Here is a 125,877-nt window from a genome sequence, read left to right as displayed (position 1 = left end):
ACCTCAATGTCTTTCTTGTAGTGAGGGGCCCAAAACTGAACACAGTACTCGAGGTGCTGCCTCACCAGGGCCAAGTACAGGGGGACGATCACTGCCCTAGTCCTGCTGGCCACACTATGGCTGATACAAGCCAGGATGCTGTTGGCCTTCTGGGCCACCTGGGCACACTGCTGGCTCATATTCAGCCGGCTGTCGACCAACACCTCCAGGTCCGTTTCTGCCGGGCAGCTTTCCAGCCATTCTTGCCCAAGCCTGTAGCGTTGCCTGGGGTTGTTGTGACCCAAGTGCAGGACGCGGCACTTGGCCTTGTTGAACCTCATACAGTTGACCTCGGCCCATGGATCCAGCCTGTCCAGATCCCCCTGTAGACCCTTCCTACCCTCCAGCAGATCAACATTCCCACGCAACTTGGTGTCATCTGCAAACTTACTGAGGGGGCACTCAATCCCCTCGTCCAGGTCATTGATAACGACATTAAAGAGAACTGGCCCCAGTCCTGGTCCCTGGGGAGCACCACTTGTGACCGGCCGCCAACTGGCTTTAACTCCATTCACCACAACTCTTTGGGCCCAGCCAGCCAGCCAGTTTTTTACCCAGGGAAGTGTATGCCCATCCAAGCCATGAGCAGCCAGTTTCTCCAGGAGAATGGCATGGGAAACAGTGTCAAAGGCTTTACTGAAGTCCAGGTAGACAACATCCACAGCCTTTCCCTCATCCACCAAGCAGGTCACCTTGTCATAGAAGGAGATCAGGTTGGTCAAGCAGGACCTGCCTTTCATAAACCCATGCTGACTGGGCCTGATCACCTGGTTGTCCTGTATGTGCCAAGTGATCTCACTCAGGATGATCTGCTCCATAACCTTCCCCAGCACTGAGGTCAGACTGTCAGACCTGTAGTTCCCCAAATCCTCCTTCAGGCCCTTCTTGTGGATGGACATCACACTAGCAAACCTCCAGTCAACTGGGACCTCCCCGGTTAGCCAGGACTGCTGATAAATGACGGAAAGTGGCTTGGTGAGCACTCCTGCTAGCTCCCTGAGCACCCTTGGGTGGATCCCATCCAGCCCCATAGACCTGTGTGTGTCTAAGTGATGTAGCAGGTCGCTAAGCATTTCTCCCTGCGTTATGGGGGCTTCATTCTGCTCCCCATCCCTGTCTTAATGCCATTTAACTTTTGTGTCAGTGTGGTGCAGCCATGCAGAACTTCTGGTTCATTTTAGAAGTGGAGGTTTTATTGAATTACATAATAAAGTCAGTACGAAGTTAGCTGTATTGTTTAGCTTTCATTATATTCATATTACATTATATTAATATATTTTTTTTATTCCCTTTCCATTCACTTTTATATATTTTTCCTCATTCTGTGTTTTATTTTATCCCTGACACAAACCTGTGTTACCAAGGATCTGGAGATGCAAGGGATTTGAAAGGAGGAACCTTTCAAGACCCCATCAGGTAACTTAGGTCCAATGCTTTATGCCCATCACTTAAGGTGATCCCACCACAAAGAGTGTGTCCTTGAAAAGGACTTATAAAACAGTATTAACAGAGTATCATAAGAAGGTGAGTTCACAGCTATACAGTACTTGAAGAGGGAGAAGATGGTCTAACCATGAATTTTAGCCACGTTCCTGTTTAACTTTTTTGGTTACAGAAATGTAACATGGGCAGCTGAGGGCGTGCGCAGATTCAGCTGTCAACTTCATTGTCTATGAGAAGGAGATCTGCCAGTGTTCAGGTGCTGTCGTTCAAGAATAACAACTCTGCCGTCACCACTGGGACTGCAGCCGATTCGCATAGTCTTGAAACACTCCCAAGACTCGAAATAGGTACTTGGGACATCAGTTAATGTTGAGTTGTGCTTAACTGTAGTTGCACAGCTTCAAATATCCAAACTAGCTATTTCAAAGTCTGTCTAGCTGTACTAACTAAGGTCTGCCCTACTGGGAGCGCAGTATAAACTTGCAGTAATATTTCAGTTACCACTTGCGTGGGAATTTTTGTTACTTCAGAGCAAGAAGAAATATTAAAAAGCCTACCGCAGTATTTGTTTTGCTTCATGCAAAATTGTATGCAAGAATTTGTAGCTAGGAAGAAGTTTGTTGCCAGCATGGGCAAATAATGTACTGAGCTGAAGAGAGGTTTGTGGGCTCTGGGATTTTTTATTTTCTTTTTTCATTGCTTTTAATTTTCTTGGGCATTTTTCAAATTTGAGTCACTCCATACAGTCAGTAAATGGTATTAAGGATCCCCGGGAAGTTTCTGTATGTACTAAAATGTAGAAGTGTAGCCATGTTCTTGGCTGATCAAAATTAGGAGTGTTGTAGCTTGCGCTAGCAATATTTTGAATAAAGTAGATGCTGAGATGCTTATTTAGTGTGGTAGCTGGTGAGCTATATATGCATGTGTTTCAGCAGACATTTAGTTCTATCAAATTGTTTTTCATCTCTTCTATTCTAGAGAGCTTCTGCTAATATACCTGTGCTGATACAGTTAAACAGGTAGACTTTTCAGTGGAGGTGCAGTGTATTTTGGAAAAAGAAGCTTTTCTGATGATGCACAGGGAAGTATGGATTGATGGTAAACAAAATTAACTAAGCTGACAAAAGCACTCCCCTGGTAACTTAGCTACACTCACACCAGGAGGATTTGCTGATAAAGTTGTGTAAGTTAGGGAGTGTGCTTTTTCATGCTTATCCTTACATCGCTGTGTCAGCAACACACTACAATGTAGATGCAACAGCGAGGTGTGGTTTAAACTGACTTATTCTACAGGCTAGCAAGACTGTTTCTCTACATGCTTTTTTTTTTGTTTGCTTTAATCAATAAGGAAAAAAAATAAACTGAATTCAAATGAGCCACTTCTGTGTTGAAGCATTAGTTTCTGCACATGTTTTTACTGCTTTAACAAATTGTTAGAAGTGCTTCTGAATGTAGTGCACAGAGATTTCTATGGTGGCTGATCACTGTTTCTGTTTGATCCATGCACATGCTTTTTTACCAAGCCATTGTATCCATCTACTTTATTGTAGATATCCTGGAAGAAGCAGATCTTTAAAATAAAATGAGCAAGCTAACCCAAAACCAGCATTCTGCACAAAACGAAAAGGGTAGTAAAAACAGAGAGTGCCACTTATACTAGGGAAGGCAGCATTCTCAGAGGGTCGAGTACTTAGTGACAAAAAGATATGGGGCAAGGTAATATAAATGGGAGAAGTAGTAATGTAGAACCACGGAAGAAAGAACACAGGGATGTTAAAGAAGAGGCACAGCTAGATTTCAGTAGCTAGATTGAAAGAGGTTAGACATGGTCCAGCAAATCACATAGTCACAATAGCTCTTTCAGTGCAGTGCAATTCTCCAGAAAACTGGAGAGGAAAAAAGGGGGAAGGAATCAACGTAACAGCATATTGGCCAGGAGGAGTCATCATTGCAGATGGACGGTCATCATAGCATTTTGTAACTTTTTCTCTGTAAGTGGCTTTCCCTATCACACATGAATTGAACAAGATTTTGAAAATAAGAGCAGACTTACCAAAATACACTTATGCTGGTAGCGCACATGTATGGAATTGTGCACACTCACACTTTGTGTTCAGTAACAGTGAAGGAAGACTGTGAAACACAAAAGAGCATAAATATGTGCTGTCTCTAGGTAAATGTGTTTGTCTCTTGTTTCTCCTTCTAGAAGAGTGATCAATGTGGGTAGCTTTCGAAAGCTGTCATTCACTAAAGTATTAGTAACAGTGCTCATGTTAACATTTCATGCATTTTAAGGTGAAGGTTTTTAGTTTTATTTTTATCTGTGTCACATCATCAGATGATAATCTGACACCGTCTGTTGGGCATAGCCTGGAACAGCACTCTGAGCGCCTGCTCACCAGAAGTCCAGTGGATGAAACTGCTTTTTCCTGAAGTCTGATGCAATATGCGCTTGAGGCTTAAATGAGTCAGAGGTGGAAGTCTTGGGTAGAAGACTGAGAAGTTGGCAAAAGCAACAAGTCCTCTTTGCAATAGACTTCTAGTTCCTTGAAATTCCATGTTATTATGCCTCCTCTACCTACAGTACATACAAACATAGCATTGCAGCATGACAGAACTTCAAACACAGAGAAATAAATCAATGCATATTTGGCTCTAAGCCATGATAGTTCTCTTCTGTTCATTGCTGATAGAAATTTCTTTTTTTTAAATTATACAATTCAAATCAGTTTCTAAACTTCACATTTAACTTGCTATCAGAACAAGGTGAAAAGCAAAATCATTGTAGCATTAGTTGATTCTTCCTGAGGCTAAAAAGATCTTCCTGAGTTATTGGCAGAGCTTTAGAGGTACCAGAAGACCTGCTTAGTACTGTGGCGTGGTGAGGAAGTAGGCAATACCATTTTTTTAAAGTCAGTAAGAGTAGGCAGTTCCTCAGAACAGACACAGAACCACTTCTTTTTTCCAAAGTCATAACAAATAGCAAAAATGTCTACTATTGCTTTAATCTAAAAACTGGACATGAAATAGGGCAGAATGTAAAAGGTGGATGTCTGGAGCTTTTCATCTGAATCGACAAATGAGCTTGTTTGGTCTTTTTTTTTAACCTATCATCTTAATGAACGGGAGGGCAAAACCAGATTTGGGCATGTAATATGAGAGTGAGTAGGGCTCTCAGGTCCCGTAGGTTTCTTTTTAGAACAGATACACTCATCTTGCTAAGCGGCCTCACTTTTTTTCATCTTTTCAGGTTTGTATTACTGAATTTTTCAGAGAAAGTACCTGAAACAAAGTGTGTTGTAACTCTAGGAAGGAATTGAACAGCAGATTTAGGTGTTTCGGTTCAACCTCTCAGTTTTGGTCATTTTGGTTCCAATGGACAATTTCATCTCAAATTTCAGGAAATGCATCAGGCATGGAGAGAAGTATTTCTCATCATTATTTACTTCTTGGTTATCCTCCACCTTCTGTGACTGCTGATACTGACCAGCTCTGACCTGTGGTTTATAATAACCTCTGACAAATTTGTACGTAGATCTTTGAGACTTCTTCAGTGTTGGAAACCTCCAGACCTATAAAAGTCTATAAAAGACATGTTCCCTTTAGTTCATTCCCTGGCCAGTCTCTGTTTCTCCTCCTATTTGATCCATTGTTCTAAACAAAGTTTCTCAGAAGATGTATTCAGCACAGAGACATTGCATTTGGCATGCCACTGGCATCAATCACGTCCTTGACCCCTTCCATTTTTTCATCAAAAAATTGTATTTACAAGTGAATCTTTTATTTAGAAGTCCTCCCATGTATGTAAGAACGGAGACATGATACTACACAGAAATTTTGATGGATTATCTTCAGCAAATATTTTCAAGTGTTAGAACTCACCAAGCTGTGTGTTAAATGATACCTACAGTTTATCTTAAGAGCATAAATCTGTTCTCTGGCAGTCTTCATGACTGACTGCTGCAGGGTTTGGTGTTTTGTTGGGTTTTTTTCTCTAGTCTTTGACCACCTAGATCCATCACCAGTGTTTTGGTTTTTTAAAATTCCTTTGTGGTTTCTCCTTGGATCTCTATATCTAAGTCTAGCACTGACTTCACTTTTCATGCCTCAAAGCCACCATTAGTGCCTTTTTCATGTCATTTGTGTCTGTGTGAGGGATTAGTTTTTGTTGGTGTTTCTTGAGGACAGCAAAGCCTTTACCGTGCTAGTCAACCCCATTTCTCTCTCAATTAATTTCTCTTTGATCCAAATGTATATTAGAAGGTAATTAAGTTTCACTGTTTGCTTTTTAATCCATTTTTTAGTTCCTCTGCATAGCAGTTGAAATGTACACTTAAACTGAAAACAGCCTTCTCCCCTTCTTTTTTAGTGTTCCACATATTTTCAGCATTGAAATCCTATTAATACAATTTCTATAGAAAAGGATTAGTGGTAGAGTGAGTTCAGGTAGTTTAAGGTGAATGACAAATACAGGATAGAATATAAATTCACACTGCCTTGCACTGTGTTGCGTAGATGTAATTTCCAGAAATATCTTCAGTATAATACGTTATAGTTAGTGAGTTGTATCAAAATCATATTTTCTTTTACTTAAAGAGTAATGGAATTTGCTACTTTAGAGGTATGTCTGTATCGGGTCTCATTAACTGTTCTTTATTACTTGATTTTTTTTATTGCTGTTTTTGTGGTTGTGTATGCTTTTCTTTGAATGAAGCAATTGTAAACAAGAGTGATGAGTATAATGAAGATACTGCAGTTGGAGTTCTAGTAGCAGGATCCTTCCAACACAACTTTCAGTAGAAAAGAGTTACTGAGTGCTCCTGCGGTAATGCTGTTGGCTGAGCCACCCACTTCACTAGTGAGAGTGTTGGGAAGGTGCACGATTTAGCAATGGAGGGGCTGAGAGTTTGGGTGAGAAATAAGCAAAATTATATTGCAAAGAAAATGAGAGTAACTTCAGATGTTTGGGTGAAAAGATGTGATAAAGGTAAAAAGGATTTTATACATTTGCTTTAAAGTGTTGCTACTCCTTATCCAAGGATACATTCACTACTCTGTTAGTGAATTGGATTTACAAAGTACTCATTAGCTGCAGATGATAAATGTTTTCCCAAATTTAAGAATTTTGGTGGAATTGGAAAAAAATCAGAACCTGCATAGTTTTGTTCTTTTTAGACCTTGCTACTTTTGAGAAAGGGGTAGGAATAGTACAAGTTTTTCAACTAACAGGAAAAAAGAGAACTCAGACTAAAAAAGTGAGAATTAAGTATTTTGCTATTCATATCACTTTCTTGTATAACACGGCATGTAGCATCATCTTGTAAAGTAATAAAAGAAAGAACAGCTTAGCGTCTAAACCTTGAAATGAAAATTTGCAATTTCTCTTGAATGGTCTTGACAGTTGTTTCAGGACTGGCAATCTTAGTGCAAGAAATGAACTAAGAATACTGACGTAAAACCACCAGAGAGTCCCTGAGTTTTGAAGAGAAAATGATAAGGCAATCACAGGCAGCTCCTCGGAAGTTAAAGCCATTTTAAATAGAAAGAGCTCAAAGGATTAATCTCTTCTACTGAAATCCTGAAGTATAGTGGTAATAATTCTAGTATGCATGGTCATTAAAATAAGATTTCACAAGTAGCCAGAGGAAATAAATACGTTATGCATCATTTTTCAAAATTCTCTCTAACTCTGAAAATCAGCCATGGGCTGCGGAACAGGAACAATATTGAAATACTAATGAAGCTTGAAAACCTTTGTGTTTTCTCCTTTTTGTCTTTGTTTTGTGAGAGGAAGATTTGTACAAAGAGATAGTATTTTATATCAGCCTAGCTAATGTAGCCAAGGGAAGAATGGATAGGTTTCTACCAGACAAACCTTTATTTATTTACCAAAAAAAACCCCACAATAATTTATTTGATACTGAAAAAAAAAATTTTATAAGTACTGCATGATAAAACCTTAAATTCATAGTTCATGTCATACTTTATTCTTGCTCCCACATTAATAATAATACTAAAATTATTAATATTATTAATATCAAGCTGATCCCATACCATCTTTATTGTCTGATTTAAATTGATTTGCATGTGGTACCCTTCTGTTTATACCAGTTCTCAGATAACACTAGCCAACATTCTTACTGATGCTCTAAAAATTCAAAATCACAGGTGCCATGCATTTGTAGGTGGCAAAAATGAAGAGTGGCAAATAATTACAATGGCAATCACTACGCAGCAGAGAGAAGAACGCAGCAAAATCATAACATGATTTAATAGCTGGAAATTAATACTAGAAGAAGTTAAGGGGAAATACTGTCTAAAGAGTGATGATAAGCAATTGCATCACTGGGTAGAGGATGTCGGAGCTTCTCCATAAATTTATTTCTTTAAATCAAGACAGAATATCTTGCTGAAAAATATGCTGTACTTCAGCTACAATTCATTGGGCTTGATTGAGGTTTTTACTGTGTGAAAAATCTATGTTCTTTGTGCAGAAAATCAGAGGAGATGATCATAAGAGTCCCTTGGGCTGTATGACCTATGAATTGTTCTCAAAGCTATTCCCTTCTGAATGTCTTATTATTATTAATTTATCTTTTGGCTTGTGTTATTTAAACTCTGTACAATAGAGAAACAGTTACATTACATTGTTTTAGACATAGCATATGTATATATGTGTATATATGAATGCACATTAGATACAGATGCTTAGTCTTATATAGAAATCAATTAAAACGTGGTTTTGTTGGACTATCACCAAGAATAGGGATTTTTTTTTCTTTGTGACAAGAGGAAATTTAATGGAACAAATTTATTTAAATCTCTGTGTCTAAAAATGAGCTTTCCTGTATTTGTGTAGGTGAAGAAAGAGGGCCACCTCTGCACCATTTTCAGTCCAGCTAAGATCTAAACTGCTGTCTGGAAATGTGTTCTGTCTCTCTTCACAGAGAAGTCAGGAGGGCTGGCTCCTTCTGTAACATACCTCATGAGAGGGGGTCTGAATTGCGGCCGTTTCCTTAGGAAAAAGTAACTCAGGCAATTTCTTCATAGCTCTTAAACAATTAGCCAGTTGAAGTGTGAACATATGGGAGCGGTGAAGGAATAAATCACCACAGCAGCAGCTATATGAGTTCTTTATAGTATTCCAATTTTCTGTCTGTTACACGCTGCACAATAGAAGAAAATGTCCACTTTATCTGAGTGCTAATAGTTGGCAGTATGCTCAAAAGCAGTAAAATTAATGAGAAAATTATTATGGTATAGAAATAGCTGTCAGTTTTCATCTAGTGCTTAGAAATGATGGATCTAGGACAAAACTGCCTTCAGTAGGCTTTGGATTTGGCCATGGTGTTTTTCATAGCTCTCTTGTTGTTCAGTAACCTTTCAGTATCTAACTTAACTTAGGAAATCTTCTGTTGTGTTTTATAAGACGGGTTGAAACCTGAAGCTTATTGCTTTTGTTTTCATTTGTCTGAAAATGTGAAAAAAGCATTTATGTTAATGAATCCTTGTTTGCATTCAGGTACTCCTTTCTTGAAAGCAAAGGGCTATTCATCAGCACTCTGCATCTCGTTGCTCTTTTCAGTGTGCTCAAGTGTGTCTGGAGAGGGGCTGAGTTGTCCTTGGCTCCACTGGAAACATTATGTCATCATCTCAACAAGATGTTGTAATGCCAGGAAAAGATCAATACTTTGATGAGGAGCTGCTGGCTCAAAACCACAGTGCTATTTGATAAAGGACTACTTGGAACACTTTGCAAAGCATTTCCCATAGCATGAAGCTCTAGGGACTTGATTTGTCTCTCTGCCTAGGAAACTGAGTTGATTCATCTGTAAATATGTGTCTGCCAACCTCAGATAATAAGCAAAATTGCACTTCTGCCCATGTTAGGCTTCAGCCTTTCAGCCATTTCAATAGTATACTCTCTTTGTGAAGGAAGTACTTCACATACCAACAATTAATTCAGCAGGGCAAGGAGGAAAAGGTTTTAGCCTTTTTCCTGCTGCCGACACCAGACAAGTCTAGCATTTAGTCTGTATGACCTCACAGCCCTGGGAGCTCTGCATTGTGCAGGGTGCAAGGGCTGGCAACCCCACAGGAGCTTGACGGCGAAAGGGTACTGTGCTGCAGTCCTTCCATCCCCCCCAGCCAGCTTCCCCGCCGGGCTGCAGTGCCAGAGCTGTCAGCCCTGTCCCCCGCAGGATCTCCAGCTGAGACGCGCCAGGACAGCCGCATGCCGCTGGGTCAACGCGTTGTGAAAGGCAGGACAGCTAGAGCCAAAGGGCTCTCTGTTGAAACAAGCTCAGCTCTCCGCTGAGAAACAAGTCTCAGGAGAGATTAGGGTTGTTCAGGGTGCTAAACCAACATTGCTTTGGGTGATATCACTAGTATACAATGGTCAAGGATTATGCAACTGGTGAGTGAAACGGATTAAAAAAAAAGGGCTGGCCAAACCATTTAGGCTTTCTGTATCCCCTTCATGCAGTCAGAGGTGGCTTTAGCAGAAAGGCTGTATGGAAGTCCTGTAGCTCCATATGAACAGCCTGTCATCTGAGGGGAAAACACTACCTTGCTAGATATTGCAGCTTCATTTAACCCTCCTGTTGGCTCAAGTCCCAAGTAACCCAATTTTAGGATTTATATACCCAAAGACGAAGAATTATTTTGTGAAGGTTTTTTTTCTTTTTTCGTTGAAGAGGAAAATAGTGAGTCCAATAATCTTAAGAAATAAGGAAGAGGGAAAAGGGAGGAGTCAGCATCTTTTCATGATATGTAGATGTAAATATCACTTTTTACATTAATTGTCTGTTTATACTTTGGTGGATAAAAACTCAGTACCTAGTGCAGTTTTGAATGAATTTGAATTGGTTTAATAGAGAGAAGTTACTCATTCGTGTTATCATAGTAAACAGATATTTACCATGACAGAAGGCAAGCTTAGCAATGTCAAATCATTTCTATCATACTTGTTCAGGTCTAATTGGTTTTTCCTTGTGTCCTGGGCATTGATATTCTTCCAGAATTCATGTCCATAATTTAATTGTTATATACCACTATTGAAATGTTGATTATAACATTTGGATTGTAAGAGCTCCAGAATTATTGACAAAACATTGCTTCATCTTATTTTCTTCATACCTAAACAACGCAGAACCTGCTTTTCATGTGGAAACAATGGAGTTCTTGACATCTGGAAGGCAAGAGCAGCCTGAATACTTATTTCACCTTAGAGGAATTGCTCAGTATTTGTTTGTTATTTTGCTTCTTTCAACGGTGAAGCCATATGATCTTTTCCTCTGGCGGAAGAAACAGGCAAGCGACTTTGTCAGTGCTGTTTGAAAAGCCTTTCATAGCATCAGTCAGCTCCCGTGAACTGCAGTGGGGTTGTTCATCTCTTTCATACCAAGGAAAAAGGATCAATATCTGAGAGATCTTTTGTAGGCCTAGGAGTCCTGGAGAAATCAGCCAGCAATAGGCATCCATGGTTCTCTGAATCTTTATTCTTCCGTGCAGCCTTTTTTTCTGATGTCACCTGCTCATCGAACCTGCATTGCTATAGATTTTTCCCTGGCAGGTAGGCCTCGATATACACATATACAATGCCTTGGAGAAACTGAACGTAGGTGGTAAGGTTTCATGCTGCTCTGAGAAACACTGATTTTTATAAACAGTCCAGATACAGATATTACGGATTCTAAGGACTGTAACCTTGAACAAAGACACTTTTTTATTTGAAGTATTCTGAGAACTTTTATAGCTGTCACAAGAAAGAATAGTCTTGTGTGCTTTTGAGAGAGTACTGGGCTTCGTGATTTGGTCCTTTTATGTTACAATTAATCTACTTCATTTGTTCTTTATTATGCAATAAAATGAACTCGTAGCATCGCTATGTGAGTGGCTCTCGATATCATTTCCTACAGGATCAATGCTTTTTCTCATCTAAGCAGGCAAAACTAAAAAAATTCCTCTTACTATCCCTCACATAAAAGCATCATCAAAGCTCACTGTCTTGGTTTTAGTTTTCTGTTGACCAAGTATTGAACTTTTCAATGTATGATTTTTCCTTTCAGAGCAAAACCCATAGCTCAGGAGTGTCTTCCCACCTGCAGAGGAGGATCCGGGGAATTCCTTCCTTGTCACCAGCGTGTCCATCCAGTACATTGCAATAAAGGGAGTTTTGCAGTTACTGATAATTCCTCTTCAAGAAAGAGCAAGCAGTTTCCTCTGAGGTTGCTATTAATACCTCATTATGAGATTATGATAAGAGGTCTCCCTGGAGTCTGCCAGCAAAACAGCTGTTGGGAGTAGATGAGTTGGTACTCCTCAGTGGTCTCATGTTTTGGTAATCTCATTCTTGAAGATCAAGTCAATTATCATTTGCAGCATGTCCAGGTGTCATTCAGATGAAGACCAAGGAGTTCTGGCATGACGTTTCAACCTGGCCTTTTTCATGTCAGCATGATCACTGAACTGCTAATGTGAATCTGCATTTTTGGAACCTCCTTACTTTGATAGTATCATTAGTGTACTAGGAGGCAAAGTCTGCTTATTACAGTAGCTGCAACATTGACAGCATTAAGTTTATCATTGAAAATGTTAATATGGGAAAGAAGAAAAGCAATCCTTCATGAAGTTTGAAGAGCACATCCTATTCTATCCCACACTCAGAAGTGTTGCCCTTACATATAGATGGATGATTGGAGAGGGGATTTCTGCTTGAGACGAGTGAAAAATTCTACGTTTGTTTATCTATTTTTAAGGGGGTTTTTGTCAATTCACATCTTCCCTATACATGTGTTCCAGAGATTTAGCAAAATAATATTGACTTTAAAAAGGATTCTTCTTAATTCCAGTGGTATGATAGCTATGCCCATACAAACCCATACGAAAGCTGCTTGAGCAGCAGTAGTAAAATCTGTGCCAAATATATTCAGCTGTTTACTTTCAAGCTAAGCAGTGCTGCAGGGATCTTGGCATATGGCCCCCACTATTTGAAATCTGAGGAAATTCCCACTGGGCCTTAGACCAAACACTTTCTTGCAGCCATTTGGTGAGCTTTTACTACTGCAGTGTTTTAAAAGGCTGGTGGTTAGCAGTCTCTCACTGCTCAGGAATCCAGCTGAGCTGCTTCACAGAGTGCTGTTCAGCTTGCCTTGGTTGCAAACACAATTCAGCCACTCCCAGCTGTGTTCTGCCCACTTACAGCAATGATTAATTTCTCCCCAAGACATCAATATAAAAGTCATCTGCGTTGAGTGATGTGCGATGCTACTATTCTTCTTTGCTATGTTTTTTAATATCAATGCAGTGAATGATTGTTTTTTCACATTAGAATTTTCAGAAGAATCATCTCTTACGTTCCTGTTTTGATTCTAGTGGCCCTACAGAAGCAAGCTGAAAACAAATCTGTAACTGAAAATTGTATTTTTATGTTAAGAGGTGGGTTTTAATCTCTTTAAACAGTACATACTACATAATGATTAATACAGAACTAATACATATTACTAAAAAAGTGTTCTTAAAGTCTGAGTAAAAACTGCTTTCCTTCCTGATTATTCATTTTTCAACAGTTTAGTGTTTCAAATATGTATTTATTCTAAGCAGGGCTCAAGGCATTATAGGGGTTAATAAGTGATAATGCCAGTAAAGGGTAGAAAAGTTGATTGTAGACTGCAAAGTTAGTAGGTTCAATATTTTCTACATTTGTTCAAAATAATTATGGGTGCCAAAGGTAGCATCCCCGTAACTTGTCATGGCAACCACACTGCTGCAGCTCAAACTAGTGCCCAACCATATAGAGAGGTCAGCTGCACTGCAGCCTGCAAAATGAAGTATAATGATTAAAAAACATTCATGTGGAATGTCATAGAATATTGTAATAAAGCAAGCTTCCGTGATTGAAACATGTTCCAACAAGCCATGAAACTATTCTTAAAGTTGCATCATTTTGCATCCAAGAGAAAAATCTTATAATCTGTTGAACATCCACTGATTTGATGAAAGCTTTTGGCCACTCAGAAATGAGCTGGATTTTGAAGCATGATGGAGGGACCTGGCTGTCTGAGAGAGCTTTCCTCGAGCACTGTAAAGGTCAATGGAAGCCAACCATTCCAAGCCAACCATTTCCCCACAACAAATAGTAGCAAATGAGATTGCATCTTAGGGACTGCATTGTTTGTGCTATTTTGTGTCTTTGTGCTCAGTGGTGCCCTAAAACAATCAACAACATTTACTCCTGAACTATTCCAGGGTACAAGAACTCATGTAGGATTTGATCATAACAAGATATGCTCTAAACAAGGTACTTAGTTTGCAGGCTGGTTTTCTGCTTCTACTATCAGCTTCCGAATATCGATGACTCCAAGGAAAACAAAAGATTATGTGCTAAAGAGGAAGATACGTTATGCCTTCCAAATTAATTGGTAGAAATAAACTTGAAATTTGATGTGCTTATGCAGTGTGGCTATTGCATCAGCATGAAAGTAGCTTCTTCACCAAAGTGACACAGCAGTTCTGTGCTTGCCACGCTTCTCTATGAGTCAGAGATTTTGCATAGAAAACGCATCCACCCATGGATTTCCACTTACAGAAAACTGCCATGAGACGATTCTGTGTACCTGCTCTTAATGAAATAATGTGATACCTTTTTTGTTTTAGTTGGATTGGTTGAATGCTTATTGAGTCATTAATAACAATGTCCCAGCAGCACTGGGTAGCAGTTATAGTTTGGATAGACCATATGTAAGTGACCAAGCAATTCCGATACAGTGAGCTGGAGCACGTGAAAAGGAGGATGGATGGCAAGATAATACTTCAAAGATACCCTAGAAGCACATTTGACTGAACACACCCTGCCAGCTAATACTTCTGGAAGCCTAAACCAATAAAGGAGGTTAAAAGTATGTACAGGTGTTAACATCTACCTCCTTCTGTCAGCAACATCTTTGACTCTGAGACCACAATAATCACAGAATCATACAATGGTTTGGGTTGGAAGGGGCCTTAAAGATCATCTAGTTCCAACCACTCTGCCATGGGCAGGGACACCCTCCACTAGACCACGTTGCCCAAAGACCCATCCAACCTGGCCTTCAACACTTCCAGGGATGGGGCATCCACAGCTTCTCTGGGCAACCTGTTCCAGTGCCTCACCACCCTCACAGGGAAGAATTTCTTCCTAATATCTAATATAAATCTACCCTTCTTCAGCTTAAGGCCATTCCCCCTTGTCCTGTCACTCCATGCCCTTGTAGACAATCACTCTCCAGCTTTCCTGTAGGCCCCCTTCAGGCACTGGAAGGCTGCTGTAAGGTCTCCCCGGAGCCTTCTCTTCTGCAGGCTGAACAACCCCAACTGTCTCAGCCTGTCTTCATAGGAGAGGTGCTCCAGCCCTTTCATCATCTTCATGGCCCTCCTCTGGACTCACTCCAACAGCTCCATGTCTTTCTTGTACTAGGGACCCCAGAGCTGGACGCAGTACTCCAAGTGGGGTCTCACAAGAGCAGAGTAGAGGGGCAGAATCACCTCCCTCAACCTGCTGATCATGCTTCTTTTGATGCAGCCCAGGACACGGTTGGCTTTTTGGGCTGCAAGCACACATTGCTGGGTTATGTTGAGCTTCTTCTCCACTAACACACCCAAGTCCTTCTCCTCAGGGCTGCTCTCAATCCATTCTCCATCCAGCCTGTAGTTGTGCTTGGGATTGCCCCAGCCCTTGTGCAGGACCTTGCACTTGGCCTTGTTGAACTTCAAGCAGTTCACAAAGGCCCACCCCTCAAGCCTGTCAAGGTCCCTCTGGATGGCATCCCCCCGTCTAGTGCGTCGACTGCACCACACAGCTTGGTGTCGTCGGCAAACATGCTGAGGGTGCACTGTCCATGTCACCGACAAAGATGTTAAACAGCACCAGTGCCAATACCAACCCCTGAGGAACACCACTCATCACTGGTCTCCACTTGGACATTGAGCCATTGACTGCAACTCTTTAAGTGTGACCATGCATCGAGTCTCCTTCTCTGGAGATATTCAGAACTCACCTGGACGCAATCCTGCTCTAGGTGATACTGCTTTAGCCGGGAGGTTTGACTAGATGATCTCCACAGGTCCCATCCAACCCCTACCATTTTGTGATTCTGTGATTCTGTCATCCAACCAATTCCTTATCCACCGAGTGGTCTATTCATCAAATCCATGTCTCTCCAATTTACAAACAAGGATGTCGTGTGGGACAGTATCAAATGCTTTGCACAAGTCCAGGTAGATGACATCAGTTGCACTTCCATTATCCACCAACGTTGTAACCCCATTGTAGAAGGCCACCAAATGTGTCAGGCACGATTTGCCCTTAGTAAAGCCATGTTGGCTGTCACCAGTCACCTCCCTATTTTCCATGTGCCTGAGCATAGTTTCCAGGAGGATCTGCTGCATGGTCTTGCTGGGCACAGAGGTGAGACTGACCGGCCTGCAGTTCCCCAGGTCTTTCTTTTCTCCCTTTTTAAAAAATGGGGGTTATGTTTCCTCTCTTCCAGTCAGTGGGAATTTCACCAGACTGCCATGACTTCTCAAATGCGATGGATAGTGGCTTAGCAACTTCATCTGTCAGTTCCCTCAGGACCCGCGGATGCATCTCAGCCGGTCCTTCAGTGCACCTTCAGGTTCCTTAGATATTCTCAAACCTTATCTTCTCCTACAGTGGGCAGTTCTTCATTCTCCCAGTCGCTGCCTTTGCCTTCTGCAACTTGAGCAGTGTGGCTAGAGCACTTGCCGGTGAAGACTGAGGCAAAAAGATCGTTGAGTACCTCAGCCTTCTCTATATCCTGGGTATCCAGGTCTCCCATTTCCTTCTGGAGAGGGCCCATATTTTCCCTGGTCTTCCTTTCATCACTGATGTACTTATAGAAGCTTTTCTTGTTATCTTTAACATTCCTGGCCAGATTTAATTCTCTCAGGGCTTTAGCTTTCCTAACCTGATCCCTGGCTGCTTGGACAGGTCCTCTGTATTCCTCCCAAGCTACCTGTCCTTGCTTCCACATTCTGTAGGCTTCCTTTTTGTGTTTGAGTTTGTCCAGGAGCTCCTTGTTCATCCATGCAGGCCTCCTGGCGTTTTTGCCTGACTTCCCCTTTGTTGAGATGCATCACTCCTGAGCTTGGAGGAGGTGATCCTGGAATACTAACCAGCTGTCTTGGGCCCCTCTTCCTTCCAGGGCTTTATCCCATGGTACTCTACCAAGCAAGTCCTTGAAGAGGGCAAAATCTGCTCTCCTGAAGTCCAGGGTAGTGAGCTTGCTGTGCGCTCTCCTTGCTGCCCTGAAGATCTTGAAGTCCACCATTTCATAGTCACTGGAGCCAAGGCTGCCCTTGAACTTCACATTCCCCACCAGCCCCTCCTTGTTGGTGAGAACAAGGTCCATCAGAATGATGAACATGATTCTGATTTCACAGAACTGCCATTTTAGTAGCCGTCCATTATGTCTTTCAATAAAGAATAGATATTAAAGGAGTCCGAGATTCTATCTATTTATATAAGGTGCTGTAGAAGATAATTTGAAGAAGTGGACAAATAAGCAGTATGTGTTGTATTATTGGTGAATTGAGGAAGAACACAGCCAAATACTGATGCTGTAGAGAGTGTCTCTGTAGATTCAGTCACAGAAGGATGAATACAAGATTTACTTAGGCCTGATAATAGCTTCACCATTGCAAAACTGTAAAAAACCCCAGGATATTTTAATTTGGTGGTTAACAACATTTTTCTACATTAGCTGATGTCTCTTGAAGGTACTGAGATATCAGTGTAAGGCCTTTATAACTCAGCCATCACTTTGCTTAAAACCTGTTTGGTTTTTTGAATACTTGTACTGTAGCAGGCACTTGAAACACAGTCATGAAACTATGAAAGATTAGGTAGTGGCCATCAACTCTGACTTGCTGCAACTCCTTTGATACAAAGGGGTTTGCCAGTTGCCCATCAAGATTTGGAGCCTGGAAATTCCTCGGGTGATGTACAAAGACAAGTAAAGGCAGGAGATATATTTTTTTTAAAAAAGATAATGTTTTCTAAACCATGGAAGCTATTTCACCAAGCAGTGAAGCTGATAAAACTATGAAAGTGGTCTGGCCTAGTGGCCTGGGCCAAATCTAAGTTTTGAATGGACAGTGTAACACAGTCTAAATTAGCGACTTGGTTCAGAGTAATAATGCAGTTTTGAAGGAAATACCTTGATCATCTCCATTTACTGTGTTCTGAGGACAGTTGTAATACCCATGAAAGAGATTCTGTCTGGAAAGAAACTAAGTCAGAAACATTGTTCCAGAAGTGCTGCAGTGCTCTTCAGCAACAATAGGTTCCTAACTTACTTGTGGACCGTACCACCAAAAGGTCTTCCAGTTTGTGCCTATCACTTTTCCCTGAGCGTTGAACCACCTACATAGTAGAGATATTTGACCTGGGAAACTAACCAACATCTAAATCAGGGTGAGCCTCCTGAGCCTGGAGATGTATAGTGGCGATGTAAGGAGCCTTAGCACCACTCACTTTGATCTACTGATTGATTGCACTTCTAGTAGGGGACAAAATGGGTCTAAATGATTAGAAGTTCCCTTGACTAAGACATTAATCCCAGGATTTAGGTGACAAAACTCTTGAGGTCTGCCTGCTAGAGAGTGTTATCAGACATGAGGAGTGAAGTTCCATTGCCCAAACCTAGCCATTTAGTGCTGTTCTAGATGTAGAGTAGCTGTATCAACCCTAGCTACCAGCTGCACCTTCAGAGCATGTGGGTCTTTTCTGAAGCCCTGTGTCATATGTGCCTGACCCAGACAGACATCTTGGCTACCCAAAGGCCTCTCAGTTGGCATTAGGCACTTTGGTCTAGGCAGCTGGATGGCAATTGAGTTCAGCACCCACGTGTGCGCTAAACAAAAAAATCTGAAAAAACCCTAGAGCTTTGAACAATGAACTCCACAAATCAGACCAGGCTGGAAATCCAATGGCTTCCATGGCTTGGGTCCAAACACGGCATTTTGGTGTCTGCCCAGGAAGTGGGACAGGGATAAGGAGTGATGGTGAGGACTTTCATTTTAAGTCTGCTTCACCCACAGGTGTTTTTGTCTTTCCAAACAGCAAGCTACTTATTCATACATTTGAAAATAAATTTAGGAAACAATATTCTAACAGTCTCATTAGGCCGTATCTCACTTTCTGTCAAGCAAGCTTTATTTATTCTCATATATCATACTCTCTGTACAGCTAAATAGATTACCAGAGAGAAGAACACAGGAAGGAGAAACTTTTAAGATTTTTAGGTTTAGCAAATTAAGTTTCAAAGGTAAAGAAGTTTAGCTGCATTATCTTTTCATTACTCTGAAGTGTAAAGCAGTGAGCAAGGTGTTAACATCATGATTACTGAATTTGGAGATTCAGGTAAATATTTTTTTCACCTGCCTGTATGTGCATGCCTGCACACATACCCGTACACTTTGTAGCCATACTGTCTTCAGAAAGTGAAAGGAATTAATGTCTGTCTGCAGATTTATTTTGTTGTTACTCCTGTTGCTTTTTATCTGATTGTTTTGTCATTGGTTCAGTTACGTGGGAATGGTTTGTGTGTTTTAACCCAACCACAAGCTATGTTGCTGTCAACCCTGCTGTGTGTGTTTCTCTAATCAACTGCACACAACATTGCTTGTCTTCTGAAATGGTGTGTTGTGAGAGTGGGGTTCTGTGCTGGTAAAAAAGGGAAGATGTAGGGGTTTTATCTCTTCCTGCTCTTGTCCTATTTGTAGTTGGGCACTGTCAGCTTCTGGTAAGCCTATAGTTGCGTTTCTGTTTTTTACTGAGACAGTCCATAGCAGACTTCTCTATTTCTCTCTCCCCACTTCATGTTCTATCCCACAGAGTTTCAGAGCGCATCCTTCCAAAACCAGAACGATTTGTGATGTTGAGATTATCAACCATATGATATAGTGAGTAATTCACACATGCTTTCTCAGTAGCCAGTGGTTGCTGGCTGTGAAAGCCACACATAGCATTACATTAGCTTCTGTCCTAAGAATTCTAGTCACAGTCTCAAAATTTGCTAGAAGAAGCAAGAGGAATGAGATGTGGTAGAAGTCCATTTTAGACTGAACATTTATTTCAACTCAATGCTACTTCTCTGGTTTCTATTAAAGTTGCTGCTCTGGCCCTTCATAAGTTTATTGTACGCCCATCCTACTGTGACAGAGGAGGAAGATTCTCACAGCTAAATCTGATATGAATGTGTTAGTAGGTCAAGTTTCATTATTGCATTTCCTTTTCTAACCAAGGCAAAGAATCTGCTGTTAACAATGTCATCTCTGTTCCTGTTAACTTGCTCTTACAGATACAACCATAAAAGCAATTGGTTTGAATGGTTCCTTTGTACTCAGGTTCTTTTTCAAAACATTGATTACTTCTAATTGTCATTTCTTAGCCACAGTGATTTAGAATTATGTCTTTCAGAGTCATGATTTTCACAAAACTATTCACATTAAACTGTCTGGAGATAGTTTTGAGGTGATTGATTTTTCAAAGCATTGCAGTGAAGTTTGATTCATAGTTCTGACTAAACGAGCTGGTTGACCAAAACCCTGCGCCATCTTTTGAAAATGTATCGCTGTCATCAAAATCTACGATTTCTATAAATTGTATTTAGAATGACATGTAGACTAGTCAGGTCTAAATATGTATCCGATAAAATGATGTGCTCCAAATTAGTCAGCCATTTCCACCTGGCAAGAAAAACAGATTACAAATGTTTGTCAGGTTACTCCTCGGTCTTTGATTTTTCTTTTCAGTATATTCAGAACTATGCCCAGGATGACTGGCATCCCTTTCAACCACTATGAAATCAGGTACAGCAAAGTTCCTTGAATATATTTGTTTGCTAGAATTAAATATTTAACTTCTGTTATGAACAGATCCTCTTTGTTCACCATTGCCCTCTTTTTTGGGTAGCTCTGTCTGATTTCATATTCTGTTCTTAGCTTTCCATTTAATTTTGATACCAGAAAATCAAAAAGAGAGGATGCCAATTCAAGTCAACATGCGTGCTGAGATGTCAAAAGGCACAGTGCAGAAATAGCTCTGCTTTGTGGATTTTATGCAAAGTATTGGTGTCTATTTGCATTCTAGTATCACTGATTCAGACAACTTCATACCAGCTGTCATCATCTCTACTATAGTAGTCAGCTGAAAAACAATCAAAGTGAAAATGAGTCTTTTCAAACAAACTGCTTCAATCCATCTTTGATCTGATCATTCAGAATCTCGGTCTTTGAAAGAAAATCTCACCTGCATTTCTAAGCATTTACTTTAGGTTTATATTGTACTTTTAAAATATTGTACTAACCACAGAAAATAACATTGTTCATTAAATCACATTAATTAATTAAAGCAATTTCAAGGAGACATTTAAAGATAAAACTCCTTTCCTCCTTCTACCTTAAATCCACAAATGTAACTTTAAGAGAATCTACAACCAGAATCTTTGTCTTTGCAAACATAGATGTTATTAAGATACGAATTTATGCACCTGTGAAATTTTCAATTATATAATGAATCAATACCAAGACTGATGAGACCACGTCCAAAGAGTGATAAGATTGAGAAAACCTTTTTTTAAGTATTATTTCATTTACTCTTATATTTTCTGAATTAAATTTGTTCTGATAAAGGTATTGTGTAGGTTTGCATTTTTCTGCTGAAACTGAAATGGTGGGATAGTTTGAATGAAAATATGAAACTATAAATCTTTTGTATAAATCATGAATTTTTCAACATGGACTTTCAGGAAAGACGAGTCTGTGATCTAATGCTACTTGTCTTCAAAATGACAGTATTCACAAGAAAGAGAGAGTTTAAAGCGTCAAATTTTTTTAGTTTAGCCAAATATCTTTTCCTTTCTGAGCATCCTTCTTCCTCATATAGTAACTCTGATCTTGTGAATAGTGGCTATGTCTTAGAACATCTCTTGGTCTTCTAAGAAGATGGACTTCAAGATCCATCTTTAAGTGCAAGTATTCATAGTCTCGTAGAGGTACTGAAGAAAGTATGAGCTTGTGAATATCAGGTCAAAAGTAGATGTATTCCAAGAAGACTGGTGTGAATGTTTGTGGTTTAGGGTACATTTGATAGGTGATAAGTTCCCAAGGACAAAAATTGATTAAGGTGTTGAAGAACAACAGAGGGGAGCAGAAGGACTTCTCGGTAACTGGTGATTAGGCATTTCACTCGCTTCTGAGTGAGCTCAATCTACCTGTGATCACATGCATGATTACCTTTTTAGTAATAAGAAAAAATAATTGAAAATTATTTAAAATAATAATATAAATTAGGTTTATGTTTCATCTGATTCAGGATGTATCAGCTAGAGTTTTAATTGTGGCAGCTATACAGAGTCAAAAACTTTTTTAAAGGCTGTATATTCTTCACATATACATTCTGATTTCTGTGTTGTTTATGGTTTTTCAAATTATTAACATTGGGAGGCTACTGATATGTCCAATGATGCTTGGAAATGAAGAAGTGGTTTGAGTTTCTTGGATGACATTGCTGTTCAGATAATATTTTATTTTATTTTATTTTATTTTATTTTATTTTATTTTATTTTATTTTATTTTATTTTATATGATAAAGACCATAGGTGGTGCTTACAGAGATGCTTCCATGGTTGTCTAAGTACTAGGTACTTTACCTGTTTTTATGTGCTAGGTTAATTAGTCCAACTAAGCATATCTTAGGTAATAGTTGGTCTGGAGTGTCATGATAAATAATGAGGTTGTGCTTCTCATATGTGCTTATTTCCTTGTGTTGATACTCTGATTATCTCTATTTTATTACTTCCTGTGTTGTTAGTAAGGATATCCGGAACTGAAGGAAGTAAATTGTATTTTTCCAGTGTAAAGGTTTCTATACTGAGATGATTGTTTTATTTTCAAATTATTTCATTAGTTGATTAAGTCTTATAAATATACTCTCCAGATTTTCCTCTTCTCTTTCAGAGAAATGTGCTGCTGGTTTGGTTTACATTCTCTTTGGAAAGGGAGTGTTTCTACTGAAGCCATAGTCTGTGTGATTTTTTCCCCCTGTGCTTTCCTGTTCTTTTACCTGCAGTGTTGGTTAGCAGTTTTACAGTCTGTTCTTCTAAAAGTAGCATAAAAATATGTCTCTCCATCTTAAATGGAAGAATAATCTTACTTCATTCTTTAGTTTATGAAGGCCACACTGTCTGGTATAAGCTAGAACAGCCCTGATATAGATTAGAGCCCTGCCTGCTGAAGCAGAACATTTAGAGAAGCACTCTGGGAATAAAAGGTCCAGTTAAAATGGCTCAACTTAGAGGTCTAAAAATGAGTTAGGAGAAAAAAGCGTTGCTTTGGTGATAGTAGGAATTTTTATACTAACAATGCTTTCATCCTGAATCTCTTCTATGGCATTGATTGGAATTTGTCAATAGGGTCATGCTGGTGGCACGCACATGCCCTGTAATTGTGTAAAAAACCCTCCAGGCAGTTAGAAACCACCAAAAAATCTTACTGTTCTTATACTCAGTAAGTATAAGAGTTAGTATATGTGATGGAGGCTACTATTGAACATGATACATAGTTTGGTAATAGTGTCATAGCTGAACGATAAAAAATTGTCTGCCTACCCAGAGTTACCATCTCTTCGAGCTCTTCTTGAGAACTGGTCCATACGCATGGTTTTGCATAAAGCACCGGCGCGCTCCAGGCAAGGTCTGCACAGGCCTGGTAAAGAGCTGTTTTTCTGCAGCTTTGAGGGACTGGAAATATCAGCAAAACATAGCCTGCAGAGAAAAATGTGCTCTTTTATTAGAACAACTGATGTAGTTGAGGGGTGGACAGAAGAGAGAAACTTTTGGGTGATACCAGCATTTTTTCAGTTTTGCCTCTTCGGTTACCCTCACCTACAAGCGCTGCAGGGAAGGACGTACTTTACCTTTTCAAGCATTCTCACCAGGGCAGAGCAAACATTTCTTATACACCCCCTTACACACCCTGTGCCACACAAGGCCATCAGGAAGATAACTGATCTCAGATTCCTGTATTGCTGTCTTAAAACAAGAAGGAAGATCAGTAATTCCTGGCCTTTTCAACTAATTGCAACAATTTCTCAACATAAGACCAACGTTGCACACTGCCAGAGAGCATTACCATTCTGTCAGACAGGACACTTTTAATTTTGTTGTTTCTTAAAAGGATACAGTTGGATGAGAGGGGGGTCCCACAGCTCCTCAGGGACTCCAGTTGAGGCTAATAATTATAATAGGAACAAGGATCTAAACAAAGAAATATAAATCTGTGTTTATCTGTAGGTAGGAGCCACAGCTATAACAGCTTGAAACAAATCACATTTAGTATTTTTCACAGCAATAGGTAGTTCATGCAGTGAATATGGAGGTAGGTTGGAGCTTTGGAAGAAAAGAAGGATTCTGTAAACTTCTATTGTTCAGGAACAGTACGCAGCATTTCGCTGAACAAGAAAACAAAGTATCTTCTGGATCCATTCCCACACCCTCCAGTATGTCAACAACTTTCTCTCAATTACTTTTTGGCTCAAGTGAATAAAGGGCTGCAATCATCCTTTTTGACAAGCCTTTAAAACTGCTTTTTTCCAGATCATTTCCAATAATAACTGTAATTTAAACTTTTATGATAAAAGCATAGAAGTGCTTTAAAATAGTTCAGGTATTTTTCTGGAGAAGGTGATGTCATTCTTTCCATCAGCAGCAAGAATTTTCCACTCACGCTTTAGTCTTTGTTTGCTGATAAGTAGAAAAGGAATTACAATATTAGCCAGTATTGTGATATTTAAAATGAATTATTTTCCTCTGTTCTATTACCTTTGTTGGTTACTTTCCATTTTCCAAAAGTATTTCAATTGCCAGATTTGGCCTTTGGGTGTATTTATACTGTTCTAATGGGACCTGCGTGTGTGTACTTGAGAACAGAATTTGATTCATGTGTAAGTACTGTGATTTGCCTGTGATGCACTGAGATAAAAATTTTTTATAATTCCCAAGCAGCTGTCTAAAAACTTTCTTGGGGCATTTTCTCTGTGGAAGAAAAGAAACATTTAGTACTCATCAATGGGGAGTAAAAAATATGCAAAGCAAAAACTTGTTATTGGTTTTGGTTCCAGTTTTAAATTCCTGAGCAATGAGATTAAACTTTCCATTCTGTACTGGCTGTCATTTGGACAAGACCATGGCTGGCTCTCTCATACATGTTCAAGGGACATATTAGCAACATCTTCACTGATCTTCAACTTTCTTCTCTTCCCTCAGTGGAACTGAGCACCATTGCAGATGTTGCTTGGGACATGGAGGAGTCCTTGATCCTGGAGCCATTTCCCTGGGAGCACAGGGCAGAGCAGCTGAACTCCATCACAGGTCTGTGACAAGCTGTGTTTTCCAGAGTTCTTGGTAAAAATCTGTGATTCCCTCTTACATGCAACACAGAACTGAGTGGGGAAAATATGGTGGAATATGAGTCGTCTTTGGTCTCTGGCACACTTCTGTGGGTATTATGCAGCTTTCACTTTGGTGAAGATATTTTACATTTTTTCACTTCAGCCTCACTCTCTCAGATAAGGTTGGATACACGGTATTTTCTACTTCTGCCAAGGTACTACAAGGGCATGCTTGATTTTCACTGCAGAACAAATTAGTTGCAGGGTCCTTATGAAGAAGTACACCTCCAAAAGATTTGGGAGAGAGATAACTCAAGTTTGTAATGATTTAAATAAATATTTTTGTAATGCAGGTCATGCAGAATAATAACTGTCTTGTTCCTGTTGACTAAAAAGATGTACTTGCTTAGAAGCGCTTCTTAATTGATTGCCTATATTATCATGTAATGATTCTGTTCATAGGATCAACATAAAGTTGATAGGAGTAAGTACTTTTTATAGACATTATAGACTCATAGAATGGTTTGGGTTGGAAGGGACCTTTAAAGATCGTCTAGTCCAACACCCCTGCCATGGTGTGCTGGTTTTGGCTGGCATAGAGTTAATTTTCTTTTGCTTTACTTATTAAACTGTCATTATCTCAACCCATGGGTTTTCTCACTTTTACCCTTCTGATTCTCTTCCCCATCCTGCCATGGGGGGAATGAGCGAGCGGCTGCATGGGTCTTAGTTGCTGGCTGGGGTTAAACGACAACACGTGGGCAGGGACATCTTCCACTAAACCAGGTTGCCCAAAGCCCCATCCAGCCTGGCCTTGAACACTTCCAGGGAGGGGGGCATCCACAGCTTCTCTGGGCAGCCTGTTCCAGTGCCTCACCACCCTCATTGTAAAATATGTCTTCCTTATGTCCAATCTAAATTACCCTCTTTTAGTTTAAACCCGTTACTCCTTGTCCTGTCGCTATAGGCCCTACTAAAAAGTCTGTCCCCATTTTTATAAGTCCCCTTTAGGTACTGGAAGGCTGCTCTAAGGTCTCCCTGGAGCCTTCTCTTCTCCAGGCTGAACAACCCCAACTGTCTCAGCCTGTCTTCACAGGAGACGTGCTCCAGCCCTCTGATCATCTTCGTGGCCTCCTCTGGACTCCCTCCAACAGCTCCATGTCCTTCTTGTACTGGGCACCCCAGAGCTGGATGCAGTACTCCAGGTGGGGTATCACAAGAGCAGAGCAGAGAGGAAGAATCTCCTCCCTGGACCTGCTGATCATGCTGGTTTTGATGCAGCCCAGGATACATTTGGCTTTCTGTGCTGTGAGCGCACATTGCCAGCTCATGTCCAATTGTTTATCAATCAACATGCTCAAGTCCTTCTCCTCAGGTCTGCTGTCAATCCATTCATCCCCCAGCCTGTACTGATACTGGTGATTGCCCCGACCCATGTACAGGACCTTCCACTTGGCCTTGTTGAACCTCATGAGGTTTGCATGGTCCCACTCCTCCAGCATGTGAAGGTCCCTCCAGATGGCATCCCTTCCCTCAAGAGTATCAACTGCAGCATTTGGCTTGGTGTCACTTGAGACGAATGACCTAGTATAAAATCAGACACAGGGGAGAGAAAGGTGGCTTTAAAAGTTTTGTTGTTTGCTAGATAGGTAATAAATGGGTCATAGAGATAAACCTTTTAAGTTGTGTTACCTTCCTGCATTTGCCATTGTGAATTGTACTTGTTATGCAATGTATTATTGTTCCCAAGTTAACTACAATTGCAACCCTTCCTGTGGCCTCTGTGGACCTGTGAACAAAGTCAGGTGCTTTTACAACCGTGCCATTTCTCAGGGTGGAGTCCTGTGATTAGCTGCCTTTACTACCAAGATTTTAGGCTATAAATCTGCAGTTTACTGGCATTGCTCATCTGCAGTTCTGTCCCCTCAGTAGTAATTAAAGGTGTATGTAATAAGCAGTAAAACAATAATTGGCATGTGTTTGCTTTAGCCTACCAAGTCAGTCCTCCTTTAGAAATTCTTTCTCTGTTAGAGTCAGGGAAGGAAATCATGAAGTACTAAAACTGATTGAAAAAAATGTTGTGTTGGCTCAAATTTGACCTTTGCTTTCTAGGGACAGAAGCACGTGTTGGTGTTCAAGGGACAGAGCAGACCAAACACAGCGCTTGTATGAATTCCTGCAAGACATTCCTGTAGTGGCATGGAGGATCCCAAATCATAGTCCAAAACACTGGTACGCTAAAATGGTATGCAAGGAAGAAATAAGTGGCTTCTCCTTATCTAAACAAGTAAGAAATGTGGATGAGGAATGCCATTCTTGCTAGTGGTGCTAGTACACCTCTGTAGGCTTCTAATGGACCAGAGAATATTTTATCAATTCTGTGTTTTACAACTGAAGGCTTTAGCCTTAGCTAAGCCAACAAGAGTTGTCAAATTAATAAGAATAAAAGGAAATAATCATAGGCAAGAGTGGTAAAAAGAATGAACTTTTTCCTTCTTCTGCTAGCATGGATCACAGCCTAAGAATATTGATTCAGGTGACTGTAGACTATAAAAGATTAGATCTAATTTGCCCAGCGGAGAAATGATAAATAAGTACTCCTGTGTAATATTTTTAAGAATACAGCTTTATATTAGTGATCCATTAGCTCCTGGAGCATCTCTGAGGGGGCCAACAGCAAAAGCCTCTGTTGCATTGTGAGTGTCGGCATTAGGCTGTGGTTTCCACGCAGCTGCTCCGGCTTGCATAAGTGGTTACAAATAATGGAAATTAAATGTGCTAGATATGGTACGACCCGAAACAAAAAGGACGTTCCTGGCCCAGGGATCTTACTATCCAAGTGTAAGAGGGATGATAACAGATGATGCAGCTGGCAAAATACAAAGAACCAGTGAGACGATAATGACTGCTCAGCAGTGGATTTGGCAGACTAATTTTCACAACAGACTTTCACAACAAGCTAACTTTATTTTAAACCTCAATATATAGAACTTTATGGGTGTTTATGAGGGGAAGGATTCTGAAATGTAGAGGGAAATACAACTGACAGAAACAAAGTGTTCCTTGAAATTGTGAAAGTGTGGCATGTCTAGGTATTTTCCACAATGAAGGTGGCAACATCATGTTTTTCAAGGCCAGAGGGAAAGACGTTGCAATAATCGAGACAGATGACAAGTATTCATGGCACAGGAAGACTATGTTGAACACATAACTTGGATGGCAGTGCCTAGCCCATTTGTTTTCAGAAAATGAAAAGTGAGCACATTGCAAGGTTCAGAGCAGAGCTCCAGTGCAGCAATTTCTCAGCCCTGTGCTCGCCATGAGCAAAGCCAGCTGGAGTGTCTGCATCACCCCCATGAAGCAGAGAGCTGGCCCCAGGGCTGGGCCCACTAAGAACAGACCAGTGACATTTTTCTCTAACGTCTACAGGAAATATTCAGAACCAGTAGGTTTGGAGTAAGGTCAGAGGCAGAGCAACTGTGTCTCAGCCTGGCCTGTGTTTTGGGTAGGATGCTGATGGTTATAGCCATAAGGTTCAGGAACACCATGGAGGATCTGAAAGGCAGCAAAGCATTAGGAGTTTAATCATAGTGAATTATTGTCAACATCTCTAAGGCAAACCCTATATATACATATTATGGAAAAGAAGGCAAGGTTAGATCGAGAGGTTTGTGGTACCAAGTGTTTGTGGTTGACGCACTCATTACATTTCACGGTCCTGGTAAGGGAAGAGTTCATCGTCACTTCATCCTCCCGCAAGAAGCACGAGAAGGATGCGCACACGTAACGGTGCAAGCCCCAGTTTCTCCGCGCGGAGCCATGCCCGCGTGTGGCGTCTCCCCCGCGCTGGCGGTTCCCGGGGCCCCGGCTGGCCCAGCCGCCGCCGCGGGTCGCAGAGCACGTGGCTCTCGCCAGCGGGGTGAGGAGACAAAGCGGGCCGGGGCGGGCGGGCTCTCTGCCGCCTCTGCGCCCCGGAGCCCCGCGCACCCTGCCCGCGGAGGGCCAGCGAGCCGCGGCCCGGCCTCGCTACCCCGGGCTGCCCCGGGCTGCCCCGGCCCCAGCCGCGCCCCACCCCGCGGAGCCGCAGGCCCCGCCCCGGCGGCGATGGCGTAGGCGCTGACGCCCCGCCCGGGGGGCAGGCCGGCTAGCGGCGGGCCAGGGGCGCCGTTACTTGCCGGGCTCTCCCCTCGGCGGCTGCTCGGTCTGCTGGGCCATGCGGTAGCGGGCTGCGGCGGGCCTGGGCTCTCGGCGGCCATGGAGCAGCTCCTGGGCGGCTGGCGGCCCCGGCTGGTTTCCTTGCTGGTGCTGGGGCACCGCTCCTGGGAGGTCACCTTAGACGAGGAGCGGGGGCGGCTGGCCTGGCGCGACTCCCGCCCGCTGCGCCGCGGCGGCAGCGGTGAGTGGAGCGGCGGGCCGGGCCGCGGCGGGAGGGCGGGCGTTAGCGCACCTGCCGCGGCCTCGCGGCGGGCCGGGGCCGCCTGAGGGGCCGCCTCTCCTCCGCGGCGGGGGATGGGCGTTCGCCACGGCCCTGGCGGCGTGGGGCAGCGCGCAGGGCGGCTTCGGGCACGGGTGTCGGCGGGGACGGCCTGCGGTTGTTGTCGACTCAGAGCACGTTGAGCATTCGGTATTCTGTCGGCGCTGAGTATTTCCTGTAGTTGGGCGCCGTTTCGCCCCGCAGAGGAAGGGCGGCAGTCGGCGTCACCCGGTGTCCGCAGCAGCGGTCGCCTCTGGGGTTCGGAGTCCGATGGTGAAAGACGGATGGTGGTTTCATCACACGCGGGCCCGGGCCGGGCAGTGCCGGGGTACCGGGCAGCGGGGGAGGTGAAGCCGAGGGCGAAGCGGTGGCCGGAGTGTCACCGGCAGACAGCCGGCGGTGCTGAACGTGTGAGCCGGTTAATCGCCTTGTGCGTTTGCAAACAAAGCTGAAAGCTCCTCAGGATGAGCCGCAGGCGCTGCGTGCGGCTGCAGCAAGTTCCGCGCTTCGCGGAGAAGGCAATTTAAGCATCTGCTCTGAGAGTGTGCTCTGGTGACAAAGGGAGGAAACCCGTCCCTGCAGCTGGACGAGGGAAGCACAGATTTGTTTAGCTGAACCCCATTGTTTCTTGCACTGTTAGTAGGTAGCAGCATGTAGTCTGCAATGTTGTAGTTAAATTCATCACAGCAGGACATAATTGACTTACAGAACTTTAAGCCGAACTTTTTTTTTTTTTTTTTTTAGTTATATGGCTTATTTGTGGTTAAAAACACTTTCATACTAAGGCAGTGTTTCAGGCAATTATGGGTTTTTTTGGTTTTTAAGCTCTTTACTTTCTAAAAGACTCCACAGAAATTTTCAAAGAAAGTTTAACTTTTGTGAGTTAGGGTTTTGGAAATATTTAATGTAGGCTAATAGTTTGTAATGGGGTAACAAAGCTATTTATAGTTTCCCTTTTGTGCAATTAGAATAGTGCCAACTTAGAAAATCACAAGTGTGAGAGGTTACTGCTGAAAATACCGGACAACATTTCAGGAAAACTTCTGAAAATGTCTGTACACACAGCATATCAAGCTTTCTACTACAGTTTAGGTGGTATTTTATCAGATTCTTTGACCTTGGGGTTTTTATATAGTAATTATTTCCAATATAGCCCTATTAGCATGGTACGTAAACGTCTGAAAATATGTAATGTCCGTCTTTTCACAGCAGCTGCTGTAGACTGGAGAACTGATGTCATCCTCATTTTAGAGGTTGGAGGAACTGAGACAGAGCAAAACTAATAACAGAAAGGTTTACTAGAAGTTTATCTGAGAAAGGTTTGAATGTAGATCTCTCCAGTCCCAGGCAAGTTTGCAAACTTGAATAGTTAAATTGTTCTTCCCTTCTTATCATGAACCTTTCTTAAATATTTTCCCGATTTTATCATAATATCTTATTGACCTGAGGCTTTTTGAAAAAAGGTGAGGGGAGAAGGGAGAAGGAGGCCTTAAAAAGTATTCTAATAATTTGATGTTGAAGTTTACGTAACTAAGAATTGGTCATGTTTGAAATACATCTCCTCTTATTCCTGATAACATAAAACCAGAGTTTGTTATCTTTCCCTTGCTGTTGGGTGAATGCAGTTTGACATAATCTAGTTTTTATCAGCAGTACTGCTGAAAAAAGTATTTGAAAATTCCTGAACTTACTTCAGATGTGCAGCTAAATGAACTTAAGACTTTGAAGACAAGTTAGTTCTTTAATACTGCCTAGCTTAATATATTGGTGTGAAAAAGAAGCTGTATACTTTTCAAAATGAAATGTGTCTAGAGAAAGGTATCTGGAATATATTTAAAATGTAAAGTTTCAAAGCTTTTTGAGACAGTCATTCCCACTAGGTAAATTAGCCCCTGCTTTGGGGAGAATTTTGTTGCGTTGTGTAAAATCCTTCTAAAAATGCCTTTTCAAAGTTACCAGTTCAATAATCTGTAGGCTAGAGCAAGTTCTATGGGAACTCCCTTCTACTGTGTGATGACTTCCTTTAGACCATGCAAGAGTGCCACAAAATCACACTTGCACTGTGAAGTTTACATCTGCTTACAGTGGTAAGTTTTTACGACTTTTTAAGTTGTAAGTTTTCTTGACTTACTCCTGGTGGGCCAAATCGAGTATGAACCTGTCTTGAAGTCTGTTCCAAGGTGGATCTCAAAATGCCAGGAATGGTGCAAGAAGAGCAGGACATAGTAAACTAGACGCTTTTTGAGGCAGTTTCTGAAGCAGTACCCAGTTGGATATTCCTTAGGAGGCAAGTCTGGTTACTGAGAGTGGCTGCTGTCCTGTAACAAGATTTTAGAAAATGTGACGTGGAATCAGAAGAGAAAAGGGCGGGTGGGAGAACAAAAAGAAATGCCTAAGTGTTCTGGAGCAAGGATATCATTTATGTAGAGAGCAATACAATAGATGATGTACCTCCTCCTCTTAACAGCCTGATTAATTCACATTGTTTCCTGCACTTGTGCTTTAATACCATCACAGTTTTACATTATTGCTGCCCTATTGTCTTTCAGCTTTTAAGACCTGGGATGGCTCATCATGTTCTCTACAATTGTTTTGGAAAATGAGCAGCATACATGACAGTATATAAGTAAACTTTATAATATGGGAGATGGTTAGTTAGAAGCCTGTAATTTCAGAGGAATTGCTTGACCAAGATTGGTATCTTTCTACCATTTAGCCTTTGACTATGTGACTACTGTGCATTATGCCTAAATACAGACTTAATTATGCAGTATAAAAGTGCTATATTTTTTGTTTAATAGGTAGCTATTACAGTGAAACAGCTGTCTTTAAACTGAAAAAAACTCAGGGCTGCTTATTTTCTGAGTATTTATTACTATCTTGCATTCAGCTACATAAGTACGAATGGTTTGGTATATATTTTGTCAGAGTTTTCAGACTTTGGCAGGTAAGGAACTAGAGCTATATTAGGTCTATTGTAGAAGTGTTGTAATATTTGCCTCTCCCTGTTGCATCCAAATTCAGGAACAAGTAGGAAACAACAGAGACTTTGTCCTGTTGTCCAGGAAAATACATTTTTTACGGAATATGGGGAGGTTCTTGTGTTTTCTCATCTTTGTACAACAATATTAAGATATATTTATTTAAAACCCATTCTGTCAAAATGCATTTTGTGAATAAAGTACTATTAATTCAGGAGAATTATTTTTAATACTATCATTGAAAAGATACCAACAATAACAAAAACATAAGATGTTTATTAAAGTCATGGTATATTTTTAAAACCTTAAATCCTAAACACTGTTTACTCGCCTTCCTACTGTTAGACCTTGTTTAACAGCATCACACGTTCAAGTTCTGTCCTCAGTGTAGCAATGGTCTTATTTCCCATTCTTTACTTTGTTAGACTTGTCTGAACTTAGAGGAAAAAGTTTTATCTGAAATTTTTCATGTGTTTCTGTGTTATTTTTAGCTATGCACCTTTTTTTTCCTAGGCATACCTTCATCTTCAAATATTCTGAAGAACATTATTTTTCAACCTTGTAACGCTTCACCATGAGATCTAGATCTGCGAACCTGGGTAGATCAATTGTTTTATTATTTTCTCATGTTGATGGCACAGTCAGGTTTTTCTCATGTAACACATGATAAAACTTTATGTACCAAATTTCATAGCAGATTCTATATTGTACATGTGTACTTACGAGTATTTTAGAAGTATTGGCTAAGATTGTATCATGCCTAGTACTACGGGATTACAAAGACAGAATGAGATTCTCTTGACATTTTTCTGTTTTTTTAATTGTAAAGTACAAGTATGAAGGGGGTGATCAGACTATGCACCGGACTGTATGTCTTTGCTCATTGTGTGCACTTTCTTTTAACTCTTCTATTTCTCCCTTCAGAATTCTCCTTTGACATGTCTTTTCCAGCTTCCCCCCCTAAACAACCACTTCAGGAAGCCTCAGTACTATTCTGATGTTGTGGGTTCTAAAGAATGCTCAGTTTGATAAACACAGTACCGAGACATCACAGGTGGGCCTGCATGGAAACAGGGTCTGTCCAGCACCTGTAGTGTGTTGGCACATCCTTAGCCAACGTCCTTTTTCATCAGTCGTTCCCAGTTGGCAATGGGCACGTGCAGAAATCTGAACCGTGTTTTTCTCTGGGCAGTTCCACTGGCTACATTGAACTGGTAGGATGTGGGGAGTAATAGCTCTAGAAGGCATTGTTATCTTACAGAAGACACATTCCAGAGTATATTATTCAAATATAGATACACACTATGTTAAACAGTACGTGTTTCTCAGCATACACCTATTTGGTGGTTTGGGTTTTGGTTGTTTTTTTTTTTTTTTCCCTTGAGGTGAAGTGCATCTTATTTCTTGCTTTACCGTTGAAATATTCATAGTTGAGTTGAAAAGATGTAATTTGGAAGTAAAAAAATAAATGGGAAAACATTCAATAGTATGATTTACATATGCAAATCAATCCAAGTTCAAATTGCTGTGATTTGATTCAAATTTAGATATATGATGTGAAGTAGCAACTGTGTGTCTGATCATAGTAGAAACTGATCTGTTGTCTATTGGTTTATGAAGTACATGAAGACTTACTTAAAGAAAAAGAAAAATAAAATTAAAAAAAAAAAAGCCAATTTCCTTACACGTGGCTGTATATTGTGAGATCATGGCCTTCGAATGTTTTTGTGACTCTTCCACAGTTTTGAATTAAGTCATTTAGTCATGATGCTTCCCTCCCCCCTCCCAGGATGTGAATTCTCTAATTCTGCTCTATATCCCTATCCACCATCTCTTATTCTAGTCTTTTAGACGCAGCTTTCTGTAGTGCATGATCAATATAATGCAAGGTACCTTCTGATAGAAAACATTCTTGTTTTCTTGCTTTTAGGTGAAGGCAAAGCTTAAACTTAGGGCAAGATAACTTACTGTTCATGTGGTCCATAACAGTAAATCAGTTTTCAAAGTGACTGAAAAAATACTTTTTCTTTAAATCTGCACCCCAGCTTTTTAGTTTTTAATATTTTTAAGTCAGAAGAGTATGCTAATAGTTTAAATTAATTCTGAGTGCCACTGCATCCGTGGGCCTGAGCTGAATTTTAAGAATAAACCAAATGCTGTGATGAGCGATGTTTTTATGCTTGTGCACATGTCTGTGTTGCTTTGAGCTAACACATTTCTAAGGGAGGAATTTGGCCTGTAGGATATCTAGCTGGCAGCGATGAAGAACAAATCTTGACTTGGGTTCTGAGTGAGTTTGCCTGTAAACTCGGGAAGTGTTCTGTGGGAGTGGCAGACAACGATATGCACCACAAAGCCTTTTTTAACACAGGAAAACACACTTCACAACTGCCAGCTATATTTTTCACAAAGGAAGCCTGCTGTTCGTTGTGCTTACCTTGGGTGTTTTTTGTCCCTCCCACTCGCTTAACGTGGGGAAAAGTAGTATGCATCTAACACAGTATTTTGCTGATTTGTCAGTTTGCACTTCAAGAAGAGTGTCTGTTAAGACTGTAATAGCACTGTGACCCAGAATGAGTGATGGCTGGCACAGCCGATGTGCTGGGAAGACTGTCACCTGTCACCTTGGTGTGTGGTGTTTGTTTCTTTAATATTTTTTTGCCATGCCCCTTTATCCAGCAGCTCTGGATGGACAACTCATTGTCTTTGGTGTGTCATATATGCTAGACATTGAACAAGATGAGACATGACAACATAAATGTGTGAAGATCTTTAAGCTTAAGAAAACGGATATGTAGTTCAGTATTTCTGAACTCAAAATTCAGTCTCTTGAATCTAGATGTGTACATTGAAAAAGTCATGGTACTTTTACTGAAGTTTTGTCTAGGAGCTGTTGTGTACTACTTGGCTGAATATATTGTACTGAGCCTAGTAAAACTGTTTGGTGTGGTCTGAGCCCATAGTTCAACTTTTTTCATTAATGTTGATGTAGTAGTAGACGTAACTACTAATTTTTTTTTTTGTTAATGTGGCAATAAGATTCTCCATGTTTTAGGAGAAACTTACAAAGGTGAAGGCCTTTGAGTGAACACCGTTATGCGAAATCAGTGAAAGAAATGGCTCATGATACTTGATGATAGGGTAAATGCTGCAAAAGTAGGGAAAGTACTATAATAAGTAAGTAGGGAAAGGACTATAATAAGTTTATATGTGAACCTTGTTGACCTTTCAAAAGAGGGCAGGATAGTCTGTCTATTTATTGTTATGGGGTGGGTTTTGGTGATTAAATGGCAGATGAGGGCATTGTGTTTACAGAAGCAGGATTGTGCTGCTTGTATTGAAGATCTCTGATTTCTTCACATTGGAAACTAATCTGTTCTGGGGAGAAGGGGGGAGAGTGGGAGTAAGTAGTTGATTTGCTTTCTGATTAAATGATAGAGTGTTTAACACTAAGTCGAATAGTGATAAAGTCATGTTTGGACTCACAGAAATTCTACAGCTTGGTTCAAACACAAATGCCTCTGCATCCAGGTTTGCTTTTATAAGCTGTACAGAATGTTCTGCATAACATGTTTGTATTTGAGACATGTTTGTATCTTTCTGACCCTCTGCGATTACTGTATTAGGTAGTGTGTTTTTTTGACTGCCTTATGATTGGAGTATATTATCAAGGCGTGGAGTTACTTGATGCTTGTACAGTGCCAAGTAGTACTGAGGGCCACAATCAGCATAGCTAATATTTGTAGATCAGAAACTTCTCAGACTTCTAGCAAACCCAAAGACTTACAGAGGGAAGATGAGATCACTCTGTTCTTTGCTTTTCATAGAATCATAGAATGGTTTGGGTTGGAAGGGACTTTAAAGATCATCTAGTTCCAACCCCCCTGCCATGAGCAGGGACACCCTCCACTAGACCAGGTTGCCCGAAGCCCCATCCAACCTGGCCTTGAACACTTCCAGGGAGGGGGCATCCACAGCTTCTCTGGGCAACCTGTTCCAGTGCCTCACCACCCTCACAGTAAAGAATTTTTTCCTAATACCTAATCTAAATCTCCCCTCCTTCAGCATAAGGCCATTACCCCTTGTCCTGTCACCACACGCCCTTGTAAACAGTCCCTCTCCAGATTTCCTGCAGGTCTCTTCAGGTACTGAAAGGCTGCTCTAAGGTCTCCCTGGAGCCTTCTCTTCTCCAGGCTGAACAACCCAAACTCTTGGCAGCCCATCCCCACAGGAGAGGTGCTCCAGCCCTCTGATCATCTTTGTGGCCTCCTCTGGACTTGCTCCAACAGCTCCATGTCCTTTTTATGTTGGGGACCCCAGAGCTGGACGCAGTATTCCAGGTGGGATCTCACAAGAGCAGAGTAGAGAGTTAGAATCCCCTCCCTTGACCTGCTGATTATGCCTCTCTTGATGCAGCCCAGGACACGGTTGGCTTTCTGGGCTGCAAGTGCACACTGCCGGCTCATGTTGAGCTTCTCATCCACCAATACCCCCAACTTCTCCTCAGGGCTGCTCTCAATCCATTCTCCACCCAGCCTGTAGTTGTGCTCGGGAGTGCCCCAGCCCATGTGCAGGACCTTGCACTTGGCCTTGTTGAACTTCATGGAGTTTGTACTGGCCAGCTTATCAAGTCTGTCAAGCATTTTTTTGTTTTTGTTGGGTTTTTTTTTGTTTTTGAGAAATCTTTTTTCAGATATTTAGCTCTTGTGGCTTAAAATAAAAAAAAGCATGTATTTAAAATACTCAGTCATTGCTTTTTTTTTTCCACATCTGTGAAGAGATTTCCTGGAACAGTAGAACTTCTAGTCGTGTGACTGTCAAAGGGAGAACATATCTGAAGAATTAAGAGAGCTTAGTAGAATTGATTTCAAGGTCTAGGGTTGTTAATATAAGTTCTGTAATATGTGCTAAAATACATACTCCAAAGATACTTTACAGTATACTTTTACATACTCCAAAGATACTTTACAGATTTGGAAGTACTTCTTCATGTCTTTGCTATCTGTACAGTTGGAGATCTTTCTCTTTATTATATAGAAAATGTCTAATAAAACAATTAGTTCTGTTACTGTTCCTAGCGTACATACTAATAATAAGTATCCAGCATGTAGAGCTGGTTCCCAAAATGTTCATTAGAGCATTGTCATTTAAATTTTGATTTAAATGTAGTTTGTCAGTTTTGTAGCGTATCCGTGAGTGACCTCAAAATGAGTTACCACTGAAGTGCAGTCTTTATAAATGCAACAAGCTTTCTTTCATATTCTGACATATGGATAGGTGGCATAGCCAGTAGAAAAATAAGAACTAAAAGCAGTTCTGGGAAAGAAAGGTTAAAGAACATTTTCCCTTCTCTTAATTTATTGTTCCATCTCTGTTCTGTATTTTTTTCCTTGGATAAATGGATAGGTGGATAATCATATCAAGATCCCATAACAGATCTTTTCTCTGAATGTCTGGAAGCCCAATTAACTGTTACTATCCAATGTTAAATACTTGATATAGGCTTACATGTGTATATATATGATATTTATATCTGTATACAAGTAAAGTGTTTTTAGTGAGTTCGTCTCTGCAGTTGGATCTTTATAAAGACATTCTGGGACTGCTGCGCTTCCCCATCATGCCTTAAGTAGTAGGCATGGTGGTGTTGGGTTGACAGTTGGACTTGATCTTAGAGGTCTTTTCTAACCTTAATGATTTTATGCTTCTGTGTAGTAAATGCAATTATTATAAGCTGAAATTTGTTTTGTAAGTAGTTAAAACATTTGAATACAGCCAGTTTCCTAAAAGACCTCAGTGTAAAGTTTGGAGGCTACGTTTCTTTGGAATCAAGCTAAAAATCTCTGGAAAGATAAAATCCCTGAAGGAATATAAATCAAGTCAAATGCTAAAACACCTGTAAAGGAAAATAAACTTGTGTGTGTAGTCCTTGACATGTCAATAGACATGACAATAGGTAACAACCTTGTTGACTAAAACAAATAAGATGGGGACAAAAATAAAATTGAACTAGTGGCAAATGAATTGTAGTCACCACTGTGAAGAGCTCAGGAAAATTTTTTGCTTATTTTGCATTCCTTATCACCACCATAGTACTGCTGCAAAATAGTGAGGAAGATGAAATGTAGGATAAAACCCAGTAGCAACATTATTAGTGTTTGTATTTTATGTGTTTAATATCTCTTTTTATCTCTATATATGAGAGAAACAAGTATATTATAATAATATAACAAGTATAATAAGATATTATGTAATTAAATGTTTTATGTGTGTATATATGCACACAGTGCTTGCTTGTACATAAATACAAAGCATGCATTTTCAGTTCCACTTTTTTTTTTTGAGATAAGGCAAAAGCAGAGAAATTTTGAAATCAGTAATGAAAATAAGACAAAATCCTCAATTTAACATGAGTTAATAAGACCGAGAAGGTGTTGAGGGACTATAAGAGAAAAAAGACTGAGGGTGGGAGAAATTCTTTCATAGTGTAAGCGCAAGAGGCCTTTAATTCTAAAAAACAATAGTTTTGAAGTTGATAGAAGGAAATATATTTAACAGTACATAAACATAAGATCTAGAATTTGCTTCTTAGGAGATCCTGAAGTTTAAAAGCTCAGTGGGATTTAAAGTCTTAAGAATTCATATGAATGCCCTTCTTTCATAAGCCACCTACTTACTTGACAATAACAAATAGCCTCTGTAGTCTCTCTGCACTAGATTTACTTGTGCATTCTTTGAACTAGCTTGTGCTCTTCACTGTCAAATATCTGGACTAGGCGTCATTGAAGGGGCAATTTCGTTACTCTGAAATCAATGTTGCTCAATTTTGGCTTCATGCAAAGATGTTTTTATATTCAGAATAGCTAATTTTCTGAGAAATCATGGACATCAAAAATACTTGGAGTAGTTCAGGGGTGGTTATGGATTATGTGCTTTGACTAAAGGCAAAAGGAAATTGAAAATGTTCAGCAAATTTCTCTTGGCTGTGCTTATTGAGCAGCTACTCTAATTGTATGTCTATATCATGTTATGTGTACAAATAATCATTCTGGTGTTCTTGTGAGATGTTAATGTGTAAGGTCTTGTGTTCATACAGAAAACTGTTTTGTACCAATCTCTGAGATCATTGCCGTAGAAGAAACGGAACTCAGCAAGAAACAACGTCATATTGGCAAATGGCAAAAAATGGCAAGGCCACATGCTTTCACAGGTAAGGCAAATAGAGTCTGAGGCTGCTTGTGTTAACTCCTTTTTTGGAAGTACTTTAGAGCAGACTCGAAAGGAATCATCAGAATTCTTTTTAACAGAAATGATGTGTTTAAAAAAAATCCCCAACCAACACCTGCACACAAACAAACAAATCCCCACCAAAAATCTGCCAGTTTACATTTACATGTAAAGATCCTTATTTTGGAGAAAAAAAAACCCTTCCTTTAAGAACACATTCTGTGTTTATTTAGGACTTTATTAAATAACTAATGTTTTACGTTTCTGCTGCTGACTGACTGCAGCACGACACTTGCTATGTACTACTTGACTAGAAAATCAAGAGAGAGGCTGGAAAAATGAGTCCTAAATGTCTGGGATTTTTAAAATCATCCCTAACCATCAGAATGTGTGCACGTAAAGGTTCTTTGTATTATTGACTGCGTTCTTAAAACAAAGTGCCAGAAGTAAATTTCTGTTTGTTTTGGGGAAAGAGTGGTGACTTCTGTGCTGCAAAGCTGGGCCAAATGTGATTGTTCCCATGCCAGAATTTTATGTGGTGGAGTACTTTGGTCACATTTAGTCCTTCGGTAACAATGATTGGTGATACTGTAGGTGGAAAGGCTGCTTCTTGTCTCACCAGCCTGGTTCTTAATCCACAAGAAAACTCTAAATCTTTTTTCTCAAATTTCACCTTTATGAAATTAAATTCACCCTGTTGATTACATGGGAGCTGATGCGAGGGTTTGACTTATCCTCTTAAGCTCATGGCATTTTATATTATGTAGACATTGCAGAATTTAATATGGTAAATAATATATAAGCTCAGTGAACTTCTGTATAAGTATGTCAATAATCAGTTTATGGAAAATGGATTGTATTTGTTTTAAAAGAAGTTTATGTTTGGGTATCTGCTATTAGGTAATGACCTAGAGCAAGTGTTTTCATTTTGACTTTTTACAGTTGTCTTGTTCATAGTCTGAATGTTTCTGTCATTTGCAGAAATGTGTAGTGGGGGTTAATTACCACTTTTTTCCAGAGATAGATGTTTTGGAGATATCTCTGAAATGCATCTGTCATTTCACAGAATGGTCTCATTGTGCCACTTCTTTTTTTTTGTTGTTTTGTTTTTTAATTTAAATAGTGTATTACGTGAAGAAAGCCCGAAAACACCGCTGGCGGTGCAGTGATGTGACATTTTGGTGTGTTGATGAGCACTTGTGTAATCAGTGGATAGGGGCGCTGAAAGAATTACTTGAAAAGCAGAGTAAGTTTGACTACTAACATTTGCAGCATCATTTTACAGGCATGTGTGTCAATATTATTTTAATATATCTGGTTTTTTTAAGCTCTTAAGAGCAGCTTATGCTCAAAAGTTGAGGGAGCTGAATGTGGAAGTGTCTCCTTCTTATCACTACTTTTGTATCTTGCATATTTGCTAAGTTGTACTGACTGTTTTACTCTGATCGGTCAGGACTATAGGTGTCTTATAATTTTGCACAGATAAAAATTATTTTCACAAAATAGGGACGCATTAGAAGCTTAGCAGAGGCTTTAAATGACTCTAGCTTTGGAGAAAGTAAAGTGCGGATGTAAGCTCAGAAATTTGAGGTACTCTAGAGATCTGAGGACAAGGATTGTAGCAACGTAAGATTTATGGGTGGCTTTTTGTGTGTCTGTCTCACCTTTCCAGTCTCATCAGTGGTGGGCCTTATGTAGTAAGAGTTCCCATTAATAATTTCTGGGACTCTTAGACGTGTGCTTCTTGGAAGGCAAAAAGTAGTTTTGCAGGAGTTATTCCTGAAAGAGATACCTTGATAGATGTCAGGGAGTAGCAGGAGCAGAGCAGCTCCATGACAGAAGGGAGGATGGGCATAGCACAGGCAGTGCCCTCACCGACCAGGGTGCAGTCCCACTGTATCTGAGTAGGGGTGGGGATAACAGGAGGTCCCATTTACAGCCCAGAAGAGATAAAGTAATTGGGTCCATCCAGGGAGACTAGACAGGAGCAGGAGGAGAGGAGGGTGGAGACAGGACTGGAGATAAGCGACCTACTGCATAGGTCTGAGGTCCATCTGCGACACTGAGCCGGAGAAAGGACTGGGTACAAGTACATCTATGATGAGACTCAAGCAAGTACTTAAGGCTCACAGAACAGAAATGGGTATTTAACAAAAAAAGTTCTGAACAGACATTGGAAGCATGCATCTTACTAATGTTTTTGTTTTGTATATGTTACATGAGGTATCTGGCTTCAAATAAAGTATTTAAAGAAATGGGCTTTGTACATGCATTCACTACACCTATGAGAGATGTGGCCCAGGCAGTTGTCTCTGTGTGCAGGTGTTCGTTCTTTTGGTAACAAATCATTTCAGAAAAGACTCTCAAGAGAGTGAATGGTGCTTTGCGTATGTGGCAGCTTTAAACCATTCAAACAGTCTAGGTTGGGTGGATGTATTATGCAAGTGTGCTGATCTAATAAATATGTTTATTCTTTCCTTTTAAGATAATAATTTAGAATGCCATCTGAGGAAGTGGGAATGTTATAACAGGTCTTTGTGTTCTATACCAAAAAAGCAAGGCTCTCTAGGCGCAGCAAACATTACCATTTTGTTTATCTGTTAGTACAGAGATGTAATAATTGTTTTAATTGCCACCACCAATGTAAATCCGTAACTACTTGAACGAACTTGAGATAGTAATGTCAAAGGTGTTTTCTGGGGGAAGGGGTTACAAGCACTTATTGTGCAGCATGTAGTTCTGTGAGGTGTTCGGATTGTGTCTTTATCACAGAAAGGAAATGCGTTTTAACTATATTACCAAAGCAAGAATGTTGTTTAAATAAATTAAAGTAAAAGTATTTCTATATATGCTTCACTCACAAGTGCCTTTCCTGTTGCTGCCCTTGGTTTGTCTTTTTGTCTTGTATGCCTGTGATACTAATGTCATTTAGTGGGAAAGTACTGCAAGAATAATATGCATAATGTGAGACATGGAGTCAGATGAAATTTCACCTGCTGTCTCGTTACCAATTTGTTCAATACTGTCAGTATCCTCAGTATAATAAAGAAGATAGATGAAGCAGGTTTTTATAGCTCTTTGGTAAAGAGTTACTGAGTTTGAAGAGTTAATAAGAAGTAATAAAAGGCTTGTATGCTGTGCTCACTCTGTTCACAGTTTTGTTTTTGTATAGCTTGTTGAATTTTTGTGTACAAAAGCAGTGTACTATAATATTTTTCCTTACTGCAGAGTCTAGACCAAAGCAGTTGCTTGTGTATATTAATCCGTATGGAGGAAAACGTCAAGGAAAGAGGATTTATGAACAGAAAGTTGCTCCGCTCTTCAGTCTGGCTTCTATTTCCACTGATGTTATTGGTGAGCAATGAATATTTTAATTTCTTAATAAACACAATATGAACTCCTTGAAACATACCTGAGGAGCTTAAATTCTTTCTGTTACTTACCTTTTCTTACTAAGGAAATGAAACTAAGTGGTAGAGAGGGAATGCTTTCTAATTAAAGGATTGGTAGCCAGATAAATGATGACCTTACATCAATTTTCTGCTTACTAAATTAAAACTTCTGCTACTTCTATTTGAGCTCTTCATTTGTAAGATACTGTCTTTCTCCTCTTTTTCAGTTTTACTGTTAAAACCAATTGTTCATATGCACAATTTTATAGTGAAATATTTTTCTGTGTATACTGCAGTGCACATCTCTCAATTTTTTCCGTGGCATGTGATCTTCTGAAACCCATTTTATGGGCAGGCTGTTTTATGGTCACATTGGTAATAAGGTCATGGTTATTAATTAATAATAACACTTTTATAATTGTATATTATATACCATTTTATAACAGTAATTTTCATTGTGTTTGTTTCTTCATAGTAACTGAACGCGCTAATCATGCTAAGGACAATTTATTTGAAGTTAATATAAATAAATATGATGGGTAAGTAACATCACTGTCTTTTTCTAGCAGATGTATTTTGTAATCTGTCTGTTCTTGTCTCTAATTTAAAATAGTAGCCTTCATTGCTGGTATGTTTGTTGCACCAGCTGAAAGTTCTGGGGCATGTTCCTTTCCATAAGAGATCCACATTTGGGAGTATCAAAGGAAAACTAAACTTTTTCAGTAAACTTGTTCAACACGTAATAAATTCAAGTGTAGGTAACAACGTTTGCATGATATTTGTGTTCAAAAGATGAATGTAAGATTACTGCTGCTCATCCAGAAGTTGTTCTATGATAGCTTGAAAGCTGCCCTGAAATGTTTTGTGGTATAGATGATCTTGACATATACATGAGTCCAGAACACTGCATCAGTAGCATTCAGCCTGTGTGTAGAAACAATGAGCCGTTTAGAAACGTTTCAGATAGTTCCTCTTGCTATGTGGGACTGTTACAATAATGGCTACATCATTTAGCTTTATTTGTGTTAGTTCTGTTGTGAAATTACTGTTTTAAAAGAAGACCTAACTGAATGGAGAAATTGCATTCCATTATTAAATCTAGTGTAGAAGCAGAATATATTAATAAATAAGCAAGTCATTCCAGTTTCCTGTTCGTGACATGAAACAAGTTACACGACTGGAAAATAATGAAAATGTATGCAGAATCCGTGCAGGTGAACCCTCAACTACAGTATTTAAAATAGTATCTTGTTGTGCTTGTAGACAGGTACATTTAAACTGGTAAGTTGCAAAAATAAAACGTTTCCTATCTTTTCACAGTAATTTTGCTAGGGGAGCAGATCTATATGCATTGTATATGTTGAGTGAGGGCATGATGTTGACAAATTATGGTAGTGAGAAACTACATTCACAAGCGGAATTCCTAGACTTCACCTGCTTTAAAATGAGTTGAGTTTAAATAAGCAGTTTTGACTCTACTGGGATTTTTCTTAATTTTGCTGAAGTGGAAAGAAGAACAATGGGGATCCTGGAAAAAACTAGTTAGTTAAGATTTCTCCTTTTTGTTTGACTTAAGTGATTTGAAATAGATAATACTGACAGTTGGTGAGATTCTGATACAGAGCAGAAAAGGGAAGCAAGTGAGCCCATGTTCACTCATAGCAAATGTTTTTTTACAACAAGTGGCAGTGACTAATTGTAGTGGTACATGAAGTGGTTTTTGGCAGATTCAAACAATCTGTTATGGTAGAAAGTTGGGTTTCTTGGGGGATTTCTGGGGGGTTTTTTTGGGAGTTTTTTGTTTGGTTGGTTTTTTCTCTTCTCTCTTACATGACTGAAATAAACAGATGGCCAGAGGACTGCATCTTTTTAGAATCTCGTGATTCTTCTATTCCCAGGCTGGGCCATAATTGCAGTTAGCTTGGGAACTGCAACTTGTCTTTCTAAGCCTCATCATATACAAGTCTGTTTCTGTGGTGAACAGTGATGTTAGGAAGGGAGTTCTTGTATTAATACAACTTTTAAATAACAGATCGTGTGGTTATATAGAAGATTTTTAAAAATGATTGAACTCCATAAATGCATGTGTTTCTTCAGTTTGGTTGACTCTTCTCACATACAGGAAAAACTTCTTTGGATTCCTACATCTAATTGTTGTTCACCTGTCCTCTTAGATTGGTTCTGATAAGTGGCTTTCCCTTCATTCAGTGACAGGATTATTCATTTAATCTGCAGACTGCCTATTTGGCAAAGCCATGCCTGTAATTTTGGAATTAGATATAGGTTTCTTTGTGATAACTGCTTCACTGCCTTATAAGTGTGTTTACTTGAGGCAGCTTATTTAAACCTCTTCTGCATGTTTCCTGTTTGTTCTTCCCATTTCCCCTTATAAGAATTTCTTATGAGCATACTAATCTAACAGCTCAGTAAAAGAACAGCTTCTCTTTGGAGACAATTACTTAAAATATTAATTCAGTTACGATATACCAGGTTTTTGGCCATCATTGTGCAGAACAACTGGAGCATGCTGTAATATCGTGCAGGTAATAACCATGTTTAGAATAAGTCTGACGTATGAATCACTGCTTCCTTATCAGTATGCCTATTGCACAAGCCTTTGTAAAACTGTTTCAGCTTGTTTTTTTCCTAGTTCTTGAATTAGTTCACAGAATGGTTGAGATAAGAAGGGAACATAGGTCTTTTAAAACTAATTTGTCTTGTGGACTTCATAGAATCATAGAATGGTTTGGGTTGGAAGGGGCCTTAAAGATCATCTAGTTCCAGCCCCCCTGCTACGGGCAGGGACACCCTCCACTAGACCAGGTTGCCCGAAGCCCCATCCAACCTGGCCTTGAACACTTCCAGGGAGGGGGCATCCACAGCTTCTCTGGGCAACCTGTTCCAGTGCCTCACCACACTCACAGTAACGAATTTCTTCCTAATACCTAATGTAAATCTCCCCTCCTTCAGTTTAAGGCCATTACCCCTTGTCCTATCACTCCATGCCCTTGTAAACAGTCCCTCTCCAGATTTTCTGTAGGCCCCTTCAGGTACTGGAATACTGCCCCTTCAGGTACTGGAAGGTCTCCCCGGAGCCTTCTCTTCTCCAGGCTGAACAACCCCAACTCTTGTCAGCCTGTCCTCATAGGACAGGTGCTCCAGCCCTCTGATCATCTTTGTGGCCTCCTCTGGACTCGCTCCAACAGCTCCATGTCCTTCTTGTATTGGAGACCCCAGAGCTGGACGCAGTATTCTAGGTGGGGTCTCATGAGAGTGGAGTAGAGAGTTAGAATCCCTTCCCTTGACCTGCTGGTCCCACTTCTTTTGATGCAGCTCAGGATACGGTTGGCTTTCTGGGCTACAAGCGCACGTTGCTGGGTCGTGTTGAGCTTCCCACCACCAATGCCCCCAAGTCCTTTGCACAGGCCCACCTCTCAACCCTGTCAAGGTCCCTCTGGATGGCATCCCTTCCATCCAGTGTGTCAACCACACCACATAGCTTGGTGTCATCCAACTTACTGAGGGTGCGCTCGATCCCACTGCCTGTGTTGCCAGCAAAGATGTTAAACACTGCTGTTCCTAACACTGATCCCCAAGGAACGCCAATCATCACTGGTCTACGCTTGGACATCGACTGAGTTGACTGCAACTCTTTGAGTGTGACCATCCAGCCAATTTCTTATCCACCGAGTGGTCCATACATGAAATCCATGTCTCCAATTTAGAGACAAGGATGTTGTGCAGGACAGTCTCAGATGCTTTGCACAAGTCCAGATAGGCGACATCAGCTCTTCCCTTAACCACCAATGCTGTAACCCTGTTGTAGAAGGCTACCAAATGTGTCAGGCATGATTTGTGTTTAGCGAAGCCATGTTGGCTGTCACCAATCACCTCCTTGTTTTCCATGTGCCTGAGCATAGTTTCCAGGAGGATCTGCTCCATGATCTTGCTGGGCACAGAGGTGAGACTGACCAGCCTGTAGTTCCCTGGGTCTTCCTTTTTTCCCTTTTTTAAAAATGGGGGTTATGTTTCCTCTCTTCCAGTCAGTTGGAATTTCACTGGACTGCTATGGCTTCTCAACTGTGATGGATAGTGGTGTAGCTAATTCATCTGCCAGTTCCCTCAGGACCTGCGGATCCATGTCATCAGGTGCCATGGACTTGTGCACCTTCAGGTTCCTTAGATGGTCTCAAACCTGATCTTCTCCTATAGTGGGCAGTTCTTCATTCTCCCAGTCCCTGCCTTTGCCTTCTGTGACTTGAGTGATGTGGCTAGAGCACTTACCAGTGAAGACTGAGGCAAAACAGTCGTTGGGTACTTCAGCCTTCTCCATATCCTGGGTTTCCAGGTGTGCTCTCCAGAAATCCAAGGTAGTGAGCTTGTGGTGCGCTCTCCTTGCTGCCCTGAGGATCTTGAAGTCCACCATCTCGTGGTCACTGCAGCCAAGGCTGCCCTTGAGCTTCACATTCCCCACCAGCCCCTCCCTGTTGGTGAGAACAAATTTCAGCATGGCACCTCTCCTCATTAGCTCATCTATCACTTGAAGGAAGTTATCATCAACGTATTTCAGGAACCGCCTGGATTGCTTATGCCCTGCTGTGTTGTCCCTCCAGTCAGGGTGGTTGAGGTCCCCCATGAGGACCGGGGCTTGTGAATGTGAGGCTGCTCTTTTCTGTCTATAGAGCGTCTCATCTGCTCTGTCTTCCTGGTCGGGTGGCCTGTAGCAGACCCCCACTATAATGTCCCCTGTCCCTGCCCTCCCTTTAACGTGGACCCATAAGCTCTTGGTGGGGTCCTCATCAATCCCCAGGCGGAGCTCCATGTACTCCAGCTGGTCATTGACATAGAGGGCAACACCCCCTCTTCATCTCCCCTGTCTGTCCTTCCTAAAGAGCCTGCACCCTTCCATCCCAACACTCCAGCCATAGGAGCCATCCCACCACTCTCCACAGTGCCAATACGATCATAGCCCTGCAGGCATGCGCACATCTCTAACTCCTCTTGTTTATTCCCCGTGCTACATGCCTTTGCAGAGGCATTTCAATTGGGCCTTCAATGAAGCTGACTTACTGGCTGGAGTGGCTGGAATTCCTTTGTGCTGCACTTCAAGTGTTCTCCTGCTGACCTGTGATCCTTCTTCTGGCTCTGGGCATCTATTGCTGGCACTGGCATCAAACTGATAGGAGTGTGGCACCAGTCCTGTAACCATTTGTTGATTCGCCAGATTCGACTGGCCCTTTCAAACCCCTGCCCTTTGACCGAGAGGACTGATGAAAAAAACTGCCTGCACTCCAGAGTCCCTTACTGCTGCTCCCAGGGTTATGTAATCTTCTTGATACTCCTCAGACCGCTCCTGCCTGTATCACTGGTGCCCATGTGAAACAGCAGCAGCGGATAATAGTTAGTGGACTGTATGAGGCTTGGCAGTCTCTCGGTGACATCCCTGATCCGAGCCCCCAGTAAGCAGCACACCTCTCTAGAGAGTGCGTCAGGTCGGCAAATGGTGCCTCTGTACCTCTCAGGAGAGAGTCGCCCACTACTGTCACCTGTTGCCTTTTCTTAGTTGTGCTGGTTGTTATATGGGGAGCAGACCAGGCTGCCCTACCCAGCTCCAGCATCTCTCCTGATGCAGCGGGTCTTTCCTCTTCAGTCTGCAGAGCAGGGAAGTGGTTCTGCAAGGACACCTCAGGCTTCGGGGGAAGTCTCTTCCTCCTGCTGGCCCTTGCCGTCACAAGCTTCCATTCTTCCGTATTATTGGCCTCCCCTCCCTTTGGTGTGACACCGGTGGGGGAGGTTTTGGCTGTTTGGCTGTGGGTCCACTGCAGGCTGCGCTTGGAACCAGCTATCTCACTCCTTCTCAGCCTCCCTGAGGTTCCACAGCCTTCTCACCATCTCCTGCAGCTCAGCCACGTGCTGCCGGAGGTCCTCGCCCTGGGCACACCTTCTGCAGGCAGGTCTGCCTCCTGTCCCTGCCCCAGGAGAAAGGTCTGGGCACTTCCTGCAGCCCGAGGTCTGCACTGCAGCCTCTCCCTTCAGCAGCTCCGTCTGGGTGGAGGCATCGGCCACCGCTGGGGTAGATGGTGCAGACCCCCCAGCCGGAGCTGCAGCCTTTGCTCTCAGACGAGCACCCACCGTTCTGCCTCAAGGGTCAGGTAGGATGGGTGACCTTGACTTGTCACAGCACGGTGCCGGTTGCTGGGCTGTGGGTGCTTCAGGTCTCCCACTGGGCCAGTGGATGCCCCTCCTTCGAAGAGGCGCCCTCCCTGAGCGCCCTCCCTCGCCAACCACCGCACCACTCCCTGGCTGATGTGCCAGCCCTATTTGCCCGCTCTGCTCACGACGGTCCTGGTGGCTCGCGCACCCTGGGCTGCCTCGTGTAGGTGCGGGGTGACCGCCGTGGCTCTGGCAATGCCCAGGCCGCGTCAGCGCCTCCCACGAGAGCTGCAGCTCCTGGCAGGTCTCTCCGCTCCCCTGGCGCTTCCCTGCCCCAGGAAACCCCTGGGCACCAAGGTCTGCCGCTCTGCTGCGGGCCGGCCTGGCTCCGGAGCTGCTCCCCTCAGTGACTGATTTGCTTCTCCTGAAGTCCTGTAGTATACATAGTTTAGTGTTATCTGTCTAAAAAGTTAAATGCTAGTCCATTAGAAAAATAAACCCAAAATGTAAGAATTGCTCTAAGATCTCTCTTACAGTAGTTCTTCACTATGGGCCTTCGTGTGTGTGACTCACACACTGGTTATCTGATGTTGGCAGTGAATTTGGTCATGCTGGTATTGTGTGTATAACTTCTTTATTTACCCTTGATAGCTATAGACATTGATATCATTGTCATCTCTGAGCCTCAATACAGGAGTTGTTATAAATAGAACACTACTAAGACAACATTGACCTTGAACTGACATGGAAATTTTTGTCCGCTTAACCTCTTTCTTAGAGTCTGCAAAGAAAGATGAGACAGGCTAAAGTTGAGAAATAATGTAGTTAAGTTATGAGAAGATAAATTTATTACAAATTAAAAAACAAACTTCCTTTTCTCCCTTCTGTCCTAGTCTTAGGTCTTGACTTAGTCCAGTGGACAGTGTATGAATTTTTTAAGACTATCCTCTCCATTCATGAAAAAATGACTGGTTTTTTTTCAAGCTTTCCTTCTGGTGAAAATACAATAATAAGTAAATTTAAATCATCAGTATTTTAAAATTAAATAAACTAACTTGTCCTATGAAATAAGTGTTCATTCTGCAATATCTGTTACGATGTGGAAGAGTAAGTATTAGTTTATGCATTGGAAATGATTGCTGTAGATAACCGTAAACATTCCTAAGCATGTGTGCTGGGGACCACATGCATAACTTCAGATTTGGCATGTATTCCTTTAAAGTGTGTTTGAATGAGTTTTTCAGTTAAAGAATGTTTATGCTTTTAGAGTTCAGGGTGTGCATTTGATTATTGTGCATGAAATGTATCCTGCTGTAAAATAGTCTTTTACTTCCTAGTATTTGCTTGGTTGTGGACTCTCTGCTGAGCTTTAACATATTGAGGATCTGTGTAGCTGCTGCACCAGCTCTGACCTGAATTAAGTTTGCAAAACAAAGTTTTGCTTCTGGTAACACTTAGAACTCTGTTTCATTATGAATGGCTATGTAGATATACATGACTTCTGTCTGTCTGATGAGCTCTCAGCATGTTCAAAAGAGCATGCAAGCATGTACTTTTTCTGGTTTTGACTTTCGTATAATGTATATCCCTATTAAATTCATAGTGTAAAATATACATCTGCCTGAAACCACAAATATTAACTTACCTTTTTAGTAAAGGTACCATATGTCCCTTTTGTTCACTTAGCTTTATGTACAGTCCTGTTCAGTGTTTTCCTGTATAGTGAATTTCCACTGATATTTGTCTGTCTGCATAAACCAATAGAGGATAAAGATTTTTTTTTTAGGTTGCATTCAAACATTTTTTCTAACTTTACAGACATGTCTAGATGCATTTGCAGTTGTGTAGCTTGAAAATTTTTTTCGGCTTTTTGTTAATTGCCAAGTTGATTGTGGGCTACTATATTCTGTAAAAATGGAGGAGAATAGAAAAACTATTTTTAATGTGCCCAGTGCATGCCCTAAGTAGAACATTTGCTGTGTTGTTTATTGACTGTTAGTGTGCATTCTAATTTGTGTTTCCTGGCAGTGTTGTTTGTGTTGGTGGGGACGGCATGTTCAGTGAAGTGATGCATGGTCTCATTGGAAGAATGCAGAAGGACTCTGGCATAGACCAAAATAATCCCAAAGCACCGTTAGTCCAGTGCAATATAAGGATTGGCATAATTCCTGCTGGTAAGAAAGGGTTAACTTTCAGTTTATTTTATTAATTTATTCTTGAAATTTCTTCTTATTCATAACTTCTTGAAATGAGGCCTAAGTGTAAAATATGAGTGGTGATATTCCATAAAGACACCTAGCTAAAGCTGTTTGTATCCTGGTATAATTATTGATCACATGCAATTTTATTTGGGAAGGATATTTTGTAAAGGAAATCAAATCTTAATGTGGAACTTTAGAATTTAATTGCTTTTAGACTTATTTTGTGTTAATACAAGATAAAACGTTGACAGTAATACCTTTGCCCATCTGAACACATTGAGTGAATTTTACTGAACAGAGACTTACCTGATAAATATTGTCCCAATTCCAAATGCTCCGCAAACTTAAATTGCAATGAGAACCTCCCACTGGTCTAGCAAACTCCAAACAAATGCTAAATGCCTTCCCCCCCCCCAGTTGCCACCACAGAAATTATAAGGCAACTACAGTTGAGGACCAGTGCTCAGGTTCCAGGCCAAGTTGCTGTTTCTGCCCCTTTTTAGACATGCTATACCTTCACACTTCTCAATGTCAGCCATTTTTTCAGGCAATCCTGACTGCTCTCGTTGAGAGGTGTTTGTGAGAACTTGTTCTTGGAATTCAGGTCTTTGGTGATAATCTCAGGAGTTTTTTATTGACCACAGGCACTATTTGGATCAATCTTGCTGTTAAATCTAGTTTCCCAGGTGTTAACCTCACCGTGCCCAGTTGGTCCCCAAGATTCCCTCTAAAGTGGACTTACAAGGGGTGACTCTTCCAGGACTGGATTCAGTGTTGCAACTTGTTAATAGGATCTGCAATTTTGAGGACTCTGTGGAAAGACAAATGGACAGTTCAGTGTCTTTTCTATGCTGTTCTCTTTCTTGTCAGATGATTGAGATTTGAGTTAAAGAACTAGAATATGAAATAAACATTGGGAGCTTCTGACTAGAACTAAAATACAGACTTCCATGAGAAAATTTAGCACAAGTTATAAAAATACACCAAGTGAAACAGTATATTTGTACCCTCAGGCTTTAGGTGACTAATTTTATACTAGTTACATCTTTGTGAAGAATGTATCCAAGCCCAAATGGTCTGAATTGTTGCTTGGAAGAAGCTTAACCCTTTATGCTTGCAGGGTTAGACGTCTAAAAGTTGCAATGTGAATATCCCCTTATGGTATTTCATTCCTGTTGTTAGCTAGCACATTAAGGGTTCTATATAACAGAACTACTATATTTAAGTATATTCTGATTTTATTTGTGAAAGCTTTGTATTAAAATCAGTTTGTATAATAAATTTAAGAATAGAATTTGAAGTGCTCTACCTTTCATTTCCCTTATTTGGGCAAATTTCTTGGACTAAAGGTTATTGCTTACATGCTTGGTTTCAGAAGATTTTGCCTACTGGATATTAGTGGCCATAAGAAGATACAATTTAAAAAATGAGAACCTCAATATTAAGAGTTATTTCTTTGTCCTGAGGAAATTAACTATAAGCATGTTAAAATTGCAAGATTCACCTTGCTTTTTCAACAATTTCTTAACGCATATTTCCAATTGCAACCAAAAAGTATGATCTTCACTGATATTTTAATATTGCTGACATGTATCAAGTCACTTTCTTCTTTTATATACTTCAGTGTTTTGTGTTTTGTCCTTCATAGCTGTTTGCTATGTGAATGTATGCTGCGTGCTCTATTTCTTAAACTAACATGAGGTACAGTCTTGTAATCGGTGCTATAATTCAAATATTTTCTCAGAGTCATTATTCACATCCCTCAAATTATTTATAATGGTGCATAAAGAGGCTGGCCTTTAAGTTCTATTAATTAAGTTTTTGGAAGTACAGAGAATAATATATATCTTGATCTGTTTGCATATTGTACAATATTTAAAATGATTCATTACTGCGAATATGGGAGAGTGCTTATTTACTGAAAAAGGGAGTTAAATCACTGAACAAATCTTAACCCTTTCTTAACACATCTAGCCATCACAGGGACCTTAAACTGTGTATGAAATAGCCAAACTCATGTGTTGCAGGGTGGTCAGGAAGGCAGCAAGAAGGTTTTTTCCAGCCCCTGGTGAAGCTGTTCTGTTCATCTTTGCTTGATGTAATGGAGCTCTGGCCATGTATTGACCCCAACAGATCCCCTAGTTCCCAGACTAGTGCAAGGACTCAGCTCCAAAATTAGTGAGATCCTTAAAAAGACTTTTAAAAAAAAAAAAACTAAACTGACAGTCGTAAAATACTGCAAGTCAAAAGGAACTATGAAATATAAATCATACATCTAGAAAAACTTCATCTATGGTGCTCTTTTTAGTTCTTTATAACCAACATATTTCTTAAAATCCTTAGAAGTCATTAATTGATATTGAAAACAAAGACTACCTAGAATTTAGAGATTAAGTTCTAAAGCTCCGTGTGTCTTATGAAACATGGAGACAGTTTACTTGGTGAGGACAGGAGCCTGGGGTAAGGTGACACTGAATCAGTGTTGTTTGCCTTTTTTTATCATTTAGTTCCTAATGTCTAGCTGTGTTAACATAAATGTGGCAGGTTGTGGTTTGTGGCTATCATTAAACGTCTGTATTCAAACTAACGCTCAATTCAGTAGACTTAATCTTTGCTCAGAAACTGTCAATTTAATTGTACAAAGGTTTGAAACTACAAATGAAAGAGATTTAATGCTAAAACACTCTCATCTATATGACCAATTTGGGTAATTAGCTTTATTTCACAGGCAGAATCCCATTCTGCAGGCTCTTTTTTTTTTTTTTTTCTTAAATGTTAATGCTACGTGTAAATCTTGATTTTAACTTTCTGGAGCAAGCTGCTGCTTGGCCCTTGTTTTGAACAGATGTGTCTGTTTTCAGCCAGTCTCTTTCCTTAACGTGTCTTCTGGTTAAAAATTATCACTTATGCTTTGTGGTACATTATTGTGAAGTAACTTGTGTTTTTATTGACATGTATAAAGGCTTCTACTCAAATGGCAGTTTTGACTTCTGAATTTCTTAATAGAAATTGCAGCCATTCTTCAGATCTGCCAGTGTAAGCTGACTGCTGTTGTAAGCAAATTTGCTGTTAAGAGTACTTAGAGGTTATAGTAACCTAACACAGTTTTGTACTGCAATGTGGTAACTGCAAGTCAGCATATCTACAAAGACTGTGTAGTTATTACTTCCTCCTAGTGCCATCCAGCCTTAGAAGCACATTCAGCCATGGTTTCTGACTGCATTCAGAGTGGTAGCATGCCTCCATAGAACTTAAACACAGAAGATTATTTCTGTTGTGACATGTGGCACTGAGGTTTCGTCTGCATGTTTTAGCATTGAAATTGTACCCTCTGGAGTAAGCCAAAGTAATTCTTTCTTCTTACTAAACCTGGCGTAGAACAGGAGGACAAAGCTGTCAACTGCTGTCGGAGGACTCTTTAGTAAAAGAGAATGGATTAGATTAAATACTCTTATGATCTCAGCAGGTGGAAGAAAAAATATCCTACTTCACTCTGTGCTGTAGCATAATAGTAATATATTCATTCTTCCAAAACCCACGTCTGCCAGCCTGCCCTGGGGATAGAGGAAAAGTCTTCCAAGCACTTGGGAAGATGGAGAAAAACATAGACGCAAAGTGTTAATTGCTACAGTGATTTAGGTTTCCAGTGTATCCAGATCCCTCTCACTTTTGTTGTGGTCAAGGTATGAACTCTGTAAAGCCTAGGACTGAAGCATGCAGTAAGATTATAATCAGCATGTTGATATGTAGCTGTAGAAGTTAATGCTAAAGACAGCACAGGCTTCTTATGTGAGTGTAGTACAGAAAAATGGTGGAGGATTCATTCGCAAACTTAAAAACCAAATGCAAGTAAAATCATGAGGTGTGACTGGACTCTTATACTACTGTCATATAGGCTGTAAAATTTCCCTTTGAAAATGTGCTAAAGCACAGCATAAAAAGCTATTTAATTCTTTTTTTAAATGACTCCAAGTGATGTGTCCACAGCCTTCTTTGTTACAACGTTTGTAATATTTAATGATCTTTGCAGTTTAGTTAGCATCTCCTTTCAAGGTCCAGTATGTCCAGTTTGAAATCTGAAGTGCAATGTTTTGTGTTCCTCCTTCAGCATTTTAAATCCATTATACTTCTAGAAATGACGGTCTTTGAGCTAAATACTGCATTTAATATGGTGGTGCTGCTATGAAGACAAACTAAGTCAAAATTACTTTTTCCTGTGATGTTAATTTAATCTCCTAAATTTGCCATTATTGTATTAATCCATTTTTGTTGTACTGTGGTACTGAACTTCTGCTGAAGTGACAATCTACCAAAAAAACCCAGTCCTTCTGAACTGTTCCTTTTTAAGCCAGTCTGTCATTCCGCAGATGTTAAACTTGATTTCTTAGTTTCTAGATGCAGAAAGGAAGGTGTATAAAACTTTGAGTAGGGAAACGACTAAATGCCCAAGCCATTCATCTCTCCCTGTAACTGTAGCTTCTCCCTTTACTTTCAAATGTGTCAGATCCATGTCATTTGAAAATCACTTCCCGGAAAAGTCACTATCTAGATTTTTCAAAATACTAAATGCTGCTTGATCAAGAGTATGCAGTTAGTCTGTCATAAGCAGGACTCACCCGATATTTCGCCTGTGAGGTGACTGCATGGATTGTGACTTAACAAAAATACTACAAATGTACGGGACCCCCACTGAAGTTGTTATTCTACCTGTTTGCAGTACAGAATCCCGTTGCAATAATAATTTGTCTCTGAGGATTGTGTGTGCTGTGGGACCAACTTCCCCTGTCAAGGGTCTCTCACATGGAGCAATTCTCATGAGCACTAAGAGTATTTCTATTTCTTTATTAAATTCACTCTTTTCTATAGGATCAACATCTAGCCAACTGCTTCTTCTGTCATCTACTTAGTTTGATACTTCCCATTCTTCGAATTTGTTTAGTTTTCCATCAATAAAAGCACAAAAATGAATACTTATAGCCCACAGCATGTGTGTGTTTTGGTTTAAGAAAACTTAATTGTAAGTTAGTAGTCTAGTCATTTTTCAGGCTATTAGTTCTAGCACTTCGGGTGTTTTTTGTTTGTGGTTTTTTGTTCTGTTTTTTTCCCCACAGAATCATATGACATGAACAACGAGTAAATCATACGACATACAACCAGTAAATCATCTGGTTTTGCTTATTGCTTTGGTGATTCTATGATGAATTTAAAGCTTATGAGGTGGTGTCTGGGCACCTGTCTACATGACATGTCTACTCACAAATATCCGGCAATGTTTGCATGCAAAGGGGAAATCTGGTGATTTAGCTGTACGTATATTCTATCTAGTGCAGTCCATCACTTTGGTTTCTTTAATCTTGCTTTAGCAAAAATGTTTTATGGGAAGTACATACTCTTTAATATTTCAAATGCATATCTTCATCATTTCTCCTTGTGATTAATTAAAAGGAAGGATTTCCTTGATCATTTTTAAATCATTACACTTATTAAAAAAATACAGTGTTTAAATTTGGGGAGGGAAAGAACGTAGAAGAACTTGCCTATGTAACAAGTATGTGGCTGTATGACACCTCCTAATAACAAACAGACTTTGGGGAAATTGGGTAATGAAATGGAGCTCTAGTGTATGTAATGTATGGTAAAGATTCAAAATAATTATACTCATTTTAACAAAGACTAGTTGATATGTCCTCTACACACTTAACATTTTTCTGTAGGCTCTTAATATCAGAATATGTGGGATGAGAGCTTTCTTTAGTTGGAAGTTTTCAGACATTTAGCTTGGGATTCAGCTGTCTGCATATGGTGGCATGGTGCCACCATGGTTGAAACATACTAGCCCTATGCAAGACAACTGTTGTACTAGAGTAGGGGTTGGAAGCGAAGCAGAGTAATCTGCAGCACTTGCACACTGGTAGTTGGTGTCATTTTAGGTAACTCACTCCTTAGGCCGAGTTTGAATTTGAAGTTGATACTCAAATTTTCATGCTTACATTTAGGTGTCTGCAGGTGAGATGGGCATCCAAACTCATGTTACAGCCAGGGGGCACCTGGTCAATATGGTCAGTTAGATCCTGTAGATCTTGTGTTACATCTGCCTGTCTTGTGTGGATGTCTTCTTTCCCAAGGCCTTTCACGTGGGGCCTGCGTGCGAGTACCTTGAGTCAAGCTCAAGCTGCCATCAGCGTTCCTGACAAGATCTCCTTGACCAGAATGGAAGCTTTGACATAATCTGCAATGTAACATGTACACATGTAGCTACTTCTAGGTGTCTTAACCTGGAACTTAATCATTCCCTTGCATGCCAATTTTATTCTCTTCTAGCACACCAATGCAAAAATTAGTTTCCACACTGAAAATCTTTCTTTTTTAATGAATTAGGGCTCAGCTAAACAGTCCAACTACTTTCTTCAAATTTACATGTAGTTCTGTGCAACCCATAAAAACCTCTTTTATTTTCCTTCACTCAGGCTGTTGCCCTTAAAAATCCTAAAAGAAAGTCTGGCATAGTATGTATATAATTTTTCTGTTGGTTTAAGCAGAACAAACAACATCCACCACCTAGCATTAGTCAAGTCATGCTCTGTGAAAGCTTCTTGCCCAAATTGAGTGCTCTGGCAATCCTAAACTATTAATCAGGGCTTACTAGTCAAGCTATATCTACATTCTAATCCTGCTTTCTGTATCAGATTTATGCTGATGAAGTAAGCCAGATTTTGGTGGGGTTTGCATGTGCATCTACTCAGAGTGCTGTTTCAGCAGTAGTAGATTCCAAATCTATTCAAGACCCACCTAATGATCCAAAATTCCTGTTTGGTTATGAAGTATTCAAATCTTTAGTCATCTTAAACGTTTTTGTGATCTTTAAACTAGTACCGCTATGTTCACGGTGGTGGTATGACCAGTTACATTCCCTTGGAATGTACGAAAGGAATGATACCGGTTTTGTTGCTCCGTACTTCTGGCTCTGACAGAGGAAAAACAACAATATTTTACTGTTTGTAGTTGGTACTCCACTGTCATATCTGAGAAGGATGGATGATTTGACAGTTGGTAAACACTGTTGGTGTCTTCCCCAGCCTCCCATTTTAGAATCTCGGAATTGATTTCAGACTTCAGATCTAATTTTAGTCCTCCCTTGCTAGTTAACAAATAGAAATGAAAATAAGTTCTGTAAAATTGCCCAACAGATAAAGCAGCTTTTAATTGACTACAGAAGAGTATAGGGAGATAAGCCTCCAGTGTTAACATGTAACTTCCATGAATTCCCCTCTTCTCCTCCCTTATAGTCTTATAGTGTAAGACTACTTGGAAGCTCTGTTTACGTCAAAACAAATGTGACTAAGGTAATTCTAGCAGCAGAATGAAACAGATCTTGAAGAAATGTGAAAGATTGGATGAAATATTAGGCTTGTACATTCAGCAGTAAAAGTTCAGGTCAGATTTTTTAGTGGCTATTTGTTTTTCTTTTCTGCCTAACTGAAATTCAGTAGTGTAGGAGGGAAAATGAAACTGAAAAAATAGGCAGTAAAGCATAGCTTCAGTATCTGAACTCTACTTAGTATTTTCTGCTATAAACCTCCAAATGTGTCATGATAACATCATCTATGTACCTTGTCTGTTATGGCAACAGGCTGCCCAGGGAGGTTGTGGAGTCTCCTTCTCTGGAGATATTCAAAACCCGCCTGGATGCGATCCTGTGCAACCTGCTCTGGGTGATCCTGCTCTAGCAGGGGGGTTGGACTAGATGATCTCCAGAGGTCCCTGCCCATCTGTGATTCTGAGAGAAATCGGGAGTCCCATTCCCTGTGCAACAGCATATACTTGTAATGGTACACTTGCACCATCTTGAACCTCAACCTTGTAGAGAAAGATCTCTTTAGTCTTACTGTTTCTTTTGTTCTGCAGTTCTGTTATATTTATGGTCTCTTTAATTGGCTCCTGGAGCTGCTTCTTGCTCGCTGTGCCAGGCTTCTGCATAGCATTTACTTGATAGAAGCTTCTCTTGTGCCCTTCACTGGTAGGGGAAGTGGTGTCCATTTCCCGAGAAGGGAGTTGGAGAGGAAAGGATTTTCTTTGTTGCTATTGATAACTGTATATGCCCTGACTGCTTTCAAAGTGAGAAAGCACCAAAAGTTGATTTTAAATCATGATTGCTTATTCCTCCATTTTTAGTTTTCTATTTCAATTTAATTAGGCCTCAGAAACGAATTACTCTGTATCTGAGCTGCTCTACATCTAGTGTGTCAGCAGCAAATCCGAGAACATATATGTAGACAAAGTAAGTTCAGATATCCAGCTTTGACTTTAAAGGAATTCAATTTCAGGGAAGGGATGGGAGAAACTACAAGATAAATTTGGAGTTAGATGCTGCAACAAAAATGCTTTGGTACATCTGGCCCTGAATTGCAAGTCCCTGCTGCTTTGTAGGGATCAGGGAGATTTGCCTGCCTCTAAACAGCACCTAAAATACTGAGTGGACATTCTGAGTGAGGAGTGGCCTGAAGGTAGGTAGTAACAAAGACAGAATATAGATGAAACCTAAAGCTTCTTCCCTTTCTTCTTGTAGGTATTTTGATCAAGGCTGTACAAGCACATCTCTATTCACTTTGCTCCCCTGTCTATAAACTCATTCCTGAAAGCAAATATTTAACCATTTTCAAATAATAGAACTAAACAGAACTTTCTGGTTTAAGATGCAGCTGGAGGAGGAGGGGATGTTGACAGTCTGGAATTTAGATCACTCCCCAAAAAACAGGAGACCAGTCAACTTCTTTTCATGAGATCTCAATGAGTAAGAAATCTTAAGCAAAGGAGAATCAGCATATGCCTTCCTTCCCCTCTATCCTTAATTGATATAAAAGCTGTAATGTAATTGTGAAATTTTTCATGTGATTTAACTTATTCCTGTTAATTAACTGCTACATATTTATTGTTTATATAGTGAAAATCTTTGTACTTTGTATGGAAATAAATAAATTCTACTGATTGGGAGGAAAGAAATGTTACAATTTAAATCAAAATATTTGTATGCTTATAATTACTTTGTTCCATAAAATAGAAGGGGGCAGGTCAAAGGAGTATAATACTTTTATTTGGAGGACCATGCTGATAATACTTGTTTTGAAAAGTTACGAACTAATCTCTAGGTTTTTATTTTTCCAGGGTCAACAGATTGCATATGCTATTCAACTGTTGGCATTTCTGATCCAGTAACATCAGCTCTTCATATTATTATAGGTGGGTGGTTACAGTTCACTGTTTTATTATGAAAATTATTAAAATAGCAAAAAATAGTAATTTTATTTAGTTCTTTCTATAAGTTTGTGAAATATAATTTGAACATAATGGCTGATTTGAACTACAGGAGCTTAAAAATTAGTTGGTTTCTCTACTCTTAATTCATTGTTTTCAAGGTATTGTAACGTTTTGAAATTTTGTATCTGGCATGCTTTTGAAAATAGCAGTAAAATACAATAAGCAGTGGAAGTTGTTGGGCTATATCTCTCTCTTTCTCTCGTAGAGAAAGTATGACATGTACACTTGAATAGTAGTATTTTGTACTAGTTGTCCAATTGTGCTGTGCAATTCAATGCTTCCATGCCAAGTTAGAAGTATGACTTCTGCTTGACTGGAATTAGCTGATAATTCCCCATTTTTACCATCTGTAAGTCATATATTTGAGGAGGAACTAGGGAGGAAGACAACTACTCTTCAATAAATGCTTTTTGATATGTTGTCATCAGTAGGGATGCTGACATTGCTACTTCTCAAAGTCCTCTAGTAACGGGGGGGCTGAAGGAGACAGCTTGGCATATTCAGTGCCTTGTGATTCGTGATGTCCATCCTATTTTGCAACATACTGAAGAATCATAGTCACATGGTTCTTAATACTGAATTTGAAAAATTGTGCAGGATAGTCTTCAGTTACAACAATGATGCATGAGCATAAAAGATAGAATTTCCAAGTGAGGATTATTTAACTATCACTTGTTTTTGAGTGCTTAACAGTTGCAGTTTTAGGAGCTGGTGTTGGAAGGGTTTACACACACGCTTCTCTGTTACTAACCTATGGTTAAATCTGTTTAGCATACGTAGAGTTTAGGCCATTGAACTAGGATTAGAGAGGTGTGGATTAAGTATATCAATAGTATTTTAGCTGGATTCTTAAATGTGCATAAGTACGTATGTATTTAGATTTTTAAGAGTGTTTCTCACTCATGTAAAGGGTTCTTCAGTCGTCTGTAGTGGAAGTATGAGAGACAATCAACATAAAGCGAAACAGAAGAAAAAAAAGAAAAAAACCCAAACCAAACAAAAAAAACAAATAAGCAAAGAAACAACACCATTTCCCTGCCCAGCCCTGCAAAACCCACCACCACTCCAAAGCTTACACTATGAGGACATCAGAGAGGTGGAATACTCTCTGTTCCTAGGGCTTTTGAGGACTTGTTTGGATAAGCCCTGAGTAACCTGATCTGACCTCATAGCTGAACCTACTTTGAGTGGGAGATTTGATGAGAAACTTCCGAAGGCCCCTTCCAGCTTGAATTATCCTCTGATAGCATTGCCTATAGAATTAAGTAGTATCTGGTAGGTGTACAGATACTGCATTGATCTCTTCTGTAACATCCCCTCCTGCTGCTGCATGGCATATGAGTGTAAATTCTTCCTTATATAGCTTTAGCTTAGTGCTAAAAGCACTTAGTGCTTAATACGTTTTAAATATTAAATGTAATTAGTATTAAATAATTATTTTTCCTTTTCTGCATGTGTAAGAAATATATATGGCTATATGACATATATATGTTATGACATAAATACAACTTTTTTTTTTTTATTTTTAACATTAAAATTACTATCGTGTTTGCAGCTACAAACAAAATAAGCCTTAATAGAACCTTGCACTTCTAATCTTCATAGGTGACTGTCAGCCTCTGGATGTCTCTTCTGTACATCATAACAACACATTTTTGAAGTACTATGTATCATTGCTGGGGTATGGTTTTTATGGAGATATATTAAAAGATAGCGAAAAGAAGCGGTGGATGGGTCCGATGAGATACGACTACTCAGGTAACTTGTGTAATTATTACATTCTTTTGTCAGCATGTAAACATATTGGAGCAGTTGATGTGCTCTGTCCAAACCAAACTTCTCTGAAGATTTTAAACATAAGAGGCAGGCTGAACCAAATTTTAAACTCCTTGTGGTACCAAGTACATCGGATGACATTACGTAAAGTTCCATAACTTGGGGGGATGATATTAACAGTGTGCTCATTGAAGTTGTGTTGAATTTGACTATATAGCACAGTTAATAATTTAACTGACAGTTAATTTTTAAAGTATTTTATGAGCTTTATGAAGAACTAAAAAGTTTATATTGAACTGTTATAAATGATGTTGGAAGCAACTCTAATTCAGATTTCTTTAATAAGCTTTTTTATTAATAAAATTGCTAGCACTGTTCTGTGGTGTTAATAGAAATGTCTTGTTGTGTGTCACCTAGTGATAGCTGCCTAAAAAGTAATATATTTTCTGTGCTAATCAATTTTACTTTCTTTCCAATCAGTTAGAGAGAGATAGGCACTCCTCTCTTGGATGTTCAGAATGGATTGTTACTTTTGTCCTTCCAGCAATGATTATAGAGAGAGCTGAGTTAGCTAATATTTGGACAAATCCTGTGGTACTGGAAGGTATTTTTTGCCTTCTGTGACTTGTTTTGGGTTAGGAAAAGAAGATACAAAAACAAAATTTAAGTAGTGTAGGCTACTTTTGAGATTCAGCAGTGATGTACAGCTAAAATTTTTAGTTGGCTCTCAAAGGTGTCAAGCAAAATAATGGCACTATTGGCAAATGTTAGTAAGTTGCAGGAGGGGGGTATTTCCTTGTCCTTTACAGTCTAAAACATTATAACACAAAGAGCTGTGAGCTTGAGGAGAGCAATTATTGTTTTGAAGTCCTTAGAGAAAGAAAGAGAGGAACAAACAAGGGATGTATGAAGAGGTGTTCCAAATGTGGATTTATAATGACTTAATGCTACTTAATACCTTTTTTATGCAGGCTTCAAGACTTTTCTTTTTCATCATTATTACGAAGGAACAATTTCTTTTCAACCAGCAAAACATACACTAGGATCTCCACGAGATAAAGATAGCTGCAGAACAGGGTAAGCTAATGTTCATCTCTGGATATTTGACATGAACTATTTGAAAAGGCCTGTACATAAATAGAAGTCACAGAAATGTTTTTAACATCAAAACACTTACTCTGAAAGAAACAAGCTTTTAAAAAAGTTTATTGACTCATTAAAGAGAACACCTCATTTTATCAGGTCAGTAAACAAAAATGTAATAAATTTTGTTTGCTGGTGTCCATCATCCCCCCAATTTTAAAGGAAGCAGTGTAGAACAGCACCATACCCAGTTATAAGATGCTGAGGATCCTATGCTGTGTTACTGCTAATAAAAGAAAAGTCTGGATGCTTCATAGCTTCTATAAATGGAAATAACTATTCAAAAATTCTCAAATGTTCACATTGTAATTGCATCTAGCAATTTTAGCAATTGTTTTAGTGCCATGATAACAGCTGGCATGGCTTGTCCTGAGGATAGGTCCTTTCAGGAACCAGCCTATTTAGTCTTTTTTATAGACTATTACTATGCTATATAAATTCTGTGTGATATTCTTCGCTTGTTTCTCCAATCAGGGGGTCTACCTTAATGTCCCAGTGTTCCTTCCTTTCTCTTTGTTTTCACCTGCTTGAAGTTATGGAGTAGAATTTCTTACTCTTCTTTATATATGAAGCTATCGGAGATACAGTAGTTGTCACAGCAGCAAGCAGCACAGCAGGATACAGAGGAGCCAGAAACTGCGTAGAATTTATTGAGACTCTGCTGTAACATGCTACAGATCACGGTCTCCAGCACTAGCTGGAGCAACTGTCCTGATCCATCAGATACCTTGATACAGGGGAAGCTCCAGAGGGAGAAAGCTGTCACCCAGGTTTCAGTCAAGGAGTAAAGAGCGCCTGGTGCCTCACTGGGGATTTTGTACATCCTGATAATTGCTGGAAGGGCAATAGGGCTGGGCACAAGCAATTTAGGAGAATCCTGGAGTGTGGTGATGACATTGATCATGCAGATGAGTGACAAGTTGACTAGGAGAAATGCTCTGCTGGTCTTCTTACAGAGAAGTTGGGGATGTGATGATTGAGGGCAGTCTTGGTAGCTGTGACTGAGAGATTATAGAGTTCAAAATCCTGAGAGAAGTGAGCAAGACAAAAAGTAGAATTGCAACCATGAACTAAGAAGAGCAGATTTTCAGGAATCTTGACAAGATCCCATGCGAGACTGCTCTGGAGGACAAAGAGGCCCAGGGCACTTGATTGGTACCTCCTCAGAGCACAAGAACTGTCCATTCTGATATGCAGAAACCTGAGTAAACATGATAGAAAACCAGCATGGATGAGCAAGGATCTGAGAAGAAAACAGAAGGTGGAAGCGGAATGCGTGACTTTAGAGGAATGCAGACATTGCCTAAATGTGCAGGGATGGGACTGAAAAAGCCAAAACTTGGGTGGAGTTGAAATCAGTGAGGGATGTGAAGGGTGTTACTTTGTACGAAGGGATCCTAACAAAAGGCTAAAGGTACTGTAGGCCTGCTGCTTGGTTGTATGGGGGAGCTAGTGATAAAAGATATGGAAGAGGCTGGGAAATCCCTCCTTTGCCCCAGTTTTCACTGATGCAGTCTGCTCCCAGGGCTTACAGGTCCCCAAGCCTGTGGATGAGGGGGAAATAGTGGATGTTACATATCTTGATTTTAGCAGGGTCTTTGGTTTCCTGTAATATTCTTAAAACCAAATTGATGAGGTGTGGACTTGATAAGTGGATGGGTGGAAAACTGGCTAGACAACTTAGAAAGGTTGTGAGTTCAAAGTCCAGCTGGCAGCCAGTTACTAATGGTGTCACTCAGGGATCCATACTGGGGCTAATACAGTGCAACATCTTTATTAATGACTGGGATGGTGACAGAGTGAGCTCTCAGCAGTTTTATGGATAATACTGGATTGTGAGGAGTGCTTTACATGTTGAAAGTCAAGGCTGCTGTTCAGAGGGACCTTGGTGGGCTGAAGAAATGGCTGATAGGAACCTCCTGAAGTTCAGGAGAGGCAAATGTCACGTACCTGGGGTGGAATAGTCCCATGCAACAGCACTGACTGGGCACTGACTGGCTGGAAGGCAACTCCGTGGAAAAGAACTTTGGGATCCTGGTGGACAGCAGCTGTGCCCGAGTCAGCAGTGTGCCCTTGCAGCAAGGAAGGCTCAACTGTATATTGGCCTTTCTAGGCAAAAGAGAAGCCAACAGGTCAAGAGAAGTGATTCTTCCCCTGTACTTAGCACTTGTGAGGTGAAGGACTGGTTCCAGTATGTCAATATCTTCCAATATTTGACTGCTCTAACAGTGAAACAGGTTGCCCAGAGGTCTTGTGGACTCTACGCTGGCAGATATTCAAAACTTGACTGAACAAGACACTGAACAATCCTGATCCTATAAGACCAGCTTTGAGCAGAGGCTTGGACCACATCAGAGGTCCCTTCCAACCTATGTGATCTTCTGGCTCTGTGATGCTGTTATTTCTGACATCCAGTAATCTTCAGCACTGTACTTAAGTACCTGTACTGCCTGCAGGGCTATCCTGAGTCATGCTACATCAGGGTTGTCAGTGCTGTGCTACATCTTGTGGTGGGGGGAAAGTCCTGCAATGATTGGGTAAAACAAAAAAATTAAACTGAATAGTAGTTTTGTTTTCAGGAACCGAATGGTGTTTTTGTTTTCAGGTGTCACATTTGCAAGAAAAGTGAGCAACAGCTGGCAGAACAGCAGAAGGAATCTGGATTAAAACATGAAGGTAATTTGTCGTAAAAAGTAGGATAGTGTAGTATTACACAAAATATTATTTTTCAGAATATGTCAGTTCAAGTGTGTGTGTGTGGTGTGGTGTGTTTTATATGAGTTACTAGATAATCCATTGTTTCTTTAAGGAAAATACATGTAAATATGTGAAAATGTATGGTGTCCTCTGCTACTCAAACCTCAGAAAGTTCTGGTAAAATTATACTAATCACTTGTATATTTCAATGTGTTGGGTTTCTTGTCTTTAGGAAAGATACATTCTGTGAGCTAGGACTCTGTTCTTTTTGTGAGGAGGACTTAACTGATAAACTGTGAGGTAGTATAGAAGGAAACAGTTCATTAAGGTAACTTTTGGAATAGATCAGGATTAAAAATTTCTGTTTGTTAGCACAAAAGTCACCCTATGTAAAGCTGTTTATTAAATAAATATGAGGCACTGAACCTGGAACAACTAATAACTGATCTAGTGAACTGAAGTATTTCTGTGCAATACCCCACCAATACTCAGTATAAATGATAAATGAGATTTCTTCAGTTATGCTATCCTTACTCTCTTTCTTCCTCCCATTCCAACCCCTGCACACAGTTCCATGGATTTTTTTTTTTTATGGGCATAGCTTTTCCTTCCTTTTGTTAAAACAACTGTTAATATACTGGATTCTGTGCAGTCATCCTCCTAGCTGTATCTCTTGGACTACTACATCCTAATAAGAAGTACTGATAGTGATAGACTTGTGGCCTTGCTTGAATAAGATATGCAGATTCAGTTGGCCAAGTTTCGCCGCTGGTCTCAGTCATTTTGGATAAACCCATCTTGAACAGCATGTAGCCTTCCCACCAGCACTTTCTTCTGCTTTTATTCTCCTTTTTTCTTTTGTGGGTGTTTTGTTTGGTATTTTTTTGTTTTGTTATGTTTGGGATTTTGGATTTTTGTGGTTTGGTTTTAGTTTGTTTTTTTTTTTTAAATCTGCTGTTTTGTTAGTTTTGATCCAGCAAAGGAGCAAAGCCAAAAGAAAGCTACAGGTTAGTGAGCAATCAAGACTGCTTTAGCCAGCATTGCACAAGACATTATGCAGATGATTATGTAGTACTTTGTTCACTTAAATCCATTTTGCTTCTGGTAGCTGGCTTTCTTTGCAGTCCAGTCCCTCTCCATGCACTACTGGTAAGCAAACAATAACAGTCAGCTACTCCTGATTTGCATTAAAAAGGATTTTAAATCGCCACCACAGATAAGCTTTTTACTCAGCAGGATATATTGGCTGACTCCTTCATTGTGCCTATTTGGTTTGTGTACAATTCAGATACGTTTAGAAGGATCCTTGCATTGACTGTCACTGAACATATTTCTTCGTATTCTGCAGAAGTCTGTGTGCATGTGCTGAGTAAATTTTGAGTGCTAGCACTTTACGCTGATTTCAGCAACTTGCAGTGTATATATGCACAATAGACAGTTGAGTGCCATTTACGCTCTCCCTGCTTATGATTGCTCTATTGTATGAAAGATAATTTGGGTAAATAATTTGTGTTATTACAGTGATGCACCCTGCAGAATGGTTATGAAAACAGTTGGTCATTTAAAATGTGATAAATACCCTGACTTTTTTTCTTACTTGAACAGTGAGGCTTTTTTTGAGCAACATGCTGAAATTTATATTGAAGGGTGCTTTTCCACCAGGTGAAAACAGTCTATTACAGTAACATATATAAGCATTCTACCTTAAGTAATTTGAGACATTTATTACGGTGAGCATACTTCAAAAGTTAACACATATCTAGACACACTACAGTCTAAATTATAAATGCTTCTCAGATAAAAAAAGGATTTATCAGTAAAGGGTGTTGTTTTCATTTTGTTGGTTTTATATCAGAAAATGCCTGGTTTTCTTGTAAATAAGCACTTGTATAGTTCTGGACACAGATGTTTCCAGTTCCAGTAGTTTATGTTCTGTTCAGTTACCTTCATCTCGGAGCAGGGCCTCATCATTTGCCTACAGGCTGAACAAAGTCATTTGTAGTTTGACATTTAAGTCTTTCTCATCTCTCTCTAAGATACACATTTTGAATCTCATTTAAATTATTTCTTTCTGTAATGTCCTGTTTGAAAGCAACACAAAAAGATCAGCAGTAAAGCAAGCAATACTAAGACCACTCTGGCAAATGATGTGAAAATGTTGAATTTAAGAGCTCCTTTTTTTATTGTTATTACTGACTTGTTTATCAGGAGATAGAGAGGATAGTCTAGATGGAAGAAGAAAAAATGTTTTGTTTCTTTTAAGCCTTTTGTCACATTATAATCCTGCTCTTTTTTTCCTGGAATTCTGTTTTTCTAGGTTCTGTTACTAAAGGGTGGATAGTAAGAAGCTGAGTCTAGAGGAGGGCCACAAAGATGCTCAGAGGGCTGGAGCACCTCTCCTATGAAGACAGGCTGAGAGATTTGGGGTGGTTCAGCCTGGAGAAGAGAAGGGTCCGGGGAGACCTTAGAGCAGCCTTCCAGTACCTAAAGGGGCCTACAGGAAATCTGGAGAGGGACCATTTACAAGGGCATGGAGTGACAGGACAAGGGGTAATGACCTTAAGCTGAAGGAGGGGAGATTTAGATTAGGTATTGGGAAGAAATTCTTGCCTCTGAGGGTGGTGAGGCACTGGAACAGGTTGCCTGGAGAGGTTGTGGATGCCCCCTCCCTGGAAGTGTTCAAGGCCGGGTTGGATGGGGCTTTGGGCAACCTGGTCTAGTGGAAGGTGTCCCTGCCCATGGCAGGGGGTTCGAACTAGATGATCTTTGAGATCCCTTCCAACCAAAACCGTTCTGTGATTCTGTAAGTTCCAACAAATAAAAATTTAAGGAGGCAAGAAAAGTTCAAAGGGCAGAGAACAACTACAGAATACTGTCCAAACTTTTTTCCTTTTTTTTTTTTCTTCTTTTTCTGATGTATAAAGCCTGGAAAAAGTCAATTCAAAATGAATGCATCATAGACTTTAGGTCCAAAATTACCTAGACAATTGTAATAATGATTCTCTAAAGTAAATGTGAAGTTCCTAAAACTAAGACAGTAAAGTATATCAGAATTTCAGGACATGAAATACATAGCATAATGTCATCTATAGTCCCATCAAAGAAGCACCTTGAAAATAACTACCCTGAGTCATCTCTTCACTTTTTGTCTTTTATAATTTGTGGCATTGAGGCAGATTTAGAAACCAAATACTAAGCCACTGTCTTTGCATCATTGTTTATTTACAATTAATATGTTGAGTAAGAATAAAATTTTTTACAAAGTTAAAAATGCACCTGAACTTTGACACTTTTACAAGAGTTGTAACTTGCCTCCATCTTTTCCCTGTCTAATGTTTTGTGGGTTTACCCAAATAGCATTGATCCTGAATTTGACATGTGTATGTCAGAAATGCTGAGCAGTTTTAGTAGATAATCACAGTCTGTGAAGGAAGAAAGCAACTTTCTGTTAGTATATGAAAAATAGATTCTTTTAATGCAGTTTATTTTAGATGTGTATTGACAGTGCATGAATCTGCCCAGTAAAAACTTTTAAGTTGCTGACAATGATTGCCTTTTAGCGTTCGTGTGAATAGATGAAATAATAACCTATCTCCATGCTTTTATTGATGTGTTTCAGAAGATGAAGAAGAATGGAGGGTTATTAAAGGAAAATTTCTAGCCATCAATGCAGTAAATATGAGCTGTGCCTGTCCACGAAGTCCCAAAGGTCTTTCACCAGCAGCTCATTTGGCTGATGGTTCAGCTGACCTCATTCTAGTTCGTAAATGCTCCAGATTTGATTTTCTACGGTATCTTGTCAGACATACAAACCAAGATGATCAGGTGTGTATTCCCTTTGACAATGCGTTCTCCGGAGTCAGTCTAAATTGTAAATATCGATGTTCTTGTATGAGAAAAAGAACATCTACCAAGCAGGTTTGTTTGGGTTTTTAAAAAAAAAAAAACACCAACACATTTTGGGTGACATAATCTCAGCATGTGTACCATTAAAAAATAAATTATTTTAGCTAAGTCAAGTCTTTGGCCATGAATTCTAACAAAATTCAACTTTTGCTAATTGAATTCTGTTACATAATATTTTCTATATGTTTATTGTTTGGACAATATTTAAAGTGATTTTATCACAATTGTGCCTCCACGTATTTGTCATGAAAAACTGCTCACAGTAGTATAACGTAGAAGATCTAGTGAAGCATAACAAATCCCTTTTTATAAACTATATAAAAATGTGGTTTAGAAAAAAGTTACCAAAACTGCAGTTTGATTGTAAACCTCAGGCTTTTAGCAGAATTTTAATACACATACATGACTAGGATAAGAGCTTTATGTGTTCAGATTCAAAATTACTCCTTGCATACGTTGTAGCTGGCAAGATAAACTACAAGGGAAGATTCATCATTGCTTTGGATTGTAGTATCTGCTGAAAGCAGAGCTGTGGCTGTGAATATACACATTTAACATTTGTCACAACCTGGCATTATTAACATGTTCTGGAAATTATCTGAACAATGGACTAATGTCATATCTAGTTATAAAAGCAATAATAAATCTCACTTGTTTATGATGCTATTCTTCCTCATCTGTATAGCTTCTCTTTCCTGTATTCCCTCATACCCTTTCCTGGGACATTGTGTTTGTGTCTGTGTTCCTCCTTACTGCTATTCTCAGTCTCCTCTTCTTCCCTTCACTCCTTCCCACTCACTGTTCCCTTGATATTTTTGATTATTTGAAGCTTTCCCTGGCTACCTTTCAAATTGGCTTCAACATTTATCAAGAGGCTAGATTCTGCTTAGACTAGAGACACGAGAGCGTTCATGGGTGGCTCTGTGCAGCTGTGGATACTAGTTTTTGCAGCTAAGCTGTTTGGACTAGCACTCTGCTTAGGGAGCCTCATTGAATCCATGAGCCACAGCTTCCAAGTGTGGAGTTTGACAACTTCACAGTTTATTTATGGTTAAAAGCTGATGGAATTTAAGACCTAGGAGATCCCTTCAACTCTGATGCTTTTTGTGATTGCCACTGTGGTCATTCTCCTTCCAGTGCTTCCCCACTGTTTCTCTCTGGGGTATGTTAGTTTTGCAGTGTAGATTAAATGCAAGGTTGTATGTATGTCCTCACCCCAGACTACTGTCTAATAATAGTGGGAAACCCTGTTTGAAAACTTAAGAAAATGTGAAAAGAAAAAGGAAGCAAAAGGTGACTGTACATTAATACAGACTAGTTTCTTGGTAAACTTTTGCTTCCTTGCCACCCTCCTCCCATAGATGCTCACAGACATACTCCTTTGCTAAATGACATGTCTATATTTATTACAGCTTGCTAAATGTTTAAGTCTCTATCAGTCGCTTTCAAGGCGGGTCAGGGCACTCTCTAATTTGATTGTTCCTTTAATTTACGAAGGTTTTTTTTTTTAAAGCATTTGTACAATATTGTAGTGTAAATCTACAACCTGTGTTAATAACAGCAATCTTGTAATTGTCCTACTTTTTCTAGCTCAATTAACTAGTTAAAATTATCTTTGTTTTGTTGGAATGTAATAATATTGCCCTCTAGTCTTATTTTCGTATACACCCAGCTCTCTGATGTGATCACACTGCTGTGGAATTCTCACCTTCAGGGCATTCTTCCAAATGTAGAAACAGAGGGCTTTCAGAAGAGCCCATGTGTCTTAAACACTGTAGCTGAACAGGTCCTGAGGATGGTACAAAGATTCAATCCAAACCTTTTTGACTTGGATTTCATGTTAAAATAGTTTTAATAGGGTTTTTTAATAGTTTTTATACCCCGTTTACTCATAATCTCAGAACGTGTTACCCGATTATAAAGTGGTAGTATTGCAGCTACTTGAAGACCACTGAAAAGTGAGGTTCCGCTTTGGCTTTACTGTTTCTGACTGGTGAATTTTGTTTTAAAAAACTGCACTCTATGCCTCAGGTAAGCTTCTCTAGAAAATTGGAGCGGACAGACTTTCTTGAATACAAAATGCTGCATGCTGAGTTGCTTTACACATCAAATGTATTTAACTAATTGTAATTGCCTGTTTTGATTTATTATTTTTTTCTTTGTAGTTTGACTTCTCATTTGTAAATGTTTATCGGGTGAAGAGTTTTCAATTTACATCAAAACTTTCAGAAGACAATGAGAGCAATGTCATGGACATAGGAAAGAAACGTTTTGGCCACTTCTGCCGAGATCATCCATCCTGTTGCTGTAATGCTGCTAATACCACCTGGAACTGTGATGGAGAAACTCTGGACAGTTCAGCCATTGAAGTGAGGTAAGCATCATTTTTTCTCTCCATATACCAGAAAACATTAAGCTTTTTCATAGATTTTAAAGATGCTTATAAAGACATCCCAAAAAGGTGCCTCTGCATAGCAAATTTTAGTCTTCTGATAATAAACTTAATTTTTTGTTACTCTTTTGAGTCCTTTGCAGAGAATATTCCAACTGTCTATATTGTAAATGATCACTGACTGAGACAGATGGATGGCCCTACCTTTGCAGTCCTGCTTACTGCTTAGGAACTGGTATTACCTGCTTGAAGTGCTGAAGGTGAAGGTGGTGTTGGGAGGATTCTTTTTAAATGAGTGCAGAACCTCCTTACACTGAGTACTAGCTTTTCCTATTAGGTTTAAATAGGCATCTTTGTCTTAAAAAAATACTGAGTATTTCCCATACTTTGTGGGTTTTGGCACACAGCATGATCTTATATCCAGCCTTGGTGTATGGAGAAAGAAGTTTGCGGTTGTGCAAATAATCAAATTAGAAGGGAATAGAGGTTTGTGAATTTTGAAGGGCTTTTTTTCTTTTCTGTTTGGGGTTTTTTTGTTGATTGTTTCTGTTTGTTGTTTTTAAAACAAAAGGAACGAAAAACACAACAGAAAATATTTACATGCAAGTGTGTTCCATTTAAACATAATCACTTAGCAGTCCAAAGTGATTTTTATAAATATTGTATATTGTATAAGATCAGCTCATCTAATTGCTCTGTAGAACTTTCTGTGTGGAAAAGAGTAACAGAAGTGATGGATCCTTGAAAGCATCCAGCCTTCTTTGCAGGGGAGGATTGTATCAGGAAAGAGAGTGCGGTTTCTGTAGTCTGGAGCAAGGAACTTTGTCCAACTGCTTGAAATTCATGGATTATTAGAATTAAATATGTAGTACTCATTTCTTATTAATTGATTTCCATATTTTTCAGGGTTCACTGCCAGTTAATGAAACTATTTGCAAGGGGAATCGAGGAAAACGGTAAAGATGAAGCTGCCTACAGCCAGAGTAGCACTGAACAATTACTATAGACATTGCTCCTCCAATGAGGAGAAGAAAAACTAAAAGCTCAAGGAAATTGAGTAAACATGCATTTTAGTCAAACTGACGTGTTTTAAAATTTTAGATTTTTTTTTATGGCTTCAGTAGAGTTTTAGACATCTTATTGCATTGTGTCTTTTTTGTATTGCATTGTGTCATTTTTTTAAAAAACATTGTACTCATTAAAATATATCTTGAAGCAATGTAATTTAAGTTGTTAGAAAAGAGAGAATTGGCGTATATATGTATTCACAATGACTGATAAATTCGCTGTGCTTTTCTAGAGAGCTAATTTAGCAGTTGTGTTGCAATAATATCTAAATGTTATAAAACATAGGACTTCGAATTGTCATCGAACCAAGATATCAAGACAAGATATTTTCAGTGTCTGAGAAGATGTTTTCTACTGGGAGTATTACGTAGTTGCATGTGGCTTAAATGCTGGACAACAGTGTTGTCATTCTCATGGGTTTTTTTAGTAAATCTTTGATTTTATAATTCTGATTATACCTTGCAACTTATCAATGCAATTTAAACACACATTCCTGGCTTTAAGTAATAACAATAAGAGTTTAAAAATACTTTGACACATAAAAGCACATCTGTATACAGATCATACCTTATCCTATATATTCTATTTAAAAAAGCTTCCTTGCATGATGCTTTTTGGGATTATAAAGGGGTTTATGACTGTTTGGATGATACCAAATACCACACACAGCAACTGAAGTAGGATACTTATAATACCAGGAAGGCACAGGCAAAGGAAAATATAAATATCTTCTGAAACACCAGCAAGTTTTAATTTTTTTTAAAATATCTAAAGCTAACATATGAAAAGCTTCCCTCTTTGGTACGCAATTCTTTGGACGTTCTACTATATACGTTAAAATGTCTTTGCAAAATAAGATGTTGGAATCTTAAGTTTAAAAATATGATTTGATGATTGAAAGTTTTTTAAATAATGTTTATTTAACTGAATATGAAACAAAATAATTTGTTTTGTGAAGTCAAGGGAAGAAACTGGCATCTGATAAATAATTAATTCACTGTGCTGATTTGTTTTTATAGCAGGAAACATTAGACTATCGTGTATAGCTATGGAGTGATTATTTAAGTTGTGTATGGATTTATGTATTGACACACACATGTTCTTTGTGTAGGCTTGGTGCTAAATTTATTCTGGTTTGAGGATCAGAAGTTAGCCCCTGCTGTCTTTTCTTAAGTGTGTAGTTCTCTTTAAAACTTTTTTTTTGGCTGAAACAGCTAATGATTCTCTATTCATGTTTATTTATTGGCAATTCTGCATTCAGTTTGTATTAGTTTTATGTCTCTCTCATATTTGCTCAGCGTAAGCCATGGTGATTGGTCAGTTTATTACTGAAGCACTTGAAATTGTTGTAAATGGCTGATTTTTTTTTCTATTGAAATTATTTACATTCCAGTTTTGTGTAATCTGAAAATGGTGTGCTATATCTTTGCTACGAAGTGTTATTCATATTGCTCTATATGACAAAAAGCACTTGCAAATGATATTTGCTTAAAGGACAGTCATACAAAGTTTAGGATCTGGTTTTTGTTTTGTAGTATTTCAGGGAAATACTTGAATACTTTTCCAAAAGTACTGCTGTTTACTTATTAACGCAGTGAGTTGAAATGTTGATTGATCCAATGTTTTTCAGACATTTGTAACATAAGTGTTATGTGTACTGTATTTTAAAGCCATGTTTAATAAGTGAAATAGTACTTTGGACCTAAGAACCTCACTGAAAATGAGATTATGCAGTTCTACCAATGCAGATATTTTTTGCAAGTGTCATTTATTTAAGAAGTTCTATAGTTACTTTGGTCTATCCATGACTTTTGTGAGAAAACCCAGACTTCAAGTTACGGTAATTCTTGTGCAGGATATGGTGGTGCACGCACAACTCACCAACAGATGAGGTCATTTATGAGGCATGGCAGCTATCCAGATCACATTCTTGTAAATGAGGAGTAAATACCGACTGGTGCTCTCCATCAGTTTACTAGCAAGTAATGAGACCCTTAGTTGAAAAATGGAGGCTTAATCTAGTTGTGAATGTATACTGAAATCCTCTGAATGTTTTTAATATCTGAAACTGAGTGCTTGGTGTTTCCAAAGAAAGCCACAGTGAAAGCCTCCTCTCTGAGAAACAAGCCACCAGAAAAGGAAAGATTGTTCTGTAGTATGATAATGAAGTGTGAAGTAAATAATAAAGATGTTGCAACATAATAAAAAGAAAAGGTCTTAGGTAATAGAAAAGCTGCATAGTTGCATTTGAATAATTCTATTTGTAGCATATTGTACTAGCAAAGCACTGTGAGTCATATGACACGTCCAGTTTTTAAGAGAGCTGCATCAGTAATGTCTGCTTACCTTTTAATTCTAGGTTGTTTTTTTTTCTCTGAATGTAGTCTCAGTATGGAAATTATGTATAGGAAAAACAAGTTTGATTTTTCTTTTTTTCTCAATCTTGCTGGCTTCAAGATTAGAAAATGTGTTCTGTTTTATGACACCTAGGGCATTTCATTGAAAAAATAAAATTATGTCATACAGCGGTACAGTGGTTTTCTTCTTTTCACATCTTGATTTGAAAAAATATCTACCTTTGTTTTGCAGAAATCTGGCAGTAGTGTGCTCAGTGTAACCAATGTGGGCAGGTTAAATCAGGTGGAGAAGTAGTTCATGAGCTTCCACGTGGGTTGACCACAGCTTTGTAGCAAAGTGTGAGTGTGAACAAACACTGAGAGTGAAGGAGGGCGATTAGTGAAGCGGGACTTAACACTGAAACTAAGCAACTCTACTGAGGGAAACAGCCTGGGAGTGGGGAGAAGAAACTTAGTTATAATGCAAGGATTTAGAGTTATTTATTATGGAAAAATATAAGCTACAAAAAGTGAAAGAAAACTACTGTTCTAAGCAGCATGAAATATCTATTATACTGTAAATAGATGGGGGGTTTAGAATTTCATTGCAGTAATTATTACAGATGCAGTACATGTTCTAATAAGAAGTAAACCACGTTCATTGCAGATGAACGGTGGGCACAGAGGAGAACATGCTTTTTGGCACTGTAGAGACTTCAGCTTTTGAAGTGTATTGGGTTTATGTGGCAAGGTTTTGGTAGCTGGGGGTGCTGCAGGGGTGGCTTCTGTGAGGAGACACCAGAACCTGCCCCCATGTGGGAGAGAGATCCAGCCGGCTCCAAGACGGACCTGCCACTGGCCAAAGCTGAGCTGATCGGCAGCGTTGGTAGCACTTCTGTGATAGCATATTTAAGAAACTGTAAAAAACATTGCACAGCAGCTGTGGAAGAAGTGAGGGGGGAAATAGAGAAACAGCTTTGCAGACGCCAAGGCCAGTGAAGAAGGAGGGGCAGGAGGTGCTCTAGGCACCAGAGCAGAGATTCCCCTGCAGCCCCTGGAGAAGACCATGGCGAGGCAGGCTGTGACTCTGCAGCCCATGGGGGATGATGGTGGAGCAGATACCCACCTGCAGCCTGTGGAGGACCCAGGTGGATGTGTCCTGAAGGAAGCTGCAGCCTGTGGAGAGCCCATGGAGCAGATTTCCTGGCAGGAGCTACAGATCTGGAGAGGAACACAGGTGAGAGCAGGTTTTCTGGCAGGAAACGTGGCCCATGGGGGACCTGAGTGGGAGAAGTTCATGGAGGAGGAAGGAGCAGGAGAGATGAAGTGTTACAAACTGACCACAACCCCCATTTCCCATCCCCCTGTGCCGCTCAAGGTGGGGGGAGGAGGTAGAGGAGTCAGGAGTGAAGTTGTGCCTGGAAGGTGAGGAGGGAGGAGGGGAGAAGGTGGTTTTGGTTTTGTTTTTATTTCTGATTATCTTATTCTGTTATTAATTGGCAATTAGATTATTCTTTCCCAAGTCAAGTCTGTTTTGCCCGAGTGTAATTGCCAAGTGATCTCCCTGTCTTTATCTCGACCCGTGAGCTTTTCATCGTATTTTCTTACGCTGTCCTGCTGAGGAGGGAGAGGCACAGAGCGGCTGGGTGGGCACCTGCCCGGCAGCTGAGGTCAACCCACCGCGTGGAGTTATGCACCAAGGCAATGGTGCAGGGACGTCTTATGGCAGGAGCGGGGAGACGGTATGTAGAATCAGAAACTGCTCTGAACACCTCTGTCTTGTAATTCAAGCATTATTTCCCTAGAACTCCTACATAATCCCTATGAAGTAAATGAATAATAGGAATTAATAGTTTTTATTCTCATTAGTCATATTGCTCTTATTTCAAATTTTCAACAGGATAGTTAAGTACATTTAATAAATTCTAGCTGGTGTTTAAGTTATAGTAAAAGAATTCTGTCCATAATGAAGTGACAGTCTCCCCAGACTTCTCTTACCCACTGACATGCACATGATGTACATCTGGCAAAGGCTTATGCATGTTCTTAATTAATGTGTGACTAGTCCCATTAATTAGAAGGGGGTGGGGCATTCCTTCTGCAATCAGTCATGCCTTTCAAATCCTCTGCAATGGGAGGATTAACAACTGGGGGTTTATTCCATTTCCTACTGCTTCAAAATGATTCCTAATATGTAGCTACCAAAATTGCCAACAAGAGGTTGTCTTCAAAAGATGTTTGGTCCTTTAAGACTCTTACAGGTCTGAAAGGGTGACTTGATCTTATTGGTAACTGTCACCTAAAATGCAGTTTTGTGCCTCATTTCATAGGAATCCTCCAGCAAGAAATAAAATGAATACAGGTTTCTTTTCTCTTTTTTTTTTTTTTTTTTTTTTTTTTGCATGTAGAGAAGACTTCAGTAGGGTAGAACAGGAAAAAATAGAACGGGAAAAATAATTATTCATAAAGGAAAAATACTGAAAAAATTACAGAAGCAATGCAAATTAAAAGATCTATGGAGACCAAATTCTGGAAAGGATGAAAGAGAACAACTGCAAAACAAATTTTAAAAAGTAAAATAAAACAAGGAATAGGAAAACAAAATACAGATTTTTTAAAAAATTATTTTGCTGGAAGGCATTGCCCAGACGTGTACTTTAACTGCACAATGAAGCTAGCACTAAAGGTTTGAGTAGATTGCTAGAAGTTTGACTATTTACAACTCGTAGACAGAATAAAAGCTTTATCACTGTTGTGAAGACATATTTCTAAAAAAATATTGCGTCGTGCTCTGTATCCCTGCTCACAAACTTTACCAAAATAGCAGCATCGCTAGGAGAGGTGTTAAAGGGGAATTGTAAAAGCAGCTTCCTGAATGACTGTTCGATTTAATCTGCCAAATATTTATTTTTCATGTTAATATTTAGCAGCGGTGATTTAGGAGAGGGGAGATTGGGCAGCAGGAAGAAATGCTCGGTTAGTACTTCAGTGCTGCTGAGGTTAAGGATAGCAACTCACACCAGCTAAGGGTCTGCCCCATGGACCTTGTAACATCACTGGAAGTTCCCACAGAAAATGATTGCATACGGGAATATCTGTGCCGTTCCTGGTGGATGTTTGTGTAACCTGTTCTTTTGAGCTTTCAGTGATGTATTTTCTACAAAGTAGTTTAACTATCGGAACAGATTGCTTAAAGATTTTTATAGTTAGAAAACTTTGGCTACTTGCTTGCTGTATTTCAGCGTGCTTGCTCTGTCTTCGGTGGGCACAGAGAACAGCTCATTCCCTTCAGGGAAATTCCCTACCTGTGCTGTTGTGTTCACTCAGTCTTCTGGTCTTTGCCTAAACAGCGTTAATATTCAGATAGAGATGGAAAAGCCATGATATTTGAGCACATATCAATATAAAGAAAAACTGCTCGAAGCTGATTTCTGTTTGCCACCAAAGAAGGGACTCTATAGAAATACAGCTGGTATTGGCACGGTTGCTCCAGAAAAGGAATGAGTATCTGCATAAAATCTTTAATCGAATCAGATACTGTTAGTTCCTAGATATCATGTTTTCACAGAATGCTGGCTAAAGCTCTGATGAATGCATTTAGAGGACGTATCTCCCCTCAGTAATACCTATCAGATAAATAACTACTCTGAGGGTTACAATGCTGGTAGATTCTGTCCTACCCCTAGTCCAAGAAGAATCGATCCAATAAGTAAGTAGCTCTCAGGTAGCTGGAGCCTCCCAGTTCCATTTTGTCTCATAATGCTGGTATTTTCTAGGGAAAACGGGCAAACCTGAACACCTTGGCCTTGCTGTAGTTGCAATTTCCTAGTAAAGGCTTTCAGAAAAATCCTCAACACGCTGGTAGCAGGATCAGGGAAGAGTAAACATAGGCGTATTCTCTCACCACAACGGCAGATTGTGTTGTTTGTTCTCCTCTGTGCGTAGGCAGAGATTTGAGCCAACAAAAGAATTTGTATTTTTTTTCCTATACAGAAGAGTTTACAGACTCGGTGGAGGAAGGTGAGGCGGGGAGGAAGCACATGGCTGCTGCCGCCTGTACTCACAGGAGTCTGTCCCGAGGCTGTTATGGTGGGAACAGCAGGCAGTAATGCTTCCTCTGGATGGACTAGTGCACAAGAGGGATGAGGAGAGCAGGAATATCAGAAGATCTGTGGCTGTGCAGACTCAGCGGTCCAAACTCAGCCTCCAGTCAACAAAACGTTGCACTACACCTGTGTAAATTGCTCTGAGTTTTGGGACTGAAGGCCATTGCTGTCTGCCCTGCCTTCGTTTGTTGGAGGAAATTTCAGTGGTCTGGGATACATCTGTCCTGTAACACTGCTGTGAAAAAGCACAGCAGGAATCCATTAGCAAAGTAGACTGTGTTCAGTTTTTTCACTGAGAGGAAAAAGGAGGTGAGGAAAGGGTGTTGATTCACCCTGTCCCTTACTGAACCTGGCACAATGCATCTTAAATTACATGTGCAAGGGCAGCGGGAGACTACTGCTACTTGTACTCATTTCTACCAGGGTTTCTGATTTCTACCTTCCAGCAAAGGCTACTGAGATACCAGAACTCCTTCCTCCACTTGGCATGGGTGTGGGCTAAGGAAATCAACGTCATACCCTCTCCTCTCAAAAGCACCAATAGCTGTGTTTGAACTCCCTTCAGTCCCAGGGCACAGCATACTTCCGTCAGTGGTGACAGCCAGAGCGCCCTGTGGAGTGGCAAATGCCTCCCTATGCTCTTAGTGCAAGGCAGCGGTGAAAGGAACTACCATTACTGTGGTTTTAATGTTTCTCCTAAAGCCGCTTGGATGGGAATGCATCTCTGCTGTCTTCATAAAGACTGGGAAGCACACATCAGGTCATGATGACCCCTGCAGTGCCCTTTCTACTGACATCAACTGACGTCTTAGAGATTACCAGCAGGCTGTGGGCCATGTGACGGTGCAATGAGAAGACATCCATCAGGGAACGAGGTTGCCATTATCTTTGTGCTAAGGCCACAGACATTTTAGCAGAAAGGGAGGTGGTGTTGATGGTTGTGTAGTTGTTATCTCTCATATGTGTTGAAATATGTACCAGGTGAAAGATGTGGATATCCTCCACAGCTGCGCAGCCAACACGGATGAGCAGGAGTGGCCTGTAGTCATCAGGACCAGTGATGTGGAGTACACCTTGCAAAGGACCTTAGGTTAGGATGTACGTCTCACTGATGGCTCTGACACAAGTTATGCTCTGTCTCCAGAATGCAAAAGTGACACTGTGAGCACCAACCAACAGAGAGCAGACAAAACAGGTTATACAAAATAGAGGAGATGACAGAGATCATATTAATGGTGTCTATAATGGACCTGCTGACAGTGAACTGCTGCGCAACAGAATTGCAGGGAGTGAGCACAGCCAGTGATTGTCCCACTCTACACCACATTGGTGTGGTCCCACCTCAATTCCTGTGTCCAATTTTGGATGCCTCAATGTAAGAAGGACATCAAACTGTTAGAGTGTGTCCAGAGGAGGGTGACCAAGGTGGTGAAAGGCCTCGAGGGCAAGACTTACGAGGAGTGGCTGAGTTCATTTGGCTTGTTCACCTTGGAGAAGAGAAGGCTGAGGGGTGACCTCATTGCAGTCTACAAATTCCTCAAGGGGGGCAGTGGAGGGGGAGGTGCTGATCTTCTCTCTCTAGTGACCAGCTATAGGACACGAGGAAAGGGAATGAAGCTGCATCAAGGGACGTTCAGATTGGACATTAGGAAAAGGGTTTTTTGCTGGGACGGTGGTTGGTTACTGGAACAGGCTCCTCAGGGAAGTGGTCACGGAACCAAGCCTGTTAGAGTTCAAGGAGCATCTGGAGGATGCTTTTAGTCATATGGTTTAATTTTAGGTAGTCCTGCAAGAAGCAGGGAGTTGGACTTGATGATCCTTATGGGTCCCTTCCAACTTCATAGAATCATCATCGTAGAATCATCATAGAATCATTTAGGTTGGAAAAGATCTTTAAGATCATCTAGTCCAACCATTAACCTAGCACTGCCAAGTCCACCACTAAACCATGTCCCTAAGCACCACACCTACACATCTTTTAAGTACTTCCAGGGATGATGACTCAATCACTTCCCTGGGCAGCCTGTTCCAGTGCTTGATAACCCTTTCAGTAAAGACATTTTTCTTGGTATCCAATCTGAGATATTCTGTGATTCTATGAGCTTACTGAAGACAATGCCTACTCACTTAGTTGAGGGTGATGGCCTAGAAACAAGTGCACCGTCACTACAGATTTTGTGGTAGCTATTGGCCAAAGGTCTAAAAATAGACCACTTGTAGGTAGTTATGCTAAGCCAGGAAGGTTGAAAGGTCCTGATGCACATCCCAGATCTCTAAAACATACCAAGCCTCATCTCATGAGTGGTGGCCTCCAGCAACTTAGTCATCTTCCCTTGTTTAGAAAATCTCTAAGGCAGCATGACTCTTGAAATGCACTGGGGCATTTTGTGTGGTGGCTGTCCTACTTAAAGCTGTCTGCAACCTCCTGTTTGCTCTTCTGCCCTTCTCTCCTCTTATGAATACCAGCCTGTTAACAACCTACTGATGAGCAGGAAGAATATTGATGCTGAGAGGTTACCACGTCAGGACCTTTTATATAGGCCAGCGGGGTCTATGCAATGCAGAAGAGTTAAGATAGAGGAGCAGAGTCTGGTGCTTTGGGTTTGTGTCATGTGGCCAGTGACATGGATGTGGCACGGAGAGGCCCACTGCCGTGAAGCAGCCATCAGGAGTGACTGAGAGCAGTTCTACTGGTGCTGCCCCAATGTTACGGCGTATCTGTGACTGCAAGTATTTGGGAGTAATTTGACATGACAAAATAATTGTGACAAAGGTCTATTTTTAAGGCCTCTTCATGCGGGTCCACTGGAGGAGATGCTCAACTCTAAATAAAAATCTCAGGCACATTCTTGGATGTAGTCTGAGACCTGTAAATAACATTGGATATTTTGTTGTAACCTCATTTTCCTCTGTTCAGGCACTTGTCAAGGTCTTGTTTTTCAGTCTTGGCTGACACTGCCGACACAGAGGTGTCAGTACAGAGAAGGCTGGCTAACGCTGCGGGATGCTAAACATCTGTAAATGGCACAGTGTTTCAAATGTCGCTAACTGGCCTACGCTGGTAGAGCAGTGTCAACAGAAAAAAGGCTCAGAGCACGTTTAGTCTAAAGGATAATGCTTGAAAATGATACATCTAGAGAAAATCACATACACACAAGATTTGCCTTTGGGTAGAAGCAGATTATTTTGCATACAAATACAACAGGATGGAGACAGCAGAGATAACTCTGCCTATTGCTCGCTGATGTTGATTGAATCTCTCAACCTGCAGTCTACAGTTACCATATTGGAAATATTGCCACTAACTTTCAATAAGGAAAGAAATATAGCTTTGTTTTGGTTTTGGAGTCTTTGTATCACAAATCAATGCTTATAATCCAGGAAAAGAGAAGATTATTTTTCAGTAAAACATCAAACAATGCCTTTACATGCAGTTATATACATGTCGCTTGTTTTCTCCACACCCTAAGCTGCAGTGGACTGTTCTAAAGTTTAAATCATTTTATGATAATAAACTCTCTGGTACACTGTTTAATAATTCTGCATGTTACTATAATTTTTTATCTACCTTACTGCAGTAACTGCTATTCAGTGTTCGAAGTCTGACTTGGTCCTGCAGCTCCCTCTACTGAAAATTATTTATCTTGAAAATAACTCTACATTTCCAAATACAGCATTTATTTTTAAGGTAGTCTGGCAAATCCATTTCCTATGGTTCCCTACTGATGCGATCTGCAGTAACATGCTTTGGTTCAAATTACATTTTACTTCACGCTGGTAATTTCTACTTTTAATTTCCTTTACATGTGATCAAACAGTGATAGATGCTGCACGGTTGTTTTTTTTGTCCCAAACAACTGAACAATTTAAAAAATGTCTTCATTAAAAAAGGACGGAAACATACGTCAAATAGGGGAAAAGTATAATTGTAAATTTTAGCGCCCGAGACCCTTAGATTCTTGTTCATGTGCCAGCTTACTCAGCTCAGGAGAATTTGCCCGTGCTGCATGATGGGCACTGGAGTGAAGGTGGCTTAAATAGTTGTTTCTACCAGGTTTCAGGTAGTTCCAGTTCTCAGTGAACGAGAGTTCACTGTGCTCTGCCCTAAGCAAGAATGGAAGAATGTCATAAAAGAAAATAAGCTTCCATATCTGTTACGCTGATAGCCTGCAAGGACAGACGATACCACGTATCGTTTTCAGTCAGTGCCACGTGGCGCATGGGAGGCTGGGGCAAACCTGACTAGATCTGGTGTTGCTTTTCCTCTCCTTGCCGGTTCCCGGCTCTCGGGCTCAGCCCCGTTTGCTCCTTTATGGCCACAACAGCATTTCTGAGTGCTCCTCGTCTCCAGCATTTCCCCTTGCTTAGCCAGCGTACCCTGGCACGTGCCCTCAGCACTGCCAGTTTTTCTCCTCCTCCCTTCCTCACTGCTATCCCGACCTCTTACTATTCCCATTGCTTTCTTTCACCAGCTCCTTCTGGAGTTCAAGTGCGGTACCTGTAGTACTGGCCCGATGACATTTCTCTCTGTCACTTTGATCTCCTTTGCTCCACCTTTGGTACTCCCTCGGTCCGGCTGCCTACTGCTCCAGCACACGGGCTATCAAGCTCTTCTTTGTGTTATTTCTCTTCTGGAATTTTTCTGCTTGATTTTGGGATGCAGACTTACATCTGAAACAAGGGATTTACTTATATATCTCTGAGAAGAGACGTTTGACATCTGGACACATCCTTGGGCACCCAAGTGGTTTATGTTGCGTTACATCCAAGCCGTACTGATCAGCTTTGGGTTTGTGGCTTTGTGAGTGTTTTTCTGCTGGAGTATTTGAAAATTCTCCAAAACTCCTTTTATCAAGGGGAAATATTGATGTATAATAAATGAATGACAATAACAATAGGAAATTATTATTCATTATGTTATTTATTATTATTTAATTATTTAATTACAAATATGTGCATATTCTCCAAGGAAGCATTTAAAAGCCAAGCATCACTGACATGAGGCTACGTAATGTCAACGTCGTGGTAACGCACTGCCATATTCATATGTCTTTTCTGTCTAAAAGACTAGGTTAAAAAAAAGCATGTTGCTGTGAACAGTGAGCTTTTCTTACTTATTTCTACATTAAAAGGAATCTCCAAGGAAACAGAAGTACTGTGTGGCGCTGTTAAGATGTTTGTTCCCTCTCTTAACCTTCCAACAGCCATCTTTATTGAAAGCCTTTAAAAAAATAATGATTTCTTTAGCATGTACAAGTATGGACAATATAAATGTCAATATTTATGCTCTACATATTTTCTCCTGTATAGCAGAGCAATGATATATATGTAAAAGCAATTTTGCAGAAAATAGGATAGAGTGATTTCAGTGCAAATGTTCCTAGCATTTATTGCTATGAGCTGGCTTGTTTACAATGGGATCCATAATCCACACAACACTTGATTGAAGTGCATCCTAACGTTTGTAACTGGATTTCATCAGAAACCATAAGCTGTAAAAAGGAAAATGGCTGTTCCTACAGCCAAAAGGGCTGTGTAGCCTGTGCTGCGTGTGGATATCTTTTAAATTCACGAGTATTAGGATCCCCGGGGCCTGCAGTGGAAAATGACGAGAGAACACAACGCTATCAAAAAGCAGGAGAAGTACCAATCCCTCTGCCCTGGGGGAGGCAGGGGGGGAATGACACACAGCAAAGCACAAACCAAAGCCAGATCTCTGCGAGTTTGTGTATCCCAGGTCATGTTGAAGGCTCGGCCAGTGGCATGTTGATTACAAAATCCAAACTGACTGCACTTTGGAGCCATTGGCATGTCACAGTTCCTCTTCAACAGCCTTATGTGAAGGTTTTGAAAGTCAGCCACTCTCCAACAGAGACTTTGGAGGTAAGTACCGTGCAGAGGACCAGAGGGTTTCCTCCTCTTCTGAAGGGCAAAGGGACAAGACACAAGTGACAGGTCAGCTACATCCTCATCTGATGGAAATCAGCTCCTTTGATTTTTAATAGAGCCACATCAGTTTACCAGAGCTGAAGATCTGCTGCTCGCCTTAGACGAGATACATGCTTAATCCAAGAATATATCTGGAAGCATTTCACCAGAACTATGAACAGGCTTTGCATCCATGGCACGACCTCTGGAATTGTTTTCTGCCAGCTCTAGCAAAGAAGTAACATTTTATTCTACTTCAGTATACTCTGAACCAGAGGAACTAGACTAATAGGAATGTTAGGTTCATTTCCAGATGGGTCTTGAGTAAGGCAAATTTGCATTTTCTATTGAATACACAAGCCCATCTAAACAAAGGAGAGGAGAAGATGGTCTATTGACATTATGTAAAGGTGGCATATCAGTTTAAAGGGTTCTGTTTGCCTAGAAGAGTGTGAAGGAAACTATTTAATTACCTGTCTAGGGTTGACAAAGATAAACACCCTGTTATTATTCCATGTATTTGCTTGTAACTCAATTAAGGATGTGTACTTAATTGTATCACCAATATGAAGAAATAAGTGTTAAGGTGTTTGAAAGCTAGAGGAAATGAGATGTCCCTCAAGAAACATGAAAGGTCAGGGAGTAGAGAAAGCAAGGAAGCATAAAATTATGGCATTGGTATTCAACTAAGATCAGAAGTGAAGGGCTGTGTTGTCTGAATTCCCAATTGTAAGGTTGAATTGAGGAGTTAACAGAAAAAGTGCAGACTTACAAAGCAGAGCGACACAGCACAGCAGCATGAACTAAATCAAACACGTCTAGCTATTCTGTCAGTGGTGAAGGAGAGCTTATGTTCTCAAGTTATTTCAGTTACATTGAATCATCCCTGACATATCTACAATATTTGCTGTCTTCTGTGTACAACACTCTTGAATGATAGCATTTAATGCATGGCACTAAGTGATCAGCCTATTTCATTCTTCTGCTTCCCCATATTAATTTTGCCATTAAAAATACAGAAACAACATAGGACATGAGTTGGTTTTGGTTTTTTAAGATTAATGCAGAGGGCTGTCTGATCATCTCCCTACCTGTCCCTTTTAATGTGCTGAGTGTTTTAGCACGGATTATGACTGCACATATCATATAAGCCAAATTGGTTAGCTCCATGTTCTCCTGACGTACATTAGCCTTAATGTTGTGCATAGCAAACAAAAGACGCATTTCCCTGTGAGATGGGCGTTCTCCATAATCCTGCCACTCGGACGCCAGCCGTTCCTGCCAGCACCAGCACAGCGAGGTGATCCCAGCCTACCAGCACCAAGGCAAGGAGCGATACAACAGCAAAGCACGGCCGCACGTTGCCCTGTCGCGCGGCCCCGCAGCAGGACAGCCAGTGCCAGCCGATGTCCCGTAACTACACCCAGAGCTGGCATGGCTCAGAAGAGTAAGTCATTACGTGACTTCTTACTGCTTGTGACTATTTTCCCTCAATCAAGTGTTCTCATCGGTGCAAGTCTGAGGGGGGCAGAAAGCAGGCAGGGGTGTGACTTGACCATGTTGGGTGGGAGATGGCACTTCTGGGATGCTAAAACAGCAGAGAACTGAGGGAAAGGATCTTCCCTGCTTCTCCCTTGCCATTATCATGTCTGTATCTCATCTTCCTTTTGACACATCTGACAATATAAACATGTTCTTTGCAACCCCAGGAGACTTCCCCGGCTGCAATTTATCATTGAAATAGTTTGATTAAATTTAATTTTGCTCTTTATAATTTTTCTCTTAAATTACCTCAACACTTTCTGAGGAAACTTTTTTTTAATTCATCTGACAGCTGATTGTTTTGAGGGTTTTTTACAGCATCTGACACATCTGACACCACTGTTCTTATCATAAATATCTGCCACATTAGTTTAAAGCTGTGATTAAAGCTGCTCCGCATTCTGCTGGCAAGGCAGCTGGACCTGCACGAATTATGATAATAACCACAGAAGCTCCTTCCTGAGAAGAGTGCTGTTTCTGTAGCCGTGTCAGACAAGTGCTGCCTTTTAAGAATGATTGCTCAGCTCTAAATGACATTTTTGGCTTTCTTTTAGAAAAGTAAGTTATTTATTTTCCTGTGATTTTAACTAAAGAACACTATCATCCCTAGAGAACAATTTTGTTTTTCAGCACCGGAGCAATTACTTTCAGCTGTATCAAGCGCCTGATGTTTAAAAGTCTGTGTGGTTTCATGGGTTTGAAAAATGCCTTCTCTTAAGGACTCCTAAGCTATTTTCTCTGTGGCTCTCACCAGTCCCACAATCTCAGAAGTAGATAGCCGCATGTCACCTGGCCAACACTCCCTTATCATTTGCCATCTGTGAGAAAATACATATGTAACCAGGAGACAGTTATAGCAGAAGATGAATGTATATGGTTATGATGCCACCATTAAGACAGCAGAACTTTGTCTGGAAAACCTGTTCTCATACAGGACAATAATCACAAAGCCTTAGAACAGCCCAGGTTGGAAGGCAGCTCAAAAGATCATCTGGTCCAACCTTTTGTGGGAAAGGCAGTCTAGATGAGATTATCTAGAATCCTGTCCAATCGCATGTTGAAAACCTCCAGTGATGGGGTCTCTACCACATCCCTGGGAAGGTTGTTCTAGTGAATGATTGTTCTCACTGTTAAAATTTTGTTTCTTATGTTGAAATGAAACCTCTCCTGGTACAACTTGTACGTGTTGCTCCTTGTCTTCTCCATGTGGCTCCTTGTGAAGAAAGAGGAGACCCTCAGTCCTTTTTGTAGCCACCCTTTAAGTACTGGAATACTGTGATGAGGTCCACCCTGAGCCTTCTCTTCTCTGGGGAGAAAACGCCTAACTCCTTCAGTTGTTCCTCAAAGGGCAGGTATTAGAGCCCTTTGATCATCTTCGTGGCCCTCCTTGGGACCCTCTTCAGTCTGTCCTCATCTTTCTTGAATTGTGGGGACCTGAAGTGGATGCAGCATTCCAGGTGTGGCCTGACAAGCGCTGGAGGGAGTTGCAGAGCCTGCAGGAGGGCAGCAGATGGAGAAATTACAAATCCAGCAGGAAATGAAGAGCTTCTGCCTTGCACAGGGGCAAGATACAGAGTGACAGCAGCTTGTCTCTCAGAGGCAACATCTCCCATCTCCTGCCTCTGCCAAATTTCTACCAGCCAGCTTCCCCTGCACTTGGGTAGGCTGCTAGGAGACCACCATGCTGGCAGGACCCTGGCATGTCTGGGAGAGCCCTCGCACCTTCTAAGCAGAGAATGATGGCACCAGCTCCCCTCCTAGTAGTTGGCACAGAGCACGAGCTCTAGTGCTGCACTGCCCAGAGCGAGGAGGTAAGCAATGAGACCTTCAGTGGCCATGTCATCTGTGGCCATGGCCACTGTATAAGTAGCATGTATGTTCCTGTACAGGGCTAGTCCCTGATGCTGGAGCGAGGAAAGCAGGACCACAGAGCTGAAGGCAAGATGCCTTGTCAACAGCAGAGCATGCACCTGCACTGACGGTTGATTACTGACACAAATCAGGATCGTATTGATGAACAATCCCCTGAGGGAAAGTCTTAAAAGCACAACCCATAAGAACAAAACACGTATATATCCAGATCAATCTATAATTCATACTTACCAGAGGCATTTTGACACTCAATTCTTGCCACACTGAAAAATTAATATATTCTTTGTGCTAGCAGTATATAATGTACATGAAACACATATCCCCAAAATGGTATTAAACACATAAGACCATGCTATTGCTATCTTATGGTGACATCTAAAAAACAACCCCAAAGCCAGAATGGTAAACAATGACAAAGCAAAAAGTAACGGTACTTGTAATCTGGGTCATTCTTAGTTTCTTAGAAGCTTTCAGACAAAACACACAGTCACCAGCTAGAGTCAACATTCATGGCTTGCATTCTGCTGCACATCAGTTTGTTGCCGTGTCTTCCCATCCTTTAGCGGTATCGCACTGCAGCGGAAGCCTCCTGGTGCCGCAGAGCCTGGTCACTCAGGCCCAGGTGGCTCACCCAGGTGGAGTCCACAGCGCTGGAGTCCACAGCTCTTGCCACAGCAGCTGCTTTGTTTGAGTCCTGTGCCCAGCTAAAATCTCAATCATCACTGTCCTGGTCTGTTTAGATCACTTGGATTAGAAAGTATTGGAGAAAAAAATCACAACAAATGTTTTGAGCAAATAAAATCAATTAGATTGGTGTGAATAAGCTGGACGCATGTTGTGACAGGGTTCATTGCGTTGGGGAGAGCACTGAGGCTGTGGGGCAGGGTGATGGTGTATGGTCTATGTGGGGCTGACCAGGGAAGGGTGGTGAGCAGAAGGAGGGGGTTGTACCTGGGGACACACACAGTGGGAGACAGAAGACAGATCCTGAATGCAAGCTGCCATGCTTGGCCTGGTGCATTTATCACTAGTTACTGCTCAGAGGATCTAGAGGAGCAGGCTTGGGCCTGGCAGGAGACTGTCTGGTTGCTAAATCCTCTGACTTTCATCTGCAATCCAGCTTTCAGGTCTCATGGACAAGGCCCGCATCAAAAAACCTCAGGCCAAGCAGGGCATGTGCGTTATGCAGTGTCTTTGCAATGGCCTTTAGACAGGCTGTCAGCAGAATTACTGTCACCACCTCTCCTGAGATGTCTGTGAAACCTACTGTAAGTATTCTGGCCGCTGGCTTTTTTCTGTGCATGCCCAGGCTGATGACTACTATCAGTTAGTGAGTGGTCTCTGAGGAAATTTGTGAACGTGCTCTGCAAGTACCTCAAGCAATTAATTTCTCAGCCTACCTTCTAATATGAGGCCAAAATTAGACCATGAGTTACTTCTCATCTCATTAACCTGAAGCTGAGAGATGGATGGGACTGGTGAGCCAGCCCCACGGTGCTGTTTCCACCTTCAGACACCATGACACCAATGGCCAGTTGCTGTGAGCAGTGGTACTGCATGCACGCACATATGTGAAATTCCTGCTGATGCCTGCTGTCCTTCTGTGGCGGTCAGCCCCAGCCTGCTGTCACTGAGCCAGTCTGACCCTCAGCCACGACTTCTTTTTATTCTCCTCCATTAACTCCTTCCACACATACCCTCTCCATCCTTGGCTCCTCACCTCCTTCAAGCTCTTTGACATAGTGCCCACTGCTTGCTGGGTATGTGGGCAGGTGGGCTTGCACTGGGGTGCACAAGGCAAGACGAGCTGACCATCTACCATGAATTCTGGCCTGGAGGGATCCACAGGCTGTGCGGAGGGATTGTTTGTGTGCCTGGGAGGCTGAATGCATGGGAGCTTCTGCCAAAAGGGGAAAAAGATCCAGTGTCTTCTGTAATGGCAGAATATTTCATGACATTGCATGGGTGCGGGAAGGCTTGCTAGAGATGCAACTGGGTTGGGGTATGAAGATCCTGTGTGACTCTCTGATGCATCTGGGGCTGCTTCTGAGGAGGACTTCTGCCTCTCTGGTCTCTTCTGTGGGTAGTACTTGTGAGGAGTAGGGAGCTGAGCGTGGGAAATTCTTTATTTCTTCCATAACCTCCAAATACCCTCCACATTTTCCTCCTCTTTGCCCTGACTTACTCCAGGAGAGTTAAAGCCCACAGTGTGTGCATGTTCCCATCTCTTTACAGTGGTAGCCTGAAAACATGGAAATTGCAACAAGTGAAGGACAGGGTCCCGGTAACCCAAGCTAGAATGTGTGCAGTGGGGACTGCTCACCTCTCGGGAGACTGGCGCGGGAGTAGCACGTGTGGCTGTGGAAGGCAGCTTGCCAGGCAGCCCCATCCTTAACTGGGCTTTCCAACAGACGGGTAACTGTCGCAGCCTTCAGGTCGGTGGCCAGCCCCTTTCCCGTCCACGCTGTGCACCTTCACTGCCCGCTGGGCACTTGTGACACAAAGGAGCGGGTCTGTGTGTCAAGATGAGGAAAGGCAGAGGATGAGAGTGTCAGGTGATGGATGTCTTGCAATCACCTCTAGAGCATGAGGGTGCTAGCTAGAAAATGAGCCTAAATGGGGCTGAGCTGCTTGAAATGAGTGCCTAGACATCTGGGGTGTTATTAGCAATCGAGGGGAATTAGATCTGCGGTCTGGGGCAATTGCATTGTAACTAAACGTATGCTCACATCCAGAGGGAGAAGTTTATTCTACTTTGGAAATCTAAACTAGGGCAGACGAAACTCAGTCACTGGGTCTATATACAATTAATAATACTCTCAATACAGTTAGGCCATTTTTCTCCTTGTCTTTTATTCCAGAACAGACACTCTTTATTATTGTATTAAATTTCTTATATTAATTAAAAGAGTAATTAATGTACAAAGTAGATTGCTTGCGTTATTTTTTCACTGCCAGTGTGGCGTGATGAAATGGCTATGAATGCTTGAAGAGCAGCGTGAGGCCAATGATGCGGCTCAGAGGTGCTGCCTGCCCCAGCCGTACCGTAGGAAGGTACCAGCATCGGCCTGGCACGTACCTAGCCTGGGGCCAAAGCCTGCCCTTAGAAGGAACACAGCAGAATTATATTCTCTCAAAAATATTACAAATATCACAGGCTTTTATTGATTCTGTGAGTTCTTATAAATCGAGCAAATAGTTCTATTTCTAATGCAGCCTACGATGTCTTGAGGGCACTGGGCCATTTGAAGGCAAAAGGGTCAGGATTTTACTCCTTGTTTAAGGGTATATTGTGTCATTTCAGCTCATAAATTTTCACTACTTTGTTCCTGTTCTTAAAAAACATTTCATGTGGATGTTTTGACCTCACAAACCAGATGTTGGTATTACTCCCTGCAGTTTCATGGGGGTTGGAGGGCTGCTGTTTTCTGTGACTATTATGGGAGTTTATTACTTGAGTACAGTTCATATCTGGCTAATGCACATTTTCTCCACAGCCATCTCTTTCAAAGCATCTTTTTAATTTGTTCCTCTTCCTTAAATGCGGTGCTCAAAGGTTTCTATTTATGTTTTCTGTCTCCCACCGGCTGTTCAGGCCAGTTCTCAAAATGAAGATGAGCACCTCACCGGACATAGGCTGCACTGGATATACAAGTGTCCAGCTGTGGGCTGTGTTGTGTAAGAACCATCACTAAATTAGTCAAGAAAGCAGGAAAATGGAAAATTATCATAATTTTTTTTTTCTTCTTTTTGTTTTCTTCTTTCTAAATACTTTCAACTGACAGGTCATGGAACAAAACAATAATTATAAAAAGACACTATTACAATAACAAAGCAACAAATATTCATAATTAATTAAAACTAACAAAGGAAGAATTAGAATATAGGAGTCATCTACAACAACAGCTGAGATGCTGTTTGCAGCAGCTGGATGTGCTGCACTGCTCCTTTCCCAGCGTGAGATCTTCAGAGGGTGCCGGGGTGTGGATGGCAAGTGCCCCTCTGTGCTGCGCTCTGGGAGGGGGAAATGCAATATGTCACCAGACACAATTAAAAACAGCAAATGTTTATCCTTCTTAATTAGACTGTAGAACACTTATCGCCAACCTCCCCCAATGCTTGCCGTTGAAAGCAAATTATTCTGAGAGCATTTGTAATGTAATTTTTTTGCAACTTGCTGAAATCCTTACCTCTTCTTTAGTAAGTCTGATGGCTTGAGACTGACCAAGAGACCCCGGCAATGGAAGAAGGCTCACCTGGAGTATAAAAACTGAACAATTAGCAAAACTATTTCAAAGAGAGCAAAGGCTTTAGCTGGCTTCAACCCACGCATTCCTTCTCGGCGATTGGGAACGTCCCCCATCGTGACAGTGAGCATATTATAGAGACTGGGAATCACATTGTATTGTGATTGAACTGTGTGTGGCAATTGCTATATTTTGCTAAATGCAATTTACACTTCTATTGTGTTTTCAGTATATTTTGTATCTCTCTGCTAAATCAAAAATCCCATGTAACTTCTTCAAATAAGTAACTTTGACATTAAGCATTACACCCTCCACCCTTGGTATATCCAAAAGGAACTGGTCAGAGAGTATTGGACTTCAACACAGCTGTTCAATAATAAGACCGTTTTGTAATTATGTTGTTCATAAGTTTACATGGCTGTGACTTTTGTCAGATAGTTTCTCATCAGAGAAACTTACTTAACTAAATGCTAACAGCAATGACAACTGGCAACTCTAATTACACTTGACAGAGTACAAGACAGTCTTTTTTCTTCCTACCAGATGCTTCCACTGCTGCGGGCTCCCTCATCTACTAATTTCTGCCCCTGGTAGAACTTATTAAGACATGCACCTGTCATTTGGGACATCACAAATATCTGGCAAGACATGTAAAGTGTAGCAACGTGCGGCAGAAGTGCCAGCGTAAACAGCCTCTCTCTGTCACAGAAGACTACCTTCAGAAATGAGGAGTTACGTGGGGTAGACGCTTGTCATTAAGGTGAAGTGATGCTTCTGCAGTGGAGACAGTCAGGGGGTTGCATCTGAAAAGGTATCAGGGTGCATCCCTCTCCAACTGCTTTAGGGCTGATGTGCTCCTTTGATCCTCACAGAGTCATTTCTGTGCCTCAGCCGCCCAAGTGCCCTCACAGACTCGTGCCTGATTAAGTAGCAGAGGCAGACAGGGTGATCTGACAACCGCTGAGGTATGATACCACAAGGTAGACTGGTTCGATGTTTCTATTCCAGATAAATCACAATGTAACAATTTGTCCACATGCACAGATATATTTTCCCATTTTTCTTTGTTGTATGAATTTTTGGTTCACTATCACATTAGTTTGCCTTCAATGTATAGAAGGAACTGACCTAATTTTTGCTGCTAGGCACAGGGAAGGCAGAGCAATAAAGGTGTTCTGTGAGGGAGAGGAAGCACACCATATTTCAAAGATCCTGGAACAATATTCCTGATGTGGAGCAAGATCATAAGAACAGGAAATGGTCGTACACTGATAAGGAGGTTGGTAACGAGACACCAGCAAGTTAAAATGTCACGTTATTGGGAAAACTCCAAGCAATACCTCACCAGCTGATTGATTCATCTGTGGTTCTGGCTGACATATGCCCTTGTGAAGTATTTTCCACTTGTCCCAGGTGCTATCTACTGTTAGTGCTTACTAATGAATTCTGGAAAGCATTGAGACATACAGATCTTTAGAACAAGTTTGCCCAGTTTTGTGCGAGTTTGTGTGAGCACAAGTCCTCCGTGATCTACCTGGGGAGGAGGCACATGTGCTGGTGCTGATGGAGAGGCAATATTCCGTTATCTTCATTCCTTCTTCCTAATAAACCTGCCCCAAACCATACACACAATGCAAAAATCGAAGTTGAATTTTAGAGCATTATGGAATGTTATTTGTTCTCCTTTATACAAAATGAGAATCTGGGAAGTCTAGAGCACCTCAACAATTTTGTGCTGTCTGGGGAAGGAACATCAGCGCATCTTCTCTTATTTGTGTGCTGCAGGCAAAAATCAGGACATTGTTCCTGTGGTTGTGAGAACTAAGTCAGTCCATGAGCTTGTTACAGAGAAACAACCAACCAATGAGAAAGCAAAATTTAAACAACCTACTCAGAAAGCTTTGGAGACATTTTGATCGTCTAGAAGGCATACTTTTCATATCTTCCCATCTCAAGAGCCAACAGCTTTCATGATTACTGGTCCAGATATTTTGAGCTCAGAAGTAGCCTTAACATTTCAAAAATAGGTTTTATGTGCTTAAAAATAATTCATACTTTAACGGTCAGACATCTCAAAGCCTTCTAGACCTGAGAAACTGGGAATTTTTCCTTTCCATTGGCATAAAGATTTCCATTTCTAGTCATACCTGATACAATATATATGGGGCATTAAAGCTCTGACATTTCTAGGCAAAGAAAATTTGTCACTGTAGTAGCACTGATTTTTACCTTTCCAATAGCTCACACAGGCGTCATTTTAGAAGAAACTCCATGTCTGAAATGAAAAAGAGGAAATATTAGCTATAAGGAGCTGTTCCTATTTGGGGACTGTTGAAATAAATCCTAGGTGATTGGGTTTGAGAAGCAGATAAAGTGGTGAAAGGTGTATGATAAATTCAAATATAACTTATCACTGTAATTCAACACCCCATCTCAAAATGCACCGCAATGTATCATCAGTCAGAGGGATGTGTGTGAGCTCTGTTGATTGAGTCTCGAAGGACTGGGAGAGGTGGCAAATACAAACTCAACAGAGCACAATTATGGGCAGATTGATCGAAAGGAGTTGAGCAGGAGTTCCTCCTTCCCCACGTCCGATGTCCCCAGGGCTCACTGTCTCTGTGATGCTGAACTTGCAGGGGCCGTGCCGGTGCTCAGTCTATCCCCTCAGCACACTGGTCTCAGGGCACGCAGCAAAAAAAATGGGCTGCATTTCTACAAACACCCACTTTCTTCCTCCAGCCACTTTGCTAAATTTTGCTAATAGCCTCAGTGGTCAGGCAGGGTTTGAATAACTGTTAATTAGTCGTTAGAGCAGTGCCAAAAGGGTTTCACTGGGTCAGGACTTCATGAGGCTGGACAACAAAATCCCTGCCCAAATCACACCCAAGAGAGCTCAATTGCTGTATTGATTATTTGTTTACCCTGCTAGTACTTGCTTCCACTGCGGAGCAGAGGAAGAAAATACATGTGGGCTTTCTTACTCGTCGACTGATGCAGATTCCCAGTGATGGTCAGGGTGAAATGGGTCAAATTGGGTTTTTTGTGATAGCTTTATTCTGATTGCTAAATGCATACAGAATACATCTAGGTTTTTAACATTGGGTAATGAGATTACTAAGTCGTTATGATATTAAACAAGTAAACATGTAGAATGTGTGTAATATTGAACAGTCATTTCTCCAGACTTTTTGCACATGTAAATACAGCCCAGCCCTTCGTGGCTTTGCTTTATCTATGTGAACATACTGCTTTTAATGATAATGTACTCCCTAATTTGTTCTCCCACTGGTTTACATTTCCTATAGCCAGTTTTTCAAATACATAACGGCACCATAGAGCTTAGGCAATTATTTCAAATGTCTGGGCATATTTATCAAGTGGAATCAAGTATCGATCATCTGTAGAGAAGGTCTCAGCATTCCTTCACATTTTCCGGCTGGCAGAGTAGGGGGGAAGTTCATTCCTATCAGTGAATTGAAAGTTGGGTTTGTATCCCTGTTCTTAGACAAAACTCATCAGGTCTTGTGGTTGCAGGTTCGTAACAAAACCCAGTCATACCACCTGCTTTTCACAACTGCTGCCACTGATTTATCTGGCTGTTCTGTTTCAAATTTGGCACATCATGTTTTTATCATGTTGAGATCGAAAGAGTGAGTGCAAAAGGAGATGACTACTTTATGCGACAAAGATTATCCTAAGGTTTTAAGACTAAGTACTTAATACATTTTTTTGGTCACTTCTTTTTTAGCTGCATGTCAGCTAACTCAGCCAGATCAAATTTCTGTTGCCTAAACACCTCTTGCCAGAAGTATCCTGCTGCTTTCAAGGATGAAAATCTACTTCCCAGCATGATTCGCCAGGTCCAGCATCCCACCGGTACAACCAACCAGTGCTGGCTCCACTTTTCAGCCTTGCTGCTGAGGTCCTTATTGCCAGAGGGTTTTAAAGAATTGTGAAATTGCTGCAGACTCATGTCACTCTAATACAGCAAGTGTGTACTACTACCTCTGCTTTACAGATGAAAGAGCACAAAATGAGAGGGAAATAGGAAATTAACCCAAAACCTTACTGAGTAACCTGTGGGGAAACCATGAGTCCATCTCCTCATTTCCTTACTCTGTGTCTTAACCATAGATCCATCATTTCCATTTATTTCCAAGATGTATTGTACTATTACTACTGACATTACACTGTTTCAGCAGATGCTCTGCTTAACTGATGGAGGACTCCAGAGTGCCCTGTCTCCAAATCTTTTCCCCTCTGTCCTGTACGTTGCAATGGAAAGAACTTTTTTTGGGGGGGAGGAAAAAAATGCTACCTAAGTATAGGCATAAACAAATCCTTGGGGCATTCACAAGAACAAATTTTCATTTCGGTAACATGCGTTACATGTGATATGTCATCACATATTTCCACTGAAAAACCTTCTGTGCAGCAGACTGTTTGCAGGAATGGATCATAAGAATTATTAACAAGGAGACTTCATGGAAAACTTTAAATTGACATTTTAATGCTGATTTCCTAAGACTTGTTTGTTTTGTGCATATGTAACCACATGTTAATAGATGGGGGAGTTCATAGGAAGAAACCATAAGCCACAGCAGAGCAGGACAGAGCTGGGAGGTGTCTATCAGCCATGGATCCAGGTGGGGCCACATCTCCAGCACCTCTTGGACACTGCTCTGCTTGGCAGTAGAAGGACTATGTCACCACCACTCAGCCCCGCGAGAGGTGCCCGGGCTCCTCTTACGTACCTTCCACTCAGCTACCTAATCCTTAAGCAACAGAGTCATCTCTGGCCAGTAAATGCTTGACTACATCTTCCTCTCCCCGCCGGTGGCGCGGGTGTTGCGCAGGACCGGCGGTGGGTGCTGCACCCGCAGTATGGCAGCGGTGAGGGAGGTGGCCGAATCAGTCCCCACCGGAGGGTTTACATAAACCGAAAGCCAGAAATACACTGTGAGCCACTTCTGTATTCTCCGTCCATTATATTACCACGTGATGTGTCCGCTCTGCTTTTAAATCATTTTAGAGATGTGACTTCTAACACTTTTCTTGGGAAGCTATTTCACAGTCTATTAGATGTCCTTGTTAAAATTTTGGCTGGATAGTCAACTCAAATCTCCGTTTGCTCAGTTTCCTACCTTATATGCAATTATACCCCTGAGAAGTGCTCTAAACAATCTCCCTAATGCCTCGTTGTTTGTACCTTTCAAGTACATGTAAACAGTTATAGCACTTTTGGACACTGTGTGGGGCATCTTAAAATATTTAGCTCTTACAGTCTTTCTCCATGAATCATCCACTATAGCCCTTATGTTAGGCATTTTATTCTTCTTACAGCTCTTTATAATTTGTCATCGTCTTCCTAGGTAGATTGGTGCCCAGACCTGCGTGCAAGCTATAATTTGTACAACAAAGATTTCATATTCGTAATGTTTCTAGGCTGCACATATTTTTAAATACTGCTCAGTGCCCTAATTTCACCAGTAATTGTATTAACCTTTTTTAAACCTTATACAGAAAGTATAAGAGTATAGAGAGAAGTGAGCAGCACTTCAGTTTAATTAATTCGGTTTCTGACAGCTTTAATGTGCAATGCTGTAAAGACCGGTAAGGCTAAAAGATTTTCCTGGGGTCCATAGAACTGCAAAGAAAAATAAACACATTTTGCATATAAAACAGAAGCAACGCTATATGCGATATTAAAATATTTTCCTGCCTTTGTTTTCTTAAAGCACAGAACTGCTCATTTTAGAGTGTAAAATAGGAACATGGGTTTGTCACCCTAGCTCCTAAAATAAACCACACATAAATGCATTCATAGTACCATCCAGATATTTTTCACGACAGCATGATAGTCAGGTGTCACAGGCAAGATGCTGTCTGTTGGTACTCAGAACATTCAGTGTCACTGCATGGTAGGAGCTCTTTCTGCATAACAAAATGTGTAAGGACTCCATAGATGCTACTTGTAATTCTTTGGTAGAAAATTCTGCCTGGGAATCCATAAATGACACATTTTATTTGAAAAAAAAAAAATGTACATGAATTGATAACAATATCTGATTCCAGTTTCTTAATAGACCTAGTCTTAGTGTGAGAAACTGTATGAAAAAAGTGTAGTTCCAGAACCAAATTTTGAAAATGAACTTAATTTTGTTAAAAATGAGCAACACCACTATTTCAGGATGGTTTATGGCAGGATTGGGGTGAAAGTAATCTGGGATGATTCTGTGTAATTATTAATAATAATGATGATGAATACAATAATAGTAATAATAGTAATAACCAGAACAAAATCATGCAGAAGCTCGAGTCAGGGTCCGAGTACAAAACAGAATGAAGGATAGCTTTTTTTTTCCTTCAGGTGAGCAGGATTTTTGTAGTGCTCTGTGCACAGCTGGTATCATATCCATCTTCTCCCCTCATTCAGTACAGTAAGATAAAAAATATGAACAAGCATGTAAGGAAAAAATATATGAAAACCATAGATGATATCTTTTTATGAATAGCATGGTAGAATCAAACTTTTGAAAGACATCGCTTTATTACCTCTTCCTACTGTACTTTCACTTGAGGATATTTCCACCTTTGACCTTTTCAGCAAAATTTTAGTCTTCTCAATATTAATTTCCTGGTGTCTGGTTTCCATCTTTCTGCCAATTGACATCCCAAAATCTAAAATACTGCCTGCAAATTCCAGCTGACTTAGAGCTACTGGTCTGCGTTAATGTAGTAGCCTTCTCACTTTCACCCAAGCTCTTCTTCATCGGCATGAAGCAGGTCACAGAGGAAACCTGAAGCTTTTTTCAGCAGTCCCTTAGATTCACCATGTGCTACACAGTGGGAGCTGGGTACAGATCGCATTGTGATCCATGCTGCTTCTGTGAGAAACTGAACGGGGACTGCAGTTTCGGGAGATGGTCTGATTAAAGCAGATGAGCCTTTCATCTCTGTTTTGATGCTTGCTTTCAGATCACGGTGAACCAGACTGCTGTGGAAAGCATCTGGACAAAAGAGACCCAAGCATCTCTAAGGTGGGAGACAAGGATGAGTTTAAAGAGGAAAAGCAAATTTTTTTTTAATTCTTTCAAATGGAGAAAAAATAAGCTTTTGTTTATTTTTTTAATTATATGTTTTTGGAAAGGAGAGGGGCAAAATATTGTCATGGGACCATAACTCGTACGCCAAAGAAGAGATTCATGGAAGCCACGTCTTCAAGGTATGTTACAAAATAGACACACCTACAACTCTTCCCTTTGCATGACTGTCACACACGGGTCATACTTGGTTACAAACTGCCAGAACCCGTAGGTGAGAAGACAAACATCTGAATGGCCCAACATAGGCCTTTTCTGAGTGGGATTTACCTGGAGGCCTTTCTCCTTGTGTTTCTTTGGAATACTTCTGAATGCCAAAAGAAACTCATTAACGAGAATCATCCTCAATGTGTAGCAATCATAGGCAGAAAGCCGCAGACAAGTCCTGCATAGTGCTGGAAGCAGCGGCAATGCAACGCCACAATTTTTCCTAAGTGATGCAGCATAAGGCTGGATTCTGGCAGGATCTGCTGTTCCTCGATACTTGGGTTGGCTAATTTGAATCGGATAAAAATTCAGCCGTTTCTACAGATGGAAAATATTGAAGAATTTTTCTTTTCCCATGGAAATTCTTTATGTCATATTTGAGTGAATTTACTTTGGCACAATTCCTGCTTCCTTGTGCTTTCTGCAGACTCTCCAGTTACTGATGGGATGTGGGTGTTCATAGACAGTACATTGCAATATCTGTTTTGTTGTATATCAGGTCTTACATCTTACTCAGCAGTGTCAAACCCAAAAGCCTTCCCACAGTGCATGAAGCAACCTGACGACTATCTCTGTCACATTTGCTCTCTCCATCTTTCTCCAGAGAAAGATGCAAGACTCCTGCACGCCACCCATCCGTGCTGCTGCTGGGCTGTGCTGAGGCTGGCAGTCACCAGTGCTGGGCAGGGCCCAGAGGATGGGAATGGGTGTCCTTCCCCATCCAGTGCGAGGAAGAGACCTTCTGTCAGCATCTCGACACTGGTTCCAGTTCCACATCCCCCAGTGAAGCCAAATTTCACTGAATTGGAGATATTAGCTAAGGTGATGGCAACATTTTCATAAACAGACCTATATGCTGGATGGATCAGAACCAGCATTGTGGTCATCGGTGAATAACTCCTCCGAAATAGTCCATCAACTACAACTAAAAACTGCTTAAAAAGAACATCTGAAGTGTTCAAATACTTAGAATAGAAGGAAATATCCTCCACTGAAATGTCCGTGAGGCCTTGATCCTTTTCATTCTGTGCAAGGTGAGAATTAAAGAAACCTGAATGTTGTCTTACCTAACAAGTTGTGGAAAAGGTGAACCTATAGGTGAGAACCAAGATGAAACTGCTCTCATATTAAGATTTTGTCTAATACGCAATTTGTATTCTTTCCAACACCACTAACATCTTAATCTTTACCACAGAAAAATTAGCATTGGAGAAAAGCCTCATGATCCATTGAGATGGACACTCAGAAAATAATAACCATTAATTCAGTAAATGAATTAGCTTGTAATTCATCATAACTTCTCAACTCTAGCTAGATAAGAGGACTCTATACTCTCAGTCCCCCTTTTTTTTTCTCCTTAGTTTTCGTTAAAGTCACTTCTATTTCCCTTCAAAACTTTCAGGTTGTGTTTAGCAAAGTGGATGCTTTATGTACAGGGTTGCTGATGTAACCCAGAATGGCCAGGAGCTCTCCCGTAATTAGCTTTGCTGCGTGACTGTGCATTTTAATCTGAATACTTGACTGCTCTTCCTCCAGTTCTGAGAGGTGGCCTTCACATGCACTTTTTGCTGATATAGAGAAAAAAAAAAAAAAAAAGAAAGAAAGAAAGAAAGAAAAATATTTCCTAACTGTTTTCTCCTTACCTTAGCATATGTTTTGGATTAAATCTGGCTACCACATTTTTAACAATCCTCAAAAATATTCTGTGACCAATTTCCAGTATGCCATGTGACCAAGGAAGGTATATGCGAGGGAACGAGGGGGCCCAGTTCATGCTAGTTTTCCCAGTAAAGCTCTGTTTCCTGGATTCTGTCAAGGGCCCGTGCTGGTGGCAGTCATTAACACATGTGCACAGAAACGCTGATGTCGCTGCTGTTTGACGGGGTGTGCAGCTCCCCGTCGGCGTACACAGCGCCGATAACCCTGGGGCTGGTGTGCTTCCCACAGCAGTCCATGGGAGTCTGGAGCTGCTAGCAGGGAGCGAGGCCCAGCCCGCATCAAACGCACCATATATTTCAAACATACACAGCATGCCAAGTTGCTGGGAGAAATCAGCATCAGTGGGTGTTGCAATATCGTACATTTTAATGTAAATTTACTCTCTTACTGAGTTTGTGGAAGTGATAGAGAAAGACGGGGTAGAACCAGATTGCCTGTAGGCTTTCACCTCCCAGCAGCTAACATGAAGCTAACAGAAATTTAAACAGTTGCTCCTTCTGGAACCACAGTTGCTCGGAGAGATAGATGCAAAAATGCTTGACAGATAATGTTGTCACCGCTAATGAGCAGGGCTGCTCTGAGCTGGAAGAACAAAGTACTGGAGCCAACAGCCCCCGGGAAGTCGCGGGGCTGGAATAAAGCCTGGATAGTCCAGGCTGTGCTTTACTGGTAGCTAGCATCTTCAGAAAGTAACCTCTCCGTGCTGCAGAAAGGCAGCTGCTGTGGGATAAAAGCGCTGTCAAACCCTGCAGAAGAGGTGACAATGTCCCCCACGGCAGCCAGACCTAGACCGGGTACACACCGACTACCCGAGTCGTGGAGCAGTCCGTGTCTCTGACACCCAGCGTGGCCGGTGGTGCTGTGCAGCACAGGAAAAGGCTTCACAAGACGTGCCAACCATCCTCCTCCGTATCCACCAACCCACTCTGAGCCCATGTTTGGTTTTAAGGACATGACTTAGCCGCTTGGTGCCGGAGGAAGGTCAAGGAAGCCACTGTGAGTTTGGCCATCCTCTCCAAGAAAGGAGAATCAGACCTGTACACATGAAATGCAAATTCTTCCTTACTTGGCCAGCTGGCCTCTGACTTGCTTACAGACTATCACAGGAGCGTCGGCAGGGTGCAGGGTGGCTCATGGTGCCTAATCCAGTCCCCTTTGGGCTTGCTGCCAGGGCAGCGTCTCTCCCCGCTGCAGAGCTATTGTCCTCACGCCTTGTGTCTCTGCTAAACCCTGACTTGCCGTGTGCCACCGGTGCGCTTAACAGCGGCGTACTGTGACTCCGGTTGTACTGTGCCCTGCAGGGTAACTACCGTCATTTACAAAACTGTAACTCCTATGCTGGGTCTGACGTGTGGCAAAGCAATAAAGTACTTCTCATTATCGTCATCCATGGGGTTGTCTCCTCACAGGTCCAACCTGTTACCTAACATATGTCTTTAAGTGCACACAGATGCGAGCACCAGGAAAATAGCTTTCAGCTCAACCTGGATCCTCTCCCCAGGAACACGATAATCCTGATTAGTTGATACTGCAGACAGACTTCACTTACTTGTCAAACAAGTTCTGCCGCTTAATGAAATGAACAAATCCACTTCCAGCCTCAAATGGGAGTTTAACTTGCTGTTTCTTTAAATTAAGCCTGCACTGCCTCAAACCTCTATTGAAGTGTCAGCAGGTATATTCCAAAAATGACATCTGTAAAAATGACTGCCTTCCCCTCCTGCTATTCTCTGTTCACCCATGTGGAATCTAATTCTGAAAAATAAAGTTATCTGCTAATAATGGCGATCTCATCTCTATTCTGAGATCTGCAGGGCTGGCTTTAGCAACCTGGGGGAAGTGATCACCACTCAGTGATGTACGGAAGCATGGGGCAGATCCATACTTTGTGCAATCTCCTATATTCCTCCAGGCTACTCTTCAAAAGCAAAGATTTATGTTGTGCCACTGTCCAGTCTTGTAGCAAAAAAATTTCCTAGATTATTTTTTTTTCTTAGTTCTGTGAAATTTAGTTGCATAATGTGCTGCTATACCTCAAACTTGTCTTTATTTGAAGGATCGTGTCCACTTTTCAATTGTTCTTATGTTGGTGACACCTTAATAATAATTACAGCAAACGTCAGTCTCGGGAAGCGTTCGTATGAGTGATTGCAGGAAGGAGGAAGGTGAGGTGTTTTCTCCCACTGGTGCACGGATGATGTACGTACATAATTTCCACAAACGCTCAAGGATTGTTCTTGTATGCCTGTTCCCCCTGCAGAGATGAGACACACTGTCTGACACCCGTGTATCTTCGATTGCAAGAACAGTGCTTTCATTTATAGACACCGGGAACGAACAAAACCCAGCAGGTTCACTGGGAGGCTTAAGCCAGACAAATCTCGAAGGAGGGCTTTCTGCAGTCAGGTTTGATGCATGCGTCTGAGCGATGGCACTGCAGTGAGAAGACGTGCATCCTTCAATGAGACCGTTCGGCTTGGAATATATTTCACCCCAATTAAACGCCCTCTGCCTGGTTCCTGTGGGAGAGGTGCTGCCCTGAACACCCCCAGCACCTCTCTGCCCCTCTCTTCTCAGGGAGGCTTGCAATACTGCTGTCCGTGAAATTACGTTACAAATCTCCCAAAATAAACAAAAACTCCCCATCGGGTTTGTTAAACTAGGAAGAGGGGCTGGTGAACACCCAGAGGTGGGATGGTGTAACGTGTTCTCATGCCCTCCCAGCCCGGGGCGTGCCAGCGCCGGCTCTCCCGGCTGCCCAAGCTGCTGTGCCGACCCTCGGAGGCATCTGCTGGTGGGGGCCCCCCTGCACCAGGACCACAGGTACCTCTGTGGGGTCTGGAGCGGCAGAACCCTCCTCTGGGCACAGCACCGAGCCACTCTGTGCTGCACAGGTCCCCTTATTCTAATGGGGATGAGAATCTAATTTTTTTAAGAAGTCAAACTTCTTTGTAGTTTTTGGTTATTTTTTTTCCTCCTTTTCCATCAAATAAAAATTACATCACCACTCTAAATAAAACGGAAACTCAGTGAATAGCTCTTTCCTGAGTAAGTATAAATCTAGGTGTGATTCTGTGTGTTTAGAGATTTCTGTTCTGAGGATGCTTGGGATTTTGCTGAAGTGCTTTCCAGCTTTACATACATTTTGGTTTATAACTTTCTTTAGTTTCTGGTATATTCTGCAGTTATATTTTGCAAGGCAATCCAAAGACTTTTGGGTGAGAAGTCTATTTATATGTTTCTAGTATTCATAAACAATTTAATGATATATGCCAGATGATAGTAGAAAGAGATGATCATTTCAATAACTAAATTTTCTGGAGAAGGCTATACTACACTACTTCTGCTTGACACCTTAAAACAGTTTTTAAGAGGGAAATTTATTCTGATTTGAAAAGACTAAAACATCATATTGTAGGAAGGGTAAATCAATCTGTCTTACAATTTACTTAATGCTATAAAGCTCTATAGCTCTCCTCATTCCTGCTTTTTAAAATACCAGGCAGTAAGAAAAGTGAGAAATAAATGGCTGCTATCTAAGACACAATGGCATTACCGAGGCTCCGGTGCTCCTCGGGGGCTGCTCGGCCTGCAATAAAGCTGAAGTGGGGGAGCAGCTCAGGGAGGCTCTCGGCACCCCGTACATCAGCCGTCCGGCAGCAGGCAGTGCTCGGCAGCGGCACGGGCAGCGCCCGGGTTCGAAGGCAGGAGGCAGGGCTGGGCCAAGAGCAGGGAAAGCCAACAGGGATCTCCGGAGCACGGCCCGCTGCTGGAAAACTGCGGCACAAACTGCAGAACCAACGGAGGCTGAGAAGGCAGACAACATGTATGCGCAGAGCTATGCACCTACCACCTCCTCAAATACAGCGGATCCAGGCTGGAGGTACGAGGTCCTGTGGATACAAAATGAAAAACCCATCAGTACTGCAGTTGCAATCAGCAGAATAAATTTACTGATGACACTTTATGGTGCAGTGTGGAAAATAAACCCTATTTTTTCCCCCCAATGATAGATATATTGCAATCTTCCTTTAACAGATATGGAATGCAGCTTGGATAAAGTTTATCAGAGGGCTGATACTGAAGCTGGATATGCACAAGTTTATAGAAAACCATTTTCAGGCATTTATGGGGATGATAGCTGTCTGTATATGAAAAAAATGATACAGTAGCAAAATACACTAATCTGAATGGATCCTGCTTTCCTGTATGCATTGAGAATGTATCTGAGATTACTCGAATAATCCTTAAAAATTGTCTGGGTGTTGTGCTTTGAATAAATGCAGAACTTTTTCTTCACTGATCTGTGTTCATCATATCCTGGATAAAAAAAGATCATGTTGTTCTGGCTGATTTGTGTGATTTAAAATTTTAAATTCAAATACACATGCAAACCCATATTTTTTAATGGAAGTTTTAACCGAAATATCTTAAAATCAGCCAACAAAGGGGATCATATCCTATGACTGAACATTAAAGTTATATCAATAGCAGTGTACGTATGACCAACAAATATTATCTTCCCAGAGATGAAGTACTGTGCTGTGCTCATCCTCCTGTCACAGAATCACAGAGTGATTGAGGTTGGAAGGGACCTCTGGAGATCATCTGGTCCAACCCCCTGCTCAAGTAGGGCCACCTTTAGCAGGTTGCCCAGGCCCGTGGCCAGATGGCTTTTGAATATCTCCAAGGATGGAGACTCCACAACCTCCCTGGGCAACCTGTGCCAGTGCTCGGTCACCCTCACAGTGAAAAAGGGTTTTCCTGATGTTCAGAGGCAACCTTCTGGGTTTCAGTTTGTGCCCATTGCTTCTGGTCCTGTCACTGGGCACCACTGAGAAGAGCCTGGCTCCGTCGTCTTTGCACCCTCCCATCAGGTATTTGTATATATTGATGACATACCCTTGAGCCTTCTGTGCTCCAGGCTGACTAGTCCCAGCTCTCTCAACCTTTCCTCACCTTTCGTCATCTTCATGCCCTTGGCTGGACTCTTTTCTGTATGTCCATGTCTCTCTCGTACTGAGGAGCCCAGTAAACCATACTCCAGGTGTAGCATCACCAGAGCTGAATAAAGTAGAAGGATCACCTCCCTCAACCTGTTGGCAATACTTTGCTGAATGCAGCCCAGGACACTATTCGCCGCCTTTGCAGTGAGGGCACATTGCTGGCTCATGTTCAACTTGGTGTCCACCAAGACCCCCAGGTTCTTTTCTGTCAAGCTGCTTTCCAGCTGGTTGGCCCAGCATGTACTGGTGCCTGGGGTTGTTCCTCCTCAGGTGCAGGACTTTTCACTTCTTGTTGAGATTCATACCAGCCCATTTCTCCAGCCTATCAAGATCCCTCTGGATGGCAGCATGACCCTCTGTTGTATCAACCACTGCTCCCAGTTTTGTGTCATCAGCAAACTTGCTGAGGGTACACTATGTCTCATCATCCAAATCATTAATGAAGATGTTAAGCAGGATCAGGCACACTATTGACCCCTTGGGTACACCATGAATGACTGACCTCCAACTGGACTTTGTGCCACTGATCACCACACTCTGGTCCTGGCCATTCAGCCAGTTTTCAATCAACCTCACTGTGCTCATCCAGCCCATACGTCATCAGCTTCCCTATGAGGATCTTATGGCAGTCAGTGTTCAAAGCCTCAGTGAAGTCCAGGTAGACAATATCCACTGCTCTCCCCTCATCTACCAGGCTAGTCATTTCATCACAGAAGGTTATAAGGCTGGTCAAGCATGACTTCCCCTTAGTGAATCCATGCTGACTGCTCCCACTGCCATTGGAGATGTTTGTCTCCTACATTTTCTCATGCTGTGCTATGAGCCTGGCACCTTCGTCTTTGCATACATTCTCATTACAGTACATACCACTGACATGAAACGTTCTGCTAGTCTTGTACTACTGATGATGCTGTGTATTTCTTCTCATTTTCTTTATGTGGTCTTCATTTGTGGTGGCCTTCACAGTTCCCAATTATCATTTCCTGTACCTGTTTTAAGTAGCCAGCTACTTCAGAAAGAAGAGTATATTCAGCGTATTTAAGACACTGCAGCAATGTATGTATCGATAAAGACTAATACAATGAAAGAAACGGATCTTAGGTTGAATTACAGCTGCCCAAGTATCAATGGATTTGTACTCAGGATAGATCTGTACTGGTACACCACAGCGTGGATACAGGTCTCCTCTCAAACTACCTGCTTATGGGGCTGGCATTTACAGCCAGATGATAACTGCAGTTTACAAACTCATAACCAACACCCTGGGTTTTTTACAGTCTTTAATTTCACTACTTCTTTCCATGTAGCTTATTGCTGTACGGTTTCTGTATTTTGCTATCATTGTTCTCTGCCTGCTTTTTCAAGACTGAATCTCATTTTATTGCCTACTTATATCTCTAAATTCTGCAGGTCCCTTTTTATTATTTTGCCATCTATCCTGGGTTTTGCAACACCTTACAATTTAGTATGATCTGTAAATTTAATTAGTGTCATGTTTGCTAAAGAGCATAAGGAGCCAAGTCAATTACACAGCCAAAAAAGAAAAAAGGAAACCTTTATTATGCTATAAATGCTCTGCTAAAAATCCCGCTTGATAAGGAAGCATAATATATTTCTTGGCTTTCATAGATGTACTTGCAAAGGGGCCTAGATGTTTTACCCACATCATCAGTGTCATTTTAAAATTTAAAATATATTATTACCAAAGTAAATAACAAAGAAATGAAAAATGGCAACTTAATTCCTTTCTTTGCAACTGAAGTATGCTGGACAGGGTTAGACAAACATTCATAGTACACATTTTGCTATGGCATCTAAATTAAAGCTACCACAGCGTTACTTAAGCAGAATTGCTTCAAATTGGTTCACACATTAAGGACAAATGCAGGCAGCCAATTAATAATTGATTTTATTTAGAATGTCTGCTTTATTTTGTTTATTTTTTTTTTAGCATTTCCAACGTGTGTTATGTATATAGTGCAATTGTGCGATGCCTCAGCCCAGTCTGACAACATTTGAGCAAAGTCTATAATTCTCTGTCATTATTATCTCTTGGCTATTATGATGCTGGTAGGCATTAGAGCAGAGCAACCTCCATCATTCAACTAGGAACAACAGCAATTACTACTTTGGTCTCTGACTAAGGTTAGAACAGATAAATTGAGCTAGATAATTATTATCATTTCTCAAATTCGTCATTAGCTGCAACTGCATTTCTAATGCAAAAGGCCAGATTATTGGGCCTGACCATGATAGCTTCTCCTGACTTACGCTACAGAAATGCTACTAAGCTCACTCCCTCTTTAACCAGGCATCTTGTTCTTAAACTGTTCCACCTGAGATACACTAGTAGGCATTCACTTTTAGGAAGTAATCCGAGACTTTGAAACCCCATTTTGAATGTTCAGTCTGAACACCTGATTTTCAGGCAGGGATGCTCTCCATTGGCAGAGAAGAAAAGAAAAGGGGAAAGGTTTACCCCTCCTTTAGTATTTAAAAAATGGATCCCATTTCCAAGTAAAATGAAACGTATGCGGAATGTCATTTGGTTAATGAAAGTACGTAAACGAAGATATAATTTAGCAAGTTATGAATGTGCCTTCGTCCCACTGACATCAATGTCTTGCTCATAAATTCAGAGCACATGCAAATTTCTCCATGGAAAAGCTGATTTTATATCCTTGATTTAACCTGTAATTAAGTGCTTTTAGTTTTTAGGGATTTGTTTCCTCAATTTATTTTGCCTGTACCTGTATTCCAAACACCAGTGTCTTACTGATGGAGCGATGCAGTTATGAGCGTGCAAGAAGACCAGCCAAGTGACTAGCGAAACTATCATCTCGGACGCCTGTAGCTGCTCATGTCAATGTCTGTCCTGCAAAAACTGCTGGACAGGATGTAAAGAAAACCCCTCCCGTACTGTCAAGGGTGCCATGGGTCAAATCTAAGACTAGTGGCTTGATCCAGTTGCCCAAACACAGTATCTGTGCCATGCAAAAAGCCCAAGGCTCTGGGGAACAGAAAAATATGAATATGGGGCCCATGGGGATGACACAAGAACCCCTTTTCCTTACAGATTTGTGCTCCTCTGTGGAGGTAGCTGGATGGTCTAAGGTGGACAGCCCGGGGTACCACAGACGGCGTTTGATGGCTGTGTTTAGAGCTCTCAGTAGGGCTCCAGACATCACAATGGCTACAAAGATTCAGAGCATTCAGGCATATTAATTTTACACTGTTGGTAAATGTTTTATCCTATTTTTTGGAGAGAGATAGCTGACACAGACATAGAATTAGCAAATTGTCCTAATCGATACAAGCGCCTACTATCAGCTTAAAAACCACTAGGCGTTAATTATGAGACACTGCAAACACATCGCTCAGGAGGCTCCTCGGCAGAAGTGCCTGTGCTCTGCTCAGCTCCCAGCCCATGCACTCTTCCTCCCTCCCTCCCTCCCTCCATCTCACCCCTCAGTCGGTAACAGTGGCTTTTGTGAGATGCTCATCATTTCGCAGTTTCAAGTTTCTGACTTGAAGTTCTGCTCCTTCAAACTCTTAAATGAAGGCATGGCTAATTTCTGCTCTCAGCCACCTGTGGCACCATGTAAATAGCGCTGCTCACTCCAAAACTATTTGAGGAGATTTCTGCCAGGCTTTAAGTTCTGCATGTTTATCAACCTCTCATGGAAGGCAGTACGGGTGTCGGGGACTGGGGAAAGAGAGGTTACCTAGGATGTGTGAGGGGCAAAGCGTTTAGAAAACTATAGCACAGTGGTCTCCAGCAAAGGAGGTATCTTGCGGGAAGTTAAAGTGAGATGGTATAGATGGGAGAGATGGGGAGACACTGTGAAGCCAATGAAAGATGGGCGCTGACTTTATCATGCACTGTCTTTCTGGAAGGCATTCAGATGCCATGGTGATAAGCATGATAATCAGGGTAGGCCAGAGAAAAATGTTAGCTAAACCCAGTGTTTCCGAAGGTACAATCTGCTCTGGAGGGTCCTGGAGGGCTCTGGTGTGTTCAGAGGCAGGAGGAGCACCCAGGGACAGGAGATGGCCGGAGGCCGGGTGAGACCTGCCAGCGGGCACGCACGGAGCACAAAACTAAGCACTTATTTCTTTCCTTCACAGACAGGGACAACGCACATGAGAGACAATAGAAAAATTGGTGTGTTACGGGGTCATCTGATGAAAATGCTGCAGCTGTCACTCAAACATCTCCTCTCCGCTCGGAGACTCGCTGGCTGCGGTCAGCACTTGTGCGGAGCTGCTGTGACGCGTGAGGGGGTTGCAGGCAAAGTTCAGTGTAAGCCAAGTTAAACATGTTTTCAGAAATAAGCACCTAGGTCTGGGGCAGACAGAGCCCCAGAAATATTACATGACTTGCCCAGGTCTTCAGGTGTGACACATAAAGATGAGGAAGATGAGGTCCCGAAAGCCTCAGCCCTCCCTGCCTCCTGCTGAGAAAACAAAAATGATTGAAAATGATTAACACATTGAGAGAGCTGGCTTGTTTGATTTTATAGATAACAATAATATTTTAGCTATTCCAATTACAAGCAGTAATTAGGCAGCTGGACTGGATCAGTGTTGGAGTACAAACACCTGCTTGTGTGCTTCCAGCTGTTCTCCACTGGAATTACGAACAAATATGTTGCATAAACATTTTACAGGCATTTCAGGATCACCACCATTTTCTTTCTCATCTCTTCTGAAGAACATGCTCTGCTCTAGAGTTTACTCGGGGAAAGAAAACGGGTGCCTGGATGATGATAGCATTTAAGACTTTCCCAGCCTTTCTTTCTTTTGTGTAATCACTTTTCACACCTGAAGGAAACGTAACATGAAAAGGAGACAGAGGTAGCAGATAATGAAACAACAGCTTAATTCAAATGGGTGAAGGCGGTTTATTCATTTCTAAATGAGAGAGGATGCCAAAAGTCTGCTGTAAATCTGAATGTCAAAATTGCTCAGAGCTCGGTCTGCCTCCACAGCAGCAGCAGGCTTTCTGTGCAGCTTTCTGACACTTACAGAGCTATTCACAAATATTTCTAAGCAAAGGTTGCAGTCACCTATTATCCTGTTTATTCCAGAAGTGCTCAGGGGCTGGCTGAAAGCAGAGCCCCGTTGTGCCAGGCTTTGTACAGACAAAGCCACAGAGACAGCCACTGCCTTCCTGGCTTTACTCAGCTATTGTTTTGCTGAAATGCAATTTAAAATGTGATGCAATTCTTCTGGCTATTAACAAGCAGAGAAAATACTGTTTCTTAATCTGTGTCAGTTTGTTAGATGGGTTTAGGGCAAGCAAATACAAATGAAGCTACATATTTTTATGTATTTAGGACAAATGCTTAGTTAAAAACAATTAACTGATGGGAGACTCAATTCACTTGATGTTGGAAGCATTTATGTAGAGAGCTGCAAGCAGGAAGTTGATGGAGGTGATGGGGAGGGACGGTGATGTTCGACTGTGTGCCTGAATGAATCCCCATTTGTTCTGCCCCAGGAAGAGCTCCAGTACATCTCATGTGAAATCTCTGCAACTCATTTCTTCACTGAAATACAAGTATTTTTCTACTCTTCTCATTTCACCAGGACCAGGAGCCCTGGTACCAGCAAGGAGGCTGGAGAACAACAAGGTCAATGTGGGCAGATCCCACCTCTCCAACATGCCTCCCAGAAGTGCCCAGCAATGCACTTTTCAGAGACAGTCCCATGAAAGCAACAATCCTACGTGCTAGCACGAATGACAGCATCTATCTCACACTATTTTTAGACCAGGTCCTTTTGCTTCTGGCATCAGTGGCAGAGGAGATAGGGTAGAGGCACGTGGGCAGACCAAGTTGCCTGGAATTTGCACCATAGGCTTTCTTGCACTGACAGTTGCTTGGCACTGGGTGACTGGAGCCCAGAGCAGAGCCTGCTGTGCCTGTAACAGGCACTTTTCTCAAAGGAAACCAGAGGCCCATGGCTGCCAAACTCTGCTGGCAGCACAGGGGTGGTGGAGGCCATCAGGAGTTCAGCTGAACTTCGTCCTGACCTCAGAGGCAAGTGTTGTGAAGCAGGAATCTGATTTTTGCTATTTTAATGAGGCAGAAGTTGCAGGCACAGAGAGACGCTGTGAAGGACAAGGTATTTTCCATGTTGCTTTTTACTCTGCAATTTTTACATAATGATTTTTCCCATTGTCTGACTACATAGGATTTAAAATAAGAACAAGTTTCATGACCAAGTATAAAATCTGGGTTGGGGAAGGCGTCCAAAGGGCCTTCTTATACGGTTTCAAACACAACTGGGTGAAGGAGGTGCCAAGGTCTCACTACCTGAACGTTGCATTTCTTTAGCTAGTGACAGAAAGGAACCAAACCTCCATCTTCCAAATATATTTTCACTTTTTGATGTAATTTTCCTATTTGCTTTCTTTACACTCAGCCAGAGCCCATCATTTCTTCACGTTTTCCTTTCCATTCACGTGTTGAGGGGTGCCTGTCCCACACAGAGGGCGTAGAGCAGCCGGGGCTGCAAGCATCAGCCCCGGGGACATGGCGATCACACCAGATGTGAAAGCCGGTTACTGGATGTTACCTTTTCTCTTAGGAAAGGTGCCAAGCATCCTTCCCTGAGCAATGTGGTGTGCCAGGGACTCATACCAGGTCGTCTCAGCACCTGGGACCCTACCTCGCTTTTAGCGGAAATGTGGAGACAGTGCTATGGCAAACGGGTAGAAAACAGAACTCAAAACTCCCTGCTAGTTAACAGGCATCTAAACATATTTGACAGAAACACTTGAATGTCTGTCAGACTGTGGGAAGAAAGCACTGAAACTGTCTAATCATCTGGGGACACAGGCACGTACAGAGACACTTCCAACTAGCTGAAGGCATGTCCCCGTGGGATCTCCCGGCCAAACACGCAAGGCACTAATGCTGGTGCCAATGCCCTGGTAGTGCAGATCCAGGGCACGGAGAGGAAGGAAGTTTCTCTTGGTCTGGTGGGCAGGGTACCAGGGTGAATGGCGTGCCTGTGCTGGCTCGGCTGTGGCTGTTCCCGGCCACGGAGAAATCATTCCTCTTCTCTGCTCCATAAGCAAGAATGAGGTTTAAGGCAACTGGGTATAAATATTGACCAGGACACTGCAGGAGAAGCAATTTTAAGGGTGACAAAACTCGCTGCAAATCATCACTTTTCATTACTTCTTAAAATTTCTTCAATGACCTGGTATCATGATACAGCTTCTTAAAATCTCTACCATGCAACTTCTGGCACAATGGTGACCCTGGCAAGTTTCTCAGACAGGAGGATTTTGTTCAATAACTTTCTGCTGTATTTCAGTTTGTCATGAAATGTTGAACATGTGTTGTTTAATGTCAGGCAGAAGCACAGCTTGGATACTGCTTATGCTCCTTCACCATTTCCCTTCGCATCAAAGCCTGCTCATTTCCTGAGCAAGTGTTCATTTCGCCTGTGCGCTTGCAGTAAGCACCAAGCAAAATCTACCCATTCTAACAAAATCTCTTGGGAAAAACCAACACAATTATAATTTTATGACTAATGAATTTAAAATGACCCCAGGAGAAGTTGCTGGAAACATCAAAAGGAAAACTGGAATGCGTGATGACTTTCTGTTTACCTGCCTTTGCAAAGCGTGTTGGGATATATCCTCTAGCAGAGGTATCATCTCCTTTGGGATTATGAAGGAGAGATGCTAAACATTCACTTCAGATTTAATAGAGATGGAAGCTTTTCCCAGGTAGTGGATCTCATATATATATATATATAAAAAAAATATATATATAAAAAAATATATATATATAAAAAAAAAGTATTTGTTTGTAGCCACCAGAATCAATGACTTCTGTACTTGTGGGATTTCTGTATGTTTTTTCTTCCACCAGAATAAGGGAAAGTAAAAATGTTTTGACTTTGCAAGATCCAGAAATACAAGCATCTGTGACACTGGTGAAAGATGAGTTCTAAATAAAACCGTCTGAGAACCAGAGAGGGATAATCATGAAAAGGGAAGATTTTTGTTTTCTAATAACAAATGGCAGTTGGATTAAGACATCAGGTCACCCATGCCCGAAGCACTTACTCTAGTCTTTCATTTCATAAAGTTCAACTGGCAGCAAGGACCTCTGTTTGAGTTATTTTGATGTCTTTGATATTAATCCTTGTGGCGAGCAGTAAATATTCTTTTTGCAAATGCAGTTCACATTATTTACCCACCAAAATTATTCATACCTCAGTTCTTATAGTCTGCAAAGTGTATTTGAGGTGGCTTGGACTCATGTGACAAATTTATCTTCCAAAACCATCTGTGCTTAAATTGCCCACTACGGTAATACACGTTACTTCCTATCCAACAACTTTTGCAAATTGCTTCCTTGCACTAAAAAACCAAAACCACAGAAATGCTGATTATTCTAAATCCGAAAGACATAGTGAAAACACATTCTGCAAAATGACAATTAGGCAGTAGAGCTTTATTTATACTTGTGAAATAAACATCAGTTAATCATCACCAGGAGCACCAATTTCTAACCTCCGTTTAGGTGAGATTTCAGATGCCTAACTCATTATCAGCTTTCAGCAATGCCTGCTCATCAGCGGCAGTCACATTAGACAAAATACAAGGCATACGATATGGCAGTAATTAAATCATACTCCAGGGAAGAGATAACAGTGAATTATAAGATATCCTGAGAAGTGATAATAATTACTCCATAGGGGTTCTATTTTATTAGGGTTTAAATACTTTTAAGACTTTGTAGAAAAGACTTAATTTGAAAAAAAATGCTAAAGATGAAAGTAAACAAAAGCTAAGTGCTGCTAGTCTCATCTGTCATACACATCTCTGGCACTATTTCGGTTCTTTCTTTTAACTTTAGCCCCAAACTATTTTAGCTTGCCTTCAGAAACCACTGTATTATTCATGAAAACTGAAGCAGACACATGAGTCTATTTAATTGTTTGTGGCTTGATACCTCCTGCGCAGATGAGAAGCTTGGCCAAAGCCAAGAACACTCAGCTAAAGGGAGAAACTCCACTGGGGACTTTGTGAAGAGCTCAATGTCTAGAAAGGGAATCTGAAATACATAGAGCAATAAAGAGCTAGGAAAATCCAGAGCCTGGGAGATGGAAGGAGAGGTCAAACCTAACATTTCATGATACAAATTAAGTTATTCTGATCTGGAAAAAAGATGAGACTCATCCTGAGTCCCAGCTCTGTGGAACAGCACTGGATGTCTAAGAGATGCGCCTGCATTCAGCAAGTCAGTAGGAGTTATGGATATTGTCCTACTCCACTGGTGTCAATGGGTTTGGGGCCCTCATTTGCTCTTGGTTTTGTTCAAAGCAAAGCTAAACAGAATCATAGAATCGTAGAATGGTTTGGGTTGGAAGGGACCTCAAAGATCACTTAGTTCCACCACCTGTGCCATGAGCAGGGACACCCTCCACTAGACCAGGTTGCCCAAAGCCCCATCCAACCCGGCCTTGAACACTTCCAGGGATGGGGCATCCACAACCTCTCTGGGCAACCTGTTCCAGTGCCTCACCACCCTCACAGTGAAGAATTTCTTCTTAATATCTAATCTAAATCGACCCTCCTTCAGCTTAAACCCATTACCCCTTGTCCTGTCACTACACTCCCTGATAAACAGCCCCTCACCATCTTTCCTGTAGGCCCCTTCAGGTACTGGTAAGCCGCAATTAGATCTCCCCGGAGCCTTCTCTTCTCCAGGCTGAACAACCCCAACTCTCTCAGCCTGTCTTCATAGGAGAGGTGCTCCAGCCCTCTGATCAGCTTCATGGCCCTCCTCTGGACTCTCTCCATCAGCTCCATGTCTCTCCTGTACTGGGGCCCCCAGAGCTGGACACAGTACTCCAGGTGGGGTCTCACCAGAGCGGAGTAGAGGGGCAGAATCACCTCCCTTGACCTGCTGGTCAAATGCTTAAGGAATTGTCATAGTATGAAAATTAGATAAAACTTTCATACTCATGTCATTTATTAAATGTTGTAATATGTAGCAACAGCACTAGATTCGCATTAGTATTGGATGTTTCAGATAAAGTGTACAATGAATGTGAAAGAAAAAAATACATGTGTCTTTTGTCAATGTTTATTGGAATGAATTTGAGAAGCTCAGATCTTATCATGCCTCATTTGATCTTTTTCATAGAGTCTTTTTTTGGTAAAGAAATCAGACTTGGCTCTTTCAAAGACCCAGAGCCCTGAACATATTTGCCGCCTTTTCTTTCTCTGGTACAATGGACGATTTGTGACAGTTACTGCACGACACTTGGACAAGCACTTTGTGACCCTGGTGATTCACTACCACTAATTCTGTCAGTTCAGTTTAAAATCACCTAAATTAGCATTTCAGTGAGAGATGATTCCCCTTCCATGGTAAATTCTGATGCAAATAATCCATTTTGCTCTTCTGCTGTGTCATCAATTACCCTGAATGAAAGTCCTTTTACACTTTGATTATCCATCAGGCCCTCTAATTGTTTGGTTGGTCAAAGGTAAATGGTAAAAGCAGGTTAGCACAGATAGTCCCAAAAATGTGCAAGAAGTGTTGCTCCAATTATTTGCTTTCCAGCTTTATGAAGTAATGTGTTTCTTTGGGACTCTTTGCACATAATTCAAGTGCATTTTCTACCTATAATGACCTTTTAACTTGAAACTATACCATCTCCTTATTAAGAATTAAACTCACCTAACACTCTTTTATAACAAATACAAATAGAAACTTATAATGAAAGAAAATATAGTAGAACCCAAACAGGGTTGAATATTGGATATTAAAGTAATAAAAATTCCACACAATGCTTTTTTAAGAATACGAAAGAAATACCATGCACCTTCCTCTGAGGCTGTCCTCAGGAGACAAGCACTTTGTAAATCACATTCCTCTGATGATACAGCAGTATTTCACATCGCTGACAGCTAGGCTGGGTCTGGCTTATTAATATTGCGTGATAATAGGTAAACTTTAAAACAAGCACACTGTTGTATAGGTATAACTCTGTGCAACTTACCGGCACCTATAATGTTTGTGAGATAGCATGGACTATGCCATAACATTGTGACACTTGCCAAGTAATGGACACCAGACAAGTCTGGGTAGATGAGAAACAGCTATGGGGCGAAGCAGGGGACAGCACCCGTCACAACCAAGGTATCAGCCAAATGCTGTGTTACTTCCACTGTGAGCATTTCGGTGCCAACTGCAGATCTTTGTGCACTAGCGGTGTCATACTTAACTCTACAGCTACACCAAGCAGTCTTCCGATAACTCTGGTGAGACACACATCTAACGCTGTCAGAAATACAGACCCATGTACACACTTATGCCAGGCTCTGCTGACTCGCCAGGCATGCGCTTCCCTCAAAGTCCTCCATTGCCACCTAAAAAAGATTATGCTTTTGGTTTTTTTTGTTATTAGTGCTGTTCTGTAGGCTCACGCATGATTCCAAACTGCTATAGGTGTGTTAGATGCCAGGCCATCAAAATGCATTTGCACCTGACAGACATGGTTACTGGCTGGCCCACACAGAAAATAATGAAGTATTTTAAACTCTGAGGAGATGAACAAGTCTTTTCACTCCTTAAACGCACGCTAGAGAAGAACCATGAAAGGATGGGCATAGCAAACGCTGGATGGCTCATACACAAGTATGCACAGATGCTGAGGTTTGTTCCTCACACTTCATGGGCCTGCTCGTTTAATGACTCTGTTTAGAAGAACAAGTATCAAAATGCAGAAAGAAATTCTTTGATTGAATATTTTTTTGACTCGGAAAACATCAAAAGAAAACCTGATCAAAGCAGAACAGATAAATGTCTGTAATATTACCCTGACCTATCTCCTTCTGAATCACCAACATACACATTATGTGCTATCTGAGCACACCCTTGTGTCTTGAGTAGATCTAATATATATTAGTACATACTTTCAGATTGTCAAATCTGATTTTCCCTAGTCTTTTTTCATTAAATACATACTTTCCCCCAACTGATATTGAGGTGGCATTCACTGTTCTGGGAAGATCCCCAGATCAGCAGAGTGGGGGACCGAAAGGAGCGCTGACTGTATGCTCTCAGCACATCACATTTGCCCCGGTGTCCAGCCTGCACACTCTACAGGAGTGTGTTTGTCATTCGATCATTTAATAAACTCTTAACTGGACTTGCTACTCAGGATCTTTATATTTTGAAGGTGTTTGTAGATGACATTTTTCTTTTTTTTTGGATATGAGGGATCAGGTAGCAGCAGTGATGTGGGGTGGATGTGAATCTTCACTTGCAAATGAAGTCTCCATCATCTATTACCAGTGACTCCATACTGATGATTCCTGTTTTCATTATTTTCAAACCTTGTTTTAATTTTTAAATATCAGTCCAGCTCCATTCTCTGTACCACTTCTGGACGTCTGATTTGCCTGTAAGCAACGGGCCATCATTCAGTCCTAGCAGCCAGCTGTCTACATTTACAGCTCTTCCTTTTTTCCATTTCATATTAACTCTGGTAGCAGCCATGGTTCACAGCTGTGGTGGCCATGCAGTGTGGCCCTGTTGCCCAGCTGGCTGGGCAGTTGCCGGGGCGCTGGTCTCTGGCTCTGGCCCACAGCTCAATGGGAGCACAAGCTGCCCTGTTTTTTAATCCCTCTGCAATGCTCTAATAAATAAACTCAGGCCACTGTTGGGAACCCCTGTGCAATAGTGAGATGTGGAAACAAACCCAAGCCCAGGCATATGCAGCACATCTGCTTTAGCCTCAGTGGTGGGCGGCAGACTGGAGACGACCGGGATGCACTCAGCAGATTTAGCACATGACGAGAAGCTCAGGTTTCTCCTTCATTAGCAGGGTCAGCCCTGGCTTTCCATACTCCCCTCCAGAGTGCACGTAAATGGCATCTCCTCCCCCTCCTTCCTGCACAGAGGTGCCAAAGGCTGTCTCTTTGAGTCAATGCATCTCCCCATCACTGGCCAGGCTGTATCAGCAAGTGTCACCATCAGTGCTGCTCTGTGCCTGGGCAGCCTCCTGGGCTCTGGTGGGCCCCTTCAGTCCCAGCTCCCTTTGCAAAGGGGTTAAACATTTCAGATGAGCATTCGCTCTGCATGTGACCCAAGCTTCCTCCTCCACATTTCTGCCCATACCCATCTCCTTTCATTAAAAAGCAAAATGAGCATCACTGGAAAGGTGCTTGCGATCAGGTGGCCATACCAGCTGGCTCCGGGATGCACAGGTTGTCAGTCAAAGGCTAACGAGGTTTGTTGGCCAAAACACCAGTTATTTAGCCCGTTTCTGGGAACATGTTCTCTCACATGGCTGCAGCCCAGCCTGGTGCAGCTCCGGGCTCTGCCCTCACCCATTTGCCTGCGTGGGGAGCAGGTCTGTGCTTTTCTGCCAGGTCAGTGGCAGGCAGGGCTTTGCCTCCTGCCCCCATCCCCAGGGAGGCTCTGCCTGGCAGAGACTGCAGAGATTTTGAACCCAGCTCTCAGCTGAGCATCACTCTGTGAGGCACCCAGGGGTGCACTGGGCTGTTCTTGCCAGCAGCATTAATTAGAAGATGAACATTAGTCAAAAAGCAAAACCTGAACACCCTATCTCCAAAATGTCACCATTTATCCTAGCTTTAAATTTTACATTTTAATCTCCTCCCACACAAGATAATTTCAACCAGACAGGAGCAGTGTCTTTTTATTTCTGTTGCAAACTTGCTGGAACATTTTCAGGAGCTGGGAAATAATGACAGGGTTAGCCCCAGCGCAGGCGGCCAGCTGGGCAGGCAGCAGTTTGCTGCGGTACCTGCACGAACGAGGTAGCACAGCCCCGCGGCCAAGGCCAGGACAAACCTGTATCCAAACCTGCTCAGCTTGTGGCCTGCGTGATCATGGGGATCTTTATTTTGCCACTCTGCAATGGAGTTTTCCCAGCCATAAAATAAAGATAAATGACATTTTTGCAAATGCCCTGCTACATGCGCATAAACAGTGCTCAGCATTCTCGTCCGTCCCCTGCACTTGATTAACACGTACTTTAATGACTGCATTAACACTTGTTCCACTGCCCACTCCCACTCTCCAACACCGCCGTGGACCGTCTTCCCAGGATAACATTTCTCAAAATCACTTTTCCGAAAGAAAACTCCCTGCTTTTGGGGGAGGTGCAGACAGGTTTGCATGTTGCTGCGGTCACTCCTGTCCCCATGTCCCCCTGGTTCCCCACACCACCAACAGCTTGTTCAAATCAGACGATACCGACTGAGTGCATTTCTTCAAAATGCTACGCTCTCAACAAGGGCTATTTATCAAGCCTACAAGATTCAAAACTGCAAGACCCTGAATTTCATAGTCATTTGCAGCGTCAGAAGCTGCTAATGGCCCATAAAATTTAGCAACTTCTCCATAAGCTGCTGGTTAATGAAAAATCGGTTAAATTGTTCACAGATCAGCTGGCACAGTGCCCTCTGATTCACGGGACGCTTTCCCTGGCAAAGGTTACATTAACCCCGCTGGGGAAGCGGGGAGAGGAGTCGGGGTGGTTTGCCGGAGGCTGCGGCTTTTCCCAGGTGGGATGGGGGCAGAGGACCCCCGCACCGGCGGGATGGGGGCAGAGGACCCCTGCACCGGCTGTGCAGGACAGGACCCTCTCAAACACAGCACCGAGTGGTTTCTGGCACTGCCCAGATACAGGAGCCCAAGCTGCTGACGCCGCTGCCGGAATTACAGCCAGGCTGCGTGATAGCGGAGGAGTTCAGTTTAGCGAGGCGGTTTGGTTTGCTGAGACGCATGCACACTCAGTGAATCCCTACTCTGGTTTTTAATTGAAACCATAAGGCAGAGCCGACCTTCCCCTCTCTGGGAAAGCGGTGTGCTGAGCTGTGGGGAGTCCCTGCCTGCACATTCCTGCAGCTCTTTGGGTGATGGAGGCTGAGACGAAAGGACGTCGCGGCACTTAGCCGGCCTCCCACAGAGCCGGTGTTTGCCTTTTACTGCCCCTGCTGCTGCTGCTGTTGCCTCTCACAGCGACTGCTGCTGTAACTTGTGACAGTTTCACACGAAACACACGCTGCCCTGCATTTGGATGCAATACTCTGGCTGCAGTACAAAGCAAGGATTTGGCGTCCGCACCGAAGAAGCGGTCTGATGTCAGCACAAATTAACGCTGCTCACCATGCTGACATTGCAAGGCCTCAACTGTCAGTGCTGGCATTTATGATGCTGTGTATTTTAACTAATTAGCCACTCACAGCCCAGCCGGTGCAACCCATCCATCTTATGAACACTGGATGTTTTGCACTGGCATATGCTACAATAATGAGAATCAATGTTGCTAATGACTTTGCACAGCCCATTTTTCAGTCACCTTTGCAAATCCACATTATGCTGGGAACACACAGAGAAGAAAACACTGGCTTTGAAATACCAAAGGTGCATTTCTGCAGGACGAACCCCAGACTTGCTTCACTCTGGCATGGCTGGAACTCTGTGGAAGAGGAGCTGCTCCCACCAAAGCAGCTATGCAACTCTGAGGAAGAAATTTCTATTGCAGGCACTAGAACAGACGAGATTTCTGGGGTCAATACCCTTAAACATGTTTCATTGAATTCCCTCAGAGTCAGTCTGTCTTTTCCTCGGGCAAGCTTTCAAGTTTTCTCTGTCGGTGAGTAGCTGCCCCTTTTTCTCACCTAACCTACAAGTCAAAGCTGTCCTCTTTCCCCAGAGGGGAGCAGACATGGGGCCAGCCTGTCGGGCGGTGAGGATGCTGGCTACCTTTCAGTATGAGGGGCTTGGAAAAGCAGCAGCTGCCTGCAGCAGTCAAGAAAAGAGAATTCCTTCCTTTGCCTTCAAAAGCACCATCCCCTCCTCAAGAGATTTACCAGATGTTCTGATTAAGGCGGTTCAATTGCAGTGTTTAAAAGCCTCTTCCACCTGCTCCCTGCAAGCTCCAATCTGTGGGCAAGAGTAGCTCTAATTAAAAATTCCCTCCTGCTGTGATGACTCCTCCCTCACCTTTCCAGAAATCAGCGTCGTACACACAATCCCCAGGGACTGCTCTGCAGAGGATGACTCTTCTCCCTTTTGTCTTTCTCTCCCCTGCAGTGGAAATAAAAATTTAGGGGACTTGAAACCTGGGCAGTGTGGGACAGGAAAGCTCCTTCCCAAAGCTCTCCCCCCAGCACTGACCACTGTTCAGAACCCCCCCCTGCCCAACCTGAGGGAGCATCAGCAGTCACTACCCCTGGAAATGCTCTCAGTTTGTAGGAAGAAGCCTGAAGCCCCATAACCCTTCACCATCCAACGTGCAGTCTAACTCATCAGCGCTGAGACTGCTTCACGGCAGTGCCCACCTCACAGCAAAGCACCGTGCTCAGGTGGTGGCTCTTCAGAGACCAGGGTCTCGCTCTAGCTGGCTCTTTTGGGGCTGACGAGTGAGGGAGGGACTGGGCTGCGGAGGGCACTGAAATGTAGCATGAGAGCAAAGGAGGCAGAAAACCCAGGTGCAAAATTTGCTGGTACAAGGGCTTCCCTGCTCTGGCACTGTCAGGAAGAAAAACTATAGCCCTTCTTTCCTGAGGAGCCCCACACCTCTGATGTACAAATAAACAGACATAGAGGGTCCTACCTATCTTGCTGAAATAAACGCGTATTTACTCTGAGGCAGAGCATGCAGGGAGCCCACCCTGTAAAACCATCCATCCCCATCAGTCCTTTTTTTCACATTCCAACAGAAATCAGACCCAAGTTTGCTTTAGAGGTGCTGTGGAGACCCTGGCTCTTGGCCTCTGAGGGTCTCCCCGCTGCAGAGGGGTATCCAGCAGGATCAGTAAAACTCCATCCCTGGAACCCCACCACTGCCACAAGCCACAGCCAGGCAGCCCCTCGCCTCCAGGCACATTCCCTGGTGTCTCATCATTACCTGAGCCCCCATTTTTATTTCTCTTGACGGGCAGACTTCCCCGAGCTGCCCACCAGCTGCCGGTGCAGCCTCACCCCTCCTTGAAAAGGCCAAGATAGAAAATCTTCTTAAGCAAATCCTGTGCTGATAAATGCTACTTAGATGATGGGATTAATATTTTCCCTATTTTGGAGCCACTCAAGCATGCAGGTGAATATATGCCCATTTAGCATGTTTTTGAGTGGTAAATATGCTTTCTGCCCTCAAAAGGGCTCTCTGCCTTTTAACCCTCCAAGGATCACTATGTGGAAGCCCGGGATTTTACTGTCACAGGACTCGGCGGAGCCAATCCCCATAGTAACAGGGCATCCACCCATGAATCCCAAACTGCAGCAGGTCTGAGCATTGCAGCATTCAGTCTAGACACATATTCAGCATCAGGGTATATATATATGTGCATAAGTATATATAAAATTAATCTGTGCTTGCTCAGCAAATACGTGTGCAAGACACGTAAATGCTGGTAAAAACCTGACCCCCTTCATGTGCAGAGCTTGCAAGCATGCCATGGCCAGTAAAGATAAAAATTACTAAGGAATCGGACACTGCTCCATCAAATGTGCCTGTCCCAGTCCTAAAATGATCAGAGAATGATTTCTCAAGTCATGTTGTTCAAACAGTGTATATTTGCGTATTTTCATCAAAGAACATAACCCTTTAAAATGGGACCCGCTGTACCATACCATTAATTCGCATGGCAGGGCTACAAAAGTGTGCAGCTAGCACCACTTACTGGCAAAGCTACAGACACAGGCACTTGACGATTTTACTTTGCAGGCTTCTCGCACAGTAACGCTGAACACAAATTTTAGCGCTAGTGTTTGAATATAATAAACAAATGTAGGACAACATCTCTCCCCTTCCCTGCTGAAAAAAGATTAACAAAAATAAAAGGAAGAAACTGAATTTTCCCTCTAAACCAGCCTCCAAATAGCTTCCAGTAACAAAAGTCTTTGCAATGAAGAGCTGCAAACTTTGGCTCAATGCGTTATATCCCTGTGTGCTGGTAACACCTCTCCTCTCAGTCCTACCTCTACAGCAATGGACACAAATCAATGGCCAGCTTGAGAACAAGGGAGAGGGGTCCGCATCTTTTCTATCAATGCATCAAAGGGGTGGTCTGTGTCACTCATATATATATATATATGTATGTATATATGTGTATGTGGGGGTGTGTTCAT

The 125,877-nt window shown here is 41.5% G+C and overlaps 1 protein-coding gene across 3 annotated transcripts; it reads left to right on the top strand.

The window, feature by feature from the left end:
* Nucleotides 1–28,651: 28,651 nt before the first annotated feature.
* On the top strand, nt 28,652–76,190 carry CERK (ceramide kinase). 3 transcript variants are annotated; one of them, XM_054849598.1, is made up of 15 exons: nt 29,199–29,330; nt 30,618–31,495; nt 32,903–32,988; nt 39,486–39,599; nt 40,740–40,862; nt 42,845–42,970; nt 43,484–43,547; nt 51,190–51,335; nt 60,525–60,599; nt 62,283–62,435; nt 63,425–63,530; nt 66,202–66,272; nt 69,913–70,118; nt 72,365–72,573; nt 73,498–76,190. In XM_054849598.1, exons 3-15 carry the CDS (start codon nt 32,964–32,966, stop codon nt 73,595–73,597), a joined length of 1,518 nt encoding a protein of 505 aa, XP_054705573.1. In that variant the 5' UTR covers nt 29,199–29,330; nt 30,618–31,495; nt 32,903–32,963; the 3' UTR covers nt 73,598–76,190. The 3 variants fall into 3 exon arrangements, with proteins under 3 accessions (XP_054705564.1, XP_054705573.1, XP_054705583.1); XM_054849589.1 differs by lacking the exons at nt 30,618–31,495; nt 32,903–32,988 and having other exon boundaries at nt 28,652–29,330; XM_054849608.1 differs by lacking the exons at nt 29,199–29,330; nt 30,618–31,495 and having other exon boundaries at nt 32,886–32,988.
* Nucleotides 76,191–125,877: the final 49,687 nt, after the last annotated feature.

The sequence above is a fragment of the Grus americana genome, chromosome 1 (assembly GCF_028858705.1).
Source record: "Grus americana isolate bGruAme1 chromosome 1, bGruAme1.mat, whole genome shotgun sequence".
Classification (NCBI taxonomy): domain Eukaryota; kingdom Metazoa; phylum Chordata; class Aves; order Gruiformes; family Gruidae; genus Grus; species Grus americana.
Note: the sequence above shows the minus strand (reverse complement) of the source record. Positions and strands in the feature narration are given on the sequence as shown.

Bases quoted from the DNA above. Each gene is read 5' to 3' on its own strand.
- CERK (XM_054849589.1), top strand. From the start codon at position 29,189: ATGGAGCAGCTCCTGGGCGGCTGGCGGCCCCGGCTGGTTTCCTTGCTG. The intron at 29,331-39,485 runs GTGAGTGGAGCG...GTGTTCATACAG, and splicing joins GCTGCGCCGCGGCGGCAGCG to AAAACTGTTTTGTACCAATC. The intron at 60,600-62,282 runs GTGGGTGGTTAC...TAATCTTCATAG, and splicing joins AGCTCTTCATATTATTATAG to GTGACTGTCAGCCTCTGGAT.